The sequence below is a fragment of the Cibotium barometz genome, chromosome 25, assembly GCF_041138505.1.
Source record: "Cibotium barometz isolate CiBa-2024 chromosome 25, ASM4113850v1, whole genome shotgun sequence".
In the NCBI taxonomy this organism is placed as follows: domain Eukaryota; kingdom Viridiplantae; phylum Streptophyta; class Polypodiopsida; order Cyatheales; family Cibotiaceae; genus Cibotium; species Cibotium barometz.
In genome coordinates this window covers 11,521,358-11,658,516 of record NC_141070.1, presented here as the reverse complement: position 1 = coordinate 11,658,516, position 137,159 = coordinate 11,521,358, and the positions used below count along the sequence as shown (strand labels likewise).

Genomic DNA, 137,159 nt, shown 5'->3' with positions numbered 1-137,159 from the left:
CAGGCCATACAAAAACTGCCCTTTCTTGTCCGCATCAAATAAGCCTAATTGTAGACACAAGGTCGAAATTCTATTGGCAAACTGAAGGACTGGTTGCGCATTCTGACGCGCACCCTGAACTCGTCTTCGAGTCGCTCAAGGTAGTGGGGCGGTAAAAACCGCTGCTTAAGGTCACGGACGAACTCGTCCCACCCATAAGCTGCCATACCTGATCTGGTGTGGGCATGAGCCCACTGAGTCCACCAAGGAATGGCCTCACCTTCCAAATACCAACTGGCTAAGATCACTTTGTCAATATCTGATTTCCTAACTGCGGCAAAGTAAGCTTCAAATTGATGTAACCATGAATACAGAGTAGTGGGGTCGAGTTTACCATTATACTTACTGAAGTTCATTTTTCTCGAGAAAATGATTCGAGGGCGCCGCCGGTGTCAATCTGGCGTCCAAAGCTCGGAGGTAACGCTCGTGTTCCACTCGTCGCATGGCTTCGTCTTCTCGTTGTCGAATCTCCAATGCCCGTATCTGCATCTCAAGCAAAGAGCTTGACTGCGGCTGTGACCCCTCGAGAGGGTCCCTGTGACGAGGATCTGGTATCTGGGGTACGGAAGGAGAGGGAGGAGGAGATGGAAAACGCGACGCTGGAGAGCGAGAACGCTCTTCCAGAGCCAAAATCCGCGCCTTCTGCTCGTCCAACTTGGTTGTCTGGTCTGCGATTGCTCGCATCATCTGCTGGAACATGTCTTGTACACTCAAGCCGGGTGCCCTCGCTGGGCTGCCTGGTGCACTCTGGTGCCAAGGTTCTGGTTCTCTCTCGTCGCCGAAGTTCGCCATAGCGGGAATATGCAGTTCCTTTCCGGAACGCAATCTGACCATCCACTATCTGTGTGGGAGACTTCCGGAGGCTTCCGGAGGCTAAAAACCAACCGTCCTTCGAGGGACAGGAGTCACTCCGAAAGGGGTAGTCCACCGGCGTCTAAAAACCAACCACACGAGCGAAAAATTTTCTGGTTTTCTTTGCTGAATCTTCGTCCTTGAAGTAGGCTCTGATACCACTGTAATGTGCGGAAGCTTCGGAGAAGGATCGGTACTTCAAAACTCAGAAATCAGCACTCTTTTCGCGACGGAATTAACGCACAAACTCAAAGACGATGTGCAGAAAATAGAGAGAGAAGGGGGAGATGGAGAGGACACAGTATTGGGTCCCAATTACCCTCTGTAGGGCCCCCACCACGGATGGTGTATTTGCTTTATTAGAATGATGTAAATCTGAAACAAATACAAAGTACTTGACCTTTTCTTGGCTGGAAAACCTGCCCTTGACCTTCAGTCCTTCACCCCTTAGCTTTAGCAAACCCTTGGCTGTCCTGGCCCTTGAATGCTTGAGGCTCTTGGTGAATTGTGAGATGGCTGAAATGAATTATGACTTGGGCTTTTATACCCCTCCTATCATCCAGTCGGCCTGCTCATAACAGCCCCACGACTGAGTCTTGTAATAAAATGTGTTCACACTTTAATAAAGTGTTTTCTCACTGGTTTAGCCCCTGTCCAGCCTGCGCATGACCCTGGGACAGCACCCTGGCTGCTGGGCATTCAACGCAGAGATGTGGGACTGCCCCCCCACACCTGGCCGCCTGCTGTTAGGGTTTCAGTCTCTGTCGGCTGCCTGTCCAGAGGCTCTGGAGCTGGCCGACTGCCCCTCCAGCCCTTGCCTTGGCTGGTGGGCAAAGTCTTGGGCCCTCCTGGCCCCTTGGGGGTGGTTCTACACCTCCCCCATGCCCATCTAAGTATGCACATGCAAACCCTTGTCCTGGGGTAGCCCTATGGGCTGACCCCATCTCTACATGCAAACTACATGCCTACAGATGTCTGGCATCCAGTTGCAAACCAGATACACAGCACATCCGACATCATTCCAGAGGGAGACTCACAGCGCGGACTGGCACTGCTTCATGTGCAGGACAATGCACACCTGACCTTGGACTCATGTGCAGGACGATGCACACCTGACCTCGGACGACTGAGATGGATCCCTGGCTGACTCGTCCCGGACTGGGCTCACATGGGACCAGTTCACCATCCCAGGTCCTGCACCTTCTGTACAGAATGTCTACGTGGCATCCAAGTGCGGGATGCACGTGACATCCCCTTCTGCTTAACTTGACGGAAGCTGCATAGCCTCCAAATAATCCGTCAATAAAGCCGGATAGTCTTCGAAAAATTCCTTGTCGAGCCATACCGCTTCATGAGTTCCTCGGTCTTGAAACTTCGTGAGGAACTGTCGTAGTCTTCGGCCTGAGCCATGCTTGAAACGGTGCAGAAGGATCTGTTCTGGAACCATTACCTCAGCTTCATCAATGATGTCTGGTTCCGCTTCGTCTTTGACCTCTGAAGGGGGTGGACCTGCATATGGCTTCAACCAACTGACATGAAATACATCGTGCATAGTCCAACTCGGAGGTAGCTTTAACTGCATAGACACCTCATTAATCTTTTTCCGGATGGGGAATGGTCCGAAGCTCCTGAAAGACAACTTTGGGCATCGCTTGCCCACCTGCTTCAATCTTTGCTTCATAATCCGAAGATATACCCAATCTCCTTCCGAAAACTTCATGTCCCTTCGGTCTTTATTGGCCTGTCGAGTGTAGGCCTCTTGCGCTTTAGCCAATCTGTCTTTGACGGACTCTAGGATCTCCTGGTAAGACTCCGTCACTCTGTTCGCCTCCGGTACTGAAGACGACGTCCTGGTTAACAACGACTGGAAAGGCCTTCCAAACGCTGCCTCATATGGAGTCCTGCCAATAGCTGAAGAAAAAGAGTCATTCAGAACAGCTTGAACTAAAGGCAAAAACGATTCCCACTTACCTTGCTGATCGTGGACATAACACTTCAGCACATCAAAGGCCAACTGGTTGTATATCTCTGTCTGGCCATCTGTCTGTGGGTGGAATGCACTGGAAAAATTCAACTTAGTACCAAAATTATCAAACAATGCCCTCCAAAAATGACTGGTAAACTTGGCATCTCGGTCTGACACTATGGTCCTAGGAATCCCACCAATCGGGTACCAATGCCGAATGAAGAGCTGGGCAACATCCTCGGCGGTCACATTGGCCCTGCAAGGAATAAGCATCACAAATTTGCTGAACCTGTCAACAATAGTCAAACACTGTGTATTACGCTTACTCGGACTGGGAGGCAGATTTGTGACAAAGTCCATCGAAATGTCTTGGAAAGGACCCTCAGGAATTGGCAAAGGCTGTAACAACCCTATCTTCTTTCCACAAGGAGCTTTCACCTTTTGACAAATGTCACAGCGTTGTACATAAGTAAACACATCACGCCTCATCTTTGGCCAATAGTATTGCCGTTCTAACTTCTCCAAAGTCGAATTCATGCCCCTATGACCACCTGTAATGGCGTCATGGGCATCATGGAGAAGAGCTGCCCGGAATGATTTCATGACACACAGTCGGCCTTTGTAGTAAAGCCAACCATCGCGTATTAGAAAATGGCATGGTCCTGTGGCATCCAATGCCTGTTCCCACTGAATACTGAATTCCTCGGAATCCGCGTACGTGTGCTTCATGTCTTCTAGTCCTGTACCAACAAGGTCCAGTCTAGTGGTCTGAATCGCAGATACTTGTCCCTTCCTGCTCAAAGCATCGGCCACTGGATTGGCCTTTCCTGGAAGGTACTCAATCATACCACCGAACTGCTGGAATATCTGACTCCAGCGGTGCTGTCGATCACTCCACTGTGCACTGGGCATCGTCTGAATCCAGCGCAATGCCTGATGGTCAGTGCGAACCTCGAAGTCACGGCCATACAAGAAATGTTTCCAATGTTTGAAGGCCTGAATGACTGCTAGGAGTTCACGATCGTAGACTGAGTAATTCTTTTCGGCGGGCAGTAACTTACGAGACATGTAAGCTACTGGATGACCATTCTGTTGCAATACACCTCCAATTGCGATGTTACTCGCATCGGTGATCACCTGAAATGGTTCGTCCCACGAGGCAAGGGCTAGACAAGGCGCTTCCGACAAAGCCACCTTGAGGTTCTGGAATGCCTCCAACGCTCGTGGAGTCATTCGAATCTTTTGCCTCCTTGTTTTCACTCCCTTTAGCAGATCGGTGAGGTCTGCCGAGAGATCGGAAAACTTGTCAATGTGGGTGGAATATGCCTGGCATATACCCACAAATGATCTAATGTCATAAGCAGTCTGAGGTACTTCCCAGTTAACAATCTCGGCCACTTTAGCCGGATCAAGTCGAATGCCTTCGGCACTGATTATATATCCCAAGTAATGTACCTGGAACAGATAAAATTCTGACTTCTTTTCATTGACATAGAGCTCGTTGCTTTCCAGCAACCTAAGGACTTTCTCCACATCAATGTCATGCTGCTCAACTGTAGCTGAAAATATGAGTATGTCGTCCAAAAATATGAACACACACACTCCAATCAACTCCCGGAAAATACGCATCATCATGCGGTTAAATGTAGCTGGGGCGTTCGTCAAACCAAATGGCACGACCACAAATTCATAGTGGGCCCGTTCTGTACGGAAAGCTGTCTTGGGGATGTCCCCCTCAACAATCCGAACCTGGTGGTACCCACTCTTTAAATCCAGTTTAGAGAACACCTTAGCTCCATTCAGCCTCTCGAGAATATAGTCAATTCGAGGCATTGGGAATCTGCTCTTGATAGTCAGCTTGTTGAGTGCACGATAATCGACACACAACCGAGAAGACCCATCTTTCTTCTTGACAAATAAGATCGGTGCTGCAAACGGCGACACGCTGGGGCGGATGAAGCCAGCTTGCAACAATTCTTGGAGTTGGCGGTCCAACTCCGATTCCATTGCCTTAGAAAGGCGATACGGAAACTTGCTCGGGGGTTCCGAGCCTGGGAGGAGATCAATTTTGTGATCCTCCGGTCTGGACGGGGGAAGCTGGGGAGGGAGACTGTCCCGAAGGAAAATCTTCTGGAACTTTTCATGGAGAACCGAGTACTTCTCGGAAGCACTGGCCACCGTCTGGGCTGTCTGGACGTAAATCATCGCACACTGTGCGCCTTTCCTGACTGCTCGCTTAGCCTGCAAGTGGCTTATGAGCGGAAAGTTTGGAATACCTGGCTCACACTTAATGGTCACAGGGGTGTTTGACACATTCCGATCAATCTGGAACGTGTGCTTGTCCCACTTGACATCAGGAAGAAACTTGTGAAACCACTGGATACCCAAAATTATGTCTGCTCCTACAAGAGGGGCAACCATAAAGTCACGCACAAACTCTATGCCCTGAATGACTAACTTAGCACCTAGAGCTTCATACTTGACGCTCGTAGTCATACCTGTGCTAAAACCCTCAACTTGTTTGTCCACCGGAGTGAGCTCGAAGCGGACACGCCTAGCGGCCTCTTCCGTGATCACATCCTCCGTGCTGCCGCTGTCAAACAAGACAACGACTCTCTGGCCACCTATGTAGCCAAAGGACTTGAGCAATTCGTTGCGCTCATACTCCTGGTCATGGGCGCCCTTCTGCTTATCTTCGAGCTCCCGGCTAATAATTGCTCCAACTGAAGCACCGGGGATTGAAGAACTAGGGGTAGCCACTGGGGTCTGTGTGGGAGCTGTGCTCACCACGGAAGCTGTGGAGGCGGCGGCGGGCTTTGGAGGCTTCTTCGGACAATCCCGAGAAGTATGTCCTTTTGTGTGACAAAAGTAACATCTACCCTCCTTCCTGTACTGAGCAAGCTCCTCAGCACTCAACTTGCCACCTGTCTTGCCTGCCTCCGCTTTCTGGTCTGGAGTAAGCTTAGACGCATTGTTCGAGTTCTTGGAGCCAGAGGCTCCCGGGCTCTGTCCTGGGGAAGACCCCGTCTGGTTCTGGCTTTTGCCCCCCGAGGCGTTAGCCTTGGGAGAAGCCGGCTGGGAAGTCTTGGGCTTGCCACCATTGTGTTTCATTTCTGCACTCTGCGCAAGCGAGAGTGCGTCCTCAAAGGTGGCTGGTCTAAACATACGCACCTCCCATTGGATGTGCGTGTCCAGGCCATACAAAAACTGCCCTTTCTTGTCCGCATCAAATAAGCCTAATTGTAGACACAAGGTCGAAATTCTATTGGCAAACTGAAGGACTGGTTGCGCATTCTGACGCGCACCCTGAACTCGTCTTCGAGTCGCTCAAGGTAGTGGGGCGGTAAAAACCGCTGCTTAAGGTCACGGACGAACTCGTCCCACCCATAAGCTGCCATACCTGATCTGGTGTGGGCATGAGCCCACTGAGTCCACCAAGGAATGGCCTCACCTTCCAAATACCAACTGGCTAAGATCACTTTGTCAATATCTGATTTCCTAACTGCGGCAAAGTAAGCTTCAAATTGATGTAACCATGAATACAGAGTAGTGGGGTCGAGTTTACCATTATACTTACTGAAGTTCATTTTCTCGAGAAAATGATTCGAGGGCGCCGCCGGTGTCAATCTGGCGTCCAAAGCTCGGAGGTAACGCTCGTGTTCCACTCGTCGCATGGCTTCGTCTTCTCGTTGTCGAATCTCCAATGCCCGTATCTGCATCTCAAGCAAAGAGCTTGACTGCGGCTGTGACCCCTCGAGAGGGTCCCTGTGACGAGGATCTGGTATCTGGGGTACGGAAGGAGAGGGAGGAGGAGATGGAAAACGCGACGCTGGAGAGCGAGAACGCTCTTCCAGAGCCAAAATCCGCGCCTTCTGCTCGTCCAACTTGGTTGTCTGGTCTGCGATTGCTCGCATCATCTGCTGGAACATGTCTTGTACACTCAAGCCGGGTGCCCTCGCTGGGCTGCCTGGTGCACTCTGGTGCCAAGGTTCTGGTTCTCTCTCGTCGCCGAAGTTCGCCATAGCGGGAATATGCAGTTCCTTTCCGGAACGCAATCTGACCATCCACTATCTGTGTGGGAGACTTCCGGAGGCTTCCGGAGGCTAAAAACCAACCGTCCTTCGAGGGACAGGAGTCACTCCGAAAGGGGTAGTCCACCGGCGTCTAAAAACCAACCACACGAGCGAAAAATTTTCTGGTTTTCTTTGCTGAATCTTCGTCCTTGAAGTAGGCTCTGATACCACTGTAATGTGCGGAAGCTTCGGAGAAGGATCGGTACTTCAAAACTCAGAAATCAGCACTCTTTTCGCGACGGAATTAACGCACAAACTCAAAGACGATGTGCAGAAAATAGAGAGAGAAGGGGGAGATGGAGAGGACACAGTATTGGGTCCCAATTACCCTCTGTAGGGCCCCCACCACGGATGGTGTATTTGCTTTATTAGAATGATGTAAATCTGAAACAAATACAAAGTACTTGACCTTTTCTTGGCTGGAAAACCTGCCCTTGACCTTCAGTCCTTCACCCCTTAGCTTTAGCAAACCCTTGGCTGTCCTGGCCCTTGAATGCTTGAGGCTCTTGGTGAATTGTGAGATGGCTGAAATGAATTATGACTTGGGCTTTTATACCCCTCCTATCATCCAGTCGGCCTGCTCATAACAGCCCCACGACTGAGTCTTGTAATAAAATGTGTTCACACTTTAATAAAGTGTTTTCTCACTGGTTTAGCCCCTGTCCAGCCTGCGCATGACCCTGGGACAGCACCCTGGCTGCTGGGCATTCAACGCAGAGATGTGGGACTGCCCCCCCACACCTGGCCGCCTGCTGTTAGGGTTTCAGTCTCTGTCGGCTGCCTGTCCAGAGGCTCTGGAGCTGGCCGACTGCCCCTCCAGCCCTTGCCTTGGCTGGTGGGCAAAGTCTTGGGCCCTCCTGGCCCCTTGGGGGTGGTTCTACACCTCCCCCATGCCCATCTAAGTATGCACATGCAAACCCTTGTCCTGGGGTAGCCCTATGGGCTGACCCCATCTCTACATGCAAACTACATGCCTACAGATGTCTGGCATCCAGTTGCAAACCAGATACACAGCACATCCGACATCATTCCAGAGGGAGACTCACAGCGCGGACTGGCACTGCTTCATGTGCAGGACAATGCACACCTGACCTTGGACTCATGTGCAGGACGATGCACACCTGACCTCGGACGACTGAGATGGATCCCTGGCTGACTCGTCCCGGACTGGGCTCACATGGGACCAGTTCACCATCCCAGGTCCTGCACCTTCTGTACAGAATGTCTACGTGGCATCCAAGTGCGGGATGCACGTGACATCCCCTTCTGCTTAACTTGACGGAAGCTGCATAGCCTCCAAATAATCCGTCAATAAAGCCGGATAGTCTTCGAAAAATTCCTTGTCGAGCCATACCGCTTCATGAGTTCCTCGGTCTTGAAACTTCGTGAGGAACTGTCGTAGTCTTCGGCCTGAGCCATGCTTGAAACGGTGCAGAAGGATCTGTTCTGGAACCATTACCTCAGCTTCATCAATGATGTCTGGTTCCGCTTCGTCTTTGACCTCTGAAGGGGGTGGACCTGCATATGGCTTCAACCAACTGACATGAAATACATCGTGCATAGTCCAACTCGGAGGTAGCTTTAACTGCATAGACACCTCATTAATCTTTTTCCGGATGGGGAATGGTCCGAAGCTCCTGAAAGACAACTTTGGGCATCGCTTGCCCACCTGCTTCAATCTTTGCTTCATAATCCGAAGATATACCCAATCTCCTTCCGAAAACTTCATGTCCCTTCGGTCTTTATTGGCCTGTCGAGTGTAGGCCTCTTGCGCTTTAGCCAATCTGTCTTTGACGGACTCTAGGATCTCCTGGTAAGACTCCGTCACTCTGTTCGCCTCCGGTACTGAAGACGACGTCCTGGTTAACAACGACTGGAAAGGCCTTCCAAACGCTGCCTCATATGGAGTCCTGCCAATAGCTGAAGAAAAAGAGTCATTCAGAACAGCTTGAACTAAAGGCAAAAACGATTCCCACTTACCTTGCTGATCGTGGACATAACACTTCAGCACATCAAAGGCCAACTGGTTGTATATCTCTGTCTGGCCATCTGTCTGTGGGTGGAATGCACTGGAAAAATTCAACTTAGTACCAAAATTATCAAACAATGCCCTCCAAAAATGACTGGTAAACTTGGCATCTCGGTCTGACACTATGGTCCTAGGAATCCCACCAATCGGGTACCAATGCCGAATGAAGAGCTGGGCAACATCCTCGGCGGTCACATTGGCCCTGCAAGGAATAAGCATCACAAATTTGCTGAACCTGTCAACAATAGTCAAACACTGTGTATTACGCTTACTCGGACTGGGAGGCAGATTTGTGACAAAGTCCATCGAAATGTCTTGGAAAGGACCCTCAGGAATTGGCAAAGGCTGTAACAACCCTATCTTCTTTCCACAAGGAGCTTTCACCTTTTGACAAATGTCACAGCGTTGTACATAAGTAAACACATCACGCCTCATCTTTGGCCAATAGTATTGCCGTTCTAACTTCTCCAAAGTCGAATTCATGCCCCTATGACCACCTGTAATGGCGTCATGGGCATCATGGAGAAGAGCTGCCCGGAATGATTTCATGACACACAGTCGGCCTTTGTAGTAAAGCCAACCATCGCGTATTAGAAAATGGCATGGTCCTGTGGCATCCAATGCCTGTTCCCACTGAATACTGAATTCCTCGGAATCCGCGTACGTGTGCTTCATGTCTTCTAGTCCTGTACCAACAAGGTCCAGTCTAGTGGTCTGAATCGCAGATACTTGTCCCTTCCTGCTCAAAGCATCGGCCACTGGATTGGCCTTTCCTGGAAGGTACTCAATCATACCACCGAACTGCTGGAATATCTGACTCCAGCGGTGCTGTCGATCACTCCACTGTGCACTGGGCATCGTCTGAATCCAGCGCAATGCCTGATGGTCAGTGCGAACCTCGAAGTCACGGCCATACAAGAAATGTTTCCAATGTTTGAAGGCCTGAATGACTGCTAGGAGTTCACGATCGTAGACTGAGTAATTCTTTTCGGCGGGCAGTAACTTACGAGACATGTAAGCTACTGGATGACCATTCTGTTGCAATACACCTCCAATTGCGATGTTACTCGCATCGGTGATCACCTGAAATGGTTCGTCCCACGAGGCAAGGGCTAGACAAGGCGCTTCCGACAAAGCCACCTTGAGGTTCTGGAATGCCTCCAACGCTCGTGGAGTCATTCGAATCTTTTGCCTCCTTGTTTTCACTCCCTTTAGCAGATCGGTGAGGTCTGCCGAGAGATCGGAAAACTTGTCAATGTGGGTGGAATATGCCTGGCATATACCCACAAATGATCTAATGTCATAAGCAGTCTGAGGTACTTCCCAGTTAACAATCTCGGCCACTTTAGCCGGATCAAGTCGAATGCCTTCGGCACTGATTATATATCCCAAGTAATGTACCTGGAACAGATAAAATTCTGACTTCTTTTCATTGACATAGAGCTCGTTGCTTTCCAGCAACCTAAGGACTTTCTCCACATCAATGTCATGCTGCTCAACTGTAGCTGAAAATATGAGTATGTCGTCCAAAAATATGAACACACACACTCCAATCAACTCCCGGAAAATACGCATCATCATGCGGTTAAATGTAGCTGGGGCGTTCGTCAAACCAAATGGCACGACCACAAATTCATAGTGGGCCCGTTCTGTACGGAAAGCTGTCTTGGGGATGTCCCCCTCAACAATCCGAACCTGGTGGTACCCACTCTTTAAATCCAGTTTAGAGAACACCTTAGCTCCATTCAGCCTCTCGAGAATATAGTCAATTCGAGGCATTGGGAATCTGCTCTTGATAGTCAGCTTGTTGAGTGCACGATAATCGACACACAACCGAGAAGACCCATCTTTCTTCTTGACAAATAAGATCGGTGCTGCAAACGGCGACACGCTGGGGCGGATGAAGCCAGCTTGCAACAATTCTTGGAGTTGGCGGTCCAACTCCGATTCCATTGCCTTAGAAAGGCGATACGGAAACTTGCTCGGGGGTTCCGAGCCTGGGAGGAGATCAATTTTGTGATCCTCCGGTCTGGACGGGGGAAGCTGGGGAGGGAGACTGTCCCGAAGGAAAATCTTCTGGAACTTTTCATGGAGAACCGAGTACTTCTCGGAAGCACTGGCCACCGTCTGGGCTGTCTGGACGTAAATCATCGCACACTGTGCGCCTTTCCTGACTGCTCGCTTAGCCTGCAAGTGGCTTATGAGCGGAAAGTTTGGAATACCTGGCTCACACTTAATGGTCACAGGGGTGTTTGACACATTCCGATCAATCTGGAACGTGTGCTTGTCCCACTTGACATCAGGAAGAAACTTGTGAAACCACTGGATACCCAAAATTATGTCTGCTCCTACAAGAGGGGCAACCATAAAGTCACGCACAAACTCTATGCCCTGAATGACTAACTTAGCACCTAGAGCTTCATACTTGACGCTCGTAGTCATACCTGTGCTAAAACCCTCAACTTGTTTGTCCACCGGAGTGAGCTCGAAGCGGACACGCCTAGCGGCCTCTTCCGTGATCACATCCTCCGTGCTGCCGCTGTCAAACAAGACAACGACTCTCTGGCCACCTATGTAGCCAAAGGACTTGAGCAATTCGTTGCGCTCATACTCCTGGTCATGGGCGCCCTTCTGCTTATCTTCGAGCTCCCGGCTAATAATTGCTCCAACTGAAGCACCGGGGATTGAAGAACTAGGGGTAGCCACTGGGGTCTGTGTGGGAGCTGTGCTCACCACGGAAGCTGTGGAGGCGGCGGCGGGCTTTGGAGGCTTCTTCGGACAATCCCGAGAAGTATGTCCTTTTGTGTGACAAAAGTAACATCTACCCTCCTTCCTGTACTGAGCAAGCTCCTCAGCACTCAACTTGCCACCTGTCTTGCCTGCCTCCGCTTTCTGGTCTGGAGTAAGCTTAGACGCATTGTTCGAGTTCTTGGAGCCAGAGGCTCCCGGGCTCTGTCCTGGGGAAGACCCCGTCTGGTTCTGGCTTTTGCCCCCCGAGGCGTTAGCCTTGGGAGAAGCCGGCTGGGAAGTCTTGGGCTTGCCACCATTGTGTTTCATTTCTGCACTCTGCGCAAGCGAGAGTGCGTCCTCAAAGGTGGCTGGTCTAAACATACGCACCTCCCATTGGATGTGCGTGTCCAGGCCATACAAAAACTGCCCTTTCTTGTCCGCATCAAATAAGCCTAATTGTAGACACAAGGTCGAAATTCTATTGGCAAACTGAAGGACTGGTTGCGCATTCTGACGCGCACCCTGAACTCGTCTTCGAGTCGCTCAAGGTAGTGGGGCGGTAAAAACCGCTGCTTAAGGTCACGGACGAACTCGTCCCACCCATAAGCTGCCATACCTGATCTGGTGTGGGCATGAGCCCACTGAGTCCACCAAGGAATGGCCTCACCTTCCAAATACCAACTGGCTAAGATCACTTTGTCAATATCTGATTTCCTAACTGCGGCAAAGTAAGCTTCAAATTGATGTAACCATGAATACAGAGTAGTGGGGTCGAGTTTACCATTATACTTACTGAAGTTCATTTTCTCGAGAAAATGATTCGAGGGCGCCGCCGGTGTCAATCTGGCGTCCAAAGCTCGGAGGTAACGCTCGTGTTCCACTCGTCGCATGGCTTCGTCTTCTCGTTGTCGAATCTCCAATGCCCGTATCTGCATCTCAAGCAAAGAGCTTGACTGCGGCTGTGACCCCTCGAGAGGGTCCCTGTGACGAGGATCTGGTATCTGGGGTACGGAAGGAGAGGGAGGAGGAGATGGAAAACGCGACGCTGGAGAGCGAGAACGCTCTTCCAGAGCCAAAATCCGCGCCTTCTGCTCGTCCAACTTGGTTGTCTGGTCTGCGATTGCTCGCATCATCTGCTGGAACATGTCTTGTACACTCAAGCCGGGTGCCCTCGCTGGGCTGCCTGGTGCACTCTGGTGCCAAGGTTCTGGTTCTCTCTCGTCGCCGAAGTTCGCCATAGCGGGAATATGCAGTTCCTTTCCGGAACGCAATCTGACCATCCACTATCTGTGTGGGAGACTTCCGGAGGCTTCCGGAGGCTAAAAACCAACCGTCCTTCGAGGGACAGGAGTCACTCCGAAAGGGGTAGTCCACCGGCGTCTAAAAACCAACCACACGAGCGAAAAATTTTCTGGTTTTCTTTGCTGAATCTTCGTCCTTGAAGTAGGCTCTGATACCACTGTAATGTGCGGAAGCTTCGGAGAAGGATCGGTACTTCAAAACTCAGAAATCAGCACTCTTTTCGCGACGGAATTAACGCACAAACTCAAAGACGATGTGCAGAAAATAGAGAGAGAAGGGGGAGATGGAGAGGACACAGTATTGGGTCCCAATTACCCTCTGTAGGGCCCCCACCACGGATGGTGTATTTGCTTTATTAGAATGATGTAAATCTGAAACAAATACAAAGTACTTGACCTTTTCTTGGCTGGAAAACCTGCCCTTGACCTTCAGTCCTTCACCCCTTAGCTTTAGCAAACCCTTGGCTGTCCTGGCCCTTGAATGCTTGAGGCTCTTGGTGAATTGTGAGATGGCTGAAATGAATTATGACTTGGGCTTTTATACCCCTCCTATCATCCAGTCGGCCTGCTCATAACAGCCCCACGACTGAGTCTTGTAATAAAATGTGTTCACACTTTAATAAAGTGTTTTCTCACTGGTTTAGCCCCTGTCCAGCCTGCGCATGACCCTGGGACAGCACCCTGGCTGCTGGGCATTCAACGCAGAGATGTGGGACTGCCCCCCCACACCTGGCCGCCTGCTGTTAGGGTTTCAGTCTCTGTCGGCTGCCTGTCCAGAGGCTCTGGAGCTGGCCGACTGCCCCTCCAGCCCTTGCCTTGGCTGGTGGGCAAAGTCTTGGGCCCTCCTGGCCCCTTGGGGGTGGTTCTACACCTCCCCCATGCCCATCTAAGTATGCACATGCAAACCCTTGTCCTGGGGTAGCCCTATGGGCTGACCCCATCTCTACATGCAAACTACATGCCTACAGATGTCTGGCATCCAGTTGCAAACCAGATACACAGCACATCCGACATCATTCCAGAGGGAGACTCACAGCGCGGACTGGCACTGCTTCATGTGCAGGACAATGCACACCTGACCTTGGACTCATGTGCAGGACGATGCACACCTGACCTCGGACGACTGAGATGGATCCCTGGCTGACTCGTCCCGGACTGGGCTCACATGGGACCAGTTCACCATCCCAGGTCCTGCACCTTCTGTACAGAATGTCTACGTGGCATCCAAGTGCGGGATGCACGTGACATCCCCTTCTGCTTAACTTGACGGAAGCTGCATAGCCTCCAAATAATCCGTCAATAAAGCCGGATAGTCTTCGAAAAATTCCTTGTCGAGCCATACCGCTTCATGAGTTCCTCGGTCTTGAAACTTCGTGAGGAACTGTCGTAGTCTTCGGCCTGAGCCATGCTTGAAACGGTGCAGAAGGATCTGTTCTGGAACCATTACCTCAGCTTCATCAATGATGTCTGGTTCCGCTTCGTCTTTGACCTCTGAAGGGGGTGGACCTGCATATGGCTTCAACCAACTGACATGAAATACATCGTGCATAGTCCAACTCGGAGGTAGCTTTAACTGCATAGACACCTCATTAATCTTTTTCCGGATGGGGAATGGTCCGAAGCTCCTGAAAGACAACTTTGGGCATCGCTTGCCCACCTGCTTCAATCTTTGCTTCATAATCCGAAGATATACCCAATCTCCTTCCGAAAACTTCATGTCCCTTCGGTCTTTATTGGCCTGTCGAGTGTAGGCCTCTTGCGCTTTAGCCAATCTGTCTTTGACGGACTCTAGGATCTCCTGGTAAGACTCCGTCACTCTGTTCGCCTCCGGTACTGAAGACGACGTCCTGGTTAACAACGACTGGAAAGGCCTTCCAAACGCTGCCTCATATGGAGTCCTGCCAATAGCTGAAGAAAAAGAGTCATTCAGAACAGCTTGAACTAAAGGCAAAAACGATTCCCACTTACCTTGCTGATCGTGGACATAACACTTCAGCACATCAAAGGCCAACTGGTTGTATATCTCTGTCTGGCCATCTGTCTGTGGGTGGAATGCACTGGAAAAATTCAACTTAGTACCAAAATTATCAAACAATGCCCTCCAAAAATGACTGGTAAACTTGGCATCTCGGTCTGACACTATGGTCCTAGGAATCCCACCAATCGGGTACCAATGCCGAATGAAGAGCTGGGCAACATCCTCGGCGGTCACATTGGCCCTGCAAGGAATAAGCATCACAAATTTGCTGAACCTGTCAACAATAGTCAAACACTGTGTATTACGCTTACTCGGACTGGGAGGCAGATTTGTGACAAAGTCCATCGAAATGTCTTGGAAAGGACCCTCAGGAATTGGCAAAGGCTGTAACAACCCTATCTTCTTTCCACAAGGAGCTTTCACCTTTTGACAAATGTCACAGCGTTGTACATAAGTAAACACATCACGCCTCATCTTTGGCCAATAGTATTGCCGTTCTAACTTCTCCAAAGTCGAATTCATGCCCCTATGACCACCTGTAATGGCGTCATGGGCATCATGGAGAAGAGCTGCCCGGAATGATTTCATGACACACAGTCGGCCTTTGTAGTAAAGCCAACCATCGCGTATTAGAAAATGGCATGGTCCTGTGGCATCCAATGCCTGTTCCCACTGAATACTGAATTCCTCGGAATCCGCGTACGTGTGCTTCATGTCTTCTAGTCCTGTACCAACAAGGTCCAGTCTAGTGGTCTGAATCGCAGATACTTGTCCCTTCCTGCTCAAAGCATCGGCCACTGGATTGGCCTTTCCTGGAAGGTACTCAATCATACCACCGAACTGCTGGAATATCTGACTCCAGCGGTGCTGTCGATCACTCCACTGTGCACTGGGCATCGTCTGAATCCAGCGCAATGCCTGATGGTCAGTGCGAACCTCGAAGTCACGGCCATACAAGAAATGTTTCCAATGTTTGAAGGCCTGAATGACTGCTAGGAGTTCACGATCGTAGACTGAGTAATTCTTTTCGGCGGGCAGTAACTTACGAGACATGTAAGCTACTGGATGACCATTCTGTTGCAATACACCTCCAATTGCGATGTTACTCGCATCGGTGATCACCTGAAATGGTTCGTCCCACGAGGCAAGGGCTAGACAAGGCGCTTCCGACAAAGCCACCTTGAGGTTCTGGAATGCCTCCAACGCTCGTGGAGTCATTCGAATCTTTTGCCTCCTTGTTTTCACTCCCTTTAGCAGATCGGTGAGGTCTGCCGAGAGATCGGAAAACTTGTCAATGTGGGTGGAATATGCCTGGCATATACCCACAAATGATCTAATGTCATAAGCAGTCTGAGGTACTTCCCAGTTAACAATCTCGGCCACTTTAGCCGGATCAAGTCGAATGCCTTCGGCACTGATTATATATCCCAAGTAATGTACCTGGAACAGATAAAATTCTGACTTCTTTTCATTGACATAGAGCTCGTTGCTTTCCAGCAACCTAAGGACTTTCTCCACATCAATGTCATGCTGCTCAACTGTAGCTGAAAATATGAGTATGTCGTCCAAAAATATGAACACACACACTCCAATCAACTCCCGGAAAATACGCATCATCATGCGGTTAAATGTAGCTGGGGCGTTCGTCAAACCAAATGGCATGACCACAAATTCATAGTGGGCCCGTTCTGTACGGAAAGCTGTCTTGGGGATGTCCCCCTCAACAATCCGAACCTGGTGGTACCCACTCTTTAAATCCAGTTTAGAGAACACCTTAGCTCCATTCAGCCTCTCGAGAATAGAGTCAATTCGAGGCATTGGGAATCTGCTCTTGATAGTCAGCTTGTTGAGTGCACGATAATCGACACACAACCGAGAAGACCCATCTTTCTTCTTGACAAATAAGATCGGTGCTGCAAACGGCGACACGCTGGGGCGGATGAAGCCAGCTTGCAACAATTCTTGGAGTTGGCGGTCCAACTCCGATTCCATTGCCTTAGAAAGGCGATACGGAAACTTGCTCGGGGGTTCCGAGCCTGGGAGGAGATCAATTTTGTGATCCTCCGGTCTGGACGGGGGAAGCTGGGGAGGGAGACTGTCCCGAAGGAAAATCTTCTGGAACTTTTCATGGAGAACCGAGTACTTCTCGGAAGCACTGGCCACCGTCTGGGCTGTCTGGACGTAAATCATCGCACACTGTGCGCCTTTCCTGACTGCTCGCTTAGCCTGCAAGTGGCTTATGAGCGGAAAGTTTGGAATACCTGGCTCACACTTAATGGTCACAGGGGTGTTTGACACATTCCGATCAATCTGGAACGTGTGCTTGTCCCACTTGACATCAGGAAGAAACTTGTGAAACCACTGGATACCCAAAATTATGTCTGCTCCTACAAGAGGGGCAACCATAAAGTCACGCACAAACTCTATGCCCTGAATGACTAACTTAGCACCTAGAGCTTCATACTTGACGCTCGTAGTCATACCTGTGCTAAAACCCTCAACTTGTTTGTCCACCGGAGTGAGCTCGAAGCGGACACGCCTAGCGGCCTCTTCCGTGATCACATCCTCCGTGCTGCCGCTGTCAAACAAGACAACGACTCTCTGGCCACCTATGTAGCCAAAGGACTTGAGCAATTCGTTGCGCTCATACTCCTGGTCATGGGCGCCCTTCTGCTTATCTTCGAGCTCCCGGCTAATAATTGCTCCAACTGAAGCACCGGGGATTGAAGAACTAGGGGTAGCCACTGGGGTCTGTGTGGGAGCTGTGCTCACCACGGAAGCTGTGGAGGCGGCGGTGGGCTTTGGAGGCTTCTTCGGACAATCCCGAGAAGTATGTCCTTTTGTGTGACAAAAGTAACATCTACCCTCCTTCCTGTACTGAGCAAGCTCCTCAGCACTCAACTTGCCACCTGTCTTGCCTGCCTCCGCTTTCTGGTCTGGAGTAAGCTTAGACGCATTGTTCGAGTTCTTGGAGCCAGAGGCTCCCGGGCTCTGTCCTGGGGAAGACCCCGTCTGGTTCTGGCTTTTGCCCCCCGAGGCGTTAGCCTTGGGAGAAGCCGGCTGGGAAGTCTTGGGCTTGCCACCATTGTGTTTCATTTCTGCACTCTGCGCAAGCGAGAGTGCGTCCTCAAAGGTGGCTGGTCTAAACATACGCACCTCCCATTGGATGTGCGTGTCCAGGCCATACAAAAACTGCCCTTTCTTGTCCGCATCAAATAAGCCTAATTGTAGACACAAGGTCGAAATTCTATTGGCAAACTGAAGGACTGGTTGCGCATTCTGACGCGCACCCTGAACTCGTCTTCGAGTCGCTCAAGGTAGTGGGGCGGTAAAAACCGCTGCTTAAGGTCACGGACGAACTCGTCCCACCCATAAGCTGCCATACCTGATCTGGTGTGGGCATGAGCCCACTGAGTCCACCAAGGAATGGCCTCACCTTCCAAATACCAACTGGCTAAGATCACTTTGTCAATATCTGATTTCCTAACTGCGGCAAAGTAAGCTTCAAATTGATGTAACCATGAATACAGAGTAGTGGGGTCGAGTTTACCATTATACTTACTGAAGTTCATTTTCTCGAGAAAATGATTCGAGGGCGCCGCCGGTGTCAATCTGGCGTCCAAAGCTCGGAGGTAACGCTCGTGTTCCACTCGTCGCATGGCTTCGTCTTCTCGTTGTCAAATCTCCAATGCCCGTATCTGCATCTCAAGCAAAGAGCTTGACTGCGGCTGTGACCCCTCGAGAGGGTCCCTGTGACGAGGATCTGGTATCTGGGGTACGGAAGGAGAGGGAGGAGGAGATGGAAAACGCGACGCTGGAGAGCGAGAACGCTCTTCCAGAGCCAAAATCCGCGCCTTCTGCTCGTCCAACTTGGTTGTCTGGTCTGCGATTGCTCGCATCATCTGCTGGAACATGTCTTGTACACTCAAGCCGGGTGCCCTCGCTGGGCTGCCTGGTGCACTCTGGTGCCAAGGTTCTGGTTCTCTCTCGTCGCCGAAGTTCGCCATAGCGGGAATATGCAGTTCCTTTCCGGAACGCAATCTGACCATCCACTATCTGTGTGGGAGACTTCCGGAGGCTTCCGGAGGCTAAAAACCAACCGTCCTTCGAGGGACAGGAGTCACTCCGAAAGGGGTAGTCCACCGGCGTCTAAAAACCAACCACACGAGCGAAAAATTTTCTGGTTTTCTTTGCTGAATCTTCGTCCTTGAAGTAGGCTCTGATACCACTGTAATGTGCGGAAGCTTCGGAGAAGGATCGGTACTTCAAAACTCAGAAATCAGCACTCTTTTCGCGACGGAATTAACGCACAAACTCAAAGACGATGTGCAGAAAATAGAGAGAGAAGGGGGAGATGGAGAGGACACAGTATTGGGTCCCAATTACCCTCTGTAGGGCCCCCACCACGGATGGTGTATTTGCTTTATTAGAATGATGTAAATCTGAAACAAATACAAAGTACTTGACCTTTTCTTGGCTGGAAAACCTGCCCTTGACCTTCAGTCCTTCACCCCTTAGCTTTAGCAAACCCTTGGCTGTCCTGGCCCTTGAATGCTTGAGGCTCTTGGTGAATTGTGAGATGGCTGAAATGAATTATGACTTGGGCTTTTATACCCCTCCTATCATCCAGTCGGCCTGCTCATAACAGCCCCACGACTGAGTCTTGTAATAAAATGTGTTCACACTTTAATAAAGTGTTTTCTCACTGGTTTAGCCCCTGTCCAGCCTGCGCATGACCCTGGGACAGCACCCTGGCTGCTGGGCATTCAACGCAGAGATGTGGGACTGCCCCCCCACACCTGGCCGCCTGCTGTTAGGGTTTCAGTCTCTGTCGGCTGCCTGTCCAGAGGCTCTGGAGCTGGCCGACTGCCCCTCCAGCCCTTGCCTTGGCTGGTGGGCAAAGTCTTGGGCCCTCCTGGCCCCTTGGGGGTGGTTCTACACCTCCCCCATGCCCATCTAAGTATGCACATGCAAACCCTTGTCCTGGGGTAGCCCTATGGGCTGACCCCATCTCTACATGCAAACTACATGCCTACAGATGTCTGGCATCCAGTTGCAAACCAGATACACAGCACATCCGACATCATTCCAGAGGGAGACTCACAGCGCGGACTGGCACTGCTTCATGTGCAGGACAATGCACACCTGACCTTGGACTCATGTGCAGGACGATGCACACCTGACCTCGGACGACTGAGATGGATCCCTGGCTGACTCGTCCCGGACTGGGCTCACATGGGACCAGTTCACCATCCCAGGTCCTGCACCTTCTGTACAGAATGTCTACGTGGCATCCAAGTGCGGGATGCACGTGACATCCCCTTCTGCTTAACTTGACGGAAGCTGCATAGCCTCCAAATAATCCGTCAATAAAGCCGGATAGTCTTCGAAAAATTCCTTGTCGAGCCATACCGCTTCATGAGTTCCTCGGTCTTGAAACTTCGTGAGGAACTGTCGTAGTCTTCGGCCTGAGCCATGCTTGAAACGGTGCAGAAGGATCTGTTCTGGAACCATTACCTCAGCTTCATCAATGATGTCTGGTTCCGCTTCGTCTTTGACCTCTGAAGGGGGTGGACCTGCATATGGCTTCAACCAACTGACATGAAATACATCGTGCATAGTCCAACTCGGAGGTAGCTTTAACTGCATAGACACCTCATTAATCTTTTTCCGGATGGGGAATGGTCCGAAGCTCCTGAAAGACAACTTTGGGCATCGCTTGCCCACCTGCTTCAATCTTTGCTTCATAATCCGAAGATATACCCAATCTCCTTCCGAAAACTTCATGTCCCTTCGGTCTTTATTGGCCTGTCGAGTGTAGGCCTCTTGCGCTTTAGCCAATCTGTCTTTGACGGACTCTAGGATCTCCTGGTAAGACTCCGTCACTCTGTTCGCCTCCGGTACTGAAGACGACGTCCTGGTTAACAACGACTGGAAAGGCCTTCCAAACGCTGCCTCATATGGAGTCCTGCCAATAGCTGAAGAAAAAGAGTCATTCAGAACAGCTTGAACTAAAGGCAAAAACGATTCCCACTTACCTTGCTGATCGTGGACATAACACTTCAGCACATCAAAGGCCAACTGGTTGTATATCTCTGTCTGGCCATCTGTCTGTGGGTGGAATGCACTGGAAAAATTCAACTTAGTACCAAAATTATCAAACAATGCCCTCCAAAAATGACTGGTAAACTTGGCATCTCGGTCTGACACTATGGTCCTAGGAATCCCACCAATCGGGTACCAATGCCGAATGAAGAGCTGGGCAACATCCTCGGCGGTCACATTGGCCCTGCAAGGAATAAGCATCACAAATTTGCTGAACCTGTCAACAATAGTCAAACACTGTGTATTACGCTTACTCGGACTGGGAGGCAGATTTGTGACAAAGTCCATCGAAATGTCTTGGAAAGGACCCTCAGGAATTGGCAAAGGCTGTAACAACCCTATCTTCTTTCCACAAGGAGCTTTCACCTTTTGACAAATGTCACAGCGTTGTACATAAGTAAACACATCACGCCTCATCTTTGGCCAATAGTATTGCCGTTCTAACTTCTCCAAAGTCGAATTCATGCCCCTATGACCACCTGTAATGGCGTCATGGGCATCATGGAGAAGAGCTGCCCGGAATGATTTCATGACACACAGTCGGCCTTTGTAGTAAAGCCAACCATCGCGTATTAGAAAATGGCATGGTCCTGTGGCATCCAATGCCTGTTCCCACTGAATACTGAATTCCTCGGAATCCGCGTACGTGTGCTTCATGTCTTCTAGTCCTGTACCAACAAGGTCCAGTCTAGTGGTCTGAATCGCAGATACTTGTCCCTTCCTGCTCAAAGCATCGGCCACTGGATTGGCCTTTCCTGGAAGGTACTCAATCATACCACCGAACTGCTGGAATATCTGACTCCAGCGGTGCTGTCGATCACTCCACTGTGCACTGGGCATCGTCTGAATCCAGCGCAATGCCTGATGGTCAGTGCGAACCTCGAAGTCACGGCCATACAAGAAATGTTTCCAATGTTTGAAGGCCTGAATGACTGCTAGGAGTTCACGATCGTAGACTGAGTAATTCTTTTCGGCGGGCAGTAACTTACGAGACATGTAAGCTACTGGATGACCATTCTGTTGCAATACACCTCCAATTGCGATGTTACTCGCATCGGTGATCACCTGAAATGGTTCGTCCCACGAGGCAAGGGCTAGACAAGGTGCTTCCGACAAAGCCACCTTGAGGTTCTGGAATGCCTCCAACGCTCGTGGAGTCATTCGAATCTTTTGCCTCCTTGTTTTCACTCCCTTTAGCAGATCGGTGAGGTCTGCCGAGAGATCGGAAAACTTGTCAATGTGGGTGGAATATGCCTGGCATATACCCACAAATGATCTAATGTCATAAGCAGTCTGAGGTACTTCCCAGTTAACAATCTCGGCCACTTTAGCCGGATCAAGTCGAATGCCTTCGGCACTGATTATATATCCCAAGTAATGTACCTGGAACAGATAAAATTCTGACTTCTTTTCATTGACATAGAGCTCGTTGCTTTCCAGCAACCTAAGGACTTTCTCCACATCAATGTCATGCTGCTCAACTGTAGCTGAAAATATGAGTATGTCGTCCAAAAATATGAACACACACACTCCAATCAACTCCCGGAAAATACGCATCATCATGCGGTTAAATGTAGCTGGGGCGTTCGTCAAACCAAATGGCATGACCACAAATTCATAGTGGGCCCGTTCTGTACGGAAAGCTGTCTTGGGGATGTCCCCCTCAACAATCCGAACCTGGTGGTACCCACTCTTTAAATCCAGTTTAGAGAACACCTTAGCTCCATTCAGCCTCTCGAGAATAGAGTCAATTCGAGGCATTGGGAATCTGCTCTTGATAGTCAGCTTGTTGAGTGCACGATAATCGACACACAACCGAGAAGACCCATCTTTCTTCTTGACAAATAAGATCGGTGCTGCAAACGGCGACACGCTGGGGCGGATGAAGCCAGCTTGCAACAATTCTTGGAGTTGGCGGTCCAACTCCGATTCCATTGCCTTAGAAAGGCGATACGGAAACTTGCTCGGGGGTTCCGAGCCTGGGAGGAGATCAATTTTGTGATCCTCCGGTCTGGACGGGGGAAGCTGGGGAGGGAGACTGTCCCGAAGGAAAATCTTCTGGAACTTTTCATGGAGAACCGAGTACTTCTCGGAAGCACTGGCCACCGTCTGGGCTGTCTGGACGTAAATCATCGCACACTGTGCGCCTTTCCTGACTGCTCGCTTAGCCTGCAAGTGGCTTATGAGCGGAAAGTTTGGAATACCTGGCTCACACTTAATGGTCACAGGGGTGTTTGACACATTCCGATCAATCTGGAACGTGTGCTTGTCCCACTTGACATCAGGAAGAAACTTGTGAAACCACTGGATACCCAAAATTATGTCTGCTCCTACAAGAGGGGCAACCATAAAGTCACGCACAAACTCTATGCCCTGAATGACTAACTTAGCACCTAGAGCTTCATACTTGACGCTCGTAGTCATACCTGTGCTAAAACCCTCAACTTGTTTGTCCACCGGAGTGAGCTCGAAGCGGACACGCCTAGCGGCCTCTTCCGTGATCACATCCTCCGTGCTGCCGCTGTCAAACAAGACAACGACTCTCTGGCCACCTATGTAGCCAAAGGACTTGAGCAATTCGTTGCGCTCATACTCCTGGTCATGGGCGCCCTTCTGCTTATCTTCGAGCTCCCGGCTAATAATTGCTCCAACTGAAGCACCGGGGATTGAAGAACTAGGGGTAGCCACTGGGGTCTGTGTGGGAGCTGTGCTCACCACGGAAGCTGTGGAGGCGGCGGCGGGCTTTGGAGGCTTCTTCGGACAATCCCGAGAAGTATGTCCTTTTGTGTGACAAAAGTAACATCTACCCTCCTTCCTGTACTGAGCAAGCTCCTCAGCACTCAACTTGCCACCTGTCTTGCCTGCCTCCGCTTTCTGGTCTGGAGTAAGCTTAGACGCATTGTTCGAGTTCTTGGAGCCAGAGGCTCCCGGGCTCTGTCCTGGGGAAGACCCCGTCTGGTTCTGGCTTTTGCCCCCCGAGGCGTTAGCCTTGGGAGAAGCCGGCTGGGAAGTCTTGGGCTTGCCACCATTGTGTTTCATTTCTGCACTCTGCGCAAGCGAGAGTGCGTCCTCAAAGGTGGCTGGTCTAAACATACGCACCTCCCATTGGATGTGCGTGTCCAGGCCATACAAAAACTGCCCTTTCTTGTCCGCATCAAATAAGCCTAATTGTAGACACAAGGTCGAAATTCTATTGGCAAACTGAAGGACTGGTTGCGCATTCTGACGCGCACCCTGAACTCGTCTTCGAGTCGCTCAAGGTAGTGGGGCGGTAAAAACCGCTGCTTAAGGTCACGGACGAACTCGTCCCACCCATAAGCTGCCATACCTGATCTGGTGTGGGCATGAGCCCACTGAGTCCACCAAGGAATGGCCTCACCTTCCAAATACCAACTGGCTAAGATCACTTTGTCAATATCTGATTTCCTAACTGCGGCAAAGTAAGCTTCAAATTGATGTAACCATGAATACAGAGTAGTGGGGTCGAGTTTACCATTATACTTACTGAAGTTCATTTTCTCGAGAAAATGATTCGAGGGCGCCGCCGGTGTCAATCTGGCGTCCAAAGCTCGGAGGTAACGCTCGTGTTCCACTCGTCGCATGGCTTCGTCTTCTCGTTGTCGAATCTCCAATGCCCGTATCTGCATCTCAAGCAAAGAGCTTGACTGCGGCTGTGACCCCTCGAGAGGGTCCCTGTGACGAGGATCTGGTATCTGGGGTACGGAAGGAGAGGGAGGAGGAGATGGAAAACGCGACGCTGGAGAGCGAGAACGCTCTTCCAGAGCCAAAATCCGCGCCTTCTGCTCGTCCAACTTGGTTGTCTGGTCTGCGATTGCTCGCATCATCTGCTGGAACATGTCTTGTACACTCAAGCCGGGTGCCCTCGCTGGGCTGCCTGGTGCACTCTGGTGCCAAGGTTCTGGTTCTCTCTCGTCGCCGAAGTTCGCCATAGCGGGAATATGCAGTTCCTTTCCGGAACGCAATCTGACCATCCACTATCTGTGTGGGAGACTTCCGGAGGCTTCCGGAGGCTAAAAACCAACCGTCCTTCGAGGGACAGGAGTCACTCCGAAAGGGGTAGTCCACCGGCGTCTAAAAACCAACCACACGAGCGAAAAATTTTCTGGTTTTCTTTGCTGAATCTTCGTCCTTGAAGTAGGCTCTGATACCACTGTAATGTGCGGAAGCTTCGGAGAAGGATCGGTACTTCAAAACTCAGAAATCAGCACTCTTTTCGCGACGGAATTAACGCACAAACTCAAAGACGATGTGCAGAAAATAGAGAGAGAAGGGGGAGATGGAGAGGACACAGTATTGGGTCCCAATTACCCTCTGTAGGGCCCCCACCACGGATGGTGTATTTGCTTTATTAGAATGATGTAAATCTGAAACAAATACAAAGTACTTGACCTTTTCTTGGCTGGAAAACCTGCCCTTGACCTTCAGTCCTTCACCCCTTAGCTTTAGCAAACCCTTGGCTGTCCTGGCCCTTGAATGCTTGAGGCTCTTGGTGAATTGTGAGATGGCTGAAATGAATTATGACTTGGGCTTTTATACCCCTCCTATCATCCAGTCGGCCTGCTCATAACAGCCCCACGACTGAGTCTTGTAATAAAATGTGTTCACACTTTAATAAAGTGTTTTCTCACTGGTTTAGCCCCTGTCCAGCCTGCGCATGACCCTGGGACAGCACCCTGGCTGCTGGGCATTCAACGCAGAGATGTGGGACTGCCCCCCCACACCTGGCCGCCTGCTGTTAGGGTTTCAGTCTCTGTCGGCTGCCTGTCCAGAGGCTCTGGAGCTGGCCGACTGCCCCTCCAGCCCTTGCCTTGGCTGGTGGGCAAAGTCTTGGGCCCTCCTGGCCCCTTGGGGGTGGTTCTACACCTCCCCCATGCCCATCTAAGTATGCACATGCAAACCCTTGTCCTGGGGTAGCCCTATGGGCTGACCCCATCTCTACATGCAAACTACATGCCTACAGATGTCTGGCATCCAGTTGCAAACCAGATACACAGCACATCCGACATCATTCCAGAGGGAGACTCACAGCGCGGACTGGCACTGCTTCATGTGCAGGACAATGCACACCTGACCTTGGACTCATGTGCAGGACGATGCACACCTGACCTCGGACGACTGAGATGGATCCCTGGCTGACTCGTCCCGGACTGGGCTCACATGGGACCAGTTCACCATCCCAGGTCCTGCACCTTCTGTACAGAATGTCTACGTGGCATCCAAGTGCGGGATGCACGTGACATCCCCTTCTGCTTAACTTGACGGAAGCTGCATAGCCTCCAAATAATCCGTCAATAAAGCCGGATAGTCTTCGAAAAATTCCTTGTCGAGCCATACCGCTTCATGAGTTCCTCGGTCTTGAAACTTCGTGAGGAACTGTCGTAGTCTTCGGCCTGAGCCATGCTTGAAACGGTGCAGAAGGATCTGTTCTGGAACCATTACCTCAGCTTCATCAATGATGTCTGGTTCCGCTTCGTCTTTGACCTCTGAAGGGGGTGGACCTGCATATGGCTTCAACCAACTGACATGAAATACATCGTGCATAGTCCAACTCGGAGGTAGCTTTAACTGCATAGACACCTCATTAATCTTTTTTCGGATGGGGAATGGTCCGAAGCTCCTGAAAGACAACTTTGGGCATCGCTTGCCCACCTGCTTCAATCTTTGCTTCATAATCCGAAGATATACCCAATCTCCTTCCGAAAACTTCATGTCCCTTCGGTCTTTATTGGCCTGTCGAGTGTAGGCCTCTTGCGCTTTAGCCAATCTGTCTTTGACGGACTCTAGGATCTCCTGGTAAGACTCCGTCACTCTGTTCGCCTCCGGTACTGAAGACGACGTCCTGGTTAACAACGACTGGAAAGGCCTTCCAAACGCTGCCTCATATGGAGTCCTGCCAATAGCTGAAGAAAAAGAGTCATTCAGAACAGCTTGAACTAAAGGCAAAAACGATTCCCACTTACCTTGCTGATCGTGGACATAACACTTCAGCACATCAAAGGCCAACTGGTTGTATATCTCTGTCTGGCCATCTGTCTGTGGGTGGAATGCACTGGAAAAATTCAACTTAGTACCAAAATTATCAAACAATGCCCTCCAAAAATGACTGGTAAACTTGGCATCTCGGTCTGACACTATGGTCCTAGGAATCCCACCAATCGGGTACCAATGCCGAATGAAGAGCTGGGCAACATCCTCGGCGGTCACATTGGCCCTGCAAGGAATAAGCATCACAAATTTGCTGAACCTGTCAACAATAGTCAAACACTGTGTATTACGCTTACTCGGACTGGGAGGCAGATTTGTGACAAAGTCCATCGAAATGTCTTGGAAAGGACCCTCAGGAATTGGCAAAGGCTGTAACAACCCTATCTTCTTTCCACAAGGAGCTTTCACCTTTTGACAAATGTCACAGCGTTGTACATAAGTAAACACATCACGCCTCATCTTTGGCCAATAGTATTGCCGTTCTAACTTCTCCAAAGTCGAATTCATGCCCCTATGACCACCTGTAATGGCGTCATGGGCATCATGGAGAAGAGCTGCCCGGAATGATTTCATGACACACAGTCGGCCTTTGTAGTAAAGCCAACCATCGCGTATTAGAAAATGGCATGGTCCTGTGGCATCCAATGCCTGTTCCCACTGAATACTGAATTCCTCGGAATCCGCGTACGTGTGCTTCATGTCTTCTAGTCCTGTACCAACAAGGTCCAGTCTAGTGGTCTGAATCGCAGATACTTGTCCCTTCCTGCTCAAAGCATCGGCCACTGGATTGGCCTTTCCTGGAAGGTACTCAATCATACCACCGAACTGCTGGAATATCTGACTCCAGCGGTGCTGTCGATCACTCCACTGTGCACTGGGCATCGTCTGAATCCAGCGCAATGCCTGATGGTCAGTGCGAACCTCGAAGTCACGGCCATACAAGAAATGTTTCCAATGTTTGAAGGCCTGAATGACTGCTAGGAGTTCACGATCGTAGACTGAGTAATTCTTTTCGGCGGGCAGTAACTTACGAGACATGTAAGCTACTGGATGACCATTCTGTTGCAATACACCTCCAATTGCGATGTTACTCGCATCGGTGATCACCTGAAATGGTTCGTCCCACGAGGCAAGGGCTAGACAAGGCGCTTCCGACAAAGCCACCTTGAGGTTCTGGAATGCCTCCAACGCTCGTGGAGTCATTCGAATCTTTTGCCTCCTTGTTTTCACTCCCTTTAGCAGATCGGTGAGGTCTGCCGAGAGATCGGAAAACTTGTCAATGTGGGTGGAATATGCCTGGCATATACCCACAAATGATCTAATGTCATAAGCAGTCTGAGGTACTTCCCAGTTAACAATCTCGGCCACTTTAGCCGGATCAAGTCGAATGCCTTCGGCACTGATTATATATCCCAAGTAATGTACCTGGAACAGATAAAATTCTGACTTCTTTTCATTGACATAGAGCTCGTTGCTTTCCAGCAACCTAAGGACTTTCTCCACATCAATGTCATGCTGCTCAACTGTAGCTGAAAATATGAGTATGTCGTCCAAAAATATGAACACACACACTCCAATCAACTCCCGGAAAATACGCATCATCATGCGGTTAAATGTAGCTGGGGCGTTCGTCAAACCAAATGGCATGACCACAAATTCATAGTGGGCCCGTTCTGTACGGAAAGCTGTCTTGGGGATGTCCCCCTCAACAATCCGAACCTGGTGGTACCCACTCTTTAAATCCAGTTTAGAGAACACCTTAGCTCCATTCAGCCTCTCGAGAATAGAGTCAATTCGAGGCATTGGGAATCTGCTCTTGATAGTCAGCTTGTTGAGTGCACGATAATCGACACACAACCGAGAAGACCCATCTTTCTTCTTGACAAATAAGATCGGTGCTGCAAACGGCGACACGCTGGGGCGGATGAAGCCAGCTTGCAACAATTCTTGGAGTTGGCGGTCCAACTCCGATTCCATTGCCTTAGAAAGGCGATACGGAAACTTGCTCGGGGGTTCCGAGCCTGGGAGGAGATCAATTTTGTGATCCTCCGGTCTGGACGGGGGAAGCTGGGGAGGGAGACTGTCCCGAAGGAAAATCTTCTGGAACTTTTCATGGAGAACCGAGTACTTCTCGGAAGCACTGGCCACCGTCTGGGCTGTCTGGACGTAAATCATCGCACACTGTGCGCCTTTCCTGACTGCTCGCTTAGCCTGCAAGTGGCTTATGAGCGGAAAGTTTGGAATACCTGGCTCACACTTAATGGTCACAGGGGTGTTTGACACATTCCGATCAATCTGGAACGTGTGCTTGTCCCACTTGACATCAGGAAGAAACTTGTGAAACCACTGGATACCCAAAATTATGTCTGCTCCTACAAGAGGGGCAACCATAAAGTCACGCACAAACTCTATGCCCTGAATGACTAACTTAGCACCTAGAGCTTCATACTTGACGCTCGTAGTCATACCTGTGCTAAAACCCTCAACTTGTTTGTCCACCGGAGTGAGCTCGAAGCGGACACGCCTAGCGGCCTCTTCCGTGATCACATCCTCCGTGCTGCCGCTGTCAAACAAGACAACGACTCTCTGGCCACCTATGTAGCCAAAGGACTTGAGCAATTCGTTGCGCTCATACTCCTGGTCATGGGCGCCCTTCTGCTTATCTTCGAGCTCCCGGCTAATAATTGCTCCAACTGAAGCACCGGGGATTGAAGAACTAGGGGTAGCCACTGGGGTCTGTGTGGGAGCTGTGCTCACCACGGAAGCTGTGGAGGCGGCGGCGGGCTTTGGAGGCTTCTTCGGACAATCCCGAGAAGTATGTCCTTTTGTGTGACAAAAGTAACATCTACCCTCCTTCCTGTACTGAGCAAGCTCCTCAGCACTCAACTTGCCACCTGTCTTGCCTGCCTCCGCTTTCTGGTCTGGAGTAAGCTTAGACGCATTGTTCGAGTTCTTGGAGCCAGAGGCTCTCGGGCTCTGTCCTGGGGAAGACCCCGTCTGGTTCTGGCTTTTGCCCCCCGAGGCGTTAGCCTTGGGAGAAGCCGGCTGGGAAGTCTTGGGCTTGCCACCATTGTGTTTCATTTCTGCACTCTGCGCAAGCGAGAGTGCGTCCTCAAAGGTGGCTGGTCTAAACATACGCACCTCCCATTGGATGTGCGTGTCCAGGCCATACAAAAACTGCCCTTTCTTGTCCGCATCAAATAAGCCTAATTGTAGACACAAGGTCGAAATTCTATTGGCAAACTGAAGGACTGGTTGCGCATTCTGACGCGCACCCTGAACTCGTCTTCGAGTCGCTCAAGGTAGTGGGGCGGTAAAAACCGCTGCTTAAGGTCACGGACGAACTCGTCCCACCCATAAGCTGCCATACCTGATCTGGTGTGGGCATGAGCCCACTGAGTCCACCAAGGAATGGCCTCACCTTCCAAATACCAACTGGCTAAGATCACTTTGTCAATATCTGATTTCCTAACTGCGGCAAAGTAAGCTTCAAATTGATGTAACCATGAATACAGAGTAGTGGGGTCGAGTTTACCATTATACTTACTGAAGTTCATTTTCTCGAGAAAATGATTCGAGGGCGCCGCCGGTGTCAATCTGGCGTCCAAAGCTCGGAGGTAACGCTCGTGTTCCACTCGTCGCATGGCTTCGTCTTCTCGTTGTCGAATCTCCAATGCCCGTATCTGCATCTCAAGCAAAGAGCTTGACTGCGGCTGTGACCCCTCGAGAGGGTCCCTGTGACGAGGATCTGGTATCTGGGGTACGGAAGGAGAGGGAGGAGGAGATGGAAAACGCGACGCTGGAGAGCGAGAACGCTCTTCCAGAGCCAAAATCCGCGCCTTCTGCTCGTCCAACTTGGTTATCTGGTCTGCGATTGCTCGCATCATCTGCTGGAACATGTCTTGTACACTCAAGCCGGGTGCCCTCGTTGGGCTGCCTGGTGCACTCTGGTGCCAAGGTTCTGGTTCTCTCTCGTCGCCGAAGTTCGCCATAGCGGGAATATGCAGTTCCTTTCCGGAACGCAATCTGACCATCCACTATCTGTGTGGGAGACTTCCGGAGGCTTCCGGAGGCTAAAAACCAACCGTCCTTCGAGGGACAGGAGTCACTCCGAAAGGGGTAGTCCACCGGCGTCTAAAAACCAACCACACGAGCGAAAAATTTTCTGGTTTTCTTTGCTGAATCTTCGTCCTTGAAGTAGGCTCTGATACCACTGTAATGTGCGGAAGCTTCGGAGAAGGATCGGTACTTCAAAACTCAGAAATCAGCACTCTTTTCGCGACGGAATTAACGCACAAACTCAAAGACGATGTGCAGAAAATAGAGAGAGAAGGGGGAGATGGAGAGGACACAGTATTGGGTCCCAATTACCCTCTGTAGGGCCCCCACCACGGATGGTGTATTTGCTTTATTAGAATGATGTAAATCTGAAACAAATACAAAGTACTTGACCTTTTCTTGGCTGGAAAACCTGCCCTTGACCTTCAGTCCTTCACCCCTTAGCTTTAGCAAACCCTTGGCTGTCCTGGCCCTTGAATGCTTGAGGCTCTTGGTGAATTGTGAGATGGCTGAAATGAATTATGACTTGGGCTTTTATACCCCTCCTATCATCCAGTCGGCCTGCTCATAACAGCCCCACGACTGAGTCTTGTAATAAAATGTGTTCACACTTTAATAAAGTGTTTTCTCACTGGTTTAGCCCCTGTCCAGCCTGCGCATGACCCTGGGACAGCACCCTGGCTGCTGGGCATTCAACGCAGAGATGTGGGACTGCCCCCCCACACCTGGCCGCCTGCTGTTAGGGTTTCAGTCTCTGTCGGCTGCCTGTCCAGAGGCTCTGGAGCTGGCCGACTGCCCCTCCAGCCCTTGCCTTGGCTGGTGGGCAAAGTCTTGGGCCCTCCTGGCCCCTTGGGGGTGGTTCTACACCTCCCCCATGCCCATCTAAGTATGCACATGCAAACCCTTGTCCTGGGGTAGCCCTATGGGCTGACCCCATCTCTACATGCAAACTACATGCCTACAGATGTCTGGCATCCAGTTGCAAACCAGATACACAGCACATCCGACATCATTCCAGAGGGAGACTCACAGCGCGGACTGGCACTGCTTCATGTGCAGGACAATGCACACCTGACCTTGGACTCATGTGCAGGACGATGCACACCTGACCTCGGACGACTGAGATGGATCCCTGGCTGACTCGTCCCGGACTGGGCTCACATGGGACCAGTTCACCATCCCAGGTCCTGCACCTTCTGTACAGAATGTCTACGTGGCATCCAAGTGCGGGATGCACGTGACATCCCCTTCTGCTTAACTTGACGGAAGCTGCATAGCCTCCAAATAATCCGTCAATAAAGCCGGATAGTCTTCGAAAAATTCCTTGTCGAGCCATACCGCTTCATGAGTTCCTCGGTCTTGAAACTTCGTGAGGAACTGTCGTAGTCTTCGGCCTGAGCCATGCTTGAAACGGTGCAGAAGGATCTGTTCTGGAACCATTACCTCAGCTTCATCAATGATGTCTGGTTCCGCTTCGTCTTTGACCTCTGAAGGGGGTGGACCTGCATATGGCTTCAACCAACTGACATGAAATACATCGTGCATAGTCCAACTCGGAGGTAGCTTTAACTGCATAGACACCTCATTAATCTTTTTCCGGATGGGGAATGGTCCGAAGCTCCTGAAAGACAACTTTGGGCATCGCTTGCCCACCTGCTTCAATCTTTGCTTCATAATCCGAAGATATACCCAATCTCCTTCCGAAAACTTCATGTCCCTTCGGTCTTTATTGGCCTGTCGAGTGTAGGCCTCTTGCGCTTTAGCCAATCTGTCTTTGACGGACTCTAGGATCTCCTGGTAAGACTCCGTCACTCTGTTCGCCTCCGGTACTGAAGACGACGTCCTGGTTAACAACGACTGGAAAGGCCTTCCAAACGCTGCCTCATATGGAGTCCTGCCAATAGCTGAAGAAAAAGAGTCATTCAGAACAGCTTGAACTAAAGGCAAAAACGATTCCCACTTACCTTGCTGATCGTGGACATAACACTTCAGCACATCAAAGGCCAACTGGTTGTATATCTCTGTCTGGCCATCTGTCTGTGGGTGGAATGCACTGGAAAAATTCAACTTAGTACCAAAATTATCAAACAATGCCCTCCAAAAATGACTGGTAAACTTGGCATCTCGGTCTGACACTATGGTCCTAGGAATCCCACCAATCGGGTACCAATGCCGAATGAAGAGCTGGGCAACATCCTCGGCGGTCACATTGGCCCTGCAAGGAATAAGCATCACAAATTTGCTGAACCTGTCAACAATAGTCAAACACTGTGTATTACGCTTACTCGGACTGGGAGGCAGATTTGTGACAAAGTCCATCGAAATGTCTTGGAAAGGACCCTCAGGAATTGGCAAAGGCTGTAACAACCCTATCTTCTTTCCACAAGGAGCTTTCACCTTTTGACAAATGTCACAGCGTTGTACATAAGTAAACACATCACGCCTCATCTTTGGCCAATAGTATTGCCGTTCTAACTTCTCCAAAGTCGAATTCATGCCCCTATGACCACCTGTAATGGCGTCATGGGCATCATGGAGAAGAGCTGCCCGGAATGATTTCATGACACACAGTCGGCCTTTGTAGTAAAGCCAACCATCGCGTATTAGAAAATGGCATGGTCCTGTGGCATCCAATGCCTGTTCCCACTGAATACTGAATTCCTCGGAATCCGCGTACGTGTGCTTCATGTCTTCTAGTCCTGTACCAACAAGGTCCAGTCTAGTGGTCTGAATCGCAGATACTTGTCCCTTCCTGCTCAAAGCATCGGCCACTGGATTGGCCTTTCCTGGAAGGTACTCAATCATACCACCGAACTGCTGGAATATCTGACTCCAGCGGTGCTGTCGATCACTCCACTGTGCACTGGGCATCGTCTGAATCCAGCGCAATGCCTGATGGTCAGTGCGAACCTCGAAGTCACGGCCATACAAGAAATGTTTCCAATGTTTGAAGGCCTGAATGACTGCTAGGAGTTCACGATCGTAGACTGAGTAATTCTTTTCGGCGGGCAGTAACTTACGAGACATGTAAGCTACTGGATGACCATTCTGTTGCAATACACCTCCAATTGCGATGTTACTCGCATCGGTGATCACCTGAAATGGTTCGTCCCACGAGGCAAGGGCTAGACAAGGCGCTTCCGACAAAGCCACCTTGAGGTTCTGGAATGCCTCCAACGCTCGTGGAGTCATTCGAATCTTTTGCCTCCTTGTTTTCACTCCCTTTAGCAGATCGGTGAGGTCTGCCGAGAGATCGGAAAACTTGTCAATGTGGGTGGAATATGCCTGGCATATACCCACAAATGATCTAATGTCATAAGCAGTCTGAGGTACTTCCCAGTTAACAATCTCGGCCACTTTAGCCGGATCAAGTCGAATGCCTTCGGCACTGATTATATATCCCAAGTAATGTACCTGGAACAGATAAAATTCTGACTTCTTTTCATTGACATAGAGCTCGTTGCTTTCCAGCAACCTAAGGACTTTCTCCACATCAATGTCATGCTGCTCAACTGTAGCTGAAAATATGAGTATGTCGTCCAAAAATATGAACACACACACTCCAATCAACTCCCGGAAAATACGCATCATCATGCGGTTAAATGTAGCTGGGGCGTTCGTCAAACCAAATGGCATGACCACAAATTCATAGTGGGCCCGTTCTGTACGGAAAGCTGTCTTGGGGATGTCCCCCTCAACAATCCGAACCTGGTGGTACCCACTCTTTAAATCCAGTTTAGAGAACACCTTAGCTCCATTCAGCCTCTCGAGAATAGAGTCAATTCGAGGCATTGGGAATCTGCTCTTGATAGTCAGCTTGTTGAGTGCACGATAATCGACACACAACCGAGAAGACCCATCTTTCTTCTTGACAAATAAGATCGGTGCTGCAAACGGCGACACGCTGGGGCGGATGAAGCCAGCTTGCAACAATTCTTGGAGTTGGCGGTCCAACTCCGATTCCATTGCCTTAGAAAGGCGATACGGAAACTTGCTCGGGGGTTCCGAGCCTGGGAGGAGATCAATTTTGTGATCCTCCGGTCTGGACGGGGGAAGCTGGGGAGGGAGACTGTCCCGAAGGAAAATCTTCTGGAACTTTTCATGGAGAACCGAGTACTTCTCGGAAGCACTGGCCACCGTCTGGGCTGTCTGGACGTAAATCATCGCACACTGTGCGCCTTTCCTGACTGCTCGCTTAGCCTGCAAGTGGCTTATGAGCGGAAAGTTTGGAATACCTGGCTCACACTTAATGGTCACAGGGGTGTTTGACACATTCCGATCAATCTGGAACGTGTGCTTGTCCCACTTGACATCAGGAAGAAACTTGTGAAACCACTGGATACCCAAAATTATGTCTGCTCCTACAAGAGGGGCAACCATAAAGTCACGCACAAACTCTATGCCCTGAATGACTAACTTAGCACCTAGAGCTTCATACTTGACGCTCGTAGTCATACCTGTGCTAAAACCCTCAACTTGTTTGTCCACCGGAGTGAGCTCGAAGCGGACACGCCTAGCGGCCTCTTCCGTGATCACATCCTCCGTGCTGCCGCTGTCAAACAAGACAACGACTCTCTGGCCACCTATGTAGCCAAAGGACTTGAGCAATTCGTTGCGCTCATACTCCTGGTCATGGGCGCCCTTCTGCTTATCTTCGAGCTCCCGGCTAATAATTGCTCCAACTGAAGCACCGGGGATTGAAGAACTAGGGGTAGCCACTGGGGTCTGTGTGGGAGCTGTGCTCACCACAGAAGCTGTGGAGGCGGCGGCGGGCTTTGGAGGCTTCTTCGGACAATCCCGAGAAGTATGTCCTTTTGTGTGACAAAAGTAACATCTACCCTCCTTCCTGTACTGAGCAAGCTCCTCAGCACTCAACTTGCCACCTGTCTTGCCTGCCTCCGCTTTCTGGTCTGGAGTAAGCTTAGACGCATTGTTCGAGTTCTTGGAGCCAGAGGCTCCCGGGCTCTGTCCTGGGGAAGACCCCGTCTGGTTCTGGCTTTTGCCCCCCGAGGCGTTAGCCTTGGGAGAAGCCGGCTGGGAAGTCTTGGGCTTGCCACCATTGTGTTTCATTTCTGCACTCTGCGCAAGCGAGAGTGCGTCCTCAAAGGTGGCTGGTCTAAACATACGCACCTCCCATTGGATGTGCGTGTCCAGGCCATACAAAAACTGCCCTTTCTTGTCCGCATCAAATAAGCCTAATTGTAGACACAAGGTCGAAATTCTATTGGCAAACTGAAGGACTGGTTGCGCATTCTGACGCGCACCCTGAACTCGTCTTCGAGTCGCTCAAGGTAGTGGGGCGGTAAAAACCGCTGCTTAAGGTCACGGACGAACTCGTCCCACCCATAAGCTGCCATACCTGATCTGGTGTGGGCATGAGCCCACTGAGTCCACCAAGGAATGGCCTCACCTTCCAAATACCAACTGGCTAAGATCACTTTGTCAATATCTGATTTCCTAACTGCGGCAAAGTAAGCTTCAAATTGATGTAACCATGAATACAGAGTAGTGGGGTCGAGTTTACCATTATACTTACTGAAGTTCATTTTCTCGAGAAAATGATTCGAGGGCGCCGCCGGTGTCAATCTGGCGTCCAAAGCTCGGAGGTAACGCTCGTGTTCCACTCGTCGCATGGCTTCGTCTTCTCGTTGTCGAATCTCCAATGCCCGTATCTGCATCTCAAGCAAAGAGCTTGACTGCGGCTGTGACCCCTCGAGAGGGTCCCTGTGACGAGGATCTGGTATCTGGGGTACGGAAGGAGAGGGAGGAGGAGATGGAAAACGCGACGCTGGAGAGCGAGAACGCTCTTCCAGAGCCAAAATCCGCGCCTTCTGCTCGTCCAACTTGGTTGTCTGGTCTGCGATTGCTCGCATCATCTGCTGGAACATGTCTTGTACACTCAAGCCGGGCGCCCTCGCTGGGCTGCCTGGTGCACTCTGGTGCCAAGGTTCTGGTTCTCTCTCGTCGCCGAAGTTCGCCATAGCGGGAATATGCAGTTCCTTTCCGGAACGCAATCTGACCATCCACTATCTGTGTGGGAGACTTCCGGAGGCTTCCGGAGGCTAAAAACCAACCGTCCTTCGAGGGACAGGAGTCACTCCGAAAGGGGTAGTCCACCGGCGTCTAAAAACCAACCACACGAGCGAAAAATTTTCTGGTTTTCTTTGCTGAATCTTCGTCCTTGAAGTAGGCTCTGATACCACTGTAATGTGCGGAAGCTTCGGAGAAGGATCGGTACTTCAAAACTCAAAAATCAGCACTCTTTTCGCGACGGAATTAACGCACAAACTCAAAGACGATGTGCAGAAAATAGAGAGAGAAGGGGGAGATGGAGAGGACACAGTATTGGGTCCCAATTACCCTCTGTAGGGCCCCCACCACGGATGGTGTATTTGCTTTATTAGAATGATGTAAATCTGAAACAAATACAAAGTACTTGACCTTTTCTTGGCTGGAAAACCTGCCCTTGACCTTCAGTCCTTCACCCCTTAGCTTTAGCAAACCCTTGGCTGTCCTGGCCCTTGAATGCTTGAGGCTCTTGGTGAATTGTGAGATGGCTGAAATGAATTATGACTTGGGCTTTTATACCCCTCCTATCATCCAGTCGGCCTGCTCATAACAGCCCCACGACTGAGTCTTGTAATAAAATGTGTTCACACTTTAATAAAGTGTTTTCTCACTGGTTTAGCCCCTGTCCAGCCTGCGCATGACCCTGGGACAGCACCCTGGCTGCTGGGCATTCAACGCAGAGATGTGGGACTGCCCCCCCACACCTGGCCGCCTGCTGTTAGGGTTTCAGTCTCTGTCGGCTGCCTGTCCAGAGGCTCTGGAGCTGGCCGACTGCCCCTCCAGCCCTTGCCTTGGCTGGTGGGCAAAGTCTTGGGCCCTCCTGGCCCCTTGGGGGTGGTTCTACACCTCCCCCATGCCCATCTAAGTATGCACATGCAAACCCTTGTCCTGGGGTAGCCCTATGGGCTGACCCCATCTCTACATGCAAACTACATGCCTACAGATGTCTGGCATCCAGTTGCAAACCAGATACACAGCACATCCGACATCATTCCAGAGGGAGACTCACAGCGCGGACTGGCACTGCTTCATGTGCAGGACAATGCACACCTGACCTTGGACTCATGTGCAGGACGATGCACACCTGACCTCGGACGACTGAGATGGATCCCTGGCTGACTCGTCCCGGACTGGGCTCACATGGGACCAGTTCACCATCCCAGGTCCTGCACCTTCTGTACAGAATGTCTACGTGGCATCCAAGTGCGGGATGCACGTGACATCCCCTTCTGCTTAACTTGACGGAAGCTGCATAGCCTCCAAATAATCCGTCAATAAAGCCGGATAGTCTTCGAAAAATTCCTTGTCGAGCCATACCGCTTCATGAGTTCCTCGGTCTTGAAACTTCGTGAGGAACTGTCGTAGTCTTCGGCCTGAGCCATGCTTGAAACGGTGCAGAAGGATCTGTTCTGGAACCATTACCTCAGCTTCATCAATGATGTCTGGTTCCGCTTCGTCTTTGACCTCTGAAGGGGGTGGACCTGCATATGGCTTCAACCAACTGACATGAAATACATCGTGCATAGTCCAACTCGGAGGTAGCTTTAACTGCATAGACACCTCATTAATCTTTTTCCGGATGGGGAATGGTCCGAAGCTCCTGAAAGACAACTTTGGGCATCGCTTGCCCACCTGCTTCAATCTTTGCTTCATAATCCGAAGATATACCCAATCTCCTTCCGAAAACTTCATGTCCCTTCGGTCTTTATTGGCCTGTCGAGTGTAGGCCTCTTGCGCTTTAGCCAATCTGTCTTTGACGGACTCTAGGATCTCCTGGTAAGACTCCGTCACTCTGTTCGCCTCCGGTACTGAAGACGACGTCCTGGTTAACAACGACTGGAAAGGCCTTCCAAACGCTGCCTCATATGGAGTCCTGCCAATAGCTGAAGAAAAAGAGTCATTCAGAACAGCTTGAACTAAAGGCAAAAACGATTCCCACTTACCTTGCTGATCGTGGACATAACACTTCAGCACATCAAAGGCCAACTGGTTGTATATCTCTGTCTGGCCATCTGTCTGTGGGTGGAATGCACTGGAAAAATTCAACTTAGTACCAAAATTATCAAACAATGCCCTCCAAAAATGACTGGTAAACTTGGCATCTCGGTCTGACACTATGGTCCTAGGAATCCCACCAATCGGGTACCAATGCCGAATGAAGAGCTGGGCAACATCCTCGGCGGTCACATTGGCCCTGCAAGGAATAAGCATCACAAATTTGCTGAACCTGTCAACAATAGTCAAACACTGTGTATTACGCTTACTCGGACTGGGAGGCAGATTTGTGACAAAGTCCATCGAAATGTCTTGGAAAGGACCCTCAGGAATTGGCAAAGGCTGTAACAACCCTATCTTCTTTCCACAAGGAGCTTTCACCTTTTGACAAATGTCACAGCGTTGTACATAAGTAAACACATCACGCCTCATCTTTGGCCAATAGTATTGCCGTTCTAACTTCTCCAAAGTCGAATTCATGCCCCTATGACCACCTGTAATGGCGTCATGGGCATCATGGAGAAGAGCTGCCCGGAATGATTTCATGACACACAGTCGGCCTTTGTAGTAAAGCCAACCATCGCGTATTAGAAAATGGCATGGTCCTGTGGCATCCAATGCCTGTTCCCACTGAATACTGAATTCCTCGGAATCCGCGTACGTGTGCTTCATGTCTTCTAGTCCTGTACCAACAAGGTCCAGTCTAGTGGTCTGAATCGCAGATACTTGTCCCTTCCTGCTCAAAGCATCGGCCACTGGATTGGCCTTTCCTGGAAGGTACTCAATCATACCACCGAACTGCTGGAATATCTGACTCCAGCGGTGCTGTCGATCACTCCACTGTGCACTGGGCATCGTCTGAATCCAGCGCAATGCCTGATGGTCAGTGCGAACCTCGAAGTCACGGCCATACAAGAAATGTTTCCAATGTTTGAAGGCCTGAATGACTGCTAGGAGTTCACGATCGTAGACTGAGTAATTCTTTTCGGCGGGCAGTAACTTACGAGACATGTAAGCTACTGGATGACCATTCTGTTGCAATACACCTCCAATTGCGATGTTACTCGCATCGGTGATCACCTGAAATGGTTCGTCCCACGAGGCAAGGGCTAGACAAGGCGCTTCCGACAAAGCCACCTTGAGGTTCTGGAATGCCTCCAACGCTCGTGGAGTCATTCGAATCTTTTGCCTCCTTGTTTTCACTCCCTTTAGCAGATCGGTGAGGTCTGCCGAGAGATCGGAAAACTTGTCAATGTGGGTGGAATATGCCTGGCATATACCCACAAATGATCTAATGTCATAAGCAGTCTGAGGTTTCATGCGGAAGAGAAAGGCAAAAGAAAATGTTTTCAAAAAATTATTTGTGGTTTCGTGCGGCAGAGAGGCAAAAGAAAAAAGCTTAAGTCCAGGATAAACATTGCAGGAGTATGAAAAAGGCTTAAGTCCAGGGTAAACATCAAGGAGTATGAAGAATTTTTTTTTTGTAAATATGTATTTGGACTTGGGAAAACATATGCTTTTGTAACCATGAGAGTAGTTTCTTGACAGAAATAAGTGTTAGGTATACTTAATTGAAAGATTTTTTTTTTTTTGCTTCTGAGATTGGTCGTGGAGAAAATATATGACTAGTGTCAGGTGGCTCTAGCCCGAGTGGTCTAGTCGAGGCTATTCTACCCTACCCAAACAAATGGACTGGGAACATCTGTACTGGTGCAATAGTTGCATCCTCGAGAAACAAAATTATATATATACATATATATATGACTAATTTTTTTCGGGGTTCTTATTTGGAATAGGTTACTTCATATCCTTTGAACAAGGACTCATGGTTTGTGTTCCTAAGGAATGAATTTAAATTTTCTTTACTGTAATTTACTTCCATTGTTTGGCAGTGCAAATATCTGGAAATGGATCTCGAAACTGCTTATGTTGCTGGTGAGGCAGCACACGAGCAGCTTTTAAAAGTGGCACATGAGAAAGACATTGTGAACTTGGAGCTCGAAAAAGCCATGCATAAGCTTGAGTAAGCAAATATCGTGTTTAATGGATAAGTTACCAAACTGGGAACCGTAAATTGAAGTATTCAACTGCATGATTTTCCATGAAATAACATATGGTTAGTTATTATCAAGGCAAAATATCCGTACATTGGAGGAGAAAAGGGAAGCGGATCACAAAACTTGGAACAGAGAAAGACTCGAAATAAAGAAGATGATGGATGAGATTGAAAGGTTTTCCTTCTCATTATTTAATTTCCTTTTTTTTTTTCAGAAAAGAAACTTCTATTAAGTAATATAAAATCATACAAAAGGAGATCTCAAACTGAAAGATAGGGAGCCGATCGGGGCTCTATGCTGCCATAATTCCCGTAAGAGTGGAGGAGAAGAAAATACCATGGTTCTACTCTCATAAATGTGCAACGTTTTGTTTGCGCAGCTCTAGAAGATCCCTGTATACTACGGGTGTGATAGTTTGGCGAGCTTCGAGCTTTTGAGCTTTGGGTATTGTTAGGAGGGCTATTGTTGCCAAATCGTGAAGGTTTGGGTCTAGACATGCAACATGGTTTTGCTACAAAAATACAAAATAAAACCTGCATTGGTGATTACATCATGTTTTGAGCTCCGTATATTTTAACCCTCTCAGTTGAATTCACCCGTATTGGTGATTACATCATGCTTTGAGCTCTATATATTTTAACCCTCTCAGTTAAATTCATGCGTGGCAGAGAGAGAGAGAGAAATGAAATGAAATGATATATTAACGTCTTCAGAAGGCCAAAAAGACCTATGAGACCAAAAAGGTTACAACAATTGGTGGATCTGATACAATGTCTGTGTAAGAAAAGCTAAAAACAACTAAACAACTAACTAAAACTGAAACAACTATGAGGAAAAGTACGGTACTAGGAGATCCTAATGGATAACATCTGGGAGGAAAACTCCAGCAACAAAGGTAAGCATCATACACATCACTATCCAAAGATGTCTCTCATCGGTCGATGGCGGATATCCTCAATGTCCTCCATGGTGAGTACTCTGACTGGATGTCTCCCATGCCATGCTAGTATGGTCCTGATCCTTTGTTGTAGTCTCCGCCGGTGTCGCGAGAGAGAGCGAGAGAGAGAGAGAGAGGCTCAGGAGGGGGAAGGTGGTTGGGCTAACTTTGCCTTCGGGTCAGCAATTGGTGGGTCAAGCAGTGGCTGATGATTCATTTATGTTTCTTAAAGCCAACAAAGCCAATGTTAAGAAGGCAATGACAGCTTGGTCTTTGTTTGCGAAAGCTTTTGGGTTGCATATAAATCATAGTTGCATGAAACGGAAACGGCAACTGCAACAGCCCGCCTCTGGGAAACGGCAGCAACTCAAAACTAGGAAATGGAAACAGCTACGAAACACTGGATGTATGATACATAATATAAAAATAATGAGAAATTTAATAACTAGGGAAAAGTTTAAGGAGTACACCATCATAGTTTGAAATAAATAGTGAGAAAAATTTGTAGAAAATCACTAAGCAAGCACTAGATGAGACAAATCAATGGGTGAGTTTTTATTGAAGATTAGGAAACGAAGAAACGAAAACGGAAACGACGACTCTTCAGAAACGGTGTTTCCGCGTTTTCGGGCTAGGAAACGACCGTTTCCTGTTACTATGATATAAATACCCAAAAGTCTTCCCTTCTTAGTTGCATAGCACCAACAAACAACTTTCAGATTGGATCTCAGGCCGTATTGGGGATAAGTTTATGTATTGGAAGTCTCAGGCATGACCGTTTCACACCCGACTGAAAGTGGCACAGGTCATTATGCTAGCTATGCTTTGTTATTTCTTGCCTTACTTCCTTGGTCTCGAAAGGCTTTAATATCTCTCACCTAGCCGCTTCAATTCATGTTGTGGAAAAATAAATAATCCAGGGTTGACTTGGGTTTCAAGGAAGCATATTACCACCCCAAAGAGATTGGGAGGGGCAGCTCTATTGGATATGGGTACACATTCTTGTCCATAGGTGGACTTTACTTCAGGCTGTGTGTTGATTCCCAGCCATGGATAGACATGTCTGTTGCATTTTTGGAGGATGTGGGTATTGTGCACCGGCAGACCCGGATTGTTGCATCTTGGTGGGATGTTCTAAATGCTTTACAATCTGTGCGTCATTTGGTTAAATCATGGTAGGAGGTCTTACGGTTCACTTCTTGGAGACCTCCAGATTCTCGTTGTGATGAGAACTCGTTGCTTGCAGAGGTGTTGGCCACCTCTCGTGTGATGAGAACTCGTTGCTTGCAGAGGTGTTGGCCACCTCTCGTGTGATAACTTGGCCAGAGAAGAATAATTGGCCAGAGAAGAATAATTGTAGACGGCCATTCAATCGTATGGTGAGACTGGGTGTTGTGAGGATGTCTAATACTTTGTTGCTTGGGCGGCTGTGAATGTTATCATTCCGTCGTGCTCGCCATAGATTTCGTGTGCCCCAAAGTTACAATGTAGGCAGAGGTGCAGAACTTGAGTTGCAAGCTGGAGCAGAAACAATAGGCGGAGCAGAGGCAAACAGGGCAGCGATGAGGGTAGAGGCAGCACGGGCTGCACCTAGAGAGATGCCATCGAGAGAAAGAGTCGCCCAGCTGAAGCTTGAAAAACCACGAGCTAAAGAAACGTTGAAGCAGAGAGAGGCGAGTTGAAGCGGGTGGAGGATAAGCGCAAGAGAGAGGTGAGAGGGATCTGCATCGGTTGAGCCCATACATAGGTGGCGGAGGGAGGAGATACAGCCCGATTGGTGTGAAAGCGGCGGCCCTCACAGCAGCCATCAGCAGGCCAAGCCAGATGAACGGGTCGCAATGGCGTGAAGTGCGCCGATAATGTAGGCGAACCCACGTGGTCAACCGTTGAGCCATGAGCAAGAGAACCGAACCAAGCGCCTGAGGGCAGGCGTAGATGCAAAGGAAGCTTGAAAGCTCATTGAAAAACTTCTCTCCAGTATCGGACTCCCTTTTGACATCCGCCGAGGAGTAGCCAGAGATGCAGTAGTCAGGGTGCCTCAACAGCGCAAGGACAGTTTCTGTCAGAACATGATGAAGTCCTTCAGGAGTAGAAGTGTCAGCTCGTTCAGCTATATGATCCAGATCTTGTTGCAAAGAGCGTGCCATTCCCAGCAGACCAACCTGGAGCTTCAGGACACTGGTTTTGCGTGTCGAAGTGAACAGATTGGACTCTATGCAATCGGTGAGGAAGCCAGAGATGAAGAAGGCCAGAAACCTGAGAATGAGCACCAGGAAGCTTGAGGGCGAACAAACCTGCTCTGATACCATGTAGGAAAAATGGGGGAGAGACAAAGCTAAAAACTGAAACTGAAATGAGAGCAAGACACAAAGCTTAAACATACCTTGAGATGAGTGTAGACAAGACACAAGATTGATACTTTCATTGATGTGACACCTACAATATATAGGTGAGAAGTACAAGATAGAGAATGAGTGCATATGGGATAAATCCCTGAGTGCCACGTGGCATACTGAGATGACCAAGACTAAAAGTACTCCTAGTGAGCACTTATTTCCAACATACAATTGTATTTGGTTGTAGTTGCAGCAACAAGTGTAGTCTCTGGGGCACCTTCCTAGGATGGATTCTTCTCATGCATGGGATGATTGGGTGTTGGGTCGCAAGACCAGGCTGTTGAAGGCTTCCACTAATGTTGTATATCATCTTTTGGTCCAAGTGAAGAGATGGCTTGCAGCAAAAGCTAATCAAATATGCAATGTTAAGAAAAGGCCTTCAAGTGGAAGTGCATCCTATCATCTCAGTGTATTTGGGGTTGTACCTATTTTTGGGCACTTTATGTATTTTTCTCTTCTTTTATGAGTCGTGGGCAGTCGGCCTATCCCTAGAGGTAGTTGGCCAGTTCACTCATGCACTATATAAGGAGGCCTCCCATTTCTCACTAATTCATCCAATCCCTTGCACAAGTTCAACATTCTCTTGCTGGCCAATTGCCATTGTAAAGCTTCAAGCTAATATAAAAGGTGATCTTGTCCACAAGCTCTCTCTACTCTCTCTCTTGTCTTGTTTATGCTTCCGCCTGTGCATTCTCCAACATAGTATCACTCGCTTAGGTTCAGGCTGCTCCATCTTCTGCAAATCTGCCCGCCATCTCATCTGTGCCTTGTGTTTTCTGCCCTAGCTCCTCCTGGCTGCAGATCAGTCCCAAACAGTGGCTGTGTTTCCCTAATGTGCTGCGTTTTCTGGTCCAGCCAGCCCTCTTCTTGCTGCCGGCCAGGTTCTTGGCTGCGTTTTCTGCTACAGAGGCAAGCCGGCCAAGTTCTTGGCTGTGTTTTCTTCTACAGAGGCAAGCGTTGGAGTTTTGGCTGTGTTTTCTGCTCCGGCGTCAGTTGGTGAGTTTCTTGTAGGTAGAGTTGCCAGACAACATTTTCGTAATCCAATCAACCAACCATTATGAAAAAAAGAGCGAGAGAGCGAGAGAGCAAGACAGAATGTGTCCACTCTTGTATGGTGGCCCAACAAGCCTTATGCCCACAATGAATATTAAAACTCAAATACGACCCCCGATTACATAACCATAAACAGTAGCCAGTACAAAAATTGCGTAAGTATAGGGGTGCTTCTCTAAGATCCAAAAAACCACTTAGTATAGAACAAAGATACTCCACAATTACCATGCACTAATAGCATTTTCTCTATGCTTTGGCTTCAAGGCAATTTTCCTAAAAACGTCCCTCATCTAGACCCCCAAAAAAGTAATTAAGAATACAAACTTATGGCATGAAAACATGTTACACAAGAGACATAAAACCTAATACGAGGGAAAGTTCTCTAAAACAAGGAACATAGTTTTACCACTACTTCAGAGCTTTTGTTTCCTTGTTTGACCATTGCACCAGGCATACGTATGTCCAAGCACATGAAACTTAATATGAGAGAAAGTTCTATAAAACAAGGAACATGTCACCATTTGGTCCTACTTTTGGCTTGTGCTTTTCTCTTTTTGCCATAAGTGGTTGAGTGTGCCCAAAATATCAAATTTTATGCTTTTCCTAGCTTGTTGCCCAAGTTTCATCTAGTCGCCTCCTTTTGTCCAGGGTTACATGCCCAAACAGTAATAAGTCTGGCCAATCTCTTATGATGTGTGAACCTACTGACTTATAAACGTTATACGTGAATAAAATCCCATGTTGCTCATGCTATTCAGGCCAAACTTTGCCAGTGAATGCTTCAGATTTCTTCTATGGAAAATCCCCGTTCTCACCTTGGTTCTGTTCTGTGTGTGGGCTTGCCTCAAAACACTGATGTAGACTGGTGAAGGGGCTAGTTGAATTTTAAAATAGCAAGGGAGGGGCTTCTATCTTGATCATCATGCGCATGCACCTTCTGGCTGGCTGCAACTGTCATCTCACTCCTTTCAGCGTTGGCCGTACAGTAGCTGTTTGCTGATCGTACAGTACTGGCCATACAGCGCAGCTCTCTCTCTCTCTCTCTTCTTCCAGTGCTGGCTGTACACAGTGATATTATCCGTGCAGAGATGGCTGCCCCCCCATTGGTAGTAGAGGCACTCACTCGATCAGTCTCCTTTATACATAGCACTTGGGCTCTCCCTAGAGACAGATATGCTTGCTTAGCCCTGGAGTCTTCACGACAATTGGCATCACAGGGAGACGGATCATGTTGGTATGCACAGATGACAGCTTGGTTCCAGTTGCATGGCTTTAGTATGGACAGGCTACCTCCATTTCAGTACTCCCTGGATGCACCCTCCCTCTCTCTCACACGGCCAGAGATTACCAGACTTATCAGGCAGGACTTGATTCAGCTGGACACTAGGAGGACATGGATACAGCTGACACACGAGCTTGGTACGAAGATGGCTTTCTATAGAGATCATCTTCTCCATGTCACGTAGGATGGGTTTGTGATTAGACCCAGCTACATGGATACTCATCTTTCTCATGGGGTACGGTGTGCTATTGGTCAGATGCGCACATCCTCACACCAGCTAGAGATTGAGACTGGCAGATTCAGAGGAGTACCAGCTGAGGCCAGGATTTGTCAGCTGTGCCAGATGGAGCCAGAGACAGAGTTACATTACATATGTCACTGTCCAGTATATTATGAGATACGAGGCCGTTTTCACTGCCTGTTTAGAGAGGGTTTCGGACCACTTTCTAGAGTCATGAGATACCAGGATCAGAGATGCCTCGGATTATACTTGCTGGAGCTTCGTAGACATAGAGAGGGTCTCTTGAGAGGGAGGGGATCAGAGAGGGAGAGACACCTACAGAGGCAGATTACAGACTTCTTTCGACCACAGATTGAGCAGTCAGGCCAGCAGGCATTGCAGCTAGCCCCAGAGTATAGCCGCACTAGAGGTACACTGATTGATGGGGCTATAGAGCTGGGGCGGTCCAGGCGCCCCAAGATGAGAGGCCCATCTCGACACCGGCGGAGACTACAACAGAGAATCAGGACCATACTAGCACGGCATGGGAGACGTCCAGTCAGAGTACTCACCATGGAGGACATTGAGGATATCCGCCATCGACCGATGAGAGACATCTTTGGATAGTGATGTGTATGATGCTTACCTTTGTTGCTGGAGTTTTTCTCCCAGATGTTATCCATTAAGACTCCTAGTACCGTACTTTTCCTCATAGTTGTTTCAGTTTCAGTTAGTTGTTTAGTTGTTTTTAGCTTTTCTTACACAGACATTGTATCAGATCCACCAATTGTTGTAACCTTTTTGGTCTCATAGGTCATTTTGGCCTTCTGAAGACGTTAATATTTCATTTCATTTCATTTCATTTCTCTCTATCTCTTGGTCGACTGGTTGCAGAAGAGGCTGGTTTTGTCTCTCCACTGGCTGCAATAGAGGCAGGCTGTACAGTGGTGACTTTTGTTACAGTCTTGGCCGTACAATGGGCTGTCCTTGGGGCTGATTTTTGAGACAGTTTTGGACAGCTTTTTGGTGCTGTTTTTATCTTGGCACAGGGCTGAGATTTGAGCTTGAGCCTTGTGGATGCTTTGAAGAAAATCCGGTGCTCTTCACGCCTGCACCATGAGTTCTTGTAAAAGCTTCTACTGAATAAAGAAGTTCCTATGGAGGGCAGGCCATTCTGGCTTAGTGCTGTTTCTTTATATTATTGAGGCTTGTTGCTGTGGATTCACACTCTGTTGGTATATTTGAAGTGTCAGTCTATTGTTCCGGGTCCCTGATTGGTTACAGAACATAGCTTTACCACTACTTCAGAGCTATTGTTTCCTTGTTTGAGCATTGCACCAAGCACACGTATGTCCAAGCACATGGTCTCAATAACAAAAGGAGAAGTGGACACTTTGGGATATTTCAATCCACTAGGGTCGAGGAACTATGCCTCTACACTTATCTTCTTTGTTTGAACCACGGATGAAGTTGACTGTAAAATATCTTCAGCTATTCCATCCAATGGAGAAGACAAATCTGTATAAATTTCACACATTTGAGATTTTAAAAACTACAATATAGTGCAAATCAAATACCTATTTCCCCATCCTCAAGCAGTATATCTTTTGGTCGACCAAGTATTTTGCTGTGTGTCGTGAAGCTTTTCTTTTTTTATTTGGGAAAAAGATCCTTCTATTAGTTAATAAGAAAACATCCACGAAGGGCTAGATACAACCTCGCCTCCATGTACGGGGCGGGGATCAAATAATCAAAGGTGGAGAAAGACGCAGTTCTCCTCCGGCTGGCCGCTCTATAAGGAGAAGGCTATCTCATACGTGGGGCGGGGGGGGGTGGGGGGTGGGTGGGGGTTGGGGAGATAACCACACAGGTGGTCTGTAATGCCAAGTGGAATCACCACCTCTATCGGGGAGAAAAGGGCCAGGCCGCCAAGCCTTAAGAAAGCTTCCCGCTGCTTTTGCATGCGGTTAGAGCCACCCTGCAACTTCCCCCAGTAACTCGGAGTGTATGGATGATGTCGAGCCAAATGCTCCTGATGGACTCCGCAGGCGGAGTGTGGGTACCCTAGATGGCTTTGCTGCATCTAGCTCTCAATATGTGCCAGGCTGCAATGCTACTGCAAATCTCCCATCTCTGGCATGTGTCAGTAGATGAGACTGGGACTGGGACTGGTACTGGTATTGTTGAAATGCGAAAGTGAGAGACCTGAACGGCTAGCCCCCCACCTTCCTCCTCATAAGCTCTGACAACCTCATCCTCTGTGTCCCACCAGACAGTGCCCCATGTAATGATACAGGTTGAGGTCCTGTCCATCGTGAAGATGCGGAGAATCCATTGCCAAACGTGCTGAGCCTTCGAGCAATTCCAAAGACAGTGTTGATACTCCTGAGGATGGCCGCACCTCGGACAAGTTGCTGGTCGACCACCAATGGCCAACCACATGCCAACCGCTAAGCTCCTGTGTGTCTTCAACTAAAGAAGGAGGGCGAGCCCGAAAACTGTCCCACATGCTTTTGAGCTTACTAAGTTGTTCTTGTGCCATGTTGCTATCATTATCTAAATTTCATTTCTTTGCTGAAAGCTCTCCTTTGCATTTTTGATGTAAGCTTCTTTCTCTTCTTCAACATACTTCCCAATCGGCATCTCAGTCCACCATGGACAGTTCTATCTTTCTCATTCTTTGAAAAGGTTCTTGCCCCCAGGAAGCTGCTGAATACATGCAAGGGGGGTTTGTTGGGTATATATCGGAGCTTCATGTGTATGTATTATCCTGTGTGTGTCCATGTGTGTGTGTGTAAACTTATTCATGTGTGTGTGTGTGTGTGTGAACACCTACACTCCAATGTATGCTAGGTGTTTTTTACTCTCCCCTTGCTGTACAACAACCAATCAGAGCTTACAATCTTATGAAGTTGGGCATCCGGTTCATTGATGACGTGGTAGATACTCGAGGGCAAATTCTTTCTTTTCCGGCAGCATGCCAACAATACAATCTTGGGATGCATCATAGATCTATATGGAAAGCTATTGCAGATCTCTTACACCCTTTCATTCCGATTCCAACATTGGATGTAAGAGACAGGCTTCAAGATTGGCATCTTCAGTCTTCAAGTTCAAGATTATCCTCTCAACCTTTGCATCTATTGACTTCTATACATGCTTATCGATTGATATTACCTCCTCCATGGATTGCTCAGCATGCTAATTCTCTTTGGCATCTGGATAAGTCTTTAGCTTGGTGGAAAGCAAAACTGACATTGATATGGAAGTTGAAAATGCCATTGAAGCAGAGACTCTTTCTCTGGAGATGCATTGTCGGTATTTTTCCAGTGGGAGTGAAATTGGCTCAAAGAAGGATTGCCTCTCCTCTTTGTCCAAGATGTCATCATACTACTGAGAGTATTCCGCATTTACTGTGGTCTTGTTCATATTCCAGAGACCTTCTGGACAAGATCTCCTATTTTTTATCTCTCTGATTTCCTGCACACAGGTTCTACACGTTTTTCTGGATGCTTGGCACATTATCAGCTTCTTTGTCACAGTATTCCCTTTTCTTCCATTGGATCAGATACTGGGCCTTATGGACCCTCTGGCTACAGCGAAATCATGCATATCTGAATTCACCCCTTCAGCACCCTTATGAGTTCTTCCGAGCCTCGTTGTGGAAGTCCTTATATGATGCCGTGCATGAGGAAGATTTGGATGTTTCTTGTGTTCAGGTTCTCTTTTACTGTTTCTGATGGATAGGGCATAGACTCTTTTCTTGAGCATTGCCCTGATCTTGCATAGAACTTTTTTACTACTGTTTTTAAGTTCTAGGGTTCAGACATCCTCTTGATGTCAAACCCTTTTGTACATTTATGATGTAATGCAATTTCAACTGGTTTTACTTAAAAAAAAAAAAGTGTGTGTGAACACCTGCTTAGGTGTGAACTTCCCCTTATATCTAGATAAGATGAGTGTATGCCATGTGTCATGTGCATATATGTGAGTCTGATATGTGAGAGTCAAAAGATAAGGTTCTAAACCTACAAAAGGCATGTACTTCGGTATAAGCTTTACACATTTAATCAAGCTTTATTGAGTCGTGCAAATATTCTCACTCTTAAGCATTGTTACATATTACTCTCTCTCTCTCTCTCTCTCTCTCTCTCTCTCTCTCTCTAGTTTCGGGAGCCACGCACCAAATTCTGGCTATTTGATACGCTTGTCACACCGACCCTCCTTTACGGAGCTCCAATTTGGGGGCCCAGTATACATCACAGATCTCTGAGAGGGACAGATGAGGGATGGAGGCAAATGGAGAGACCATTGATTATGATGATTGCCCGCATGATTCGGAGCAAATCATCAGTACCACATGAGACTGTTCGGGCTGAGCTGGGTGCCCCACCAGTAGTAACCAAGGCCCTATTCCCGGCAGTTACCTTTTTACAGCGGCTATGGGAGCTCCCTCAGCAGAGGTACTCCCAATTGGCATTGACCTCATCCATACAGTTGGTAGAGGATGGAGATACTCATTGTTGGTACGCTCGGATGAGATCATGGTTTGACCTACATGGTTTGCAGATAGAGGCACTACCACCCTTTCAGTACAGTTTGGATTGTCCATTTTTGGATCTCACCCGCTCAGAGCAAAACTGCGTGATTAGGATGGATATCATCAGAGTGGACACAGAGAAGACGTGGACTAGCCCCCTTGAGCCCTTAGGCACGAAAATGGCTCATTACAAGAGCCATTTTCTACACCTCTCACCGGATGATTTTATCGCCTGCCCGGCGTACATGGATGTACACCGATCACATGGGATACATTGTGCTATTGGACAGATCCGGACCTCATAATGCTCCTCAGTGGTTGAAATCACCTTACATAATGGGGTGATTCTATTCTCTTCCGGCTTATAGCTATGATTGTTGTATGTTTTTCTCATACTTAATAGAAGTCTCATTCTGGAAAAAAAAAAAAAAGCTGATTGGCTGGGCACACAGGATAGAAACGATCTTCTCTCTCTCTTTGGCGATAGGTCTGGACTGCACGTGGTAAGACTTTTTGGTGTGAGAAGGCTGGCGGGCTTGACCTGCGCTTGCTCTATGCACACCCACTTGCACACCTCTCTACTGTACTATGTGCGCAGCCTGTTCTCAGTTCTGCGCCCTTTTCCCATCCACCCTTGCTCAAGCCCCCAAGGTAGCAAGTAGTAGGGGAATACATGTCTCAACCCCTGGAGGGGGAACAGGATGGTGAGACAAACTTTCACACCCCCATGAAGGCACCAAATGCCTACCGCAGAAGACAGAGGGAAGGAATCCTGTCCCTTGGCTCACGAAGGATTACGAAGATGGCCCGACCAGATGAGGCCCTTTATGAGGAGATATAGCTTCACATAAGGACAGAGATGAACACCATGCGACAGGAGCATGAAAAGGAATGGACCGAGCATATGCATGCCCAAAGGAAAGTGATATACGAAATGCTGAAGGAAGCGATATATGTCCAATTGAAGGGAGAAATGCAAGCCCAAGTACGGGTTGAGATGGAATTAGCTCAAGCCTTGATGCACACGGAAATGAAAAAAGAGATGCAGAAATAGAAGGATGACATGCTCCGAGAGATTGGCACAACAGTTGCATCGTAGCACTTTGAAGACATGTATGGCTGACCGCGAAAAAGACATCATAGAAATGCAAAACACTTTGGAATCATGTAAGGCAAAAGTGGCTGCAGGTGAGAAGGACATGCATTCATGGGCTGAAATTGCCAGTGCCACAAAGAAACAAATTGAGGAAGTCAACCCATGGATTGAAGTAGTAAAAGAACGGAAGGATACACAAGTCAATAAAGTAGATGTGATGAATGCTACATTCGAAGAGGAAGCCAAGAGATGGGCACGTGTCTTACATGTACGTGTAGTTGGGTGGGAAGATAAGGGAAATCCCCAAGAGGATGCAAAAGCTCTTGCAACAAAAATTGGAGCCACTGATGTACCCATTACCAGAGCATGGTGAGTAGGCAGAGATGAAACTAGGGCGAAGATATTGATCATCAGGTTTGGTGACTTGGAGAAGAAGAAGGCCTTCCTCTCCAAAGGATGGCCCTTAAGGGGGAAAAGATTTATTTGGATGAGGACCTTACAGTGGCACAGATAGCACACTGGAAGGAATACATGCCGTGTGTGCTTGAGGCAAGGAAAGAGGGGAATTGGGGGTATACAGAGATGGCCAAGTCATCATTACGGAGAGGAGGCCCGCTTGACGGTGCACGGCCTATGAGACCTTGCAATTCACGGTTTGGAATTGCAACTGAGCCCTAAGAACCGATGCAGGATACTTTGAGGATACTTTCAGACACAGTGATATTGCTATGTATACGGAGACCCATCAGTGCACAAACAAGAGGCTTCCTGACGTACGGGGTTATAGATGGGAATCAGTTTTCCGCCCTGAGCCATGCACAGTGGGAGGTACCAAAGGATCTGGAGGAGTGGCAATACTTTATAGGGAGGAGCTTCGTGACAAAATATTCTTCTAATCTCATACTCTCCGGAGGGATTACAGAGACACCTGGATGCACTATAGGCTTTCTGTGCGGATAGAGATCTGATTGTGAACCTTGGGAAAACCAAGGTTATGGTGTTTAACACCACACAGGCATGGGTGACGAGATCAGAGCCTCAGTTCACTTTCTGAGGGGAGCCGGTAGAGTACGTCAGGGCATATGTCTACTTGGGAGTTACTTTCCCAGGACTGCGTTTCTCCCTGAAGGAGGCAGCAGCGGCTAGATTAGCTCGAGGACATGCAGCCTTGGGGGCACTTGAGAGGTAGTGTGCACACATACAGTTTCAGGAGCCACGCACCAAATTGTGGCTATTTGATACGCTTGTCACACCGACCCTCTTGTACGGAGCTCCAATTTGGGGGCCCAGTATACATCACAGATCTTAGAGAGGGACAAATGAGGGATGGAGGCAAATGGAGAGACCACAGATTATGATGATTGCCCGCATGATTTGGAGCAAATCATCAGTACCACATGAGATTGTTTGGGCTGAGCTGGGTGCCCCACCAGTAGTAACCGAGGCCCTATTCCAGGCAGTTACCTTTTAATAGCGTCTATAGGAGCTCCCCTAGAGCAGAGGTACTCTTGATTGGCATTGACCTCATCCATACAGTTGGCAAAGGATGGAGATACTCATTGCTGGTACGCTCAGATGAGATCATGGTTTGACCTACATGGTTTGCGGATAGAGACACTGCCACCCTTTCAGTACAGTCTGGATTGTCCATTTTTGGATCTCACCCGCTCAGAGCAAAACCGCGTGATCAGGATGGATATCATCAGAGTGGACATAGAGAGGACATGGACTAGCCCCCTTAAGCCCTTAGGCACGAAAATGGCTCATTACAAGAGCCATTTTCTACACCTCTCACCAGATGATTTTATCACCCGCCCGGCGTACATGGATGTACATCTATCACATGGGATACGTTGTGCCATTGGCCAGATCCAGACCTCATCACAGCAGCTGCGGATTGAGACACGGCGATATGTGCATCAGATCTTTGATGACCGCATTTGTCAGCTATGCTACCAGGAGGTAGAGACAGAGGAACACTACATTTGCCGATGTACAGTCTATTATGAGAGATATCACTGCCTCTTCCGAGAGGGTTTTGGGTCTGAGGGAGATATCACTGCCTCTTCCGAGAGGGTTTTGGGTCGTTACGCAGGGTCATGGAGTTTGAGGATCAGAGATGCTTGGGATTGTTTCTACTCGAGCTCAGGGGACACAGAGAGACCCTCTTGGCAGACAGGAGGCCGAGCCTCGATGTACCTAGACAGAGGACCTTGACAGATTTCTTCGGCACCAGCACCAACAAGCCAGGCCACACACCTCCTGATACCTCCTCCATTGGGCCATCAGGGCACGGACCACGCTCCCAGGGAGTCACCACTGATAGAGCAGTTATCTTATGTCGTGCTTGTTGGCCACGCCCACCAGGATCCCGACCATGGCATCTTCACCATTGCCAGATCGGAGCCATTATTGCTCGGCATCGGAGGCTCCTACCTCACTTCTACGACCTCTCCATTCTAGACAGCCCCATGGCGGAGATACTTGATCTAAGGAGAGGGCAACACTTCGACTGATCAGCATACATGGATCTACCTGATATACATTTTTAAGCATTTTCCAGTATTTTCTACTCAGTATCATCTCGAAGTCTTACAGTTCTGTTCTTGTAGCTGTAGGACAATCAGTTTATTGTACTCTTTAGTCTCATTTAGTTGTTCTCTTTGATGAGACACCAACTTCAGATGTACTCTCAGTTTTGGTTTCATAGGCCATTATGGCCTCTTAGAGACGTTAATATATCATTTCATTTCATTCCATTTCTCTCTCTCTTCGCTGCCCCTTTCTCTATCTTCGCCCCCCTTCGTGCGGTCGTTCTCTCTCTTCACCACCCCTTCCTATAGTCATTCTCTCTCTTCGCTACTCCTTTCTCTCTCTTCACCCCCCTTCCTGCAATTGTTCTCTCTCTTTGCCCCCGTTCTTGTAGTCGTTCTCTCGCTTCGCTGCCCCTTTCTCTCTCTTCGGCCCCCTGCTTGGAGTCATTCTCTATCTTCGCCCCCTTTCTTGGAGTCGTTCTCTCTCTTCGCCTGCCTTTCCCCACCTTCCCTTGCTCAGGCCCCCAAGGCAGCAACATAATCCTATCTGCTTCTCCCTTTTGTCGCCTGTGCTTGCCTCCCCACTTGCAGCTGGCCACCTATGGGGGCCACCAATTGAGGACCAAAATCATTACTTGAAGGGGGACCCCTTCAAAACAGCTCGCCAGCAAGTTGCAACAAGGACTAGAGGTGAGGAGGAAAGGAGAAACAGCTGGATTTGGGCGAGCACATAGAAGATGGGTGACTCCCATATCAAAACATGCGTGACCACCATGAGAGAAGTATGCAAAATGCAGAATACGGACATTGAGCACCTACAAAAGAAGCTTGGGGAGAACAAGGATAGTGATGACCTTAGGCGTGAGTTACGTGCTTCCATGCAAGAGGAGATGGATAGGTGGAAGGCAGACATGCAGGTATACATGGCAACTCAGCTAATCAAGATGCAGTAGGAAATGGTCCAACTGTTGGACGCAAAAACGAGCCACCACACCTCACTAATCACGGAGCTAGAGGTCCAAGTCGCCACCCTTAAAGTGGATTGGGCCTCCCTTAAAGTGGAAAACGAGACGTTGAGGGCACGTACTCAATTCGAAGAAGGAGAAATTCAACTATCCCTCAATTATGAGCTGAATTCACTCAGAGAGCAAATGAAGACCCTGCAGGAACAAGAGGAGAAGAAGGCAAACGAGGCAACCACATGGGCCGAGGTGATTAAGATGACACAGAAACAAGTGGAAGAAGCGGGCAGCTGGATTGAGGTTGCCAAGAAGCAGCGGAACCGACCATCATCCCCAAAGATCATCAATGACACACTCGAAGAGGAGAAAAGAAGGAAGATTAGGGTATTGAATGTGAGAGTGGTGGGATGGAAGGAAGGAGCCTCGCTGAAAGAGGACACCATAGCACTATGCAAAAAGCTGGAAATCCCTGATACCGCCTTCGTCGAGGCATGGAGGGTGGGCAAAGACAGCACCAAGGAACGTGCACTCATTCTCAAGTTTGTGGGGTTGGAGGCGAGGCAAGCATTCCTTACCAAAAGGCGGGCACTAAAAGTAGAAAAGACCTACCTCGAAGACGATCTCACACTAGCACAGGTGGCCCACAGGAGGGAGTGCATGCCACGCATCTTGGATGCACGAAAGGCAGGGAAATGGGCAGTGTACAGAGATGGGAGGGTGATAATCACCGAGCAACGCTCCCAATGACAGTGCGAGACCTATGAGACCAAGCTAGAGACTGCGGTTTGGAACTGCAATGGCACCTTCAGGACAGATGCAAGTCTGTTCGAGGAGACATTTAGAGGGAGAGACTTGGTTTTATACACAAGACACATCAATGCCAGGGGAGTCGGCTTCCAGAGGTGAGAGGATACAAATGGGAGTCTTTTCACCGTCCACACCCACGCACAGCAAGGGGTACCCTGGGGGTCGGGAAGGGTGGCTTTACTATATAGGGAGGAGCTTCAACATGTGAGAGGTGGTTGGGCGGGATGAGGCTGCACAGTTTTTGTAGGTGAGGATCCAGATAGAGAGGGCCCAAGACATCTACCTTCTTGTATTGTGCTACTTTGCACCCTTCACTTCTAAATATGCCACCCATGGAGGGTCCCTGCACCTGCCCCTTTTAATGACATTATGAAGTTTTCCAGTCTAGGGGACATTCTCCTGGCTGGAGACTCTAATGCCCGCACCATAGGTGCACAAGTACCCTTCTTTGAGACAGATGATCCCACATACTAGGAGATTGACAGGGTGGGTATGGATATGGAACGTACATCACAGGATATAGCAGCCCGCATAGACTATGGAGAGTATCTCTTAGCCCTTGGCGGGGCTTATAGGCTAGCCATTTATAATGGCTTGGCCAGATGGCCTAGATCCAACTCCTTCACCTCCTACCCGTTCGGACATGGATCTAGTACAGTGGACTATCTAATGATCCAACTTATTCGAGAGTTTACCATCTCGCCTCGTGCATACCTGGCCTTCTCCCTCACATGCCGATACATCTCGCCTCGTGCATACCTGGCCTTCTCCCTCACATGCCGATACACCATCCAACCACCTGCTTTGCCCCATCACTGTCCGAGATGCCACTTCACCAAAGAGACCTCTTCCATCTATTCTGATCACGTCTACCGCATCCTCTCAAACCTGGACCCCCACATCCCACTTGATAAGCTTACCACACACCTCCTACCCGTTCGGACATGGATCTAGTACAGTGGACTATCTAATGGGATCCGTCTCTCTGATCCATCACTGTCCGAGATGCCACCTGCTTTGCCCCATCACTGTCCGAGATGCCACTTCACCAAAGAGACCTCTTCCATCTATTCTGATCACGTCTACCGCATCCTCTCAAACCTGGACCCCCACATCCCACTTGATAAGCTTACCACACACCTCTCACCCACCCTCCATACGTCCGTTGTAGGAGCCTTCCCGCAGTCCAGAGCCATCCCTACATCACCAGGAGGGACTGTCCCATAGAATAGCTGGTACGACGAGGAATGTCGTGATACTCAAACCCGTCTACATCGGGAGATGGTGCTAGGATCCACCACTCGCCAGCAGGCGCGAGTGATCTTTCGACATCTCACACGGAGAAAGAAGAGTACCTAGCCAGGCTTGAGCAGGAGCTATACCAGCAATTTCTTGGAAGGGACTATAAGGAGGCCTGGAGGATCTTCCAGGATCATCGCTTTCCCACTTCGATTACGTCACCCGGCACCTGGCACACCTATGCCACCTCTGTCTACCATGCCTCCGAGCAGCCACCTGAACCTCGCCCCCCACACTCTTCCTTCTCACACACTTGAGCATGGTGAGAGATGCTAATGACAGGATGTAGACTGGGAGAGCACAGGATCATAATGGACTCCTCACCGAGCATTTCTCCCATGCTAGGGACACGCTAGCCCCTTTACTGGTTGACATGTTCAACAGGGCTTTATGTGAGGGATTCCCCACCAGCTGGTCATCGAATACTATTGTACCTATCTTGAAAGCAGGTGACCCCCCCATGGACCCCAACAACTACAGGACTCATGATTGGTCACACCTTGGCCAAGAGTTATGGTTCGATTTTGGAGCATGAGCTTAGTAGATGGTCCGAGGAGCAGAGACTCAGAGCACCGGGGCATGCAGGCTTCAGAGAGGGCACTCCACACTAGATCATATTCTTTACACTACGGGCGATCATTGAGGAGGGAAGAGCTCACGGGCATCGTATATACTACTGCTTTGTGGATTTCCGCAAAGCTTTTGATACCATCCCATGGGCCAGACTGATGAGGAGACTGCAGGATATGGGAGTGCCAGCAGACATGCTTTGGGAGATCATTACACTCCATGAGTCAGTCATAGGCAGAGTACGGGCTCTAAGAGGTGACTCAGAGATCATACACAGCACTATCGGGGTGAAGCAAGGCTGCCCCTTGTCTCCTCCTCTATTTGGTCTATACATTGATGAGATCTCGGATTACATAGACAAACAGGGAGGACTAGGAGCACATTTAGCAGGAGCCCTGATACCGATCCTCTTGTATGCAGATGATATTGTTCTTATTTCTAATTCACCACAGGGGCTGCAGAGGCATTTGGATGCATTACGGGCCTTTTGCGAGGATTGGGACCTCACTGTGAACCTTGGAAAGACCAAGGTCATGATCTTTAACACCCCCTGACTGTGGATAAGTAGATCTGCAGCACGGTTTACATACAGTGGAGAGCCTGTGGAGTATGTTACCTCATATGTATACCTTGGGATCACTTTTTCTGGACCTCAGTTCTTGATGCGGAAGGCGGCCGAAGCTAGATTGATGAGGGGATATGCAGCCCTTGGCTCGCTAGAGAGGCAATGCTCACATATACAGTTTCAGGAGCCGAGGATGAAGCTTTGGCTATTTGATACTCTAGTTACACCTGCACTATTGTATGGTGCCCCGAACGGGGGTCCTAGCTTATACCACAGGAGGAGATAGAGGAGAGAGATGGTTGAGACAGATACAAAGTAGGTATATGATGGGCGGAAGCCGATGGAGGCCCTTAGTGGCAATGATCTCACGCATGATTAGGAATAAGACATCAGTGCCACATGAGATTGTGCGGGCAGAGATGGGGGATGCATCGATAGTGATAGAGACTCTATTCTAGATAGTGACATACTGACATAGGCTATGGGAGCTTCCACTTGATAGATACCGCCGGCTCCTCGAGACAACTGATACTTGAGGGAGATAGAGTGCTGGTATGCGCAGGTAGGCACTTGGTTTGGCATGCACGGTATGCAGATGGAGGCACACCCCCCATTCCAATACAGCATAGAGGCCCGTCATTTGCTCTCAGCCGCACAGAGCGGAATAGGGTTGTCAGGAAGGACATTGTCAGATTGGATACTTAGAGGACATGGAGTTCACCTTGTCGTCCACTGGGGACAAAGATGGCCTTCTACAGAGATCACCTCCTATGCCTGACAGAGGATGGTTTCATCATCCGCCCACGCTACATGGACACACACCTATCTTTTGCAGTGAGGTGTGTGATTGGCTAGATCTACACCTAGTCCCACTAGCTAAGAGAGGAGACTGCCAGATATGGGCCCAAGGCGCCCGCACCAGAGGACAAGATATGCCAGCTCTGTCACACAGTGCCTGAGACAGAGGATCATTACATATGCCGATGCCCTGTGTACTATGAGATTCGGGGGAGGCCACTGCCTCTTCTGAGCTGGGTTTGGACCACTTTCCAGGATCATGGACTTCCCGGATCAGAGATGCCTAGGACTTTTTCTTCTAGAGCTTCATAGACACAGGGAGTCCTTAGTGAGATCCAGATCAGCTATACTTGCTCGAGGACCAGCACAGAGAGCTCTCACCGACTTCTTCCATACCAGCACTCGGAGGGCCGATCCACCCATCATACCCAGACCACAGGCTAGTGCAGGAGTCGGCCGAGAGGTGTGACACTCGACAGAGCCACTGAGTTATGCATATCTCGACGCCCTAAACCCCATGGTCCTTGCCCACGGCCACGCCACCATAGGAGGATCCGGGCCATCATCTCCCATCATCGCAGGACCTCGCGCCAGCTCAGTTTTACCACCTTGAGCACCATGTCACAGCGGCCCATGAGGGATGTATTAGGGTGAGATGAGAGCTCTCTGCTCATGTACCAAGATCAGATTTTATAGTTCTAGATTTTTGCTATCTTTCTTTATTACTATTTTGTACCCAGAATGATGTACCTCATGGATATGATGTAACCTTTTGGTCTCATAGGTCATTTTGGCCTTTTGAAGACGTTAATACAATTTTCTTTCTTTCTTCTTTCTCTCTCTACAACTCGCTTCTTTCTCTCTCCACCATGGAAATCTTCCATCCCCCTTAGCTAGGCTCTATACTGTGCAACTGAGATCCTTCAATTGGTATTAGAGTAGGGTCTCTAACGCGACTTGTGTGCGTCCACCATCATCTATGCCGCTTTGCAAGTTGCCATGCTCCCTTTCATCCTTAGCCTGTTGCGCTTCTTTCTCTCTCCACCATGGAAATCTTCCATCCCCCTTAGCTAGGCTCTATACTGTGCATCTGAGATCCTTCAATTGGTATTAGAGCTAGGGTTCTAACGCGACTTGTATGCGTCCACCATCATCTATGCCGCTTTGCAAGTCGCCACGCTCCCTTTTATCCTTAGCCCGTTGTGCATCCTTGCCTACCAGTTAGTAGTGCCAAGAGTCACCTGTGCATCCTCGGGATCCACTGGAAAGCCTCAATTGGGCGCCAAGTTGGGGCGGGTGCGGAACCTACCCAAAACTTGCATGACTTGTGCCAGTTGATTTGTGCTCTTGATGCACGTCAGAAGATCTCGATTGCTTTAGCGAATCTCTGGAGATTGCCAACATCTCCGGAAAGGAAAGCGGCTGTGTCGTTTGTAAACTTTGAGTCCAGAAGGTCCTAGGGGGAGACGCAATCCCTAAAGCCCCGTCCCTTGGGCTGAGAGGAAACTGCTCATGGCCTTGGCGACGAATAGGAAAAGGTAAGGTGCCAGAGGGCAGCCTTGCCGAAACGAGCGGGAGAGGGAAAATCTGTCACCACCACGGGCTCCTTGAATGAGAACCTGGCTATGAGTGGCTGAGTATAGTCCTGAAATCCCACGGATCCACTCCACGGGGAATTCCATCCGGCTCATAGTGCCCTCTAGAAAGCTTCAATCCACCCTGTCATAAGCTTTCTTGAAGTCAAGGAAAGGGACTATGAGGTCCTGTTGCCGCATCCTAGCTGAAGTAGTTGCCTCCTAGAAGGTGAAGATGTTGTCCAGGATGCTACGATCCTGAACAAAACCTGTATGAGTGTCATGAATCAAGTCAGGCAGGAAAGTTGAAGTATGTGATTGATGGCCTTGGCCAAGATCTTGTAAGCGGTCCCAAGAAGGGTGATGGGTCTCCCCTGCCAGATCTCTAATCTATCACCACCCTCCTTAGGAATCAAGTGTATCAAGTCCTATGAAAGCCTCTCTGGCATGCCCTTGTGGACATAATCTCATTGAAGGCAGCTAGAAGGCCGCCTTCCATGAGATCCTAGTGGCCGTGAGAGAAAGAAACTGGAGGCCCATCCGCCCCCGATCAAAGCCTCTGTCAGCTCCTCTGCAGTAAAGCGAGTAAGTAAGAAAGATTGAAGAGCGACGGGAACCATCTCCCTCGTATGCCGCCAAACCCTCTCATGCGCATCCATCACCTGTGGGGATAATGGGGCACCTTGACTCCATCCTGGCCGCGCAACTTGCGAATACCATCTCTCCTCCTGTGGGGACCTGCTATCTCAAAGAAGTCTCCCGTTACTCGATCGCTAGCCTGGGTCCAAAAGGAAGCTTTGGCATGGTATCTGTACTCCACCCTCGTATCCTCGATGCATCTGATCTCCGTGCGGGCAGGAGCAAGCTGACTCTCAATCGAGGGGATATTGGGGGAACTCTCTTGAAGCCGCTGAACAGAAGCAAGACCCCTCCTTAGAATCCTTTCCTGCTCACGAAATCCCTCCAATTTGCTCTGAGCTGCCTCCTGCAAAAAACTGCTGATCTCACTGAGGCCCTCATGCAAGGTGCACGTAGTGGAGCTTGAGATAAAATCCAATCCCATCCAAATCTGCTCTGTCTGCTGTTGCAGATCTCGGGGTTTTGAATAAGGCTGTCCGGAATCCTAGAGCTCGCGTGCCTGTCTTGCCTCGAGGGGTCCTCTAGTGTCATAATAACTAGAGCATGATCCGAGAAAGTAGTGCTTGCCAAGATGCCGATCGTGCCCCCATGGCCGCAAGCCCACTCATGCACATAAAATCTCTCGAGTCGAGAGAGGTTGGGGCGTGTGTTCCTCCCATCAGATTGTGAGAAACATAGGCTCCCTGGGGTACGCCCAAACTCTGGAAGATGCCAAGGATCTTGACCCTCGAGTCCCAGGATCAACTCCTCCCATGCAGAATACTCTGTGCTTGAAACTGTGGCCGTGCCTCCTCTGAGTCTGTCCTCTGCTGCCTCTATCATGTTAAAGTCTCTGCCCATGCATCAAAAGTCAGCTTGAGGAAGGGCTTGGCGAATTGTAGTCCAAAATATGGCTCTACCTGTTGCGGCGTTTGAGGCCTAAACATTTAGGAATCCCACACAATCCTCTCCAATCATAACGGCAACCCACTATGCTCGCCTAGGGACCATGACACCTAAGCCTGTCACTGTAGGTAAGAGGTCCTCCACTGACAAAAATACAAACACCTCCCTGTGTCCCCGAGGGACCAAAAGATTCCCGCTTGGTAAAATCTTCCTGTAGTGGTGGGTAAGCCTCTTAGAGAGGTGGTGTTCCTAGAGGAAAAGAATGCCGATGGATCCCCGAATTGAATCTTTGTGGAGCTAGCCTCTGAAAGCATTGAGGCCCCCCTAAACCCTTCATGTTGCATGAGGCAACCCCCATATCAATCTGTGGGGGAAACGGAACTATCGGAACTGCCCTCCACTTGAAGAGTCTTGGGCATGGGTTTAGATGGGGAGTAATCACTATTGGTCCTGGGGCGAAGGCGTGCTAAGTGTGCACGGATCTTGTCCTCCATGTGTTGCCACTCTTTATGAGCGTGATAGTAGGCATCCTCCGAACTCCATCGATCACAATGGAGGTATCTGTACGAGGGGGGGAGGGGTACTGCACAACAGAGATATGTAGGAACACAAAAAGCAGCACCTCCAGGTTGGAGGTTACCACCTCCCCATCCTGGTTCATATGGACTTAGCCTCCCAGCTCCATCCTATCCAAGGGCCATAGGTGGGTGAGCACATTCTTGATGTGGAGATCGTGAAGATGGTGTGAAAGCTCGACTGCCTGCCCTTGAATAGTGACAGCCATGGACTTCAAGTCCCACTCCGTCTCTGGGGCTACACTCAAAGGAAAAGAGAAGACCATTGTGCACTCTCTGGCTTAGAAGGTCTGGAGTGGTGGAACGCCACACATCCGAAATGGGGCTACTGTCTCCTCAAAAAGATCTACCCCTTCCACTTGAAGGCAGCGGAAGAAACTGTAGTCCAATGGAATCCCCAAAATCCTAGGAGGCCCACCTGGGGACTTTGGCGGGAGAGCCGTGACTGGGGAAGTGGCGATGGTCATCTTTACTAGCTCCAAGAATCTATGGATGCGAACGGAACTCGTCGGCTGCCTCCGCTCTTGGTCGGGTTCCACTGGAGGGCCGCAAAAGTGCTATGGAGAGGCGGAGCGAGGAGGGAATGCTGGCTCAAAGGTAGAGGACGGAGTAGAGGGGACCGCTGCGGGAAAAGTCAGAGGCGAGAATGGGGGAATTGGAGGAGGTGGGGGAGGAGGCGGAGGGGGTTGGAGAAGACGGAGAAGTGAGTGGCTGGGGATGATCCGCAGAGAGGTAGGCTGCTGAGTGGGCCTCACTGGGAGATCAGTGGGGCCTACTGGAACTGAGAATCGGAGGAGGAATCTTTGTGTGAAAGCGGCCGCCAAACTGAAGGGGCCGGATGGACCTTCTCTGTGGCTGGAGGGGGGACCTATCACCGTCGGGTGGGTGCTGTGATAATTCTGGAAACAGTTCTCTGACAGAACCGAATCCTCTTGAACTCTACTAGCCTGGCGTGCGTGGCGGCAACGCTTAGCTCCGGTAGTCGGCTGATGGCTCGGGCGCATGAATCCAAACCCTCAGGTAGCTGCTCGAGAGTAGTTCTCTCGTCTTCACGATTGTGTGTAGAATTTATGGCAGCTAGGCCTAGTCCGGGAGCTTTGACAAAATCGAACACCGCAGAGAATGCCAGGATCAGGAACAGCAGCGGATGAAGATGCAGAACGATGTGATGGTCCACACACCAGCCATTATTTTATTTCTGAATATGTGAAGTTTAGATTCACTATTCTCAGTTACAATCATCCGAGTTTCTCTTGGTCGTGTTTAGTATTACAGACATTTTTCAATAAGAGAGATATGAGCGTTTTCAACTTTTTGCACTGCAGAGATAAAGCAAAGAATAAAGAAATGTGTCAAACTTTGGAAAGTGAACTGGCAGATTTGTATGCAATGCTTACTGCTATGGAGCAAGCCACTCAAGATGCTGAACTAAGGCATGCAGATGCAGTTGAACGTGCAAAGAAGGTACTTAAATCTTTTGTGAAATCCAATGCCGGGGAGAAGTTGTGTGCTTTGTAGCTTGTCTGCCAGGCACTGCCCCTAAATTGCTGTGTTAAACCAGATTGCAACTTGCCACTGTGTTAAACCAGTTTCTGTTTCTCAAAACCAAGGAATCTGCTTTATTTCACTGCTTTAACATAACATAGGAATCTGCATGTAGCAGGGTAGGCTTCCCACTGAAAGTGGCAAAAGGGACGCGATTGTGTGTATGAGTTATCCCATATGCACATGGGTGTGAAAGTTACCTCAAAGTTGTATAAAAAGGGCATGTACTGGAGTCTTTGAATTATTTCACTCGTTCGATTGCAATTCAACTCTCTTGTTAATTGTGTTTAATCTACTCCCTACTCTACTCGAATTCTGTTTATGCTCTGTTAGTTTAGTAGGCAATCACGACTTCTACAGATGTAGTAGTTTTTGGCACGCCCAGTGGGACTGGGGTCGAGCTTCCATCACTCCCCTGCCCCAGACCTCGAGCTTCCTTTCTTGACCAGTTCTTTGCTTGTGCTGTTATTCATCAGGAGCTCCACTCGCCTGCCTCACCCTTCCCTCACTCACCTCCTCCAACTCAACCCCTGCAACTGCTTGTATACCTCCTGCCTCACCCACCCAACCTGCAGCTTCTCCTGCTCCATACCAAGCTTCCACCACTGCCTACACCTCATTCCGTCATGCTCTGGCTGCCACCACCGTGGCCTGCTTGCCGTGTCCTCACCATCCACACCGATCTGGCCTGTGCAAGGCTGCCATTTCCCATTTTGATTGCTGATTCCACTCGCTATCGGTCAGCACCCACCACTCGCCCCCTTCACACCATAGGGATGGGCCATAGGATTCAAATGCCAAAGGTTGAGGACACTCCAGCTGCAGCAGGACACTAGCAATCCCAGAGCCTGCCACCGTGGCACTTTCTCTTAGATTTCTAGAAGTGGCAGTGGGATAGTTTTCGGATGCGGTAGATCACTCTCTTCATGTGGTAGTTGGCACATAGGAGCTTGGCAGTTGGCACTTGGTTGGCCATTGTGGGTAGACTAGCATTATGTCGGATGTGTGGTCATCCCAAGGAGTCTCAACGTCATTGTCTTTGGGATTGCCCAAAGGTCCAACAGGCTTGGCAGAGCGGATCCTACGCATTTTCACTATGGATTGGGGTCCTGCCTGCATTGTTACATGGGGCACAGTTGCTTGGGCCACTGAGGGCGCTGTTGTCATGCCATATGAGGAGGAGGGTGGGCGACTAGCCCTTAAGGTCTCTCACCTTCATATTTCTGCAGTGCCAGTTCTAGCTCCACCTACAAATCACTAGACTCCAGGTTCTAACCAGAGAGGAGATTTGTGGCAATATTGTTGCATGGCACACCTAGATCCCAAGAGCTCGATGCAGCAAAGCCATCTCGAAGGCACCCTCACCCCACGAGCGGAGTCCATTCAGAGCATCTAGCTCAATATCATTGATACCCTCCATGGTAAGTGGAGGAAGCTTCAAGGTGGCTTAGACTGCATACAGAAGCGTTGGGAGGTCTTCTTGAGGATCTTGTGTCAAACTCCCTTTCTTACTGACAGTGGTGGCGAGCCCACTTGGCATTGTAGACCACTTGTGTGGTAGTTTCCCCCTCCCCCCATTGTTTGAGATAGCCTTCTCCTACTAGAGTGGCTATCTGGAGGAGAAGAGCATCCTCCCCTTTTATGCTTCTAGACTGTGGCTTCCCATTTGGAGAGGAGTTTGTACTTAGCCATTATGCCTGTTTTTCTCTAGATCTAATAGAAGGATCTTTTTCCCGGGGGGCCATGGGGGTGGGGGGGGGGTGGAGATGTCTTGCAGGAGTACTTCGTGTTGTTGTAAAACTTTGGGTAAAAAAAAAAGATAACTACTGCTCAATGCACAAGGTGCTCATGCTCTAGAACATCCAGCACTTGCTGTGGCATTGTTTTGACACCTAGGATTTCTTGCATAGTTTATCAGTGGGTTTGACTGCCAGATTTCTTGGTATAGATCTCTCTAGGAACTTTTGGATCTTTGACAGATATGAGAAGAGGCTAACATGAATGACTTCTTTTTTGGAATGGACAAGATTTTCGGCTCTCTGGTCACTTTGGATTGCACGCAATTGACTGGCTTTCTAGTCGTCCCTGATTGACAAGTATTTTTTTTTGCCGGGAAAAAGATCCTTCAATCAGTTAAAGAGAAAACAGCCACGAAGGGCTAAGTACAACCACGAAGGGTAAATACAAACTCGCCTCATATAAGGGCGGAAACAAGTGATCATAAGGGGGAGAGATGCTTCTCCTCCGGCTAGCCGCTCTATGAGGAGAAGGTTATCTCATAAAGGGGGAGGGGGGGGGAAACAACTACACAGGTGGTCTGTAGTGCCAAATGGGGTCACCGCCTCTATTAGTGAGGAAAGGGCTAGCCCTCCAAAGTCTCAAGAAGGCTTCTCGCCGCTTCCGCATGCGGTCGGAACCTCCCTGTAGTTGACCGCGGAAGGTGTGAATGATGTCAAGCAATTTACTCTTGATGGTCTCAGAGCCAGTGGAGTGTGGGTACCCTCGATGGTCTCGCTACATCTAGCATGCCAAGTGTGCTAGGCTGCTATGCTACTGCAAATCTCCCAGCGCTGGTACGACCCTGGACGCCAAACACTTGCAGGCGGAGCTGTGACAGGTACTACTGCAATACGATGGTGGGAGACCTGAAGGGCATGGCCTCCCCCATCCTCCTTGTAAGTCCTGACCACTCTAGCCTCGGTGGCCCAAGCGACAGTACCCCAAGTGATAATCCGGGTCGATGCCTTGTCCATAGCAAGGATGCGGAGAATCCGCTGCCAAATCTGCTGAGCCTTCGGGCAATCCCAAAGGCAATGTCACTGAGGCTCCTGGGGGTGGCCACACCTCGGGCCAGCTGCTGCTGGCCGTCTGCCGACTGCCAGCCAAGTACCCACTGCCAGACTCTTGTGTGCCGTCAACCAGAGGAAGAGAGTGATCTTCCTCGACTGAGAGCTGTCCCAAAGCCTCTTATAGAAATCTGAAAGGAAGCGCCGTGATAGGCCCTAAGACTGCCAGTGTGCTGCTATTGCTGGTGTGCCATCTATCTCCGACATCTGGATCCTGCGGCCGAGCCTCGCTGTATATTCGAAGAAAGGGGCATCCAGAGTTTCCACCCGATCTTGGGGATCATGCCACGTCCACTCTCCAAGGTCCCACTACAACCGCGTGAGAGGTCGGCACTCCCAAATCCATAACCGCCAAAATCTGTCCCTGGCCACCTTGGCCGGTGGTGGATCTATGTGCCATACACGTGCCCGAAAACCAATCACCTTCACCCTCTGCAAGGTGCAGCCTCTGAAATCCTCCAAGGGGTTCTCTGATCTCTCTAGTATGCCATGTAACCCAATAGAAAAAGTGAGCAAACAACTGTCCTCAGCTGCTCCATAGACTGCCATGAGAATATTGTGTCTGGTGAACACGCCTAGCCATATCGGGGGAGAGGGGTCTGGAATAGGAGTCAGCCACTCCAGAGGAATAGCTGAGTCAATGTCGATACTGAGCCTGTCTCTACCCCGGATCCCTGTCAGGTCTCTCTCTTGCTCCTCCTCTGGTAACTGCCTGTGTGCAACCCAATCTCCAAGAGACCTGGCTGGTCCCATGCTTAAGGCGCCCTAGGATATGTGGGGTTGGGCCCCTAGCATGTGGCCAGTGGATAAACGGATCAGGAGGTTCCAGATCAAAGGCTGCCAAAGTTGCTCCTGTGAGGCCACTAGAACAATCTGTCTGAGGGCTGGCCTGAGATGATCCCAAGCACGAAGTAGACTGGCTGCGAATCTGTCCTCAAAGGCAGGACTAAAACCACAGGCTCACATCTCTGTGAAGATCCATCTAGTGCTCTGTGGCCACGGGCCTCCAAGGCTCGGAGTGCGGGCTGAAATCCGGGCCAAGAGGAAATCCTTCCAAGGCTCACCACCGGGTTGGAGTTCTCTGACAATCAACTTGCCCAACAAGGCACGCCTCTGTGCTAAGGTGGATCAATGAGACCTAGCCCCCCTCTGCTACGTGGCTGAATGATCACTCTCCATGCCACCTTGGCTCTGGCTGGCCTCCCATCACTTCCGGCCCACAAGAAGTTCCGGATCAAACGCTGTACCTGGCCAATACAAGCCCTAGAAAAGGCCCAACACGAGGTGATGTACCACATGGTGGCAAGAAGTACTTGGTTCACCACCACCACTCTACCTGCAAGGGATAGCCTCCCCGAGCTCCAATATAGAAGCTTCTTCCAAATACTCAAAAGAAGCGGAGCGAGCTGCTGCTTGGGAGAGATATCAATGCCAACCTGGTAGGTCGAGGTATTGGACTGGAGTGCTTCTCGAGATCCACTGGAAAGCCTCAAGTGGTCGCCAAGTCGGGGTGAGTGCTGAGCCTACCCAAAAACCACTGGTCGCCAAGTGGTCGTAGAGTACTAGTGGCCAAGTCGGGTACGGTGCTAGAGGACAGCCCTGTCGAACCGAGCGGGAAAGGGGGAATCTGTTGCCTCGAGCTCCCTAAATGAGAACCTGGCTGTGAGATGCTAAATAAAGTCCTGAGACACCGCGAATCCACTCCATGGGGAATCCCATCCGGCTCATAGTGCCCTCCAGAAAGCTCCAATCCACCCTATCATAAGCTTTCTCAAAGTCAAGGAGTAGCACAATGAGGTCCTGTTGTCGCACCCTGGCCGAAGCTGTCTCCTCCCAAAAGATAGATGTTGTCCAGAATACTCCGATCCTGAACAAAACCAGTCTGAGTGTCATGGATCAAGTCTCGGAGGGAAGGCTGAAGTCGCCTGTTGATGGCCTTGGCCAAAATCATGTAGGCCGTCCCGAGAAGGGTGATGGGTCTCCACTGCCAGATCTCCAATCTATCACCACCCTCCTTGGGAATCAAATGTATCAAGCCCTCTGTGAGCCTCTTTGGCATGGCATTTGTAAGCATAATCTCATTGAAGGTAGCGCGAAGGCCACCTTCCATGAGGTCCCAATGGTGAAGAAAGAAAGAAGTAGGAAGCCCATCCGGCCCCGGGCATTTGTCCCTGGGTAATGCTTTCACCGCCTTCGCCAGCTCCTCTGTAGTGAAAGGGGTCAATAAAAAGACCGAAGGGAGGGGTGAACCACCTCTCTCGTGTCTCTAGACTCTCTCGCGCGCATCCATCACCTGGGGGGATAATGGGGATGGCTCTCACCTACGGGGGATTGGAAACAATAACTCCATCTTGGCCACGTAGCCTGCGAATACTGTCTCCTCCTGTGAGGGCCGGCTATCTCAAAGAAGTCTCCAGCAACTTTGTCAGTGGGCTATCTCGAGCATCGCAGAGGAGACCTACCATGCCGATTCGTGCTTCACGGATATCCTCTATCCGTAGTCGGCTGAGTAGTCTCGACACTAGACAGCGCTCGGAGGCTTTCGACTACTCCTTCACATGGCTTTTTGGAGCGGAGGGCCCCCATGAGCCAGCACCCATCAGAGTTCATGTGGTGATACCTCCGGCCCGAGGGGAGGAGGCACTTGATTCAGCGGTGGCCTTCTCCTTCCCTCTTTGCGGCACTAGCGACCGGGAGTGGACTCTAGATCTCGCTCTTAGTATGTTGAAGACTCAGGCAGTTGAGTTTTCTCACCATGTGAGCGATTTGGAGATGACAGATGTGATAGGCCGACTTTGGGAGTTGGCACATTTCTCTGATACCGGGAGTGCGGATGCCTCCGGGATTCGACATTTGGTGGTTAGCATAGTGGCAGACCTAGCACGAGACCCTGGCTATGTATGCATACATGAGGTTTCTCTCTTCGAGCGAGAGGCAGTCGCTATGGGACACAGCCACTGGCGCCTGGTCCGAGACTCTTGCAGCACACCGGGTGGGCAGATTCGTAGCCGCTCGGATGGGGATTACTCTCCATCCAAGCCGCTTGTGAAGGCCCGCCGTATGGCTGAGATAGCCTCCACCTCGGCAGGTCATCCATGAGGATCATCTCATGGAATGTACAGGGCCTTGGCGGCGCACACTATGTACGTTATCGTGGTTGCTTGAGGCAGGAGCTTCAGAGATGCCTGGTTGGGGGCAGTATTGATATTCTGATGATGCAGGAGCACCATTTGAGTGAGAGCAGGATTTGGAGATATGGGTCGGTGATGCCTGGTAGATGGGACACATTTTGGTCTGCAGGCTTTGGCCCCTTGGGTGGGCAGGGAGGAGTATGTATGGTCATTGCGGATGTATGGCGGCAGGCCATTGTGGATCGCGGGGTCATTGTGCCTAGTAGAGCACAGTATGTTATTCTCAGGGTGCACGATGAACACTTGGGGGTGCTCAATGTCTATGCGCCCAACCATGCTAGTGCCAGAGCAGAGTTTTGGACCCTTGTTAGAGATGCATTGCCCGAGGCCACACATTGGTGTGTTGGGGGAGACTTCAACATGCTTGAGGACCCGGCTGATAGGGTGGGAGGCAGTCATGTAACAGTGCACGGCACGGAGCTTGCAGCTTGGGAGGGATTTTGTATGACACTGCGGATCACTGATGCATGGCAGCATGAGGCTCTCTCTCGCTCTCAGGACAGTCTTAGTTTCTCTCGGTCGGATCGCCGGCAGGGAGGGACTAATCTATCACGGATTGATTGCTTCTATGTGGGCGACAGGTTCGGGGAGCGTGGTGACTCCGTTGGCATTCTCGCTGGCACCTCTTTTTCTGACCATGCGCTAGTTATTTTGACACTGGAGGAGAGGACACGGGAGACTAGCTTGCAGTTGAGGATCCCAGAGAGGATACTTACAGATCCCAGTCTTTCTGAGGACATTGAGAGGATATGGCATGATAGCCAGAGCTCTGACCTGGATGCAGCAGGCTAGTGTGCCCAGGGACTCATCGAGCTCAGCTCTTTTCTGCATGCTACGGCCTTGACACGGCTGGGAGAGACACGTGAGCGGGATCGTCGCTTGAGACGTAGCCTTGCTTCGCTTCAGCGTCTTCAGGAGCAGCTGCCTACATGTGAGTGGGTGGCGTCCCAGCTGAGCCAGGCACGCCAGGAGGTTCGAGAGGCAGAGGAGCAGAGATATAAGTTCTACTATCATCGCTAGGCCTCTCAGTGGACGCAGCTTGGTGATAGAGTGACTGGGGAGTTTTTTGAGATCACCGGACCCCGCCATGCTCGAGCAGGAGTACGCCAGCTTAGGAGGCAGGACGGATTGTTAGCCACTGAGCCCGGGGAGATTAGAGCCATTGCCACTGAGTTCTATAGAGACCTGCTTTCAGCGGAGCCAGGCATGGAGGCACGTGATGCTTGCAGACAGACTGTGTGGGCCCATGTGCAGAGGAGGGTCACAGATCGTATGCGCACAGTTTTGGGTGAGCCCCTTCCGCGTCATAGTTGCCCTGGGGAGGACGGATTGACGCTTGCCTTCTTTATGCGCTGTTGGGACCTTTTGGGGCCAGGCCTGCGCAGGGGATTTCAGGATGTTTTGGACACTGGGGTGATGCCACAGAGCTTTTCAGAGGGCTTGATCTTTCTTATCCCCAAGGGGGAGGGAGTGTCAGATGATATTCAGCATTGGAGGCCTATTACGATCCTCAATACTGTCTACAAGGTCCTAGCAAAGGCCTTGAGTTTGAGGATCCAACCCTTTCTTGGGGAGTTGATTCATGCTACCCAGACAGGATTCGTCAAGGAGCGCAATATCCTTGACAATATTTTCACCTTTTGGGAGGCGACGGCCCGAGCTAGATTTCTCGGTGAGGACTTGGTCGTGATGCTTCTCGATTTTGAGAAGGCATACGATAGAGTCGATTGGGGCTTCCTAGAGGGCACTATGCTTCGCCTGGGTTTTGAGCCAGACTGGATTCGAGGAGTGGCGGCTCTATACTCCACAGCTTGTAGCCAGGTGTTGATGGCAGGAGGACGGGGGCCGAGTTTTGAGTTGACCAGATCAGTCCGTCACGGATGCCCTCTCGCTCCTTTCCTTTTTCTCTTCTTTGTAGAGGCTATGAGCATGTATCTGATAGCAGAGGAGGTTGGTTTGGACTCCAGCTTCCAGTCCGGGGTGAGGACATGCTCGATTCTGAGTTTGCTGATGACACGGGATTGTTTCTGCATGGCCAGGATGCCAATCTGCAGAGGGCAGAGCAGTCGCTACAGGTTTTTGGTGAGGCTTCGGGAGCATTGATCAATTGGCGCAAGACTGTGGCTTTTTGGATCAGTAGCGCTCCCGCTCCGTCATGGAGCCCAGACCCGGGTTTTAGATGGATTCCTCCTAGCACAGCAGTGCGGTATCTGGGATGCCAGATTGGACTTGATTTGTCACCTGAGCAGCAGATCGCTCCGCTTCTTCTGAGCATTCGGAAGTAGCTTTATATTGGAGTACAGCTCGGCTATCCTTGGCTAGGAGGGTGGTGGTGACAAATCAGGTGCTTTTAGCGACTATGTGGTACATCACGTCTTGCTGGATCTTCTCGAGCTCTTGCATCAGCCAGGTACAGAGGCTGATCAGAAACTTTCTTTGGTCTGGGTGGGATGGTCAGCCGGCCCGGGCTAAGGTTGCTTGGGCAGTTATCACTCTTCCGTTGGCCCAGGGAGGCTTGGGCATTATAGATCCAGCTGATCAGAGTAGAGCCTTGTTCGGGAAGCTTATTGTTCGGGGGTTGCTTCCAGGCGCTAAGCCTTGGAAGGAGCTTCTTTTTCAGCGGCGGCTGCTGCAGGCTAGAGCTCCCCCAGCAGGGGGCACTTGGGCATGAGAGATACGGTGGATCTTCATAGAGATGAGGAGGACAGGCCTCAGTAGAGGATGGGAGGATGTCAAAATATAGAAGCAAGAGCTAGAAACGGAAAACTAGAAGTGAAATAAAACAAGACTGAAAGACAAAGAGTTACCTTGAGATGAGTGTAGACAAGACACAAGCTAGATAGATTGCAATGATGTGACCCATGAATATATGGGCCAAAGTACAAGACATAGAGCAAGAGTGCTTATGGGATAATTGTAGAGGTGCCACATGGCACACACTCAAGACACAAAGACTCAATTGAGACTAGACAAATGTAGACTAGGGAAATAGTACACCTAGTATGCACTTATCTCCAACAGAGGACAGATTTGCTTTGAGCATCCTGCGACCTTGGGAGCTGCCGAGACCGGGGCTTTCTCAGAGACCTCCCACTTGTGATGAGGAGTGGGCCAGGAAGCCGCTCATCTGGAGCCTTGCGATACGCACAGAGCATGGTCATATGCTGGGTTCTCGGCCTCGTCTAGCCTGAGGACCATTGGCGGCAGGCCCAGCACGCAGTTTTGGAGATTGGCCGGCCTTTTGCAGCCTCCCGAAAAAGATCCAAGCGGAGAGGCTGAGTCACTTCAGAGGGGGGCTGATTATGAGGGATGACATTCAGGAGGCACTCACTGCGGAGTGGTTCACGCCTTTCGAGCCAGCGGCCCCACAGTGGATGGGAGCCTTTACACAGTTGGAGATCCTAATTTCTATCAGAGCTTGCACTGAGGATGGTAGATGCCTCTACTATGAGATATAGGATGAGGGCAGACTTCAGAGAGTGGAGGCAGAGTCGCCTTTGGTTGCAGAGTGCATCTTTCAGAGGATACGGGTAGTGGCCGCCGCTTCTCGAAAGTGGCATGTTGATCCAGACCCTGCAGATGTGGACTCTGATTGGCGCATATGGGCATATGCTGCACGCCCCTTGGCCCGGCTCCAGTGGGACCCTGGCGAGTACGAGTGGCATGATCCTTATGCGTCCCTCGAGGCCACAAAGATCACCTTTTTCCAATACACTGCTCGGCTGGGGAGGCATATTTTGACTGCGAGGAGGATGGTCTCTCCAGCTGCATCGGAGCATTGGCGGCTACAGGGACTCTCACAGGAGTTCCTGGAGGATTTTCGGACCAGGCTCTGGGCTAGGCGACAGGCACGCAGGATCTCGACTTTCCAGTGGCTGCCTGGTTGCCCAGAGGGGCTCTGCAGTTGGCACCTGGCTTGTCTACAGTGGTCTTCTGTCGGCCTACGTCAGATGCGGCCACCCATTGGAGACACAGCGACATTGCCTATGGGACTGTCCACAGGCGCAGCAGATTTGGCTGAGGATTCTGCGCATTTTGGCCCCTATCTCCAGAGGGCATGTATACGTGGGGAGCCGCTGCTTGGTCGACTTCGTCAGCGAGTGCTCTGGGATACGAGTTGGAGCAAGACAAGCCAGGCCATCAGATTCATTCGGGGCCAGCCTCGCCTTGTTCCTTCACTGGATTTCTCGTCCGCCGGCTGGACACAGGAGAGGGATCTACGATGGGAGCTCCTCAGTAGCCTCACCATATGGTTCACCCCGTGAGAGCCCGTTGTTTCAGGGCCTTTGAGGGGAGAGTGGATCCACTAGCAGAGACTGTTCGGAGTATTTGGCAGGAGTTGATTCACACCCTGCGAGGACAGTATGACCGCATCCGGGGCGACTCGGATCGAGCGATCTTGTGGCGCCAGGCCTTCCACACCACTTGGCGCAGCGGCCCCTTCTATACTCTACACGCGGGTATCCCCCGATGGCACTACAGGCCACCTGTTTGGATTTTCCCCCCTCCTATTGTATGGTATAGCCTCTCAGTTATTTGTACTTGTATTTGCACTTTTTTGCACCTAGGGAGAGTCTCCCTAGCTACCTTGATTGCATCTCTGCTCTGCCTTCTTATGAGCAAGAGAGGGGTTTTGTAGCCCAGTGGGCGTTATTTTTATAACTAATGAAAGGATCTTTTCTCGTAAAAAAAAAAAACTCTGTCACTGGGCTGAGTCTAGAATGTGGCCGATTGACAAGTATCACTACTTCCGTCAATCACTTATATGACTACCATCAGTTTTAAGAGCTAGATCAGATACATCTAGATTTGTTTTGCATTGTTTTTCGTTCTATGAATTCATGGGAAACACTCTTATAAGGGTGCTTCTCTCTATACAGTAAAGTAATAGAACAACGGTTTTTCTTTAAGAGTGTGTGTGTGTGTTTGCGCGCGCATTATGGACACATTCCTCTTGATCAATACGCCTACTTCTGATGCTTGTTGAGACAATGTCTACATGACTGCCGAAACTTGCAACAAGTATTTTTACAAAATAAATTAATTTATGTTTCATTATGATACATTAAAGTTTAAATTTAGATCTCTAATACATGGCGTTCTTTGAGTGCTGCTAGGCAGTCACATCCGTGGCCCTTACAAAGGGGCCTCAGTTGTATCATGATGTTTTGTTTGTGGGTTTTCACCTCGCAATGAGGTTTCCCACTGTTAATATATGAATTACTAAAAAAAAGTGTGTGTGTGTGTGTGTGTGTGTGTGGTGTCTGAATAATATGATTGAAAACATGCACGATATGTCAAAACTACTAGAATATTTTGTGTAGGAAAACAAATTGTTGGAGGAAGATTTAGAAGTAGTGAGAAAAGATTGGAAATCAGCCAAAGAATTTATTCTCCAAACACAAAGAGAAATCACAGAGCTGCATGCAGAAGCTGGTGGACTCCGTGCACAACTTCAAGATGCATTAAATGATGCTCGTCAATACCAAGAAGATGCTGTAAACTGCAAGTATAGCATCATTAGGATACGAACAATACAGAAAGTTTTGGATGTAAATACATCCAAAAAGGTTCTAACTTGTGTTGATATCATAATCTGAAAGTGTTATGTTCGGGGTAAGATAGGTATGTATTTTTTAAAAGGCTTGTTTGTTTTCTCAAGATAGGCATGCAAATGAGCAGCTACAACAAAGCTTAATGGGAGCTCAAGAAAACATTGCAGAGCTCATCAAACTCAGGAACGATGACGAGAGCCTTTACCTACAACAGCTAAAAGACTACCAGGTTTTCTACTACCTTAAGATTGACCAAGATTGTTACAAAATCTTCAGTTCCTTATTTGGAACATGCAGCAAACCTTCCAAGACTATTTATTGTATTAACACACATCATTGCGAATTTCTCTTATTTTGAAGACTTGTTTGTCACCAGCTCGTAGTCAAGCCTTCACGGAGAATAATCAGAAGATCACATCTTGGACAATGAGCTATTATTAGTCTTGTTTGCTATATGGTATTTTTGGTAGATTATTAGTTTAAGAGACGCCCACGGTTTCAGACATATGGACTCTGTTGATAAGATAAAATCAGTCCCTACAGAGGTTGCTCCATTCCCCAAAGGAGGGAGGAGGTGTGGGTGGGAGGAAAGAGGTAACCATGAGATGACAGGGAGTCGGAAGATACTGCGGACCTATGACTTGGGAGAGGAAGTGGACGTCATGCCAAAAGATATTCCAATATTCCGTTGGAGTTCCATGACAGAGTGAAAAGTTACAGGAAAGTGGCATGGTCGAGAAAATTGCAGAGCTCCATCTAAAGCAAGTGAATCACACAGACATAATGAAGATCTAGAACAATTACTACCCGGGATTTACTTCATCTATCGTACTATAACAGAACTGAGTCTCATTTTACGGATCCATCAGTCCAGCCTAACCCCATTCAGTTCCATGGGTTAGCCAACCGCCCAACCACTGTAGTGATGGGGTCCAATTAGGAATTTGGTTAGGTTTTGTTCCGGGTACCAGGGAAAAGAGTTCCTAGGTTCCCTAGCTGGATATTCATGCAAATTTAACGCCAGTCACACCACTTCCACACCTAATATGAAATTGCCTTTTTTACAGATTCAGCCATCTTTGAAACAATCATTTTATGAAACCATAGTGTCACTTATCAGAATCCTCCGAAATATCCGGTTGAATCCTAATTTTCAATCATTCCTTCATCGGTGTACCTATGGCATCGTTGGCAACTAGGACGCTCACCACCTGTCCCTCAGGGGCTTGTTCGATGGTTCCTAGCTCATAGTACCCGATTCACTTATAAAAATCAAGATGGAATCTCCGTTGAAGATCAGCAAGATCAATCAACAGATCCATATAAAAGAGCCATGGACTCATCCGTTGGACCAGCAAGGTCAATCAACCAGATCCATGCCCGGTTTTAGAAAACAACTCTTACTCCTTGTTCCAATATCTTTCTCGATGCACGTGTGGGTATCTTCGGTGACCCAGAGCCCGAGCACTGTATGGTCAGCACCCTCTAGGATCCTTCGCAGGTCACCTAGCACTTCACTCATAGGCCACTTCATTTGGATGTGAATGTGGATGTGATGAGATATGGATGAGATGTGATGTGATGTAAATGGATGTGGATGTGATAAGATATGAATAAGATGTAATGATATGTGAAAGGATATGATGTGATGTAAATGGATGAGAATGAGATGTGATGTGATATATATGCATGTGAATGAATGTGGGATGTGAATGGGTGTGATGGATGTGAATGGATGTGATGAGATGTGAGTGGATGAGGTGAGATGTGAATTGATGTAATGAGATGTGAATGGATGTGATGTGATGTGGATCTAGTGAGATGTGAATGGATGTGATGTGATGTGGATCTGGTTAGATATGATGTGGATAGATGAGATGTGATGTGATGTGGACTTGGGTAGATGTGGATGTGAAGTAATGTAAATAGATGTGAATGTGATGTGATGATATGTGGATGTGATGTGGATCTGAATGAATGTAGATGAATTTGATGTGATATGAACGGATGAGATGCAATGTTGATATGTTGTGATGTGATGTGGATAGATGTGGATAGATGTGGAGATGTAATATGATGTGATTGGATGAGAATGGATGAAGGACGATGGGAATACATATGACTAGATGTGGAATAAGTAATGTGAATTGATGTAGAAGAATGTGGAATAATGAGAAATGATGTGGAACAATGTGGAAAGATGAGAGTTCGTTAGAAACTTATGAAACCTATTTTTAAATGACTGTTTTATGTCAAGAATGCTGGGAGAGTATTTTGACCATCTTGTGAATGAGGTCGTGGAGACCTAAGTGATAAAGTTGCAATAGCTGATGGAGAGTCAACAAAGGACATCTCGTGTAGCAAGGTCGGCCGAGGCCTTGACCAGCCTCGGTTCGATTTAAATGGTGAGCTTCTGGTACGGTGGATGAGGGACTAAGGAAGCGGCCTATGAGTGAAGCGCTAGGTGACTTGCGAAGGAGCCTAGAGGGTGTTGACCATACGGTGCTCGGGCTCTGGGTCACCGAAGATACCCACGCGTGCGTCGAGGAAGAAAAATGGAACAAGGTGTTAGAGTTGTTTTCTGAATCTCATCCACCGTACCGGAAACTTACCATTTAAATCAAACCGAGGCTGGTCAAGACCTCGGCCGACCTTGCTACGCGAGACGTTCTCCGTTGACTCTCTCCGTCAGCTGTTGCAACTCTATCAGTTAGGTCTCCACGACCTCATTCTCAAGACGGTCAAAATGCTTCCCCAGCATTATTGACATAAAACAGTCATTTAAAAACAGGTCATAAATACAGTTTTTATAATGAACTCTCGTCTTTCACATTGTTCTATATCTGTCCACATTGTTCCACATCTGTCCACATTACTTAATCCATATCCAATTCATATGTATTCCTATTCTCATCCAATCACATCATTTTTCATCTCATCACATCTTTCCTTATTTATCCTCATCACATCTCATCCACTCGCATCTACCCATATTCACATCCCATCACACCTCATTCATTTACATCACATATCATTCATTCACATCTATCTCAATTTACATCACATCTCATCTTATTCATTTTTATCCTGATTCACATCACATCACATCTCATCCATTCACATCCCATATCATTCATTTACATCCAATTCACATGACATCACATCTCATTCATTCACATCTTGATTCACGTGACATTACATCTCATCCATTTACTCACATTGACATCACATCCTTTCGCACACATCCACATCCGTTCTTCCACATACACATCCACATCCATTCTTTCACACATACACACCCACATCCATTTCCATTACATCACATCTTATCACATTCTATTTTCATCTTATTACATCCATTCACATGTTATCGCATCCTATTGACATCTTATCACATCCATTCACATCTTATCGCATCCTATTTACATCTTATCACATCCATTTTACATGCTATTCTCATTTAGTAGCTTTTTCTAGTTTGATTTCTAAATTTCTAACAATTGCTTGGCCTAATTAAAGGTTCCTTTCTCGAACAACTATTTCTATATTCCTTCTCAATTTCTCAATCGAATTATATTCAATATTCCTCTTTTTGAATAAAGAATTCATGGGATCTACAGAAATCAATTCTACCCACATTTTCACTTTTGATAAATAATCATAAATTGAATTATGCTAAAAATTCATCTTCTTTCCATTTAATTTCTTGGATCTCAAATACCATGGGAATTTTTCTTTTTTACATTTAATTATTTGCATTTCAATATCATGGAAATTTCTCTTTTATCATCAATATTTCTCATAATAAAATACTCATTAATTTCAATATGCTAGGAATTTCTCTTTTCCCATCTAAATGATGGAATTCCAAATGTCATAGGACTTTCTCTTTTACCATTTAAATATTTCTCATAGATAAAATAAATTTATCTAAAATTCATCTTTGAATTTAAATAAAATACCCATTAATTTCAATATGTTAAGAATTTCTCTTTTTTCATCTAAATGATGGAATTCCAAATGTCATAGGAATTCCTCTTTTACCATTTAAATATTTCTCATAGATAAAATAAATTTATCTAAAATTCATCTTTGAATTTAAATAAAATACCATTAATTTCAATATGCTAGGAATTTCTCTTTTCCCATCTAAATAATGGAATTCCAAATGTCATAGGAATTCCTCTTTTATCATTTAAATATTTCTCATAGATAAAATAAATTTATCTAAAATTCATCTTTGAAGTTAAATAAAATACCCATTAATTTCAATATGCTAGGAATTTCTCTTTTCCCATCTAAATGATGGAATTCCAAATGTCATAGGAATTTCTCTTTTACTATTTAAATATTTCTCATAGATAAAATAAATTTATCTAAAATTCATCTTTGAATTTAAATAAAATACGCATTAATTTCAATATGCTAGGAATTTCTCTTTTTTAATCTAAATGATGGAATTTCAAATGTCATAGAAATTCCTCTTTTACCATTTAAATATTTCTCATAGATAAAATAAATTTATCTGAAATTCATCTTTGAAGTTAAATAAAATACCCATTAATTTCAATATGCTAGGAATTTCTCTTTTCCCATCTAAATGATGGAATTCCAAATGTCATAGAAATTTCTCTTTTACTATTTAAATATTTCTCATAGATAAAATAAATTTATCTAAAATTCATCTTTGAATTTAAATAAAATACCCATTAATTTCAATATGCTAGGAATTTCTCTTTTTTCATCTAAATGATGGAATTTCAAATGTCATAGAAATTTCTCTTTTACCATTTAAATATTTCTCATAGATAAAATAAATTTATCTAAATTCATCTTTGAATTTAAATAAAATACCCATTAATTTCAATATGCTAGGAATTTCTCTTTTTTCATCTAAATGATGAAATTTCAAATGTCATAGAAATTTCTCTTTTACTATTTAAATATTTCTCATAGATAAAATAAATTTATCTAAAATTCATCTTTAAATTTAAATAAAATACCCATTAATTTTCAATATGCTAAAAATTACACCTTCCTTATTTAAATATTTGAATTTCAATATGGTGGAAATTTCTCTTTCATCATTTAAATTTATCTATGCAAAAAGTTAAATTTAACTAAAATCATTCTTTAATTTTTAAATAAAATATACATTATTTTAGCATCCTAATTTTTCTCTTACTTCATTGGATTACATGGATTTCCATTGTTACGGCAATTACTCTTTTAACATAAAAATGAATTACTAGAAATTTTTCTTTTTCCTAATTAACTTTTTATACATAAACATAAAATCAAATTTTTCATGATTATAATGAGAATCATTCAATTAATCTAGGATGATTAATCCTAGAATATGGTAGTAAGTCCTCTTTTCATATTATGAATGAAAATGATTTATGTGTTAATTTTTTCAGAAATTTTGCCATGGCTTCGGTGTTGCTATTACTGATAATTCTCAATAATTTTGAAAATATAAAGTTTAGTAATGTCATATGATAATTGGATCAATATCCAATTATGGACTTGATTCCTAATTTTTTTATGAATTAAATAGCATAAAAGCATAAAAAGTCACTTATTTAGCCTTAATTTGACAAGCATAGAAATTAGAGAATTGCTTCATGAGAAGCTTGATTTGAATATAGAATGAGTCATAAGAAAGATCATTCTTTTGGGGAGAGAGAGACATGCTTTAAAAAAAACATTTAATTTAAGCATAAATGAAAAAGAGATCTGACAATGAACCTTGGGAAAACCAAGGTTATGGTGTTTAACACCACATAGGCATGGGTGACGAGATCAGAGCCTCAGTTCACTTTCCAAGGGGAGCCGGTAGAGTACGTCAGGTCATATGTCTACTTGGGAATTACTTTCACAGGACCGCGTTTCTCCTTGAAGGAGGTAGCAGCAGCTAGATTAGCTCGAGGGCATGCAACCTTGGGGGCAGTTGAGAGGTAATGTGCACACACAGTTTCAGGAGCCACGCACCAAATTGTGGCTATTTGATACGCTTGTCACACCGACCCTCCTGTACGGAGCTCCAATTCGGGGGTCCAATATGCATCACAGATCTCAGAGAGGGACAGATGAGGGATGGAGGCAAATGGAGAGACCATTGATTATGATGATTGCCCGCATGATTCGGAGCAAATCATCAGTAGCACATGGGATTGTTTGGGTTGAGCTAGGTGCCCCACCAGTAGTAACCGAGGCCCTATTCCATGCAGTTACCTTTTTACAGCGGCTATGGGAGCTTCCTCAGCAGAGGCACTCCCGATTGGCATTGACCGCCTAGGGTGAAACCTTCCCTAGTGTGTGCGTTGGAACAAGCAAATGACACACCTCTAAATTCCAAAAAGTCTGTGTATGCTTTTTCCGAAAAAGCCATGTAGCTTTTTAAAGCCTTGCATGTGTGATTTCCCTGTGCGCTGCTCCCTCCTGCTGAATCTAGCCGCCCTGAACAGCATGGTGTCCTGCCCTGCCTGCACGTGCTAGAAGCTGGACGGCTGCCATGTCAGGATGCCATACAGTGCAGCCTGGTCTGCTGCACGTGTGGGGCTGCTGCGCATTTTCTGTCCAGCCCAGGCAGACCAGCATGTGCCGCCGCTTCATGTGTGTGTGCCCCGCATACCACACGGGCGGAACTTATGTATGCTTGCCTACATGATAGCAGCCTGAATGCCTAAGCTGCCCTGCGTTACTCTGACATGCAGTCCCATGTTTGACTCATAAATCCAGCCCTACCACGGCTATGCACACAAACATGAGCATGCTTTTGCTGCGTTTAGGATTTCCCACATGCAAAACAACCATGGACGCACATGCTTTTCTGCATACAAGATCTCTCTATGCATGCTTTCTCTCTTTCCTATGCTCAAACCACACAATTCAAGCATATGTGTGACAGAAACTGAGATCAAAACCCTAGCAAATCCACAAGAACAATACTTGGGATCCTTGACATACTTGTAACCATGCGTGAGACATGCAAACCTTGCTTTTTCCGCTTCATGTGTTTAGGTTTGCTCTGATACCAGCTGTAAGATCCCCCAAGCTCTCCCTAAACACAAACAACAAGATTAGTACCAAATAGGAGCGGAGCAAGGTAGCTCAACTCCGAACCGTAGGCTCACATCTGTAGACCACCCTGAGCCCCTTAGGCTAAGGCATCCATGGACCATTTCTCAGGCTTAGGCACAGGCTTCCCGTTATCCAACCACCCTGGTAGGATACAAAACAATATGGTAGTCCACACAATAGGCTCACCCCGCTTATATAGCCTCAATCAACCTATAAATAGCCGTTGACTCACAAATAGCCTCAACGCGAGTAATCACAATGCTATAACTTATGGGATAACACTAATAAACCTTAACCCAAGTAATCACAGTGCTATAGTAATCCTCAAATCATCTAACGCTAGATTAAGCCCCACTAACCATGTGGTTGTAGTGCGTCAGGTACAGAAGCCAAGAACAACTTTCTTATCGCATAGATTAAAGGGTTGTTGAGACTGACATCTCATTGGAAGGTCCTTGACTCAGATTAGATGAGATTTTATACTTCAGCTTGCCTAGTTGGTACAGAGCATAAATTTGAGCAGCCATTGAAAATCTCTTTGGCCTTGGGCCCTAGGAGTAATTGGTTGATTCTAAGTAAGAAAAACATTGCTACAAGCACGGGGAGTGGAAGCTGATTATCAGTTCATTCTATGGGTCCTACGTGGTAGTGGATGTGTTACCAAAGCAGCAGGATATTGTGAGCATTCACAAAAACTCGTGCAATTTTAGTCATTCGTCATTATCATAGTTGTTAAATCATTTAACCAAAACAAATTTAATCTCTACTTGTATACACAAAACAGATGCATTGATTGTGTGAGGTTTTGTTTCACTCTGGATTCCATATGGCTGCCTGTGTAGGAAAGTTGGAAAATGGAAAGAGAGAGAATGCTTCATGACAAAACCAAATGCGCTGAAGACAGAGTTGCAAAGCTCTTAAAACAAAATCATGTGATTAAAAATGTTTGTTGAGACACCATCAGCTTTAAGATTTTGTTGTTTTTGTTTAAGTTCTTCAAATTTCTGGAGTACTTTTACATCTTATTATTTGCTCTTTATTGATCAGCGATTGAAACAAAGTTACAAGGTTTTGGCATTGATAACATGTGACTACAATAGACTGAAGACAAATCTGCAAGAGCTTAAACCAAAATCTCATTTTCTTTCGAAGGTAAAAGTTCATACAGACTGGATTTCTTAAAAATTCCCGATTCCCTAAATTTCTTCTCCATGTATGTATGTATGTTTTTTTTTTTCAGAAAGAGATTTTTATTAAGTATGAAAAAACATACAACAATCACAGCTATAAGCCAGAAAAGGATAGAATCACCCCAATATGTAAGGTCATTTCAACCACTGAGGAGCATCATGATGCCATGTAAGACCTGGAGAGGAAAAGAAGATGCCATGGTCCCACTGAGGAGCATCATGATGCCATGTATGTTATTTTTTATTGACTTGCCGTGCTAAACTTCATGCAGTCTTCTCCTTTTTTTTTACTTAGGGAACATTGAACTCTTGCTTTTGTACCCGTGGTTGGCGATTTTCATTGGCATATGATTATCTCATTGATATTGGTTATTGAGACACAGTTGGATCTTGTGCCTATGTCTAGCATTTCTTCCACAGAATTCTTGCCCATTTATTTTGTGACATGGTTATATCTTGATATATGGTTTGAAGCTTTAAAGTTGAGGACAACTTTTAAAAGCTGGGAGAAATGTCATCATTTTGGGCATCTCCAAAGTTCATGTGTGTGGATGGGTTTTGGATGCCCAAAAGATCAAGAATGTACAAGCTTTGGGAATGGGGGATTATCTAGTATAGAGGACCAAGTGTTCGTAGCATGATCCAAGCACTCGAGACGGTTTCCTGGACACAGAGATGGGTTTTGGAGCTCAAGTGTCAAGTGGAAAGTATGTATGGCGAACTCTTGAGGATTTGGGGGAGATCGAGCAATAAAACAAGTTTCTACATGGTGCTTACATGTATTTCTCATGTGGTGGAACACAGAGATCATCTCCTAAATTTTAGGGAAAGTTGCTATTTTCGTCAATCTCCGATGAAATTTCTGTTCGCGTCATTACCTCCTGAATTCGACAGAGATCGAGTATTGCCAAAGCGCCGATGTGAAATTAGCTATCATCTGGGATATTTTTAGAGCTAAAGATTGTGGAATTTTCGGCCTTTGGATTTCAGACATGCGGCGGATAAGAGGATAAAAGTGAGACAAGTGTCCTCACACTTGTCAATTCAGCTCTACACATGGCATTGTAGCATTTTCTTGCTTGTTTGAACATGAGAGAGTTATCTCTTAGGCCAGCTTGAGCTTCAAGCAGGTTTTTGGAGGCTGAAAACTCTGATTTTTCTCCATTTCTCTTCATTTTTAAGCCCACCATAGCCATATCCAGCTTGGGGAAGATGATTTTCACTACTCTACACCATCTTGCACACCCCGGATGGCTGTTTTTTTTCAGCAAAACAGTCCTAAAGCTTGCTGAAATTTCTGGTTTTATGTGATATACAAGCTGAACCACATGGGCTGGTTTACAGGTTTTGGCACCCATGGATGCGACATACAGGCTGTTATACAAGTTTATAAGCTCATGGATGAGCCACATGGGCTGGTTTATAGGTTTATGAGCACATGGGTTGGTTTACAGGTTTATGTGCTCGTGGAAGAGCCATATGGACTGTCATACAAGTTTATGCGCGTATGGAAGAGCCATGTGGGCTGTTATACATGTTTGTGTGCCTATTGAAGGACATGCTGGATAGTCATATTGGATGAAGGACAGGTTTATGATTGTATATGGATAATCCGGCGTCTCCCATGGGGAGAGTAAGGCCCTCAAAGCTTGTACATGTTATATTTCTCCTTGGATAATGAAATACTCCAAGGGGGGGGTCGTCCCATTCCGGCCTCGATTGGGTGTCAGTTGTGCAACTTTTATTTTCAACTTTGTGGATTGTTCAATGGCTGTGATTAAAAGCCGAAATGTTTAATTGTGCTCATGGTCAAAGCGATGCACATCCACTCCCGTGCTTCTTCCCGGGCAAGTTACAGAGTCCCTCCCTTGTGTCACGGCTTAATGATCACTCTCCAGGCCACCTTGGCCTGTGCAGGCCTCCCATCGCTACCAGCCCAAAGAAAGTTGTGGATCAACCATTGAACCTAACCAATGCAAGCCCGGGAGAAGGCCCAAGAAGAGGTGATGTACCACATGGTGGCGAGAAGAACCTGGTTCACCACCACCTAAGGAAAGCCTGTTTGAACTCCAGTATAGCAGCTTCTTCCAAATGCTCAGAAGAAGAGGGGCTAGTTACTGCTCCAAGGAGATATCGATACCAACCTGGCATCCAAGGTAACGAAGTGGAGTGCCACTCGGGATCCATTGAAAATCCTCAACTGGCCTCCAAGTTGGGGTGGGAGATGAGCCAACCCAGAATCCACATGACTTGTGCTCAGCCAATCTCTAGAGATTCTCCTCATCTCTGGATAGGGCAAACTCTGAATCAAGCAACTCCTCCTGCGCGCAAATGGGAAGACGCAGCCCTTGAAGCCCTCTCTCCTAAGCAGAGAGAAAATTTCTCATGGCCTCAGCAACAAATAAAAATAGATAAGGTGCCAGTGAACAAACCGAGCAAGAAAGTAGAAATCTGTTGCCTTTGGCTCCTTGAATGAGAACTTGGCTGTGTGAAGCTGAATAGAGCCCAAAAACACCGTGGACCCACTACTCAAGAAATCCCATTTGGCACATGGCTCCCTCCAGAAGAAAGCCCCAATCTACCCTATCATAGTCTTTCTGAAAATCGAGAAGGAGAACAATAAGATCCTGCTGCTTCAACCTGGCCAATCACCTCCCAAAAAGTGAAGATATTGTCCAGAATGCTCCAATCCTGGACGAAACTCATCTGTGTGCCATGAATCATATCGTGGAGAAAAGGCTGCAGTTGTCGGCTGTTGGATTTGGCTAGGATTTTGTAGGCAGTGCCTAGGAGGGTGATGGGCCTCCACTGTCAAACCTCCAATTTGTCACCACCCTCCTTCGGAATCAAATGGATCAATCTCTCTCACAGCCTATTTGGCATGAATCCCGTGGTCATAATCTCATTGAAGGCAGCTTTGAAGTTAACTTCCATGAGATCCCAATGCCAAAGAAATAAGGAAGGAGAACAATAAGATCCTGCTGCTTCAACTCGACCAAAGCGATCACCTCCCAAAAAGTGAAGATGATGTCCAGAATGCTCCGATCTTGGACGAAACTCATCCGTGTGCCATGAATCATATCGGGGAGGAGAGGTTGCAGTCGTCGGATGATGGCTTTGGCTAAGATTTTGTAGCCAGTGCCTAGGAGGGTGATGGGCCTACACTGCCGAATCTCCAATTTGTTACCACCCTCCTTGGGAATCAAATGGATCAATCTCTCTGACAGCCTATTTGGCATGGATCCCATGGTCATAATCTCATTGAAGGTAGCTTTGAAGTCGACTTCCATGAGATCCCAATGCGGAAGAAATAAGGAAATTGGAAGCCCATCTTCTCCCAGGCATTTTCCCTTGGGGAGTGCTGTCAGAGCCTCCGCAAGCTCCTCTATAGTAAAGGGTGTCAATAGGAAAGCCGAGAGAGCGGGAGGGACTATGTCTCTTGTGTGCCGCAAAACCCAATGGCATGTCCAGCACCTAAGAGGATAGGGGGCCACCGGTGACGGTGGCAATGGCTCGCACCTAAGGGGAACCACAACTATGGATCCATCTTGGCCTCACAACCTACGGATGCCATCCCTCCACCTATGTGGGGCTGAAATCTCAAAGAAATCTCTAGTGACCCTATCTCCCGCCTAGGTCCAAACAGAGGCTCTAGCATGGTACCTTAGCTTCTTGGTGGAACTAAGCTTTATATAGGCTGTAACCAATTGAGCCTCAATCCATGGGCTGTCTGGGGTACTCTCCGGAAGCCGTTGTAAGGAGGCTAGGCTTGGACGGATGCTTCTCTCTTGCTCTCGGAAGCTAGCCAGTCTACTCTGTGCGGCATCTTGTGATAAATTGTTGATCTCTCCAAGGTCTGCATTCAAAGCTCTTGCAGCTAAACCAATGTGAAATTCCGGACTCTCCCAAATCTTCTCTATCTTGCTGCAAATCTCGGGATCCTAAATAAGGTTGTCTGGGCTCTGGGTGCTTAGATGTTTGTCCTACCTCCACCATGGATCCTCTAGGGATAGAATGACGGGTGTGTGATTGGAGAAAGTATTACCTACTAGAGTACCAATCATGCCACCTTATCCACAAGCCCACTCATCGACATAAAACCGGTCTAATTTGGATAGATTGGGGCATGTGCTCCTCTTGTCGGATCTCAAGAAGCATAGACTCCTGGTGCTATGTCTAAATGCCAAGGGTCCTATCTCCTCAAAGCTAGAATTAACTCCTCCTAGGCCGAGTACTCTGTGCCTAAAACTGTTAAGCATGCCACCTGCGAGTCTGTCCTGTGCCGACACTAACATGTTGAAATCACCACCCATGCACCAAAAATCCGCTTGTGGGAGGGACTCACGAACCGTACGCCAGAAAGTGGCTCTACCTACTACAACATTCGGCGCATATAAGTAGTTGTTAAAGTTGATGTGAGGCTAGTCAGGTGGTGCTGGGTTTATTGGAGACTTATCCTCCAAGTGGTGGGGACTTATTCTCCAAGTCAAGTTTGTTTTGCTCTCCAACCCATCCACTTTCTTCTTTTCTCTGCTTTCCTCATGCTCTAGCTTTTTTTGCTTTCTTTGACTCTTTACTTTTCTCGATATTTTTAAAGATACGTTTGAGACGCTTTCCCTTTCCACCTTACCTTGCATCACTTTTAAAAGATTTTAGCATTGAATGGCTCCAACCAAAAAACATGAGGCAAATCATGGCCTTTAATCATGCAACATGCCATCTCCATGAGAGTTCTGTTGGAAAACTTATTTTGAGCACTTTTCCTTTTTGCCACTTGTGGTGGGCTTATTGATTGTTTGCACATGTTTGCCTTTAGCCAGCTTTGATGTCGAACCTTTCACACTTCGTATGGTAGCTATGTTGTCATGTTTTGAGTGTTTTTCCTTTTTGCCACTTGTGGTGGGCTTGTCGTTTGTTTGCACAAGTTTTCCTTTAGCTGGAGGGGTCCTTGGCAATGGGAACACTGCAACAAAGGTTTCCCTGCAAGTGTACGTATGGTGTGTACAAGTGATTTTGGGTCAATTTGAGGCATGTGTAATGGTAGATTACTCTTCGTGAGAGTAACATGCGGTTGCATAGCACCTATCTCAAGGATTCCAGTGTTCTTGGACTGCTTTGTTTCACCATTCGGCAATGCTTTGGTATTTCCTGGGTCACTTACGGTTACCCTTGAACGAGGGTGGTGGGTCTGTAGGACGTGAAGCGGAATGGACGCACTAGGCAGTTTTAGATTCCCTGCTGAGCGGAGCCACAACCATAGGGGGGAGCAAGCACGATGCCAATGGTTTGCAATGGGTCAGGGGAAGTGGTTATTGGCATTCCACTGTTCCATGGTCGCCATGATGTCCTTTGCAAAAGTCACAAAAAAGGAGAGGTCTTAGCATTGGCGATGGACATTATGGTCCCTTGTGAATGTGTGTTGACATAGTGCACACCAGACCATTGCTCTGTGGGGACAATGATGCAATTTCCACTTGGAATCGATTGGGAATTGTTGTTCCATCAACGCAACAAGCAAAGCACTCAATTTCCATTGGGAATGGATTGGGAATTGTTGTTGCATCAACGCAACAAGCAAAGCACTGAACTTTTCTATGGTCACATTGCCAATTGGTGTTCCCTCATGTTTCATTTTGGCCTTGTTAGGCAGGAGGCTCAGCACAAGATTTCTATTGGCACGTGTCGTTCATCTGGTTGAGTTTCTCACACGTGATCATTTAAGATAGATGGCCCATTTGCAGCATTGGTCCAACAAGGCGGGTTCTTTTACGAGCAAAAGATCATGCAATCTTAGATTCTGCAATCCTTCAAGAGAACGACCCATTATATGTTTGTCACTCAACTTTTTCCTTTCCTCGAACAGGAATCAAGGTACTTGATGTGAAGTCATAAAAGTGCCCGTGTTTTGGGTTCAGTAATCAAAACCACTGAGAGGCCTTGTTGTCTAGGCACAACCCAAAGGCATGGACCTTTGTTGAGTCGTCTTGCAGAGGTTTGTTCGAACACTTCAAGGTGATGGGGATAGGATCTCCTACACCTTCGAATTTCTTCACTAACTTGAAGATCTCGTTTGGTTTGGGTCTCTCGTATTGGGTCTGATCTTGTGGAGCTTAACTCCATGCCTACTCCCCTTCCTATAGCTTGCAAAATGTCTGTATGCACAAGGGGAGGAGATGCATGTGTTGTCATGGGGAATTGACCCTGGCATTGGAGGTCTTTACATGTGTATAAGAGTGGGATGACCATCCTATTCAGGGTGCATATAGGCTGATGCACCACTTGTCGAGGGGTGTGCATTGTGTATTTCGCCATCTCAGTCAGGTCTTGATGTAAGGGGGTTAGTATTTTGCACCAAATGTGTGCTAGACATTGTTGCCCGTGTATTGGGGGGAGCAACAACTTGCATTATGCTCGGTCTTAGACCCTCGTGTCGTGTGTATGTACAATGGGTGGGATTCTACATAATGGGGCATGGACTTCGTGGGCATCCCACCAATTCTGCTTTTTTTATCGATCTTCTTTTCTCTCTTCTTCCTCCTCTCTTGGATTTTTTTCCCCTTCTTCTCCCACTCTTTCATTTTTTTTCTTTTTTCTCCTAGCTCCTTTTCTTTTTTAAAAATTGTTTTCTCTTTGCCTTTTCTTTTTCTTTTTCAATTCTTCTTCTTTCCTTATTTTCCCCCCTTCTTGCTTTTTCTTTCTGTATTTTTTCCTCTCTTCCCCTATGTTCATTTGATTTCCCTCCCTCTTCAATTTTTTTCTTCTCTCTCTTCTTTCTACTCTCCTCTCCTCTCCTCTCTCTTCCTCCTTTCTCTCCTTACCACGTGGCACCTGGCACCTTCTGGTTGTGCTTTACTATAAAAATCATAAAATATAACCCAATAGTGCACAAAGAAAACTACCACCATATATATTTTTAAAAACTATTTAGAAAAAAATGTTGTGGACATTTTCCCTGTACAAACATGGCTTTGCGTACATAAAACTCTCATAATCACTAATTAGTCTTATAATCAAATAGAGTTCATGATGCTGCGCAGCAGAGAGTAGTGATACATTGAGGATTCCCTCACCAAAGGAGGAGAAACCTATCAACATATAGGCTAGTTAAAACAATTGATGTCTTCTCATAAAATCCAACTTCAGCGAACAACATTGCCCCCTATTTACCATTTGAGGTCGAGTGCCCGAGAGTTGGACACAGTAATTTTGCGGTAGATTTGGATGTTAGAGAGAGAGAGAGAGAGAGAGAGGGAGAGAGAAATTAGCAAACAGACTAGGTCGCTGTTGGCTCATATTCTCCATAGTAAGTAGGAATGATAAATGTTCTTTCTAGAGCAACAATCCTTATTAAGGTTATTTCATAGTTTTATGAAGATTCTCTCTCTAACTAATTAATGAAATTTCGAATAACCGCTGCAAACATCAGTCCCCCTAGGTCGCTGTTGGTTCATATCTCCATAGCTATTAGGAATGATGACTATTTTTGCTAGGGCAACAATCCTTATTAAGGTTCTGTCTTCATAGTTTTATGAAGGTTTTCTCTCTAACTAATTAATGAAATTTCAATATCCGTCGCAAAACATCAGCGTGTTTCATTTTTCGATTTGCGTTTTAGAGCGTGATGGAACTTGCAGCCATTGGCAACAAGTTTTCGGCTACACCAATAGAGAGGTTTTTTCTTGCAACAGAGTGGAAATACGTGCTCTGAGAGAGAGAGAGAGAGAGAGAGAGAGAGGAATTATCCTTTTCTTTATGTAAGAGGGATCTTCTCACCAAGGAATTACATGGATCCCCACCATCTTCACAAGGAATAGCATGTTCTTCATTCCTCTAAAAGTGAAGTACATCCACCCTTTCATCTTTTCTCACATGAGTCCCAAGGAGAGATTTGGAATATGAAATCTCCCTATCTTTAGTGAGAGTGAAAGAATAATTTCTTTGAATTTTTCAAATGCTCTCAACTATGCACAACTTCTTTTCGCACAGGCTTATCCTTTTCTCTATGTAAGAGGGTGTATTCAATTGAAATGAAGTAACCATAAGCTAAGGTTTTAGACAAATCATCATGTGGATCAGCATGCAATTAGCAAGAATCACATATAATGCCTGAGTGATTTAGCCTTTCACCAAAGGATGGAAATAGTCTTCCATAAGCCAAGGTAAGGTAGCTCTAGGCTCCAATGTATATTCCAAAAGTCATATGATCAAAAGTATCAAAAGGTTGCAAATGAGAGTCCATGAGCCTCTTTTATACTTGAGCTCTATGACCATAAACCTAAGCTGACTGTTAAAGTTGCTACTCCATTATAAACCATCCCTTTTCCAAAGATTTTTGTTCTCAAAATCTGTCATGTGTTAAATTGCCATATCTCCCATATACATAAATGAGAAGAGAGGTTTCCATTATATGTACAAGACAATGGTAGGATCTCCAAAAGTAGCCATGTGGAAGTAGTTTGAACCCCCATGAATCCATAGTATAAGCAATGAGAACTAGACCCTCCAATAATGAAAGAAGTGCTCTTGAAGTATAGTGGATTGTTATGACAGTCCATGTCGATGTCAAAACCACTTGCAAATCTCTCATGAAAACACCTCAAAATGAGTCCCAAATGACATGTGCATGATGCCAAAGCATCTATACATCATAAACTACCATCATAGTAACCATTAGAGCTCATTGAGATCACCAAAAGACTCCCAAAAGTGCTTCCATATCAAATCTGTCCAAAAAATTCCATAGTGCACATCTTCCATTGTAGGAGTCATAAACGCCTATATAATGCATGCCAAACGGTCAAGTCACATCCTTCAATAATAGACCTTGTTATTGCACATAAGAAAGTGGTTCCCATGTCCCATCCATAGGTAAATCCAAAAAAACATGAACAACTCTCCCATAGATGAATCCCACCACCATCGGGGTCAAATGGAAATGTATCCTTTTGAAATGTCGTGTCATTCACAATGTATCCATTATTCCAACCACCGGGATCCAAGGAATAAATTAAGGGTTATTTATAGGCAATTGGCTATTTTTAAAGAATCTCTAAAATTGTTTGGCTATTTTAAAAATACATTTTTTTAAAGATTTGTCTAACTTTTTATAAATTTTTAAGAAATATTTATCAAAAATACATTAGGTATTACTATTCTTTTTAAGAAATCCAAAAGATTCGTCCCAAATTTTTAAATTTCTAACGTTATAAGGAATATATGTTCGCCAACTGATTACACTCATACATTCTTAAAGGTGTGATTTTTTAATTTTTTACCCTATCGAGGTCAAATGGAAATGCATCACGCTCTTTTATGAAAGAGTGATTCTTATGTGACTCTTCAACTTGTATTTCTTCATGGCAGTCCTTAAAACTCTTTAACTCATTCTCTCCTCCATCCATGAGAATCATGGTGGCTACAACCTTATTAGCTATGTATACATGCTCGGGTGACCATGTCTCTTTACACTTGAAGCATAAGCCTTTGCTTCTTAACTTATCAATCTTTGGGTCATCCATCCTTTAAGTCTTGTTGAAGGTTTAAGGAGGCTTCCTAGTGGATATACTCTCTTCCTTTGCATCAAAACGAGCTTCACTCTTGGGCTGTCCACCTCCATAAACGGTAGGGAATCTTGGAATGGACGATTGGGTAAAAGGAAGAGAGCTTTTGTCAAAATAGGAAGGAGTGATCGTTGGCTTAGAAGAGTCCTTTATGGTACCCATAGGTTGGGATCTCTTATATTTGGGTTCATAAAGCTCTGCCAATCTCATGCCCTCTTTGATAGTGCTTGGTCTTTGGGCTAAAACATCCGCCTTGATATCTAAATCCAAACCATGCACAAAATTTTTCATCTTCATGTCCTCATTCAATCCTTTCACAAACATTGAAAGCTTCATAAACTTCTTGATATACTCTTTCACCAACATCCCTTTTTAAGATAGCTCGTACCACTCCTCATGGTACCTATCAAGTACCAATGGCAAAATAAATGACAAATTCATTTCCCTCTTCAACTCATCCCATGAGTGTGGCATGTTCCCTTCTTTGATCATATGTCTCCACCATTGATGAGCATAGTCCTCCATATGCAATGATCATGAGTCCGGTTGAGGAAGCCTTAATGTTGAAATCAGTAGTCTTCAAGGAAGCCTCTTGCCAAGCTTGCTTTCCTTCCCTATGGCTTTCAACATAAGTTTCTTGAAAGGTTTGCCTACCAATGTCAACTTGATGCCCACTATTCCTCCCTTCATGGTTGCCGACTTGAAGTTGACTAATGGGTTCAATCAACCTTTCCTCCATAACTCCCATCTTTGTGACCATGGTGTCAAAATTCGAGTTCAAAGTGTACTTAATAGACTCCAACTTTTCCACCAATAGTTGAAGGAGGACATCATTCGATGTGGGTTTCTTTTCTTTTGGAAGTAGAACAAGCTTTCACATATCATTCTTTAGTCATGTACCTCTTTGTCTTTCTCAAGGTATGCTATAAAGCATGTTTACTAGTTCTAGGTTGAATTTTGATCCTTCTATCTTCAATGGTCTTTATGAACCATCATGCCATCTCACTGAGTGTACTTGTTTTCAACATGCTCACGGTGCATTCAAGTAAAGTTGTGAGAAAGGACGTGTCAAAGGCGCTTTGCTAATTATGACATGATTAAGGAACTTACTAATTATAAAATGATTATGAAACTTACTTTTCATGATCTATATTTTAAATCACGACATAAAAGTTGCATTTAACAAAGGCAAGTGTCTTGTCCATTGAGGACATGGAGAGAAACTTGAAGGATGTTGCTCATGAAGCGAGCAATGATAAAGCTTGTAATCTTGACTCTGTTGTGTTGTGGACCAACATTCTGTGATAGTTTCAAGGGATGACGAGAGTTAATAGTGGCATGAGAAGTTTAGATATTTGAGTTTTGGAAATATTCAATTCATGATAAAGGCATGATTCTTGGTCTTCCCAAAGATAACAATGATCTAGTGTTTGTGAGCCATGCATGATGAGAAAACAATCAAGAACATCATTCCCAAAGCATGAAGCATATAGATCAAATGATGTGCTCGACTTGATTCAAAGTGATATTTGGAAATCCTCTCTACAATTCTCAAAGAGGTTCATCATATTTTGTTACATTTATTGATGATGACTATGTTAGAAAGGCAAGGGATGAAGGGTGCAATATAATAGAGGTGGATTTGATGTAGCTTTTATGCATAAAAAAGAGTGCAATGTGAATAAGAATCAATACCAAACTAGAGATGCCTCCTTCAAGTGGGCCAATGGATGAGTTGTAGTCAATAATAAGTATTTAATGCACCTAAAAGTGGGGGGACGTGGTCCTTGATTAGTGGGATCTTGATTAAGCATAATTATGAATGCAAATTATTGAGATTATGATGATTCATTCTCAACCTATTTAAGAGGCACCCATCTAATGCAATTTGTGTGTGTTCATCTCATATTATTCCTCATTATTTTGTTAATCTAATTGGTAAACATTATTATACTCTATTGTGCTAAAACCATGAGTTTAATCCATTTCTACACTTTGTAAGTTGCTTTCCACATGGTATCAGAGCCTCCACCATCCCCTACTCAATCTAGAGCATCTAACCATCTCTTAGTTATTTATAATTAAGTTCTAATCATTTTATTGATCCATTATTTACCATTCTCTACAAATCTAGTTCAAAATCTCATTGTTGAAGCATTTATACTATGATTTGAGTTGTCCTCAACCTCTCAACATTGTGGACATCATCATTGAGTTCTAGAGGCAATCAACGCAAAACAAAAGAGGTCGTGGAAGCAATTTTTATAGTGTTAATTTTTGTCATCTTTTCGGAGAGCTCAAATCCAACAATATCAAGTGCTTGAGTGCAAATAGGAGGTATACAAGACTTGTTCTTGCTTGGAGTGAAGTTTTTGAAGTCTCACTTACATTGAAACTCCTCCAGATACCTCTCAAATCTTTGTTATAACAATGTGGGAAAAATTTGTAATTTTTTACTAGTCTTATCATTAGTGCTAATTAGAGGATTATTGGATGTTGAGATTTCTAATATATATACATACATACATACATACATACATATATATATATATACATATATACATACATATATATATATATACATATATACATACATATATATATATATATATATATATATATATATATATATATATACTACATACATATGTATATATAAGCAATTATGCTTTTATAAAATATAAATAATACACACCTGCTCAGCAAAATTCTATTCGTTGATAAATCCATTTTTGGCAGTGGTTATACTTGAAAATGCTAGCAGCTCTAAATTTAAACACTTCTAATAATATTTCAGAAAGGGGCATCATGCTTCGAAGATCTGATGTGGCTTAGCCATAATAGAAAGTAGCCAAGTAAAATTCTCTTCAATTTGAGAGAGAGAGAGAGAGAGGGAGAGAGTGTTTGTTAATGTAACTCCTTGAACCAGGAAGAAAAGAAAACTTTTAAAGAAGCTCCAACTGTTTCTTTATTATTCACAAATTCTATCCAACGTGGATCTCTAAACAGAAAAGATGAACCTCTACCAATGTATTCGATACTCCATGATAAGAGGCCTTTGGATCTTGACATGATCCAACTTGCAAAGCAACAAATGAAGCTTCTTGAATTGCTAGCATCTACTTGATATGCCTTGTTTGAAATTTGGTAAATTTTAAGCTTAAGCAATGGCTCCTTGGATGTAGGCTTCACTATTTTATGAAAAACAATTCTAAAACTGACATGTAAAGGTTGTACTTTTTCATTCAATCAATCAGATGTGAGCAAGCTAACCTATGAGCACATTTATGCATACATGTTTGAATATATATTATGAAGGAAAATTTCCTTGTTGGTAAATTCTATTGTAAATACACTAGGTAATATTGTAAATACACTAGGTAAATTCTATCGTAAATACACTAGGTAATATTGCTTGAAAATCACATCATGTTAAAACAATGCTTGTTTTATTAGCTCATTTTGGAAAACCCAATGATGTGCATATCTAGAATGCTTGGGCAATTGATCACATATATTATGTTTAAAAATCGCGAGTCTTTGTTAACCAATCCATATACCCAGTGCGAATCTCGAGAGATGGTGCCTAGTAAGTATATATACATGCTAAATGTACGTGATGGTTTGGAAGAGGGTATCTGACTACCACGAACTCTACTAGCCCAATAGCATGTGGCACCGATGCTTTGCTCTCTTAATTAAACATGGTAGTATCTTTACCTACATTCAAATCTAGGAGGAGTATGATTTTTTTGCGAGCTTCTCTGAGATTTTTTGACCTAACAAAAGTGAGTTTTTTTAACCTTCTAAAAAAAGTGAACCTTTTTTAACATAGTTAAACACTAATTTTCTCACAATCAACACAGAGAAGTTTTGTTTGTAAGCTCTTTAATGTGAGCTTTTTTGTCATTTCCTATATTTTTGCAACCTTTTCTTAGAAAATTCCATATTTGCGTTTGTTGTTTTTGGGAGGGAGGTGGACGATATGTTCATTTGTATAGCATGGAGGGGAGGGAGGAGTGTGGAAGTCATGCACAAGGGAGAGGGGGGAGTGTGGAAGCTATACACAGGGGGGAGGGGGGATGTGAGGGTGAGGAGGAAGGGCGGGGGGGGGGGGGGGGAGTGGAAGATATGTTCATTTTCAAAACGTGGAGGGGGAGGGAGGGATTCTAGGGGATTTCCAAAGTGTAAAATTTAAAGTTTTTGGCACCATACTTCCATTCCTTTTCGAATTCCAATCGTTTTGAGTACCAACATGACCATATTCCAATAAAAAATGCAAAAATGGTACATTTTTCATAAATGTAAATTTTGCCCATTTTTTAGTCTACAGTTATGAGGTCAAAAACTTCAAAGTTTACACTTTGAAAATAAGTGCACACCTCTCACACTCTCTCCCTTCTCCTCCATATTTTGAAAAATGAACATAATTTTTACATTTCTTTCTCTCTCCCTCCCTATCCTTCATATTTTGAAAAATGAACATAATATTTACATTCCTCGCTCTCTCCTTTCCTTCCCCCTCGCAGCCCCCTCTACATACCTTACACATTCTCTCTCTCCAATGTTATGTGAAAACAAACATACCTTTCATATCCCCCCTCCCCCCCTTGGTCGCTCTCCCCCTAGTTGCCTCTCTCTCTCTCTCTCTCTCTCTCTCTCTCTCTCACACACACACACACACACACACACAATAAATGAAAAGCTTGCAAAATTCATTAAATTCAAAAAAATCTCGTGTCAAAAAGGAATCTCTCTCTCTTAGCATCACAACCAACCTCTCTATATTCTCTTTGTCTTGCACTCATCCACTACCTAGCAACTTACTTCTACTCAAGTTCAAGGTCAAGAAGATGTTAAACATGAACAACCTCAAGATATGGGTTGGATCATTTATACAAGTAAGACTAAAATGATCTCTTTTAATAAGTTATAATTTTATGATTTAAAATTTTTATCTTATGGTTAGCCCTTGTTACATTGTTTTTCTAAATATGTATTACATTTTAATGTGTGAAAAAAGCTTGCAAATTTGTGAGAATTCCAAAAAAGCTCGCATAAAAATTTCCCCTTTCCAGGAGGCTCGGTCCCCAAAAAGATGCACCATACATCATTGTCGGACAATACCAAAGTTCCAAAGAGCCAACACATGGTACAAGGCCGTGGAAGTGAGCCTAAAAGCACTCTCTCTCTCTCTCTCTCCAAGCATACTAGGGATGCATAACTCCTCCCCAACCAAACCTTGGCAATCATTATCATGCAAAAAACATAGTCCCGTAAATGTCACCTTAAGGTATACACACAACTTAATAATCTCCACTTGTGATGTGACCTCATGATGCATTGAATACCATCAACTTGGTTTTGACAAGATTCGATTGTTAAGACTCTCTCATCACAAATTGCCTTTCAAGTGCCTCTAGATATCTCTATAACCTCTAGATTACATCTGATATCATTAAGACTATGTCACTTACATATGATAATTTGGCAATACCTGAGCAAATGGTGAGAAGTGACACAATTCCCTCCTTAAATTTACAAACATAGGGATGATAACGCTTGCGTGTAGTTTTGGGATATTTGCGTTTTGTGTCAGAGAATCATAATTTGCAAGTTCAAATAGTAGGCAATGATGTATTTGAAATATAAACTTTATGGGACCAACTATCCATTGTGGTCCTATATGATGCGTCATGTAGTATTGGTTGCCAAAGGGCTTTGGAATGTCTTTATTGGCATTGAGGCATGCTCTACCTCGCTAGTCTAGGATATGAGGTGTGAGCGTAGACACGTGAACCAACAAACGTGAGCCTATAGATAAGAGTCTAAAGATAGATATACCTAATGTAGTACGGACCAATTATTACTACCATAAAGACTCGCACAAACATACCTACCATGTTCTTGGAAGATTTTCATATCATTCAATCTATACCATATACAAATTCTAAGGAAAAAGCTTGTCCCTTATAATTATTGAAAAATTAATGTACACATATTGTCCAATAATTGTACACTAGCCCTGTTCATAGGTCCAATTTCTAATTTTCGTACCCCAAGAAAGCTTATTTCATACAAGGGAAGCACGTGAGATGAGTTCATATAAAAATATGTGACCCTACAGACGTGAGTTTAGAGGTGATTCTAGACGTGAGCCATAAGCCTAGAGGTGTGAACTTTTAGACACATGGACCTATATATGTGAACCTACATACGTGAACTTGTAGACGTGACCCTACAGACATGAGTTCAGAGCTAACCCTAGAAATGTGATCCTGGAGATGTGAGTTGTTGTGAGTCTAGAGGCGTGAACCTAGTCATCAGGACCTGCATATGTGTACTTGCATACATGAACTTGTAGACGTGAGCATGGAGACATGAGCCTAGAGATGTGAACCTAGAGACATGAACCTAGACACGTGAGCCTAGTAGTAAAAAACAAACGTGTCTAAAACCATTTTCGAACCTATGTCAGAAACAATAGGAACTTTTAATGTGAACCCAATCTGGACTAACTTGATTTTAGACACGATAAGCTTGGTTTTGACAAGACTGATTGTCAAGACTCTCTCGTCACAAAAAGCCTTTCAAGTGCCTCTAGACATCTCTATAACCTCTCGGTTGCATCTGATATTATTTAGACTATGTCATTTGCATATGATAATTTGGCACTGTCTAAGCCAATGGTGAGACTATACGCAAGGTATGGCAATGAAGTGGTATCAGCTTGGTTTTGACAAGTCTGAATACCATCAACTTGGTTTTGACAAGATTGATCGTCAAGACTCTCTCATTCACAAAAAGCCTTTCAAGTGCCTGAGGTTATCTCTGTGTAGCCACCCCCACTGCCCTTGGTCGGGCACCCCCAATTTCGTGAACCTCAAACACAGGCACCCCAAAGGGTCACCACCAGTCACACAAAGGAGGAAATCTTCGGGTACCCACTTGACCGCTTGGAAAGCGGTGCTCACCCACTTGTGCTCGGCAGCTCTCTCTCACCTACTCCAACGATATCTATCAATGACCACTTTTAGCACTTGGCTTGTGATAGCCCAAGTCGCCATGCCCATTGTATAAAGAGAGACTTTGGTGTACTAAGAGAGGATCCCCAATGCAGTACATAGTTTTGTGATGGTCCAACCCTTGTCGACTTCAGTCTTGTGCATGTGCATGTGCATGTGACTCTTGGCTCCTGCATTGTATTCCGTTCTTGAGTTTGCGTGAGTACGTGGTGGAGTGTGATAGAGAGGTCGCCATCTCCCTAGCGTGTTCCAACTCATGTGGGTATACTATCCTAGAGAGGACCCTAGTTATCTTTAGTGTCCCAACACGATGGGCAACTGGGTCTGCTCTACAGGTATTACTAAAAATTTGGCGATCCTGTTGGGGACTCTTGTGAGTCAGGAGTTCCCAAAATTTTGAGTCTATGGTAGTTCATGCCCAATACATGCTCTCGCATGAGCTCTAGTTCTATCAGTCCTATCAAGAGTCCCCTCTTTGTCAAGTGCCACAACGGTAAGCGGCCAATCAACTTGGTGCCCCCCAGAAGTCCTCTTGCTCCTCTCTCTCAACCCATGGCTGTAGTAAATCATGGTCACCTCGGGAACAACCTTCCAATTCCAGAACCCTTATCCATGGTGTTGGGCCAGATTAACATCAATCTCCCCACGTTCAAAGGCTCCACCTCAGAAGATAGAGATGACCACGTGCGGCGCTTCATCTCTATGTGCAAAAGCTGTGGTTTGGAGAGGGAGGATGCCTACTTGGCTCTATTTTCATCCACTCTAGAAAGCTCAGTTGACAAGTGGTTTAGTCAGTTTGCAAGTGACCATTTTGTGGACTGGCCCAACTTGAAGGATACCTTCCTTTGCACCTTCAGGCCCAGTAACTATGAAGACCGCATTCTCCAAGACCTGGGAAGAGTTCAACTCTTGCCTGGAGATAGCGTGTCTGAGCTGATGACACAAACAAGAGTCTTGGTGTTCCGTTTGTCGACCTACCCTGGTGACTTCATGGTCAAGCAATGGGTGTTGCAAGCCTTCTTGCCTTGGTCCACCCAATAAAAGATTAAAGAAAGCAGGCCTAAACCTACCACCTTACTAGACTTTCAAGAGCTGGCCTCTTAGCTGGAGAATGTGCACTTGTTGTTTGAGCGTGACAACGGTTCCTCTTCCTCTTAGGTCATGTCTTCACAAGAAGATCCTGTGGCCATTCTCAAAAAGGAGTTGCACGTATTGAAGCTTCACAAGGCACAAAGCAAAGACAACACCTTGGCCCAGCTAAAGAAGGAGATAGAAGAACTCAAGGGGCAACAAGAAGCAAAGAAGGCAGTGTGGTGCGCGATTTGCTAAACCTTAGGGAACTCCCCCCAAGAGTGCCCATGGAGAAAATACTGCTCTTTCTGTGAGAAAGGCAATCATGAGGATAAGGATTGTTACTACTTGAAGGGCTTCCGCCAATTGCATCACTAATAATAGTTTCCTTCGCCAGCTGCCCCCACCAAACAATCATTTCACATCTTTCACCCCACCAACCACCTATCTACCAGCCAGCCACTCTTGCATACACCCACACTCCCTCATTCTCTAACCCTTACCTTCCACCCATCATGCCCACCCCACCATCTTCTGCACCTGCCACCCTCCTCGCCCATCTGCTCCCCGCATAACCGTCCCATCTTATGCTATTGCTATGGGGAGTATGGTCACTATCAAGGTTGGTGTCCCCTTCCAGAAGGGACACTCCCGTGCCATCATTTCCTCAAGGCCAAGGATCACTACACCTAGAACTGCTGCCCAAAGCAATGAGCTAGTGCTTCCACTGATTTCATCTTCCAAGCGCCGACTGCCACTCACTTGGTCTCTATGGGAAGTGCTACTGAGTTGGCTGACACCTCCTCCTTGGTGCCAGTTCACCCATCCTTCACCTTGGGAGTGTCCCCGACCCAAACAACCCTACACCCTCATCTCATGTGGAGCACCCCACCACAGGTGTGGTCACCCATGCTCAAAAGAAGGCCCTTGGAGAACCAAAACCATCAACGGAGCAAAGTGAAGTCCCCTCAAACATCTCTCATAATGTGGAGGACCATGCCTTTCTGCAAACTCTCAAAGATCTTCAGGAGGCATCTTCAGGAGGCACCACCCATGTTCACTGACGGAGGGCAAGCCAATGTGACTCCCCACCCCGCACCTTTAACAGCTTCCATGAGGATGACCTACTCAAGGAGAGCAAGGTGGGGATATCACTCTACCAACTGCTCCAATTTAGCCCCACTGCTCGAGTGCAATTGGATCTGCTAATGCAACAACTAGAGGAGGGCTCAAAGATTCTCGGTGGTATAGCACAGATTCGACCTGCAATAAGCAACAAAATGTCTGGGCATCATTCATGCAATCAGCTCGCCCTCACCGATTTCAAAATACCTCGCCTCATTGTGCAAGTCCAAATTCAAGATGATTTCTTCTCTCTAGATTTTTTGGTCATCCGTCTTCCCGAAGTCAAAGGAGCATACTCCTTACTCATTGGCCGACCATGGTTGCGAGGTGCTAGTGTGCTACATGACTGGGGTACTGAGAGGTTTCGGATACCTAAGACCCATGGCCAAAAAGAATTCAAGCTTGAAGAGGATCCATACCAAGCTGTGCGGGGTGCTGTGGTCGCACCCACACCAATGGAGGAAGGCACAGTGCCATATGGGGAAGACTCCGAGCTTCTAGACTAGCTCTAGGTTGCAGGGGATCTCTCATGCTACATAGTGGACATAACTGAGGTTCACGAAGCCACTAATCCGCAGGACCCCACAATTGAGCACTTTGAGGTAATTGGGAGAGCCCATCACTGATAGGAGTAATGCAAGCACTTCACCTCGATCACGTCTACACCATTAGCCACCACCACCAAGGGATCCGATCCGTCACCAAGAAGCCGCACTCAAAAGGGCTCCGCCACCCAAGAACCTACACTCAAAGCCACCCATAGCCAAACCCATCTCGGGCCCTCCCGACGTTACAGCCAAGGAGCCCCCGATTCTTGTAGCGTACTAAGCATGGTTAGTAGGGAGGATTAAGCTAAAGTGGGATTAAGCAAGTAATTAATGAGTGGTAGCTGAGCTAAAGGGGAGATTCATTGACTCAAGGGCTGCCAAATAAGGCGCCCATTGACCGCCAGTGAGTAGGTGAGCAGGGCGTGCATAATGAGCATGATTTAAGGAGCAGTTTTAACTGCCAATTTTTTCTCTCTGCTTCAGGTATCGTCAATGAGATTGCCGATACTGGACTATCAGTCTCAGCTGAAAAATTATTTTGAAAATTTGATCATACAGCTGTGTTAAGCACTGTAAGCCCTACCTGTGAAACAAATCTGAGCTCCATCTGACTGCCGATACTGGTATTGATGATACTGGTTCCAGAGAGCAAAAATTGTGTTGCAAGGTGATCCAAAGCTTCATATAGCTAGTACAGTCAGCACATCACAACTACCCACATCTTGGACAAAGGAGCAGTTTGGTGACTTCCCCCTGGACTAACAACCAGCACAACATGACCCCGGCATCTTCTCTAACTTGGCAGCCATTGGAGAGCCCCTCCCACTTCCTTCCTATCAGGACCCAGTAAAGGAATTCAATCTAGGAACCCCTGAGGATCCACATCCCATTCTCTTGGCCTGCTGGTTATGGGATCACCCCGCATTACTCTAATAGGCCACCACCTTTTTCCACTCCTACAAAGATGTATTTGCTTGGACCTACAAGGATTTGGATGATGTGATGGCCTTCATAGGCATGCACACCATCCCTCTCTAGGAGGGTAATAGACGAGACCGGGGTAGAGCCTACAAACTAAACCCCAAGTATGTAGAAACAGTGAAGGTGGAGGTGGAGAAAATTAAGGCTGCTTGCATCATCGCCCCAGTGGAACACATAGGGTGGGTCTCAACCTCAAGAAGAAAACTAACAAAATCCGGGTCTATGTTGACTTCCGTGCTCTCAACAAGGCCACAATTAAAGATGGATTTCCAATCCCTTTCATGGACAGGGTGCTGGAAGATGTGGTTGGTCACACTCTCTACAGTTTCATGGATAGTTTTAGTGGCCACAACAACCAGGTGGCCATCCATCCGGATGACCAGTCCCAAATAGCCTTTGTCACCCAATGGGGTACCCTACCTCTATAACAAGATGCCATTTGGGTTGTTTAACGCCCCTGCCACTTTCCAATGCATTGTGACTAACATTTTTTAGGAATTTCTTACTAGCTTTCTCACAGCATTTGTGGATGATTTTTCCAACTTCATAGGCACATATCTTGCAACGTGTCTTGAAGCCTTTGCTAACCATCTCCACCAATTAGCCTTGGTCTTTGGTAAGTGTCGCTCCTCTCATCTCTAACTCAACCCACCTTCAAATGTCACTTCTTGTGCAAGGCACACTTTTGGGCCACATAGTCTCAGCCTAAGGCCTCACTCCAAATCCCGACAAGATAGTTGCCATCTTGAGGTTACCCCATCCCATCACTCCTCAGGGCACTCAGGTCTTTTTTGGGCACATCGGCACCCGCGGCCACCTCACCATCCGGCCTTGGGGACCCCAACTTCGCTGCCTTTCCATCGCGGCAACCCCAGCTGCCTTGCCACCCTTCGGGAACCCCTGCCTCCAACGTTCCATCGTGTGCACCCCCACGCGAGCCCCCCCGGCCATACCCACCTTGTGCGCACCCCCACACCTCGCCTTGTGAACCCTCCGCCATACCTGTCTTCTTGCAGGCCCCCCTCGCCTGCTTGCACTCCAGCTGTGCACCTCACGCTTGCGCCCCCCTTGTGCTCACCCCTGGCTACCTTCCACATCCCCTCGCGGCCTTGTGCGCTCCCCACACACCCACTCGTGCACCCCTTCCGGCCTTGTGCACCACCGGCATACCGTCCCTCCCCACCCCGCCTTGCGAACCCCGGCTTTCCACACCCCTCTCGCGCACCCGCACTCACGCCTTGCACACCCTTAAAATAAATATATAATATAATATTTATACCCTTGCCATCGCACACCATCCCTGGCCTCCCTTGCACCATCGGCTCCTTGCGCACAACCCCACTACACCCCCCTCACCCTCTCCATGCTCAAGTTTTACTTCTTGTTTCGGATGAGGCCTGTGGTGGCCACTCTCTCACTAGTCTTTCTTGTGGACATGATGGGTCCTTCTTCCTCGACACTTCCTCTTGGACCTGTGGTGGTCCTACTTCTTCACCACCTTCTCTTGGGCCTATGGCAATCCATCTGCAACTTCACCTCAACATGTGCCTCCGCTTTTGGTGTTCACCGAGACGGTGAACAGATTAGTTGGTGGGGGGACCTGTATCCACCCTCATTGCCCTTGCTCGGGCACCCCCAAGTGCGTGAACCTCAAATGCGGCACCCCAAAGAGTCAGTCACACAAGGAGGGAATCTTCGGCTACCCACTTGACCACTTGGAAGCGGTGCTCACCCACTTGTGCTATGCGCCTCTCACCTACTCCAATGGTATCTATCAATGACCACTTTTAGCACTTGCTTGTGATAGCCCAAGGGACCATGCCCATTGTATAAAGAGAGACTTTGGTGTACTGAGAGAGGATCCCCAATGCAATACATAGTTTTGTGTTGTTCCAACCCTTGTCGACTTCAGTCTTGTGCATGTCACTCTTGGCTCCTATGTTGTATTCCATTCTTGAGTTTGTGTGAGTGCATAGTGGAGTGGGAGAGAGAGGTCGCGATCTCCCTAGCCTGTGCCAACTCCTAAGGATATACTACCCTAGAGAGGACCCTAGTGATCTTTAGTGTGCCAACACGATGGGCAACCGGGTTCGCTACACTATATAACCTCTCGGTTGCATCTGATATCATTTGCATATGATAATTTGGCATTGTCTGAGCCAATGGTGAGACTAGACACAAGGTATAGCAAAGAAACGACACAATTCTCTCCTTAAATTTACAAACATAGGGATGATGACACCTTCAGGTAGTTGGGATATTTCCATTTTGTGTTGGAGAATCATAATTTGCAAGTTCAAATAGTAGGCAATGATGAATTTGAAATATAGGCTTAATGAGACCAACTACCCATTGTGGTTCTATATGATGCGTCATGTAGTATTGGTTGCCAAAGGGCTTTGGAATGTCATTATTGGCATTGAGGCATGCTCTGCCTCATCAGCATAGGATATGAACTATGAGCCTAGATACGTGAACCTACAAACATGAGCCTACAGATGTGAGTCGAGAGATAGGTGTACCTAATAGAGTACGGTTACTACCATGAAAGACTTGTATGAACATAGCTACCATGTTCTTGGAAGATTTTCATATCATAGAATTATACCATATACAAATTCTATGGAAAAACCTTGTCCCTTGTAATTATATTGAAAAGTTATGTACACATATTATCCAATAATTGTACACCAACCCTGTCATAGGACCAGTTCCTAGATTTTTGTACCCCAAGTAGGCTTATTTCATACAAGGGAAGTACGTTCATATAAAAAAGACATGAGCCTATAGACATGACTCTACAAACGCGAGTTTAGAGGTATTCCTAGAGATGTGATCCTAGACATGTGAGCCATAAGCCTAGAGGCGTGAACTTAGACACGTGGACCTATATATGTGAACCTACATACATGAACTTGTAGATGTGACCATGTAGTAGATGTGGGTTCGAAGGTGATCATCGTGAGTCTAGAGGCATGGACCTAGACATGAGGACCTATATATGTGAACCTATATACAAGAACTTGTAGATGTGAGCATGGAGACATGAGTCTAGAGGTGTGAACCTACAGACATGAACGTAGACACGTAAGCCTAGCAGTAAAAAAATATGTCTAAAACCATTTGAGAACCATTTTTAAACCTATGTCAGAAACACCAAGAACTTTTAATGTGAACCCAATCTAGACTAACTATTGAAAATGATAATGTAGTTAACTATAGAAATCAACCACACTCCCTCAAACCGACCAAGACTTTGATCCCATTAAGTGGACTGGCACTCAGTACACTGCTCCCTTGTTAAGAAGGTTAGACTCCTTTAGATCCACCTCAAGAAAGGAGCTTTGGGAGCCCCTATTAAGAAGGCTAGAAGACTCCTTTGGATCCACCTCACGCAAGGAGCTTTGGGAACCCCTATTAAGAAGGCTAGACTCCTTCAGATCCACCTCAAGCAAGGAGATTTGGAAAGAAAGAGCCAACAAAACACAAACGTGAGCGGAGAAACAATAGAACCCCAGGAAACAAGGGCTCCCACATGGTCATCCAAACATTGGATTCACCAACTGGCTCTGTCAATAGTTTCAAGTGAGGCACATCTGATTTTATGCATGTAAACTTCTATTTAGGCATCATACCATGAATAGTTGTTGTAACGGGAGTCATGTTCATAATGGAAACAAAATTTGTTGTCACTTCTACCAAAAAATAATATGGAATATACTTTTCAGAAATCAAGGCATGTGCCACTTTTGCAATATGCATATTTTTCATTTTTACAATAGCATTATGGTGTGGTGTACCTGCATTAGGATAAAACCCTGGTTTTTTTGTGATTTGCACGAAATTGGAGCCCAACTGGCTTACATTTTATTGCTTTGATCCAAGAATTAGCTTAGAAATTATGATTAGGAGTGGAATCCACTTCAAAACATGAGCATTGAACTCCATTAGGTTAGATTAGCGTGAAATTGTCAATTTTTGTTCATGCATTTTACCATATCTTACTATACCGTTACTGAATGTCTAAAGACTTCATAGTTGGCCTTTTCAAGTGAGTTTAGAGAACTAAACCATTGTCCTACTTTTCCTTGAAGGAAAAGTTTGAATGAACAGATCTTGGTGGGATCATTAATCCACCTGATAAATTTGATCAAACTTCTCTAGAAACTGAATGGGATCTCCAGTTTCATCAAATTCTGTCATCATTCTTGAGATGTGGATTGGCTTGGTTTTGGCTTTTAGGTGGTCTGTTGGTCACAACCTCGCTTCCCATTTCAAATGCTATCCTTAGCATGTCTTCTATGTATTAATGTGGTGGGGGAATGTAATGTATTAATGTGGTGGGGGAATGTAAGGAGGTGGTTACACGAAACCCTTTGTTTCGGGATACGTGACCTCTTTCCCCATGGGATTAGGCTGCATGGTTTTTAATGGCACTTACCCTCCATTAGATTGGCCTTGAAGTTATAGACTCACGGCATGTTATTCTTTGAATGCTCATGTGAATCCCTTTGTAATAATGAGATAGTCCCCCCTATGACATTGGCTCCTTACCCCTCCCCATGTTCCCTATTCCTCGTTCAAATGGAGAAGAACTATAACCTGGTTCTGTGGTAAAGTTGCTTCTATAATGAGCTCTTGTGGAGAGCAAGACTCCTCCTTGGATTATGTGTGCTTGCTATTATATGTACTATGGAATATTTGTGCCTGGTGTTACAACAAAAAGACATGTCTCCATGCTGTATAACTATGGTTATTAGACTAATTTTGACGTTCGTGGTCTGCTTGGGATAAACCTACCTCAAGATTGATTATAAATGTTTAAATCATTGTGGCATCTGACACATGGTTTTACCACTTCCCCTATGGAAGAAAACCTTGAGGTTCCAGGTTCTGCTCTCGACTCCTTCAAAAGAAGGGCTGTGCCCAAAAATAGGGTGATTGAAGGCCTTCTTTATAAATTGGGTGTGTTGTATATGTGCATGTTCCCAATGAAGTAAGAACAAAGTTGGATTCAAAGGTAGAGAAATGTATCTTCATTGGTTATTCTTTGGAGTAGAAATGTTATAGATATTATAACTCTACCCTTTGTGAGATGTGAGTAAGCTTTGATGAGATCAGTAGCTAGCATTTATACCAGTGAAGGCAATAGAAGATGAAAATATAAGAAGAGATGATGTTATCCTTGTAAAGTAGCAATCTCAGGTGTACCCAGAGAATTCTCTAGCAGTGGATCCAATGTTAGTCCATGGATAAGCAGGTTGAGGACAGATGTAGGTACACATGGATAAGCAGGTTGAGGACAGATGTAGGTACACATGTACCATGCAAAGGGAAGGAAAATGTAGATCAACCTTTTAGTATGGTTACCACTGGGGCAACGGGAGAACCAGAGTTATTTTGAGGACACCTGCCCCGCTAGTGATCCAGGTGTATGTAAGTCTAAGAGGGATATAGAGCCCATAATTATGCTTACATGGTTAAAGCAATAAAGGAGGAGTTGGAGCCCACTTGTTTTGAGCAAGCACTTAGAAAAAAAATGTGAAGATGCCATGGATGAGGAGATGGCACCAATAGACACAAATGCAACATGGAAATTAGTGCCTTTGCTTAAGGAAAAGAAGGCAATTGGATGTAAGTGGGTGTATAAGGTCAAGGATACCTCATATGGATTAGTGAGCAAGTATAAGGTAAGATTGGTTGCCAAGGATTATGCGTAGACCTATGGCATCAATTGACTATGAGAAGACATTCAGTACGATTGCAAGAATGGTAATCATGAGAGCTTTCATTGCTATGACTATAGAGTGAAGGGTTGGTCTTTACATCAGATGGATATAAAGAATGATTTCTTACATGGTGACTTTTGTAAGAAGTATACATGATGTAGCCACCAGGTTATGAGAGAGAGGTACATCTAGACTTTATGTACAATTATGTAAATCCTTATATGGCTTAAAGTAGGCACCCAGAGCACGTTCAGACAAGTTTGGAGAGTATCTAGTTACCATTGGATTTCAAATATCCAATGCAAATTTTTCACTTTATGTGAAAAAGACAGATAGTCGTGAAAAAACCAGTTAGAGAGATCATGCTATTAGCCATTTATGTGGATGACTTGATTATCATTGGTGATAGTAGTGATGCTAAAATACATGATGTCAATATGCTTTTGAAAAAGAAGTTTAAGATGAAGGATTTAGGTAAGATACTATATTTCTTGGGTATAGAGGTGGTGAGATTATCTCATGGCATTTTGTTATTACAAAGACAATGTAGCTTGGACATGTTGCCCAAGTATGGTATGATAGACTATAAGCCTATTTCAATTCGATTGGAGAAGAACACAAAGCTTTTCGCAAATACAGGTAAGCTTTTGGTGGAGGACCCCATTATGTACAGGCGCATAGTCGATAGCTTGATCTACATAACCATCACTAGGCTAGATTTGAGCTATGCTGTCAAACTTGTGAGTTAGTTTATGTAGGCCCCTAGGAAGCCACACTTAGATGTGGCTAGATGGATTCTTAGATACATAGAGCCCACACTTGATTATGAGGTTTTCTATGAGGCTTGCACAAGGATACAACTACATGGGTACACACATGCTGATTAAGGTGGTAGTGTCACAGAGAGGAGATCTATGGCAATGGCTTTATATGTTCTTTTGGGAGTGATGTTGTGATTTTGATTAGTAGAAAATAGCCAAGTATAGAGATAGAGTACATGGGCACTACTAAGGTAGCTTATGAGGTAGGTTGGTTTCAGAAGCTACTTTGTGATATGGATGAGCCTATGGATAGGGCCGTTGTCATTTATTGTGATAACATGAGTAGCATATGACTAGCTAGTAACCTAATATACCATGCTAGGATGAAGCACATTGAGGTGCATTATCACTTTGTGAGAGAAAAGGTTCTAGGTGATGTAGATTTAGTATATGTCAACGCAAAGGAACATATGATTCTAACATGTTCACAAAGGTAGTGCGCACAGAGAAGCTCTGCATGTTTAGGAGCTTTCTTGGAGTGCTATGTGTGGAATTGAGCTCGAGGGGGAGTGTTGAGATATCAAGCTCAACTAGTGCTGCAAACATTGATGACCTGCTTGCGTGATAACTTTCGCACTTATGCCATTGGCACCGTTGGTGAGATTATAGTTGATATGCTTCCAGTGAACTATAGGGTGTATAACAACCACATTTAAATTACTAGAGTATGGCATAATTATAGTGCTAGCTCATATAGTCGACTTTACACTATGGATCAACTATTATATGTTATAGTAGAGGAGTACTAATATGTACTCTTATCTCTTTAGTTTATGGTTGTCGAGAATAAAAGAAGATAGAAAAAAAAATTGCCATCCCCATCTCTCTCTTGTGACTTGCTTTCTCTTGTGCATATGTGTGTTTCCTTTCTTGTAAGGAACTCAAGCTATCCCTCTCCCCTTTATTCTCTTTACTTACGGCCTTGCCCATTTTAGTGAGAGAGATCCCTTAAAACTCTTTAAATTGAGTGAAGTTTGACATTGGCTTTATCATAGTGATGACACATGAGGCTATGAAGTTATCTCTTTTGTTAAATTAAGTTAACACATAAATGGTGCGCTCATTGGCTCTAGAATTCTATAACATTAATTTGGGTAACTCTATGGAATTTTCTACCATTTAAACAAAGGAACTCAAGAGGAAATCATGACTCATCACACACTAGATTTCAAGCCATGACTTTTACTGTAAAAATTAGTGCTTTGAGGGTAAGGGCCAAAATTTGACGAGTTTCTTCAAATTTCAAGTAGTATGTAGTTTTTGAAATTGCTTTTCATATGACATGAAAATCTCAAATTTATATTATTCAAATTAAATTCAATATAATAAAATGAGAGGCTTCTTGTTTTAAGGACGTTACTCAAGAAAAGGACCAAATACATCGTCAATATATATATATACTACCACATAGAACATACGCTTGAGATATTACCATTTCTTTATAGAGAATATTCAAATAATGGAGTTTACCTAATCAAGAAGATAAGCTAATGAAACAGATTTTGCAATAGAGATACATGCATATGAGAATGAAGATTACCTAACCAAGAAGTCAAGCTAATCATCGGAAATGGAGTTTGCCATAGAGATACAAGCATATGAGAATGCCAAGGGTAGCATATATCTTTAATTAAACTTATGGTTGGCTAGCAATTGAAGTGCATTCATGAAAATACATTATGCAACCCAGTGTGACCAAATAACCTTTTATTTACCTTGCTCATGGCTAGAATAGCAATGAGACCAATATGAAGTGGCTTAGGTGATAGCAAGGTTTTCCACAATTTTTAGCTTCCTCCTAAAAAAATCAAAGCTCTTCTATTTAATCCATGTGATTTCAACTTTAGCATTCCACAAGGAAGATCCTATTAAACCACTTCTATGTTGCCTAAGTGGATTCCATTCCTTTGTACCCTCAATAGACATAATTGGTGCCTTTCCATCCATTACAAGGAAAAATGGAACATGGCTTCCTCAAAATAGTAATCCAAATAGAGAGTATGATGCTTAGTCACATAGAACGAACCCTTTTTTGTGTGTGGTGAAATTTGAAGTTGGAGCACTAGTCCCTCTTCTCAATGGAGCATTGCTAAATTATTTGTCTCTCACAATGACGAGTGTGGATGCAAAATAGCTAGGAGCCACCTCTTGCTCACAGTTTATGAAGCACGGAACCTGCACCTTGTGTAAATAAATAAAAGGTGTGGTGTTTTGAACGTGGTTGGAGGACTGATCATTGAAATGAAGTAGTTTGACACGGTGGATAGGGTCCCACAAACTTGCACTGATAGAGATGGTACCCATATAAAACCCTATACTTTTTTAGTTTGATTCCCTCTTAATTAAAAAATAGTGGTGGTGATACCTTAGTATTAACACCAACAAATAAACTTGCTTACAAGACTCACGTTGACTACAAACTAATTAAAATTACATGTACATAGGATTATGTATTACATATATTTTGTGCATGTTTTTTGATAGGCACCAAAACGCTCTTTTGGTGAGTATTAACTTATTTGCTCATGAGATTTATTCTTTTTTTTGCTTCTAATGTTTTTTTCCCTAGGTTCCTTGTTGAAAAGATCTTGTGAAATCTTGATGAATACATTTTTTGACAAGTGTAGAATATCCATGCAGTGTTGGATGTGACTCTTCTTAATGTTCTATCAGGAGGGAAGAGCTCTCTCTCTCTCTCTCTCTCTCTCTCTCTCTCTCTCTATATATATATATATATATATATATATATATATATATATATATATATAATTAAATATATATGTATATATATATATATGTATAGATATATATATATATATTAAATATATATAGATATATTATATATGTATATATATATATTATATATATATGTATAGATATATATATATATATATATTAAATATATATAGATATATTATATATGTGTATATATATATATATATATATATATATATATATATACACACACACACACACACACATACATACATATATATATATATATATATATATATAGAGAGAGAGAGAGAGAGAGAGAGAGCTCTTCCCTCCTGATAGAACATTAAGAAGAGTCACATCCAACACGCATGGATATTCTACACTTGTCAAAAAATGTATTCATCAAGATTTCACAGGATCTTTTCAACAAGGAACCATGAGCCTTGCTATCTCTCGCACGCTCTCGTGGCTCTTCTTGACAAAGGGAATGTTCCTCTCACTCTCTCTCTTATTGATGGTTGGCTCTATTCTCTGTGCAAGACAACATAACACAATTTTCCTCTTTCTCTCTCCCCCCATTATAGAGAGGATGGATCTCTCTCTCTCTCTCTCTCTCTCTCTCTCTCTCTCTCTCTCTCTCTCTCTCTGTGTGTGTGTGTGCCCCCCCTTGAGACTCCAAGAGACCACATACATTTCTCTCTATGTCTACAAGCATTGTACGTTTCACCTCTCTCTCTCTCTCTCTCTCTCTCTCTCCATACCTCGCCACTCGCATAGAGTACAACCAAGAAGGGTACATGAGGACACAAGCATAAGCCGCTTGAGGAGGCATAACATAGGGGAGACGATGAGAATATGATGGTGGTGGGTGGAGGATAGGCCTAGCAAAAAGGAGTGGAGTGTGGCACTAAAAAAGGTACCTCAAAGGTGGCTTGATATGGGTCATATTCACCCATATTATCAAATGCTTAATCAATAGCATGCACCACAAAAGAGCCATTATACACCTATTTTTTCTACTTTTTATCATCGGCAAAATTGACCTTGCTAGGCCAAACTTTGTCCTTTGGGAAGAGAACCATGCATCTGATTTTGTGCTAATATGAGCCTTGTTTTTTGTTTTGTGCACACTGCATGTGCATTTGAGCACGAGACGAAGCAGGTAGCGCTCAACTTTTGTTTTTTGTGGGGTAGAAAATTAGAATTTTAAGGAATGGTCACTGCGATGGGCTGTGTGACTCACAGTGAGTGTTCGAGAAAAAAATTGAGTGAACGTGAAATGAATACTTCTTACCATGGGTTGAAGAGGAAAAGGCAAGCCTTTTCTTCGTACTTCCATTCAATTACTTCTATAGCCGTATTTTTCCTTCTCCTCTCATGAGGATGAGGGGGATTTTCCAGAAGGAAGTTGAGCAATTTCCCGGACCCCACAATGAGCCTTCAAAACCACACACATAATTCCAGAGGAGGAGGGTGGGTCAATCAGCAAAGGAGGGTAGTGCTAGTAGAGACTCTTAGAGCCTGCCCGCCTTCCTTCCTTGTAATAAGAGCCAGCTCGGCTCGACTCTGGCGCTGGAGCTGGAGCTGGAGCTGGCTCGATCGACCAAACCCTACGTAGCATCGTCGTGAGCTTTACGAAGGGATTCCACACTCATCCCAGGCTGAGTCGTCCGGACTTTGTAAATTATGATTATTTGCCACACGCCGTGCAAATAACACAGTCCGGACGACTCAGCCTTGTGACGTCAGTACGTGCTGTCACAGGTTTACCATTTTCGTCTATCGCCGAACTCTCCTCACAGACAAGCAAAATCGTTAATTTGACGAACTTAGCACAATAGCATTTCATCGGAGTTCAAGCCTTCCGGGCAGCTCAAAAATGAATCACTTCTCAAGGTTGGTGACAACTGAAGCTGTAGATATTCTGCAAGCCTGCAATGGTAGAAGATTCATTCTCCACGAGGGAGCTGGATCATAGAGCGACTGCTCGTGGTCGTGGATAGCTGAGCATTCCATGTGCCTTTGTTGCCAGCTTTGAAGCTGTGCGTCAGGAGCTTTGCAAAAGCAAAAGCTGCACTCAACTTTACATCGACTGAGGGTTGTAAATGCTCATGTCTGCTGCAATATAAACAAGCAATAACTACTGTTTTAACCATCTCATGCAGAGGCACAAATAACTATTACAACAACTCTCGTGACTCATTGAATCGTGATGAATATGACAGGAAATGCATGCCAGCAGCGCAACCTACCCTTGGATCAAAGTTGTCTTGCCATTGCTGCAGCAGTCATTTCTTTCTTTCGGTGGTGGACGGATGGCACGTCCTCATGGTTATAAAGAGGTTGCTCATTCTATGGAAAAGTGGCTAGGCTAGCAGTAACTTCGACGACATCAGTACTAGTGTGACTGGTATCCGTAACCGTGGCTTGTGTTAATTGTTTGTAGCTGGCGGCTGGCCAAGTTGAGTATAACAGTTGAACTAATTCAAGCTCATATGGCATGATGCATCAATCGTTGGCTCTGATCCGGGCAGACGTAGGTCATATAAGTAGCTAGTTAATTCGAATGGGCCGCGGGGCCAGCTTGATGATCCACGTCTCCAGCTCCAGCTCCAGATCCGGCCCTGTCATGTTGGCGATCATAATAATACTGCTGTTCACCACCATCATGATGCTGAGTGTTGCAACTGCCGGATCAGGGCCGGTTGCGATGTTTGTCTTCGGCGACTCGCTGGTTGATACCGGTAACAACGACTACATTCCATCGGTTGCGCGTGCCAATTTTCCGCCCAATGGAATCGATTATCCTACCCATAAGGCAACCGGACGATTCTGCAACGGCAAAATCATTTCGGATCTGCTAAGTAAGCGCATGTCGAAGAATTTAACATGCAGTAACTGTAGCTAGTGTGTCACTATGATAGCTTAACCGACGAGAGCCCACAAAGCTTTTGATGATCGCGATAAAATTATATTGCCGTGTAGGTGATTATATGGGTACCCCGCCCGTCCTACCTTACCTGGATCCAAGGAACGACGAGAACAGCCTTTTGTTGGGCTCCAACTTCGCCTCTGCTGGTGCAGGCATCCTCAACACAACCGGTCGTATCTTTGTGAGTGTAGTACGTCGTGATATTCCATCGCCGTTTCATGCTCTTTTGAATTATGCAATATTTTCGAAGTTCTAAATGTGGGAATTTATACATATTGCAGTTGGTTCTACTTACTATAGAAGACCAATTCCGGCTATTCAGAGAGTACCAAGCGAAAATCACTGGCTTTCTCGGACCTGCGGGAGCCCAAAAGCTAATACGCGAGGCCTTGTATTCTGTAACACTTGGGGGCAATGACTACATTAACAATTATCTCATGCCATTCTCCAAGGCCAAAAAGCAGTATACACTGCCACAGTTTCAAGATCACCTCATCACGGAGTACAAGAAGGAGCTTATTGTAATTATACAGCTAACTTAACTAACTCTTGCAAAAATCTTTACTATCCAATATGTGGTTGATTATGAGTTGATTAAACTAATTAGACAGATTGAGATCAGTGCTTCTGATGATGTGATCTGATTATATACATAGGAGCTGTACCACTTAGGGGCCCGCAAGATTTCCATCTCCGCGCTTGGGCCTCTTGGCTGCATTCCCTCGCAGCTTTCCATGAAAAGCCAGGATGGAAATTGCATCGACTCTCTACAACAAGTCTCGAGAAACTTTAACGCTGCTCTCAAAACCATGACGGAGGACCTCAATGCGGAGCTTCCAGAAGCAACCTACGTGTATGCCAACAGCTTCGACATGGTCTTAGAATATATCCAAAATCCAACGAAATACGGTAATCACTCCAAACATCAATCGTGTAATTATGATTATGAACTCAGCTAAATTAGTTATCATCTGGCGGCAGGTTTGGAAATTTCGAACAAGGCATGTTGCGGGCAAGGGAAGTATAGGGGTGTGCTCGTGTGCAACCCAGCGTCTAAACTTTGCCCAGACAGATCCAAGTACGTCTTTTGGGACCCCTTTCATCCTACGGAGAAGGTGAACAGAATGATCACGGAAAGGCTTCTCAACGGCCCTCTGTCTGACATCAGCCCCGTGAATGTTAAACAGTTGCTAGCCATGGCCATGTGATGTTTTTAGAGCAATGAAGCTCTCATAATTGTCTTTCCATAAAAGTCGATTTAATCCCTTCTCTCCCTCTCTACTTTACTCTACTATACTATACTCTCCTATATATATATATATATATATATATATACACACACACACATAAGTATGAATATACATATATAAATATAAATATATATGTATATCATACACACACATATAATATATATATATATATATATATATATATATATATATATATATATATAAAAGACAACTCCATATAAATGCTTGAGATAAATAGGCCATTTGCATTCTAGTATGTTTTCCATTTTCTTAAAAATTGAAGGGTGCGAGATTATTGCTTTTTAGTATGGATTTTAGGTCCTTTTGATGTCTCCTCCCAGAGTGTCCCACTGAATGGTATGTGGCTTCCCATTTTCCCACCCTCATTGGAATCGATGGCCTTGCTAACTTTCAAAAGCATCATATGCTTAAGTAAATTGATTATTTACTCTAAGTAACGAGATTTTATGTCTCTTAGTCACTAAACATAATCTTTGTAAGTTGGTATTAATGTAAAGATATAGGCATTGGAATGGAACATTACTAATGCAAGATCAAAGCTAAGATTTGAGACAAATCATTATGTTGATTAACATGCAATTAGCAAGATCACACATAATGCCTAAGTGATTTAACCTTTCACCAAAGGATAGAAATAGCCTTAAGCCAAAGTATGGTAGCTCAAGGCTCCAAGTTTCATTCAAAAGTCATATGATGAAAAGATACAAATGAGGGTCCATGAGCCCCTTTTATACTTGAGCTAGGTAAAACCATAAACCAAAGCTAACTATAGTTGCTACTCCATCCCTTCCCCAAAGTTGCTATATGAGGGTCATGTGTACAATTGCCATATCTCCCATTTACATCAATGAGAAGAGAAGGTTCCATCATATGTACAAGAGAATGGTAGGGTCTCCAAAAGTAACCACATCGAAGTAGCATGAACCCTAAAATAGATTCTGTGAATCCATAGCATGAGCAATGTAGAACTAGACCCTCCAATCATGAAAGAAGTGCTCTTGAGCCATACTAGACTATTATGATAGCCCATGTCGATGTTGAAACCACTTGCAAATCTCTCATGAAAACAATTCAAAATGAGCCCCAAATGACATGTGCATGATGTCAAAGCATCCACATATCATAAACTACTATCATAGTAACCATTAGAGCTCATTGAGATCACCAAAAGAAAGTTCCTCTGCCAAAGCTATCCAGAAAATTTTAGAATCCACATCTTCCATTGTAGAAGTCGTAAAAGCCTATATAATGCATGCCAAATGGTCAAACCACATCCTCCCATAATAGACCTTATTGTTGCACATAATAAAGTGGTTGCCATGTATCCTCATCCATAGGTAAATCCACCAAAGTGTAAACAACTCTCCCATAGATGAATCCCACCAGCGCGGTCAAATAGAAATGTATCCTTTTGAAATGTCGTGTCATCCACAATTATTCCAATCACCGAGGTGAAATGGAAATGCATCACCCTCTTTTATGAAAGACTGATCCTCATGTGACTCTTCAACTTGTGTTCCTTTATGGCAGTCCTTAATCTTTTCAACTTCATGAGACTCCTTGGCATCCTCTCTTCCATTCATGAGAATCATGGTGGCTACAATCTTCTTAGCTTTGCATACATGCCCGCGTGACCATGTCTCGTTGCACTTGAAGCATAAGCTTTTCTTCTTAACTCATCAATCTTTGGGTCATCCATCCTTTTTGTCTTGTTGATGGTTTGAGGACACTTTTTGATGGAAGTAATCCCTTTCTTTACATCAAAATGAGTTTCACTCTTCGACTGTCCACCCCCATAAATGGTAGGAAATCTAGGAATGGAAGAGGGTGGTATAGGAAGAGAAATTATACACATATTAGGAGAAAGAATGGGTGGCTTAGATGATTCATTCATGAGTAAAGTGCGCTGTGATTTTTTGTATTTGGGCTCATAAATCTCCGCCAACCTCATTCAATCCATGCACAAACTTCTTCATCTTCATTTCCTCACTTATTCCTTCCACATATATGGATAACTTCATGAAACTCTTTATGTACTCCCGAATTTCCATGCCCTTTTGAGTGAGATCATACCATTGCTCATGGTATCTATCAAGAACCAAGGGTGAGATGAAAGTCAAGTTCATCTCCCTTTTCAAATCCTCCCATGAGTGTGTTATATTCCCAAGTTTAACCATGTGTCTCCACCATTGGATCTTCTAAGTGTAGGGAAGCAAATTGCACTTTATCTTGCTCACTCTTGGGGTAGAGCTGAAAAGAAGTGTCTAGCTTGGTGATCCACTCCTCCAACTCATGCAAAGTGGAACCATCACCCTTAAACTTGGAGAGAGACACGTTGTCCTTGATATCTATGGAAGCATTATAAGAAGAAGAAATCCCATATTGCATGTAAGAATTGGCAAATTGAGCAAAGTCTTTCCATGCATACCACCAATTCTACCATCAACGACATATTCATGGTGTTGCTCCAATTGGTCTTCTCAATCTTTCCATGCATACCACCAATTCTACCATCAACGACATATTCATGGTGTTGCTCCAATTGGTCTTCTCAATAGCTCCAATCTTGGTAGTCACGAATTCAAACCTCATATTCAAGGTATGGTTGATAACATCTAATCTCTCCCTAAGTGGCTTGAAATCAAGTCTTTCCACAAGCAATCGTAAGAGGGTATCATTTGAAATTGCTTGTGCACCTTTAGGCATGTGCTTATGAGTGCTTCCCTTATTTGCCTCCTCTTCAACTTCCTTTGAAGCTTGCCCCATTGATGGAGAAGTACTTTTGTGAGTGCTTGTCACAATAAATTGCTCTTCTAACTCCTCCGTTGTATCTATGCTGCCATGCTCTATTAACTCCTCCCCTTCCATGTCTTCCGTGACCAATGATAGCTTTCGGGGCCGACCTTTTGGCTTGCTGGGCCATAATGGATTGTTTTGAGAAAATAACCAAAAAGTGGAGCTAGGATTTTCCGATTTGAACAAACTAAGTCACTATGTAAAGGTAATGAGATGAGGAATAAGCCTATGTGATTAGTTTAAGTTTAGTCTCCAGACCCTAATAGTCTCTATTTTGGGTTTTTATAAAATATGCTTTCACTAAAAATGGACCATAACTCCCTATTCAAGAGTCCGAATTAGAAAATCTTTAGCTTTTTAGGATCCTTTTGATGAGGAGTACTACACACCCATCAAGTTTATTCCGTAAGATCACTTTTGGTATGCAAACTGCAAAAACAGGGTTGTTCCATGAAAACGAGTGTAATCGCTTACCAATAGCTCCAAATGGTATGCCGTTTGGCTTGTTTAGAAGGTAATCATTTTCGAGTGTATGCTAATCACAAATTTTAGAACCCCTAATTCATGCACAGATTTGGGAGAATCTTGATTTTCTTGACTTTTGGATTAAGGTTTCCAACTATTTTTATATCAATTTTTTGTGAACTTTATGAGTACAAGTTTCAATCTTGTAACATAATTGTGCTTGAGTTTGGATCTTAATTAATCTAGTTTATTCATAATTATGATTACACTTAGGTATTGCCCACCTTAGCGTAGCACTAATCACATTGTATAGTTAGTGTAGGATTTATTCACCCTCACTATATCCATGCACATAACCAGGATACCCATGTTTCTCAACAGTGCATGCCAAAGGTCAATTTTGAGGGGGCTCTCTAAGGCCAAAACACATTGAGAAGCAAATGTCTACATGCACATTGCAACCAAATGTCTCTTGATGGTGGTGACCAAACTTTGTAAGTGTGTATATGTGGACTCCCATTATCACTCTTGCAAAGTTTAATCACCATCAGAGCTCATTTGTTACAATGTGCAGGCCAAAGGTCTAATTTCAAGGAGGCTATTCTAGGCCATGACACGTTGATGTCAGGCATACACACTCCAACAAATGTGCTCCAATGGTGTGACAAAACTTTATAAGTGTATACATATAAACCCACCCTCACTCTTGTAAAATTTGATTACCATTAGAGTTCATTTGGTTGCAATATGTAGGCCAAAGGCCCAATTTTAAGGGGGCTCTCTAAGGCCATGACACATTGAAAATAAGGCATCTAGCACATTGAAAATCTAAATGTGTTTTGTTGGTGAGACCAATTTTTACAACTATGTATATGTGGACCCCGCCCTCACTCTTGCAACGTTTGGTCACATTGAATCTCATTTGGTTGTAATGTGTGAGCCAAAGGCCCAATTTTGATGGGACTCTCTAAGGTCATGTGACACATTGAAAAGCTGGCATTTGGCATGCACATTGCAACTAAATGTGCTCCGATGGTGGTGACCAAAATTTACAAGTGTGTATATGTGGACCCCACTCTTACTCTTACAATGTTTGGTCTCACCATCGAAGCTCATTTGGTTATAATATATAGGCCAAAGACCCAATTTTGAAGGGGCTCTCTAAGACCATGACAAAATAAAAACTAGGCATCTGCTTGGTATGCACATTTCAACCAAATGTGCTATGGTGGTGATTAACTAGATTACAAGTGTGTATATGTGTATTCCACCCTCACAAAGTTTGGTCACCATCGGAGCTCATTAGGTTACAATGTGCAGGCCAAAGGCCCAATTTTAACGATCCATGCCCGAATTCAGAAAACAAGTCTTACTCCTTGTTCCAATATCTTGCCATTTTATGTATGTGCTAATTGAAGGTACTCGGTCTTGCATCTAGAAGAGTAGTGGAGGCAGACTTTGACGGTGGATATAGGGTTTCCCTTCATCTACCATCGTGCACGGTCTCAGGGTAATAGTTTGAGAGAATAAAGGTGTAGGGAAGGCAAAGGTATTTGAAGACAAATGCATTAACCCCACTTTCTTTACTTGAAAGCCCTATGACTTGAGGAATGAAGTTGTTTTGTTTGCCTTCACTCAAATACATGTAGCTTGAAAATGTGTTTTTTGTGAAGATGGTTTTACTTGTATAGTCAAATGCAACTAGTGTGGCTACTTTGTCACCTCCATATAATCGACTAAAAGGGATCCAAAACCACTTGGTAGGTAACATCCAAACTTGTCAAGAGCAGACTACAGTGATAAAGGAATACCCATCTTCATTAGCAAAAAGACTATTTGGTGAACGATGGTCTACAACCCTCGACCCAACTAACCCTACAGTCATGACCCCTCAGGTCCTCCGTGGGCCCCATATCCATAACCTGTGTCTATAGTACACTTTAATATTTCAACAAGCATCAAATCTCAACATAAAACCCATGCAAGCCAATGCTCAAATAGCTTGGGGATACCACAGTTTCCCTTGTAATAAAACAAATAGCTATCACTTAACAATCTTAGTCACATGGTTGATTTCGGCTCTCTAAGGCCACGACACATTAAAAAATAGGCATCTGCATGTACATTACAACCAAATGTGCTCTGATGAGATGACCAAACTTTGGTTATGATATGCAGGCCAAAGGCCTAATGTGTAGGCCAAAGGCCCAATTTTGAGGAGGTCTACATATACATACACACTTGTTACAAAGTTTAATCTCCATCAAAGCTTATTTTATTGGAATGTGCATATGCTAGGTGCTTGACTTCTAATCTGTCATGGCCTTAGAGAGAACCTTCAAAATTGAACTAGATGTAAGTAGCTTAAACACTTCTTGGGTTCTCTACCACAGCATGACCGAAGAATATCTTCTATTACTTGGTTCACTCTTTCTGTCTGGCCATCTGTCTCAGGATGATAAGCAGTACTGAGATCTAAGGAAGTTCCCACCGCGAAGAATGCATTTGAGAACCTTGATGTGAACTTAGGATCTCTATCGCTTACTATTCTTCTAGGTAAGCCATGCAACCTAAAAAATCTCCTTGAGGAAGACTCTGGCAACATCCACTGCAATGTAGGTTTCTTTTACTGGAATCAGATGGGCAACCTTGGTTAATCTGTCAAATACCACAAAAATGGAGTTATAACCTGATTGCACTCACGGTAGTCCAGTAACAAAAATGGAGTTATAACCTGATTGCACTCACGGTAGTCCAGTAATAAAATCCATATTGACACATTTCCACTTCATCTGTGGAATGTCTAAGGGATGCAGCTTTCCTGGCATCTTAACCCTTTCTGCCTTAACTCTTTGGCATATTAAACACTCACGCACATGATTAAGTACATCCTTTTTGAGTCTTGCCCAGAAGAAGCTCTTCTTTACGGACATGTAGGTCTTTATGAACCCTGGATGTCTAGTTATCAAGCTATCATAGGCTTCTCTCAAAATTTTTCCCTTTGTTTCCTCATCATTGGGAATGCATAGCCGATTATTGTAATATATGCATCCTTCGTCCAATTTGTACCCAAGAACTTGATTCATTTCCTGAGGAGTCTTGCTTTCGTGCATCAGTAGGAGAGCAATAGGGGCAAATAATTTGTCATGCTGCATGATATTCTCTCTTGCTTCACTGATTAACAGATTTGACACCAATATTATTGCAAGCAAGGAGGCTTTCCTATTGAGTGCATCTGCTACTACATTTTCTTTCCCTGGCCGCCGGTAATCTCAAAATCAAATTCGTGCAGGGTCTGCATCCACCTTCTTTGATGCATGTTGAGATCCTTTTGGGTGAAGATCCACTTTAGACTTTGATGATCTGTCATCAATCTAAATCTCTGTCCTCCCAAGAGATAATGTCTCCACAACTTTAGAGCATAAACTACTGAGAGTAACTCCAAGTCATGGTGGACAGCATAATTTCTCTCATGCGTTCTGAGTTTTTTGGATTCATAGACTACTACATGACCTTCCTGCATAAGTGCGCTCCTAGGACAAAACCACTGGCATCTGTCACTACTTCAAATGGTATGGAAAAATCTGGCAAATTAAGGATAGGGCTAGTTACTAAGGCTGTCTTTAGCTTATCAAAATCAGTCTGACACATAGCGGTCCAATGAAATAGGATACTCTTCTTGAGAAGGTTAGTCAAAGGGGGGATGCTATTTGAGCATACATGGGTATAAAGATTCTATACCACCCGGTTAATCCTAAGAATCCTCTGACTTCTTTCATTATTTTTGGCTCTGGCCAATCTACGACTGCTTGTATTTTAGTGGGGTCAGGAGAAATCCCATCCTTAGATACTATAAATCCCAAGTATTCGACATGGTCATCCAGCAGAGAAAGTACACTTGCTCTTTTTTGCAAAGAGTTGGTGTTCCCTTAGGATCTCTAGGACTTTACACACATGATCTGCTGCATTCTTAGAGTATACCAGGATGTCATTGAAGAAGACAAGAACAAATTCATCTAAGTATTCTCTGAGAATGTCCTACATGAGGCGATTAAACGTTGCTGGGACATTTGTCAGTTCGAACGGCATGACTGTAAATTCATAATGCCCATAGTGAGTATTGATGGCTGTCTTGGGGATATCTTGATCCTTAATTCTGATTTGGTAATATCCAGATTTGAGATCTATTTTTGTGAACATTTGGGTTCCACTTAACCGATCCAAAAGTTCATCAATCCTAGGGATAGGATATTTATTTTTGACTGTCAACAACTGATTTAATCCTCTGTAATTAATGCAGAGTCTTAACATTCCATCTTTCTTTTTCTGAAAGAAAATGGGTGCACCCCAAGGTGAAACACTGGGTCTTACGAATCCTTGCTCTAGCAGTTATCTTAACTGCTCCTTAAGTTCTATGGCTTCTGGATCGGCATTTTGTATGCACGCTGGGCTATTGGCTGAGCTCCAAGGGTTAGCTCTATCTCATGATCTACTTCACGAGTCGGAGGCATCTCAGTCAACTCTTTTGGGAATACATCAGCATACTCACTTAGCCACTCTGGTTCCTTAGCCTTAGATTTTCTGTCTACTAGATTCATTTTAACGACATAGACAACTTGCTTCTTTCTAAGTCTCTTCTTCAGCAACTTAGAAGCTTTGACTAACTGCAAAATTGGGAATCCAAAAATTCTAGTTTCTTAAACTTGATTCCCGTAAAGGTTGAGGAAAGAGATGGTTCCATTGTGACAATGAATGTCAGCCTGATTCTTATGGAGCCAATCCATTCCAAGGATTTCGTTCATAGATTCCTAAGGGTAAGACTATGTACTGGAAGTCTATTACATTCCCATCTAGATTAAACTGAATACAGTCTGTCTCGTGGTGTGTGAAAAGAATCTTCCCACTAGCCAATTCTACTTGCATAGGTTTCCCTGTTTTCTTATCTAGGACTAACTTACGCAAGCATCCTAGGAGAATAAAAGAATGTGTATTGCCTGAATCAATCAAAAACTTAAATTGCTTACCCTTGTACTCTGCTGGAGTCTGAAGGACTGAGAACTAATGATTCTACCCTTGATGTTCAATGGCGGCATAAATCTGTCCAATTTCTTCCTCCACTACATCGACTATTGTGGCAGCTCTGGCTGCTGCTGTCTGGGGTGGAACTCTCTCTCTCTCTCTGGCTTCCCCAATTATGGGAGGGGGTTCTGAGACTACTCTGCATTGAGGCTATAGAGGCTGAGTTGGCATTCTTCGAGGGTTGCCCTGATTTTGGCAAGAGGGACCTTGATTAGATTGATATATAAAGGGGTCAGTCTCAGCATTTTAGGACCTTGGCTTCCCTTGCCGATTGACATAGAAGGAGTTGGGAAATCCTTGAGTTGGTGCCCAAAACCTTGACAGCCAAAACATCTATTTTCACTTTGAAGCTCTTCCTTCTACATCCTAGAAAGAGCCAGAGTTCCAAAAAATGTGCTCCGAGGAAAAGGTCTTCCTTCCATTCTAAAACTTCCCATCTCTTGGTTTTGGTTAGAACCTTGCTGTCTCTTGGGAGGTGGAAAGTTGGAAGTACTTCTTGGGATTTGGAACCTTTTGAAGGACGAGGGTGCTGGCTTTGGCGGGACCTTGGCGGGACGAGGGTGCTGGCTTGGTGGCGGGACCTTGACAACAAAGGCCTTGGCAAAATCCTTCGCCATCTGCACTACTTCGGCCATGTAACCTATGACATCGAAGTACTCCTCCATAGCTTCAATCCACTTTTCTACAGCCTCACCTAAGTGTTCCCCTTCACCCTTGAAGGGACCTAGCTGAGACCTGTGTAGAGCCTTGTGAATGTCAGGGTCAAAGCTCATCCTTATCCGTGTGAGGATCTAGCTATCTACCACGATTCGCATGTCTCATGATTCTGCCAAAAAAATACATCGTTAAATTTTCTATTCAACTTTGTTTCGAGATTCTAAGACTTAAGAAGTTCAAAATTAATTCATTCAACAAGGTGATCGTCCTACTATAGATCCACGACATATGTCCTGAGAAAACAGAACTTATTCTTTTAAACTCAATATCTGGTGTTCATAATCACTTAGACAACTGGAATTTTTACAAAACATTCTTTATTTATATAAGGTTTGTAATATATACATAGAGCAACATGGCTCCAAAAATTCAATGCCTCGATTGCATACATGAAGTTTCGATACTATGTTGTGGACATGCCACGATGTAATTGTCCCCTTACCACCGCCATTGGTGCTACAGTCCTACTCCTCGAAATAAAACGGCTGAGAAGCTTGAAAATATGACAAGTGATTCTAAACTCTCGAGGTGAGGGGTGATAAAGTATAACACCACGAACTACCCCTATCCTCAACATAACCATAGCTAAAGAGATGTTCTGACTTGATAGCAACAGGCGTGGACATATTGTGCTGAGAACCACATATGATGTCGTCTCTCCACTAGGTCCAAAAAATATAGCTCCTAGAAATGATTAGCAAGACTCACCCTGCTCAATCGAGTCCTGGCAGAGGAGAGGATATGCTCAAAAGTAAAGGCAGTCATATCCTGATTTTGGGTAAGGTTGGGGATACCGGATGTGTATGGGGTGTCCATCTATAAAATCCAATTTATCAATTATAAGTCTCCATCAATGAAGCTTAATTTGAATGAAAATGCAACATATGAATGCACCTTTTTAAGATTTTATTATAAATTTATGACAAAATTCATCTTCGATTCTTGAGCTTTCAAACAAAGCTCTGATACCAGCTATGAGACCCCTTCCCCCTCTACGCATCGAACTCAGGAGTGCTACTAGCGGAAGTATTAACCTCTTGCGCAGGGCAAAGCTTCCCCCACTCGGGGCCTTGCCCACACGAATGTCCGGGCAAGGGACTAAGTGTCCGGCAGTTCTTCCAAAACCGAAATCGAAAAAACTTTCCTCACACAGAAAGCACGAGCAATTCCTCCAGGAAAATCCTCTAACAAAAATTTATCTAAAATGGAATCAAGAGCCTTAACTATCCTTGTACTCTGACCAAACCCGTGGGTCACATGGCCGCATCAAGGGAGGGACTTGTACTTGGTTCATAGAGATCATCGCTTTTTTCCCCTCAAGCAAGGCACAGTCGTTGATTCTTTCCCATAGAACAAGAATTAGCATGTGACCTACTTCAACTATCATAATTTAAACATAATTGAACTTTATTATATAGGAATCCACTGATCTAGCCTAACCCTAACCAGCCCATGGGTTAGCCAACCGCCCAACCACTGTATTCGTGGGATCCCTCTTTATAAAAATTTGGTTGTGTTTTGTCCCAGGGTACCAGGGAAAAGAGTTCCCAGGCCCCCTAGCCGGCACTTATGCAAAATATCAATTAGACACACCACTTACGCACCTAATATGAAATTTGCCTTTTTCTCAGATTCAACTATTTTCAAGACAGAAGTGCAATAAAACCACAGTGTTTCCATCATAATCCTCAGTGTTACAGTTCCATTGTTTTGTAATCAAATGTCATCCGGACTCTCCGTTGAAGACCAACTAGTTAACCAACAAGATCCAATTTCATAGTTTCCAGTTCACTTAAATAATTTCTCGCCAATCCATGAAGATCTCCCTCAACATACGCATGGGTGTCCTAGCAGCCGGTGAGCCCGTGCATCGCCTGGTCAGAATTCTCTAGGATCCTCCTTAAGTGTCCTAGCACTTCACTCAAGGACCTCTTTGTCGGCCCTCACCCATCGTACCGAAAGCACACCATTTTTAACCGTACCGAGGCTAGTCAAGACCTTGGCAGGCTTTGCCGCACGAGAGATGTCCTTCGATGACTCCTCGCCAGCGTTGCAACGTAAGCTCTCCTTAGATTAAACAATAAGCCAAATACTTCCTCCAGCATTCTGGCATAAGACAGCCCTTTACAAAATTAGAGTTTCTATGCAAGTAAGATTTTCCCATTGAGTTTGATTTCCTCTCACGAAAAGCCATTTCACGAGAAAACACCTCTACTGTTGATTTCACAAGACCCTTTTTTCAAAACCCAGACTTTCTCAATGAAAATCATGAATCTCATATTTCAGTGATCCGTCCATCAATTACAAATGAATTTCTAGGCGATTTCAAGTCTTAGGGAAAATTCTCTAAATCAGACGGTTATCCCTTCTTCGTACTGAAGAAATGGAAATGGTCACAATTCTTGGCTTAATTTACAATTCAAGAGATAGGCAGGCATCTTACTGACCCACCTTTCTCACATGGTCATGGTCTAGCACAGAATCACATGAATTTATTCCTAGATTTATTTCCTAAAGATATTTCTCCATTTATTTAATAAAGTAACTGTGATTTCTAATCGTATAATAAGGTTAAATATCCAAAATTATGAAAATTCATTCTTCTTTGGATATAATAGAACTATAAATAATTCTATTCATGAATAATGAAATTTAATAAGGATATTTCTTTTTCTAGATGATCCTTTAATAAATATGCGTACATCATTTTATTAAAATATTCACATAGAAATATACTTAAATATTCTTTTCTCCATTTGAACCTAGGCATCAACATGCCATAATTATCTACATAGAAATATGATGAAACATTCTCTTTTTGATACCAAAATTAATAATGTATATTCCTATTTAAAGATACGATGAAAATTCCTCTTTTGATAAATAAAACTACCCATGTATATACATACTATGAATATACCTATTTACAATATGACAAAAATTTCTCTTTTTAACCTTTAGACATTTATGCATACATATTATAAATGTATATTCAAAAATGTAACAAAAATCTTTCTTTTACATTTAAAATGTTTATGCATAGAATATGATGAAAATTTCTCTTTTTGCATTATCAAATTTATGCATAAACATAATTACATAAAAATATGGTGGGACTTCCTCTTTTAATATAAAAATTCTTTATGCATAAATATAAGCATTATTACATCTAAGCATCTTGTTTATTAAAAAAATACCCAAATATCACTTCCTTATGAAAATAATTATAATAATGTTAGCATAAGCTCTCTTTCATCTTAGAATGAATAAATATGAATTTCTTAACATAAAAACAAGCTTAAATTAATTAACCTCATTTTTAAGTAGATTAAAAATCATAAAAATGTTTAATCTCAATCTCTAGCTTGTTAGGCCTAGAGTTTTGGGTAAGAAAATGATATTAGAATTAAAGCTTATCCTTCCAAGAAGGATTTAACCATAAAAGTGAGTATTCTTTCAAAAAGAGGGATTACAAATAAAAAACAATGCATTTAAGCATAAGAGATTAACATTAATTCATTTAAACAACATAAATCAATAAGGGCATGGTTTTAAGAAGAAACCATGGATTAGAATGCTTTCCAAGCATGTAGAGAGGTTGGGAAGTAGATTACCATTCAAGAAGAGAGTAAAACATCATTGTTTTGGGCTTACCATTGGTTTTTGGCTTGATTCTTTAGGGATATGTGTAGCCCTCAAGAAGAAGCTTGGCCACCAAGAAGAAGAGGGTAATCTCCAAGAGAAGAAGAGGATTAGTGAAGCTCCAAAGCTTCACAATGGAGAGGCAAGGTAGAGGAGTAATGGAATTACACTAAATTAAAAATTACATTAGCATGTAAATACACTAAGATGAAAATACAAAGGAATGGGGTTCTATTTATAGGTGAGGGAGGCCACCAACCAAGTCCAACTCGGATCTAGAGGCTTCTAGCTTCAGTTTGATCCAAGGACAAGTTTTGGACCAGTAAGGCCTACTTTTCTGATCTAGTTTAAAAGAGGAGAGAGGAGAGATGAAATATCTCATTTTTTAAATTAAAAATTAGGGACAATGATGAGATTATAGGCACCTCCTAATGAGCTCCCCTCACCCTCCTGAGGTGTCAAAATTTCATTTTTTTAATCTTAGTACACTAGTCAACTCTTCATCTTATGTGAGAATTTACTCATTTTTGGTGGATTTTCTTTTATTCTTGCATTTTTCTTATTCAAACACTTGGATTAACCCCATTTGCCCTTTAGAACACTCTTTGGACTTTAATCCATAATTTTCTGAAAATGGATACCCTTAGGCTAAGGTGTCCAATGCACATATTCAATTAATTTCTAATGCATATTGGAAAACTCTTTTTAAACTTCTGTTTCAGGGGAAGTCATTTTAAATATAAATGATAACTTTATATCCAAAAATATCTCAAAATTATATTATCTCTCTCTAGAATATTTTCTCTCTCTAGGCTAAAAACAAGGAAAAACAATGTTTTCTTGTATTTTGAAATAGGGGATGATTACAAGGGACTGAGAGGAGAACTTGTACATCTTTTAGGGGCTGAGGAGGAACCTTAACACATTGGGCAAAGCCGCCACTTGTTGTGGTTGATGTGTATGGACCATATTCTTGTTTGGGCACTCGGCGACTCGATGCAACCCTCTGTAGCAGCATTCTAGCGGTCCTCTTCTCAAATTTGAGTTCATATCCTTGCCCTTCCATTGTACTGTGGTTTGAAACACAAGTACTAGCGTGTTATTCTATAGGACGTAATATTCCGGGCGTAACCTCAGTCGTTTCCTCATAGTACTCCCCACTAAGTTCTACTTCCCGCACCATGTCAACATCTTCTGACAGCTCTTTGATCAATACTTGATTGATGATAGCATGTGGTTTTGCTCAGCTCTTGTCCTTTGAGTATCGAGCGCTTGTTTCCTTAAGCTCAATTCTCATAGTTGTCGTTCCACCTCGCTCTGGTTGAGGTCTAACTCTACTTCCTCGGTGGTGGGGAAGAATATTTGACCCATCCTGGCCGCACTTTCTATGTCCCATCTTATTGGGGGTGCCGGTATTCGACGGCCTAGAATTCAACGTTTGAATGGGCACTTATTGTCGTGACCCAAGTCCAACACTAGTTGATGGGCCCATGCCCGCAGATTGCGCTTCCTCATCATGATTGGTTTGGAGACCAAAAAATCCCCTGGTGATATCAATGATACCACTGGACCTGGTTGGGGAGGGTGGTTTCTCGTCTTCCCCAAACCCAGCGTATCTCAACCCTTCTTCCATGGACTCTTCGTTGCTAGTTTCAATGGTGGTCAGGTTTCTTAAAACACTCAAGTGTGTGCTTGTGGAATGTCCTGATCCCACACTTCTTTGATATGAAGATCCTGGGTGATTCGATGCACAATCGTCTGGTGTAAGATCGTCTTCGATGAGTTTTCAAGATCTTAAGTGCATGTATGTACGATTTGATAAGCTATTTGTCCACCCAATTTGATTTTGCTTCCAATTCTATAGCTCTATTTCTGAAGCCGTGAAACTATAGAGAATGGTTCACGGTGTGAAAAGTCAGAAAAGGTTCACGGCGTGAACGTTATTCTACACTTTCATGTGCTCAAAAAATTTTACCTTTCGGGTCAAATCCCCTCTTTTTGATATAGGATTCCCTCCTTGGTCTGACTAATTGTTGGATTTGGCCAACCCATGAATCTGCAGAGAAGGTTTCACGTCGTGAACAAGAAAGGGTTCACGCCATGAATAATTTCAAAAGGGTTCACATCATGAACCAGGAAGGGTTTCACGCCGTGAACAACTACAGAACGTTTCACATCATGAACACTTTGCTGAACTTTCACGTGCTTAAAAATTTTGGCAGACTTCGTGGTGTCAAAGGTGTTAGGATAAGGTTGTCTATTTTTGGTAAGGAAATCCCAAGATTTTCAGCATTAATTGTGGCACTGATTTTGTGAGCGATTCGTGGCATGAAGTTACAAAAAAAGGTTTCACGACGTGAACGTTTTTTTGCAGTTTCATGTGGAACTTCTCGCGTTGAAAGTTGTGATTTTAGGTGCTTAATAATTATCCAGTTGATACCAAATTGATTGTGCCACTCCTAAGGAATGGAATGCAAGTTCTTGGCGGCACAGTCAATGGTTCCTTATGTTTTTTATTTTTATAAATTTTTGAAAAAGAAGAAAAATCAAACACCAACCTGCTCATTCACCTTGGTGCTTTGATGCAAATATCAAAATTAACAAGAATAAATAGTGAAGCTCTATCCTAAAACCACTCCATCACAAACATACACAACATCACAACCAATTTCTCACGATTTCTTCCTACCACACACATCTTATCCACTCATTTTCCACATAATGCACTATTAGAATGCAAGGGAAATAATGAATCCTATGCAATGGGAGCTGAAACTCCGAGAGGATGGAAGAAACAAAAGTGTTTCCTCGACCAGCGGGCATCTAAAATGTTATGGACTACCACACCTCCAAGAGGGAACTCTACACATTCACCTAAAGGATGAGCAATAAATCACAACTGTCGTAGGGTACCTACCAATGCTTCAAACTTGAGTCCCTTGAGGCCTCCAAGCTCGCTTGTTAAGCTCTAACCTCCAACCTCCACCTCCATGCTGTCACCATAGAGTCGCTCGCACCATAGTATAAGGCAATCGCACTCTCTCTCTCTCTCACACAAGCATGAAGGGGAGGCACAATGCTAGAATGCTTTCTCTCCTTCAATCTCTATCAAGACACAAGGGAGAGCTCTCTAATAGCACAAAGGGGATTGTGTCTTTTCATTATGAGAAAATGCCTTATATACATTTGGCCCTTATTCACACTTAGGCGCCCAAAACTTACTTACTAGGCCTTGGGTGGGCAATATCTTATAATGTATAACTTTTATAGTGCCGTTTTGTGACACTTATTAATATCCTCAATTGGAGGATTATGTTTGTTAATCCAAAATGGGATTAACAAGGGCTTAATGCATGCTTTAGGTAGTTTAAAGCACCATGAGGTTACTATAACTCCTATACTCTAGATTATGGTTCCAAGTAATCCATTTGTGGTTAAGATGGATACTAGTGACTATACAATTGGAGAGAGATTCCTCTAGGTAGCTTTAAAGGTTAAAAGGATGATTGAGCCACATTTTAAATTACTCATGCAAGAGAAATAATTATATGTAATTATTCATGTGTTAAAAAAAGAAAGATATTATTTATATACATTTGCATTCTATGTAAATAACTAATCTTAAATTGTGCTAATATATCTTTATGTTCGATGTATAACAACTTATCTTTTAGTTACATATATAACTTCTTGGCATTGAGAGGGAGTAATCTTGTTTGGATAGGGCTTATGAAAGATCTTGATGCCTTGCATAGAATGTATCATGGAAATTAACTTTCTTTTATCAAGGTCAATTTCTTCCTTTATAATTCTCTCAAGGGCTTGTATATGAGATTGATTTTTAAAAAATATTTTAGATATACTACAAGCTAAAATAGCTTTTGTTAGTAATTCTTTGAGAGAGTATTCAATTAAAAATGGGTTTTGCTTATCAAAAAGTTTCTAACAAAAAATTGACAGATTATCAAGGTCAATTTTTACCTTTATAATTCTCTCAAGGTCTTGTATATGAGATTGATTTTTTAAAATATACTCCAAGCTAGAATAGATTTTGTTAGTAATTCTCTGGGAGAGTATTGAGTTCAAAATGGGTTTTGCTTATCTGAAAAAGAAAAGGTTTGTATACCAATGTAGACATTGTGAGAAGACACATCTTTTTTGAGTTTCATGCCACATCCTCTATAGGACACCTTAGGGATTTGAGAACTAGGGGCCTAGTGAAAAGTGATATCTTTTAGCTGAAGTTAAAGGCTAATGTCAAACTCTATGTTTAAAATTATAAAACATGCTAAGTCAATAAAAGTGAGCACTTAAGCCAAGGTGGCTTGAGTCAATAATAAAAAATGCTAACTCAATCAAAGTAGCTTGATGCATCCTTTGGAAAGAAATGAGAAAATTTTTTAAAGTATTTCCATGGATTTACAATTAAATTACAAGGAGTTTTAGGGAAAAGGATGTAAAAACATGTGATCTTGCTTTTTTGTGAGTTAGAGTTAATGTATTTGTGTTGGAACCTTCGGTGATGGGTCAAAGGTAGAAAGGGTGTGTAAAACTTTAGACTTAAAAAAGAAATCGAGATGCAAGTAATTTTGAGTCTTCATATAGTAACTTGTTTCACTCTATTGTTTTTAAGTGTGATCAATGGCTTCTAATTCAATTCAATATCTCTCACACCTCCACCGTACATTTAACATGGTATAAAAGCTTAGGTTAGGGCTTAGGTTCCTCCTAGTGTAGCTCACAAAAATACATTGTCGTAAACTATTGCAAATGTACTAAAATTCTTCTAGAATATTAGCTTAGAATTCCTTTTTAAACAAGAGCAAAAAGGCTTTATCAATGAACAACAATAATTTTGGGTAATTCAAAACAATCAACAAAAATAAGTCTTGGTGCTCTCAAATGGTGTGAAATTTCAATCTGATTTATTTTGCAAAGTTTAAAAAAACATTGAGATCTACTTGCCATAACTTTTGAGCCTTTTATTTTAGCTTAGACGTAGAATAAATCATCTCTATAAGACGGTGCAATTTAGTAAAAAATCAACTTATAAAGGAAAAATTAATGAGTAATTAATTAAGCATATAATTCAAATTGACCATTTTAATAAGATTTATGTTATTATTAGAGCATGAATAGATACAACTTATAAAGAAATAATTAGTGAGTAATTAATTAAGCATATAATTCAAATTAACCATTGTTAATAAGATTTACGTTATTATTGGAGCATGAATGGATACAAATCAACCATTTTACGTTATTATTGGAGCAT

General features: G+C 45.4%; 2 protein-coding genes across 4 annotated transcripts; both read left to right on the top strand.

Annotated features, from left to right (window-relative positions):
- The first annotated feature begins 41,098 nt into the window (after nt 1–41,098).
- Nucleotides 41,099–98,228, top strand: LOC147624253 (uncharacterized). Of its 3 annotated transcripts, none has more exons than XM_086819916.1 (6): nt 41,099–41,225; nt 41,335–41,433; nt 77,240–77,357; nt 85,057–85,158; nt 85,262–85,366; nt 97,894–98,228. In XM_086819916.1, the coding sequence occupies exons 1-6, from the start codon at nt 41,110–41,112 to the stop codon at nt 98,089–98,091; spliced, it is 738 nt and encodes a 245-aa protein (XP_086676042.1). In that variant the 5' UTR covers nt 41,099–41,109; the 3' UTR covers nt 98,092–98,228. The 3 variants fall into 3 exon arrangements, with proteins under 3 accessions (XP_086676042.1, XP_086676041.1, XP_086676043.1); XM_086819915.1 differs by lacking the exon at nt 77,240–77,357 and adding an exon at nt 65,317–65,455; XM_086819917.1 differs by lacking the exons at nt 77,240–77,357; nt 85,057–85,158; nt 85,262–85,366; nt 97,894–98,228 and adding exons at nt 65,317–65,455; nt 76,898–77,229.
- A 17,257-nt stretch (nt 98,229–115,485) lies between these two features.
- LOC147624252 (GDSL esterase/lipase At4g28780-like) lies at nt 115,486–119,166 on the top strand. The gene is made up of 5 exons (XM_086819218.1): nt 115,486–117,846; nt 117,968–118,095; nt 118,196–118,435; nt 118,571–118,823; nt 118,896–119,166. Exons 1-5 carry the CDS (start codon nt 117,549–117,551, stop codon nt 119,120–119,122), a joined length of 1,146 nt encoding a protein of 381 aa, XP_086675344.1. The 5' UTR covers nt 115,486–117,548; the 3' UTR covers nt 119,123–119,166.
- Nucleotides 119,167–137,159: the final 17,993 nt, after the last annotated feature.

What these genes read in the sequence shown, in the direction of transcription:
- LOC147624253 (XM_086819915.1), top strand. Translation starts at nt 41,110, where the DNA reads ATGGATCTCGAAACTGCTTATGTTGCTGGTGAGGCAGCACACGAGCAG. An exon ending in ATGATGGATGAGATTGAAAG is followed by an intron (nt 41,434 to 65,316) that starts GTTTTCCTTCTC and finishes TTTGCACTGCAG; the next exon opens with AGATAAAGCAAAGAATAAAG. An exon ending in CAGTTGAACGTGCAAAGAAG is followed by an intron (nt 65,456 to 85,056) that starts GTACTTAAATCT and finishes CTGCCTGTGTAG; the next exon opens with GAAAGTTGGAAAATGGAAAG.
- LOC147624252 (XM_086819218.1), top strand. Translation starts at nt 117,549, where the DNA reads ATGGGCCGCGGGGCCAGCTTGATGATCCACGTCTCCAGCTCCAGCTCC. An exon ending in AATCATTTCGGATCTGCTAA is followed by an intron (nt 117,847 to 117,967) that starts GTAAGCGCATGT and finishes ATTGCCGTGTAG; the next exon opens with GTGATTATATGGGTACCCCG. An exon ending in ACACAACCGGTCGTATCTTT is followed by an intron (nt 118,096 to 118,195) that starts GTGAGTGTAGTA and finishes TACATATTGCAG; the next exon opens with TTGGTTCTACTTACTATAGA.